This window comes from Delphinapterus leucas, chromosome 9 (genome assembly GCF_059928025.1).
Source record: "Delphinapterus leucas isolate spDelLeu-1000000601 "Yukka" chromosome 9, BTC_Dleu_Yukka2, whole genome shotgun sequence".
Taxonomy (NCBI): domain Eukaryota; kingdom Metazoa; phylum Chordata; class Mammalia; order Artiodactyla; family Monodontidae; genus Delphinapterus; species Delphinapterus leucas.
The window spans coordinates 108,199,504-108,343,682 of NC_143137.1; positions in this window are offsets into that span (position 1 = coordinate 108,199,504).

Here is a 144,179-nt window from a genome sequence, read left to right on the forward strand (position 1 = left end):
GAGGAAAGGTGATTGGAAAAAGGTGTGCTCATCATTGTTCTGAGCTGGCGTAACTAGGCTACAGGCCTCAGCGCATTCTGAGGCTGGAGTTGGGGAAAACGGGAGCAGAATGGAAGATGACAGCGTGTGAAGGAGGTGTGGTGTCCATAGGTTCGGGGCCTGACGTGCTTCCTGCTGAAGCACCGATGCCCGCCAAAGCCGTCAATGGGGTGCTGGGGAAAACAGGAGCAGAATGGAAGATGACAGCGTGTGAAGGAGGTGTGGTGTCCATAGGTTCGGGGTCTGACGTGCTTCCTGCTGAAGCACCGATGCCCGCCAAAGCCGTCAATGGGGTGCTGGGGAAAACAGGAGCAGAATGGAAGATGACAGCATATGAAGGAGGTGTGGTGTCCATAGGTTCGGGGTCTGACGTGCTTCCTGCTGAAGCACCGATGCCCGCCAAAGCCGTCAATGGGGTGCTGGGGAAAACAGGAGCAGAATGGAAGATAACAGCATGTGAAGGAGGTGTGGTGTCCATAGGTTCGGGGTCTGACGTGCTTCCTGCTGAAGCACCGATGCCCGCCAAAGCCGTCAGTGGGGTGCTGGGGAAAACAGGAGCAGAATGGAAGATGACAGCGTGTGAAGGAGGTGTGGTGTCCATAGGTTCGGGGTCTGAGGTGCTGCCTGCTGAAGCACCAATGCCCGCCAAAGCCATAGATTGGGTGCTGGGGAAAACAGGAGCAGAATGGAAGATGGCAGCGTGAGAAGGAGGTGTGGTGTCCATAGGTTCGGGGTGAGACGTGCTGCCTGCTGAAGCACCGATACCCGCCAAAGCCGTCAGTGGGGTGCTGGGGAAAACATGAGCAGAATGGAAGAGGACAGCCTGGGAGGGAGGTGTGGTGTCCATAGCTTCCATATTAGAGGTACTGCCTGCCTGATCTGAGAGCAGAGAGTGAAAGTGGGAGAGCTTCTTCCTAGATTCTAACTCCTCCGAATTTATAGCACTGGCTCAGCCTGGCTTTATGACATATCCATTGTACGTGTCACAGAGAAAGGGCGGGCGGGGCAGGGGGCGTGGCAGGGGTCACATGCAAGCCCAGCTGGTGGCTTAACCCCAGCCCAAAGGCAAAGGGCGGGGCCCCTTCTGGACTTTCTAGTGGCTGGGACTTCTCGCTGTGGGTGGCAGGTGTTTGGCACCAGATGGGCCACCATGCGGAGACTGTTGGGGACTGTGGAAGCCTCCTCCAGAGCTCACCCTGCCTGGGGACTGGCTCTGCAGGCCCCTCAGCCCTGCGTATGTATCGGCCAGGCCTTCCCCACCACGGGGCCCAGAGGCCAGAGCCTGCTGAGACCTGAGGGCAGGAGGCAGCCAGAGCTTACCAGGGTGTGGGCCACCTCGTCCGGAGACCTCCCCAGCTTCTCTGCGAGACCTGGAGAGAGGATCGCCTTCTCCAGGGCTGCTCAGCTGCCAGCATCACCACGAGCCAGGTGGCCAAGGTTTCTGAGCAGGAGATGCAGGGCCCTGATCCGACTGGATGCTGCACCCCACGATGTCCCTTCCTGGCAGATAGGTTCTTTCTTCACTTCTTTTTTGAAATGTGGTAAAACAACATTTAAACCTTGGCCTGTCCTTCAGGGTATATAGACGGTAGTGGCTTAGCCGGGATTCGATCCAAGCCTGTGTGATTCCAGAGCTCGTGCTCTGGACTGTGGCGCCTCCTTATCGTATATGCTTCATGTGTTACTTGTTTTTCGTTTTTCCTTGTAGTCCTTATGGTACTTAGCCCTAAGTGCCATACCTGTAACGAACAGGTACACTGCCCTGTAGGAGGTCTTCTTTTGTTCAACGCATGAATTGGTCATCCACCACACTGTGTTCTAATCTCAGAAGATACTGGTCAGGGGCCACCAGTTGTCAGCATGGCACCATTCCATATTTCTAATCGAGGCTTAAGCCCGTATTTTCCCTTTGTCTAGTTTGAAGGATCCAGATATGTAAAGATGATATTCTAGATAAATCATGGGCTATCCTGAAAGAAATTCAGCAGTGAATTGTTCCGTATGGATTAGAAGCCAGCTTCTCTGGCCTTCCTGGATTATATCCAGTAAGGCGTCTCATTCATGTCTAGAAAGCAAATATATCATTTATTGCAACTTCAGCGTGGAGCGATGTATTGGTATAAAGTAGGATCAACACAATTTGGTCATTGTGAGTATGCCAGCCGGGTCCACTCTTTACTACACATATGTAACTCTAGAGATTCTTATGGCCAAGAGAGGAGACGTACTCTTGGGTGTGTAGGACAAGGGAAGCATGTGTTGTTATTCAGGAGCTGGAAGCTTCAGCATGACAGGTAGGAATTGAACAATCCTGGTCTACTCATCACTTGACCTTGCTCAAAACTTGTTTCTTTGGCTTGCTTCATTGGAGTGTTTTCTCCCTCCTGGGGCTGACATTGTCTGTTATGTATCACGCATGTGACATGTAGGAGTTTCAGAACCCAAAATCATATAGATCAGTACAAATGTGTATATATATATATATATATATATATATATATATATATATATATACCGATTGAAACTCACACTGGGCATAATTCATATATTCCAAAATCAGTTTGACCCTCTGCTCATGAGATTCTTTTTATGGTATGTCCCAGCAAATCTGGGCTTCCATCCCCAATAAATTTTGGGGTTGGAGGACACAAAAGCTTTTGCTCAGACCTAAATTCTGTCTGAAAATAAGGGAAATATTATAAGCCCTTCGTAACCTCTCCAAGAGCAGAAATGATTTACAGCTGTGGCATTGAACCAGAATTCCTCGATCTCATTTGAGAAGAGTTCAGTTAGAAACAGTGTCTTGATTTTTGTTTCTTTTGTTTCTTCCCTGTTTTCTTGTCTTGCTTACCAACTATCCATTGTAATTCATGAGTTAGTATGGCAGCAGGCTGAGTGTTCCCTGGAGCTCATTAAATGAACTGTTTTTCCTTAAATGACGTTTGCCTCCTTGTTTTCAGCCCCTCTTCTTTCCTGTGGCCTTTACTGTAACCAGAGCTCAGCAAAAGCTGAGTGGCTTTGTGCAGACCTTACTTAGGGTCAGCCTTTTTTTCTTCATTCTTTTATTCACGGCTCCTCCATTTCATTGTTTGCCTTCTCGAAATGTGTTGAAATCTTTCTGTGGTTGATGACTTGCAAAATATCTTGGCTTTTATTGGTTGATTAATTTTGGTATTTCTGCAGTTTTATTTAGATATGGTTTCAGGAGGAACAGAAAGTAAATATATTTCCTAGTCTGCCATCTTGAGCTGAAAATCCCTGTGGATTTTAGCATCCAGTGTTCCCATGGGAAAACACCCAACCATGGCATTAATAGATGTAATACTCAAGATTTAAGGTTTTCTTGAGCAATCACTAAGGATTTAATATGTGGTCATTTCTAATGGGGAAATACTAACTATCTCATGACGTTGATTTGAGGATTAAATTAGATAATGAACATGAAAATGCTTTGTAAGATTTAAAAATCTGTAAAAATGTTTTCTGTTATTATTTGATTTGTTGCTATTTCAACTTCACTTGACAGTTGTTTATGACCTTGCCTATGTGAGAAAATGCCCTCTGGGTTATTCTTTTGAAAGCCAGAAAGTATTTTTCCATAGCTCAATGGAACTGGCATCATTTGTGAAGGTTAAGGGTGAAGGGGTAAATGTTTCTTGACCCCTATCACTTTACAGTGTTTTCAGGAACGAACTGACTCATGTATTCCTCTTCCAAATTTTGTTGAGGACCTCCTACCAGCCACATGCTTTACATCAGGTGTTGGAAAGCATCTTCTGGATTTTAAATATCTTAGGCTTTGTGGGCCATATACAGTTTCTGTAGCTTCTCCTCCTCTTTCTTCTTCAACAAGCTTTCTGAACGTGAGAACCATTATTAGCTCACAGTCCCACAGATCCAGGCTGAGAGCCTGATTTGATTTGTGGCCATTATTTGCCAATTCCTGCTCTGCGTCTTCACTGAGGAGGGGGACCGTGTTTGAGTAATCACTTCTCTGAATCAGCTGTTGGTCTTCTGGGGCTTGTCCTTGCTCTCCTACAGTCTCTAATCAACGTGGCATCCAGAGAGATCTTGTTAAAACATAAGTCAGATCATGTCACTCAAATTTCTTCGGTGGCTTCTTCACAGAAAATGCAAAGTCCTCAGAGTGCCTCCACAGACCTAGAAATCTGGGCCTCTGTTTCCTCTCTGACTGTTTCCTTCTCCTCTCCAATTTGCTCGCTCTGTTTTCCACACGCTGACATCCTTTCTGCTCCTTGGATACTCCAAGCCTACTCTTGCCTCATTGACTTTCTGCCGCAGGCCAGCCGCAGAAAGAGGATTTCACCGCCCAGGGTCAGAAGGGAAGGGGTAAGGAACTGAAGTAGCACCGACGAATGGGGTCAGAAGCCCATGGGGTCAGAAGGCTGCAATGAGAAGCCTACTCGCCGCAACGAAGAATAGACCCCCGCTCGCCGAAACTGGAGAAAGCTCGCATGCAGCAATGAAGACCCAATGCAGCCAAAAATAAATAAATAAAATATAAAGTATAGACTCTTAAAACAAATCTATAAAGAATATTACAAGAATAGAATCACAGGCCAGTTTCTCCTTTGAACATGCATGCACAATGTGTAAAGAGAAGCACAACCTATATCCATGGTATGTAAAACAATCATATATCAGAATCAAAGTAGCTTTATTCTGGCAATGCAAGGTTGCTTTAATGTCCAAACATGAAACTGATCCCAGGAATGAATTAGAGTGGGAAGAAAGTCATTTAAAACTGAAATCTTGGGACTTCCCTGGTGGTCCAGTGTTTAGAACATGGTGCTTTCACTGCTGGGGCCCTGGGGTCCAATCCCAGGTCAGGGAACTAAGATCCTGCAAGACATGAGGCAGGGCCACGAAAAAAAAAAAAGGAAAGAAAGAAGCCTTAACCAGGAGAAGCACAAGATCGAATAAACATAACAGATAACACCTTATGAAAAGTAGGTGAAGATTATGGGATATTCTAAAATTTAAAACAGAAAGAACCTTTTAAAGATTCAAAAGGATGTGACAAATATTGTACATAGGCAAAAATAAAATGAAATAAAATATACAAATGATGGGAGCCCCAAATTCCAGATGCCCGAGTCCTGTCTCTGAAGATTCTCATTCAATGGGTTCAGGATTTCCTCTATATTTATAAACCTACAGGTGATTCTGGTACGATTCACAGACACAATGTAAAGCTTCTCTTTTACAGGAAAGAATACCAGATTATTTTGTTATCTTATAGTTATACTAACAGGTTGTACTATTGACGGATAAGTCTGCTGTCAAAATGCACCCCCACTGGGGATAAAAAAGGAACTAGTAGTCTCTACTGCTACTTGGTGGCAGCATGCGTGTATTGCAAGGGCAATTATTGTAGGAATCCAAATTAGTGGAACATTTTAGAATTGGAAGACTACATACAGATCATCTAGTCAAGCTTCCAACTCTTATAGTTGTGAAAACTAAGGCCCATATAAATGAAATGATTTATCTCCAAAGAGCATTAGTGAAAGTATGAAATAAAAAATATCTCTGAACTTTTAATTTAGTGCTCTTTTTATTAATTTCAAGTATTAGCTTAAACTTCAGTGTGACAGATTTGGGATTGAATCCTTGCTCACGTTTACTGATTGCGTGCCTTTTAGTAAGTTACTAAAACACTTTTTTTTTTAAATAGACGTATTTATTTATTTATCTTTGGCTGCCTAGGCTCTTCGTTGCTGTGCGCGGGCTTTCTCTAGTTGCGGTGAGCGGGGGCTACTCTTTGTTGCAGTACGCGGGCTTCTCATTGTGGTGGCTTCTCGTTGTTGCTGAGCACGGGGTCTAGGTGCGTGGGCTTCAGTAGTTGTGGTTCACGGGCTCTAGCACGCAGGCTCAGTAGTTGTGGCACATGGTCTTAGTTGCTCCGTGGCATGTGGGATCTTCCCGGACCAGGGCTCAAACGCGTGTCCCCTGCACTGGCAGGTGGATCCTTAACCACTGCGCCAACAGGGAAGCCCTACGAATACACTTTTAACTTTGCTTTCCACGTATGTAAAATGGTGAGCCTTGACTGATATAGAACATGAGATAACCTAGCACTGTTCTTAACACATATATGTAGTTAAAATTTTTTGGCTCTCCTCCCTCTTAAACAGCCTCTATCCTCTTAATAATGAATGTGTCTTTCAGCTAGCAGAGCACCCCAGAGCTGACCACATTCTGGCAAGAGATATAGGATTCTTTTTCTTACTGGGGGTTCTTTATACCTGATATTTGAACTGCACTTAAACATGAACAACTCTTGTTTATACTGTATTAATGGATTTGATGGATGAAGTTTAGAAAGTAATATGCAGGAATTGAGCTGCCTTACTCTCAAGAAATATAATTCGATAGTGGTGGCTAGAACGATAAACAGTGTTTGGACAGGGAGTCCATATTGGATGTGAACTTCCTGTACTCCCATTCGTCTATTAAGGATAAATAGAATCCCTTCAAAATGTGTTTTAAAGGGCAGTTATGTCTTTCTGCCTCATTTAAGTTACCTGCAAGAAAAAGACAATCTCCTGAATCCTTGTTTAATAGGCTTTTAATATAAAGCACATAATTTTTTGCAACATTTCCCAAACTTTTCATTATCCAATTGGCTGAGGCTTCTCAACGATTATCATTTCACAATATCTCCATCTTCAGCTTCTTTCAATGAATTGGCCTAATAGATGTGCCATTAAAACAGAGCTTCACTCTCAACGTATTTTTAATTTTGTATTCAAACAGTATGAAGGATTCAGCCATAAGAGTGAGTGGATTTCTGATACATGCTACATGATGGATGCAACTAAGTGAAAGAAGTCAGGCATGAAAGGCTACATATTGTATGGTTCCATTTATATGAAATGTCTAGCAGTGGCAAATCCATACACACAGAAAAGATTCTACATTAGTGGTTGCCAGGGGTTTGGAAGAGAGGGAGATAGGGAATGACTCCTTAAAATGGGTGTAGGTTTCCTCTTGGTTGATGAAAATGTTTTGCAGCTAGGCAGTGGTGATAGTTGCACAACATTTTGACAGCAGTAAATTCCACTGAATGGTACAGTGAATTGTAAGGTGATCCAAATGGTGAATTTTGTGTTATGTTCATTTTACTAGCATAAAAAGGAGAAAGAATTAGGGAAAGACTTAGAGTTTGGGAAACTAAGGTGAACTGGTCAAGAAAAAGACAGCTCTATTGTTCAGTTTTCTCTCAGCTCTCCTCAGCAAAAGGTAGCCTGAACTTGTACATGGTAGTCATTCAACACCGTCCAGGGAAAAGTAAATAAAATAAAACCCAACTCTTCTTCTCTAGCACACGTATGAAAGGTTAACTTGCTGCTCAGCCACGTGGACATTCATGAAGACGTTTCACTTCTGGTGTCCTCTACTTCAGTACTTTACTCACAGCTCATTCACACGTGTAGGCAACAGCATTCCTTAATTCGATGGAATCTGCAGCACTGGTTGTGATCAGTCTCATGAAAAGAAAAGGAAAGGTGGCGCAGAAGTCAAGGGAAGAGATTTTCAAGAGGGAGACGTTGTTTAAGATCTAACTCGGCTTGGCGGTCACAAAGAGAAGGATTGAGAAGTAGTCCCCTGGACTTGTCAACGGAGAAATCATTGGGGGCTTCGAGGAGATCAGTTTCCGAGAGTAGTGGGGCAGAAACCAGATCGCAGTGGAGATGGGAGGGGAGAACTGGGGCACAAGTGAAGAAATTGATGGCAAAGGGAAAGAAGGGAGGGATGGATAGGAGGACAGGAGAATGGAGTGGAGGAGAGCATTTCCTTGTGACTCTTTAATATGGCTGGGAGGGGCCAACAGAGAAGGGGAGCGTGAAGATGTAGGAAGAGGGGGTGGCATCCCGAGCCCAAGGAGGACTGGCCCCTGTCTTCAGCTCCCACCAGCTGGATGTTCCCTTCCTCTAGCTTTCCACGTAGGCTGTGGAAGTTGCCCCTTGCCTCCTTGGATCAGCTGCCCTTGATTCGTTTGTCCTTTTCTTATTTCTCAGCACATCTGGGTCATAGGTTATGTGAAGACAAACAGATCACCACTGATGCTTAATTTTCTTGAAAAATCCCCCAGGCAGGTACCATTTTGGAGAACTACATATTGTGCCTCAGAAAGCCAAAGTAGCCCATCTTTCCTCTCTCATTGGGAGAGATTGCTGTTTCTTGGCGAACCTGATGAAGAGGGTGACTCGCACTTAGGAATAACGTTGCTTGAAAAGTGCAAAAGGTGAGGTAGTTTGGCTATGAGGGGCCTCTGAGGCCTGAGACTTCCTGAGAGATGGCAGGCTCACAGCTCCCATTTCCCTCTGACCCTGGGCTATGAGCTCATCAAATGAGATGGTAAATAAAGTCACTGACATGGTTGAAAGGATAATTTTGTTCTCTCTTTTTCACTCAGAGCAAATTGAATGGAATTTGTATACAACATATGGATGAAATATCCATACGATGGGGCTTGACCATATCCTCATGGTTCCCCTTCCCTTTTCTACATCTGGCCCCTTTAGCTCTGCAGACTTAACCCCACACCATCAGTCCACCCAGTCGGTCCGCTGAACGTCCCTTCCTCCTTCGCATCTGGTCGTTGTCTTCAGCTTGATCTCCACTACCGCCTCCTGCAGTAGCTGTTAGGTCCAGAGAGGCTGGTTCACTGTGAGCAAGTAACTGTCAACTCCATGGACAGGTGGAAGTGACTTGGCAGCCGGGATGCGCCCACCCTGAGTTCATTATACCAATGAGGGTCAAGGAGAATGGGGATGCAGCTGGTCTGCAGAGCCCCGGCAGTTCTGAGACACATGCTCCTGGATCCACACGTTGCTCCACACCCAGCCTTGCCTTTCTTTTTTCTCTCTCTTGACTCCATCCAGGTATCTGCTCTCCTTGTCCCTTTGGGGAGGGAGGCCAGTACCAGCCCAGGTGTAGTTCCCCAAAGCTTCCTACTTCCAAGCGTTACGTAGGCTTGTATATCCACTTGCTTGGGTTGCCCTGGCATTCGTGCCAACCAGTTGAGTGGTTTATGCCCTAGGCTCTCTTTTCTGGCAAGAATGTGCCTAAAAATCTCCACCTCTGGTTTGGTGGCCCGTGAAAATTCCCAGTCAGTTTTGGTGCGTGGACACTTGGTGACAGTGTTGGCTTTCGAAATGATTAGTTCCCTTACCGACAATGCTTTGCTCCCCATACATTATTTATAAGGTTTCCCTGTTTGTATGTGCAAACTCTATGTGTGTATATTTTGAGAAATACATTGTACAGGCCTCTTTTTTATTTCTTCCACACACCCTAGAGATGTCATAGAGGCAGTAAATGTGTCCAACTTTTTGAGAAATTGGAACAATCAAGACTTACCTGTATGCAATGCTGTTAACGACGTCAATTCCCGCGACAGTACCTTTCATCTGACACACTTAGGGACTGTTACCAGATTAAAAGTAGTAAAAGATGCGGATAGAGAGAATTTTCATTATCTTGTGCTCTGAAATCTTGGATTTTCATTGGTTTGCATGGGCCTGAAAATGTATTCTTGTTAGTAGGGACATAGAAGCCTCTAGCGGTATCCTTAATAAAGCAAGGTGAGCTATAAGCAATCATCTGATGGAGGGTAAATGTACCACACTCCAGTTTAAGAAAAATACAATATAAAAGCCTTACCATGGAAGAAAATCTTTATATGATCTTTTGTAAAAAAAGCTTCAAGAAACATAAAGACATGACACCATATTCAGTTTAAAGTCAGTGACTTGTAAGCAAGGCAAAGCAAAGACAGTCTGATTAAGGCCGTTGCATTGTTCTGGCATTTTTTAGGTCTCACCCATTTCTGTGGCCTTTTTAGAACCTAAGCTTCTACGGCACAGAGAGAGAACTTCATCTCGACGTAGGGCTGAGCAAATGCACGGAGCATTTCTCAATAAGTAGGCATTAAATTCTAAGTCCAGAAGGGGCCTTGAGATGCCCTCTCTTTGCTCCTTGGTAGAACTGTTTTAACCATCCCCCGAAAACAGATTCTTTTCTTTAAATCTCAAAATTCAGAGATTCCACAATCAGAACTTACTTCTCATATCGCCTTGCGGTCTGCTGTGGGCATCTGTCGAATGGTGTGAACTCTGCGTGGGGAGCCTGGCCTACCCTCCAGGCCCACGGTTTGGGCTGCGGTGGTGCCATGCTGTGCTCAGGGGCCTTCTTTTTTGGAAGTCTGGGCTCCAGTGAGCCTTGGTCATGTTCTTTTATGGAACCTTGGGTGCTAGAGCACTCTGACCCTCAGTCTCATTTGCAGGTTCTGGAGAGGATGAAATGAGCTCATGTGATATCCAGGTGACTGAGGCAGAGTCGGCTCGGGATGAATCTTTGCTTCGTTTTCATTAGCCATGGAGAAGACGATGAGAGCTTGGTGCCTCTCCAACTTTAATATGGGTATGCCTCTCTTGTGGATCTTGTTAAATGCAGGCTGGTATTCAGTAGTTCTGGGTGGGGCCTGGATTCTGTGCTTCTAACAAGTTCCTAGGTGACGGTGACGCTGAGGGCAAGGGTTTGGCACCTGCGTTTCTCCCTTTCCTGAAGAGCAGGATGTCTGCCCCGCCCCCACCCCGAGAGGAGAAAACATCCACAACGTGACCACTAGGAAGCAGCTTCCCTCACAGGCAAGGGACCTGTACCACTGCTCCCAACCATTCTGTCTGAGGCGCAGCAAGCCAAAACACTGAAATGCTGAGGTTTGCAGCAAAGAGGAGGTTTATTCACAGGGCAGCCAAGCGAGGACGTGACCTGACAATAGGTCTCAAATCCGCCTCCCCAAATGCAAGGGGCTTTGGGTATCTGTGGCATAAAGAATAAAGAAGCAGGGCAGTATGAGGCATGGGGAGCATGAGGAAAGGTGATTGGAAAAAGGTGTGCTCATCATTGTTCTGAGCTGGCGTAACTAGGCTACAGGCCTCAGCGCATTCTGAGGCTGGAGTTGGGGAAAACGGGAGCAGAATGGAAGATGACAGCGTGTGAAGGAGGTGTGGTGTCCATAGGTTCGGGGCCTGACGTGCTTCCTGCTGAAGCACCGATGCCCGCCAAAGCCGTCAATGGGGTGCTGGGGAAAACAGGAGCAGAATGGAAGATGACAGCGTGTGAAGGAGGTGTGGTGTCCATAGGTTCGGGGTCTGACGTGCTTCCTGCTGAAGCACCGATGCCCGCCAAAGCCGTCAATGGGGTGCTGGGGAAAACAGGAGCAGAATGGAAGATGACAGCATATGAAGGAGGTGTGGTGTCCATAGGTTCGGGGTCTGACGTGCTTCCTGCTGAAGCACCGATGCCCGCCAAAGCCGTCAATGGGGTGCTGGGGAAAACAGGAGCAGAATGGAAGATAACAGCATGTGAAGGAGGTGTGGTGTCCATAGGTTCGGGGTCTGACGTGCTTCCTGCTGAAGCACCGATGCCCGCCAAAGCCGTCAGTGGGGTGCTGGGGAAAACAGGAGCAGAATGGAAGATGACAGCGTGTGAAGGAGGTGTGGTGTCCATAGGTTCGGGGTCTGAGGTGCTGCCTGCTGAAGCACCAATGCCCGCCAAAGCCATAGATTGGGTGCTGGGGAAAACAGGAGCAGAATGGAAGATGGCAGCGTGAGAAGGAGGTGTGGTGTCCATAGGTTCGGGGTGAGACGTGCTGCCTGCTGAAGCACCGATACCCGCCAAAGCCGTCAGTGGGGTGCTGGGGAAAACATGAGCAGAATGGAAGAGGACAGCCTGGGAGGGAGGTGTGGTGTCCATAGCTTCCATATTAGAGGTACTGCCTGCCTGATCTGAGAGCAGAGAGTGAAAGTGGGAGAGCTTCTTCCTAGATTCTAACTCCTCCGAATTTATAGCACTGGCTCAGCCTGGCTTTATGACATATCCATTGTACGTGTCACAGAGAAAGGGCGGGCGGGGCAGGGGGCGTGGCAGGGGTCACATGCAAGCCCAGCTGGTGGCTTAACCCCAGCCCAAAGGCAAAGGGCGGGGCCCCTTCTGGACTTTCTAGTGGCTGGGACTTCTCGCTGTGGGTGGCAGGTGTTTGGCACCAGATGGGCCACCATGCGGAGACTGTTGGGGACTGTGGAAGCCTCCTCCAGAGCTCACCCTGCCTGGGGACTGGCTCTGCAGGCCCCTCAGCCCTGCGTATGTATCGGCCAGGCCTTCCCCACCACGGGGCCCAGAGGCCAGAGCCTGCTGAGACCTGAGGGCAGGAGGCAGCCAGAGCTTACCAGGGTGTGGGCCACCTCGTCCGGAGACCTCCCCAGCTTCTCTGCGAGACCTGGAGAGAGGATCGCCTTCTCCAGGGCTGCTCAGCTGCCAGCATCACCACGAGCCAGGTGGCCAAGGTTTCTGAGCAGGAGATGCAGGGCCCTGATCCGACTGGATGCTGCACCCCACGATGTCCCTTCCTGGCAGATAGGTTCTTTCTTCACTTCTTTTTTGAAATGTGGTAAAACAACATTTAAACCTTGGCCTGTCCTTCAGGGTATATAGACGGTAGTGGCTTAGCCGGGATTCGATCCAAGCCTGTGTGATTCCAGAGCTCGTGCTCTGGACTGTGGCGCCTCCTTATCGTATATGCTTCATGTGTTACTTGTTTTTCGTTTTTCCTTGTAGTCCTTATGGTACTTAGCCCTAAGTGCCATACCTGTAACGAACAGGTACACTGCCCTGTAGGAGGTCTTCTTTTGTTCAACGCATGAATTGGTCATCCACCACACTGTGTTCTAATCTCAGAAGATACTGGTCAGGGGCCACCAGTTGTCAGCATGGCACCATTCCATATTTCTAATCGAGGCTTAAGCCCGTATTTTCCCTTTGTCTAGTTTGAAGGATCCAGATATGTAAAGATGATATTCTAGATAAATCATGGGCTATCCTGAAAGAAATTCAGCAGTGAATTGTTCCGTATGGATTAGAAGCCAGCTTCTCTGGCCTTCCTGGATTATATCCAGTAAGGCGTCTCATTCATGTCTAGAAAGCAAATATATCATTTATTGCAACTTCAGCGTGGAGCGATGTATTGGTATAAAGTAGGATCAACACAATTTGGTCATTGTGAGTATGCCAGCCGGGTCCACTCTTTACTACACATATGTAACTCTAGAGATTCTTATGGCCAAGAGAGGAGACGTACTCTTGGGTGTGTAGGACAAGGGAAGCATGTGTTGTTATTCAGGAGCTGGAAGCTTCAGCATGACAGGTAGGAATTGAACAATCCTGGTCTACTCATCACTTGACCTTGCTCAAAACTTGTTTCTTTGGCTTGCTTCATTGGAGTGTTTTCTCCCTCCTGGGGCTGACATTGTCTGTTATGTATCACGCATGTGACATGTAGGAGTTTCAGAACCCAAAATCATATAGATCAGTACAAATGTGTATATATATATATATATATATATATATATATATATATATACCGATTGAAACTCACACTGGGCATAATTCATATATTCCAAAATCAGTTTGACCCTCTGCTCATGAGATTCTTTTTATGGTATGTCCCAGCAAATCTGGGCTTCCATCCCCAATAAATTTTGGGGTTGGAGGACACAAAAGCTTTTGCTCAGACCTAAATTCTGTCTGAAAATAAGGGAAATATTATAAGCCCTTCGTAACCTCTCCAAGAGCAGAAATGATTTACAGCTGTGGCATTGAACCAGAATTCCTCGATCTCATTTGAGAAGAGTTCAGTTAGAAACAGTGTCTTGATTTTTGTTTCTTTTGTTTCTTCCCTGTTTTCTTGTCTTGCTTACCAACTATCCATTGTAACTCATGAGTTAGTATGGCAGCAGGCTGAGTGTTCCGTGGAGCTCATTAAATGAACTGTTTTTCCTTAAATGACGTTTGCCTCCTTGTTTTCAGCCCCTCTTCTTTCCTGTGGCCTTTACTGTAACCAGAGCTCAGCAAAAGCTGAGTGGCTTTGTGCAGACCTTACTTAGGGTCAGCCTTTCTTTCTTCATTCTTTTATTCACGGCTCCTCCATTTCATTGTTTGCCTTCTCGAAATGTGTTGAAATCTTTCTGTGGTTGATGACTTGCAAAATATCTTGGCTTTTATTGGTTGATTAATTTTGGTATTTCTGCAGTTTTATTTAGATATGGTTTCAGGAGGAACAGAAAGTAAATATATTTCCTAGTCTGCCATCTTGAGCTGAAAATCCCTGTGGATTTTAGCATCCAGTGTTCCCATGGGAAAACACCCAACCATGGCATTAATAGATGTAATACTCAAGATTTCAGCTTTTCTTGAGCAATCACTAAGGATTTAATATGTGGTCATTTCTAATGGGGAAATACTAACTATCTCATGACGTTGATTTGAGGATTAAATTAGATAATGAACATGAAAATGCTTTGTAAGATTTAAAAATCTGTAAAAATGTTTTCTGTTATTATTTGATTTGTTGCTATTTCAACTTCACTTGACAGTTGTTTATGACCTTGCCTATGTGAGAAAATGCCCTCTGGGTTATTCTTTTGAAAGCCAGAAAGTATTTTTCCATAGCTCAATGGAACTGGCATCATTTGTGAAGGTTAAGGGTGAAGGGGTAAATGTTTCTTGACCCCTATCACTTTACAGTGTTTTCAGGAACGAACTGACTCATGTATTCCTCTTCCAAATTTTGTTGAGGACCTCCTACCAGCCACATGCTTTACATCAGGTGTTGGAAAGCATCTTCTGGATTTTAAATATCTTAGGCTTTGTGGGCCATATACAGTTTCTGTAGCTTCTCCTCCTCTTTCTTCTTCAACAAGCTTTCTGAACGTGAGAACCATTATTAGCTCACAGTCCCACAGATCCAGGCTGAGAGCCTGATTTGATTTGTGGCCATTATTTGCCAATTCCTGCTCTGCGTCTTCACTGAGGAGGGGGACCGTGTTTGAGTAATCACTTCTTTGAATCAACTGTTGGTCTTCTGGGGCTTGTCCTTGCTCTCCTACAGTCTCTAATCAACGTGGCATCCAGAGAGATCTTGTTAAAACATAAGTCAGATCATGTCACTCAAATTTCTTCGGTGGCTTCTTCACAGAAAATGCAAAGTCCTCAGAGTGCCTCCACAGACCTAGAAATCTGGGCCTCTGTTTCCTCTCTGACTGTTTCCTTCTCCTCTCCAATTTGCTCGCTCTGTTTTCCACACGCTGACATCCTTTCTGCTCCTTGGATACTCCAAGCCTACTCTTGCCTCATTGACTTTCTGCCGCAGGCCAGCCGCAGAAAGAGGATTTCACCGCCCAGGGTCAGAAGGGAAGGGGTAAGGAACTGAAGTAGCACCGACGAATGGGGTCAGAAGCCCATGGGGTCAGAAGGCTGCAATGAGAAGCCTACTCGCCGCAACGAAGAATAGACCCCCGCTCGCCGAAACTGGAGAAAGCTCGCATGCAGCAATGAAGACCCAATGCAGCCAAAAATAAATAAATAAAATATAAAGTATAGACTCTTAAAACAAATCTATAAAGAATATTACAAGAATAGAATCACAGGCCAGTTTCTCCTTTGAACATGCATGCACAATGTGTAAAGAGAAGCACAACCTATATCCATGGTATGTAAAACAATCATATATCAGAATCAAAGTAGCTTTATTCTGGCAATGCAAGGTTGCTTTAATGTCCAAACATGAAACTGATCCCAGGAATGAATTAGAGTGGGAAGAAAGTCATTTAAAACTGAAATCTTGGGACTTCCCTGGTGGTCCAGTGTTTAGAACATGGCGCTTTCACTGCTGGGGCCCTGGGGTCCAATCCCAGGTCAGGGAACTAAGATCCTGCAAGACATGAGGCAGGGCCACGAAAAAAAAAAAGGAAAGAAAGAAGCCTTAACCAGGAGAAGCACAAGATCGAATAAACATAACAGATAACACCTTATGAAAAGTAGGTGAAGATTATGGGATATTCTAAAATTTAAAACAGAAAGAACCTTTTAAAGATTCAAAAGGATGTGACAAATATTGTACATAGGCAAAAATAAAATGAAATAAAATATACAAATGATGGGAGCCCCAAATTCCAGATGCCCGAGTCCTGTCTCTGAAGATTCTCATTCAATGGGTTCAGGATTTCCTCTATATTTATAAACCTACAGGTGATTCTGGTACGATTCACAGACACAATGTAAAGCTTCTCTTTTACAGGAAAGAATACCAGATTATTTTGTTATCTTATAGTTATACTAACAGGTTGTACTATTGACGGATAAGTCTGCTGTCAAAATGCACCCCCACTGGGGATAAAAAAGGAACTAGTAGTCTCTACTGCTACTTGGTGGCAGCATGCGTGTATTGCAAGGGCAATTATTGTAGGAATCCAAATTAGTGGAACATTTTAGAATTGGAAGACTACATACAGATCATCTAGTCAAGCTTCCAACTCTTATAGTTGTGCAAACTAAGGCCCATATAAATGAAATGATTTATCTCCAAAGAGCATTAGTGAAAGTATGAAATAAAAAATATCTCTGAACTTTTAATTTAGTGCTCTTTTTATTAATTTCAAGTATTAGCTTAAACTTCAGTGTGACAGATTTGGGATTGAATCCTTGCTCACGTTTACTGATTGCGTGCCTTTTAGTAAGTTACTAAAACACTTTTTTTTTTAAATAGACGTATTTATTTATTTATCTTTGGCTGCCTAGGCTCTTCGTTGCTGTGCGCGGGCTTTCTCTAGTTGCGGTGAGCGGGGGCTACTCTTTGTTGCAGTACGCGGGCTTCTCATTGTGGTGGCTTCTCGTTGTTGCTGAGCACGGGGTCTAGGTGCGTGGGCTTCAGTAGTTGTGGTTCACGGGCTCTAGCACGCAGGCTCAGTAGTTGTGGCACATGGTCTTAGTTGCTCCGTGGCATGTGGGATCTTCCCGGACCAGGGCTCAAACGCGTGTCCCCTGCACTGGCAGGTGGATCCTTAACCACTGCGCCAACAGGGAAGCCCTACGAATACACTTTTAACTTTGCTTTCCACGTATGTAAAATGGTGAGCCTTGACTGATATAGAACATGAGATAACCTAGCACTGTTCTTAACACATATATGTAGTTAAAATTTTTTGGCTCTCCTCCCTCTTAAACAGCCTCTATCCTCTTAATAATGAATGTGTCTTTCAGCTAGCAGAGCACCCCAGAGCTGACCACATTCTGGCAAGAGATATAGGATTCTTTTTCTTACTGGGGGTTCTTTATACCTGATATTTGAACTGCACTTAAACATGAACAACTCTTGTTTATACTGTATTAATGGATTTGATGGATGAAGTTTAGAAAGTAATATGCAGGAATTGAGCTGCCTTACTCTCAAGAAATATAATTCGATAGTGGTGGCTAGAACGATAAACAGTGTTTGGACAGGGAGTCCATATTGGATGTGAACTTCCTGTACACCCATTCGTCTATTAAGGATAAATAGAATCCCTTCAAAATGTGTTTTAAAGGGCAGTTATGTCTTTCTGCCTCATTTAAGTTACCTGCAAGAAAAAGACAATCTCCTGAATCCTTGTTTAATAGGCTTTTAATATAAAGCACATAATTTTTTGCAACATTTCCCAAACTTTTCATTATCCAATTGGCTGAGGCTTCTCAACGATTATCATTTCACAATATCTCCATCTTCAGCTTCTTTCAATGAATTGGCCTAATAGATGTGCCATTAAAACAGAGCTTCACTCTCAACGTATTTTTAATTTTGTATTCAAACAGTATGAAGGATTCAGCCATAAGAGTGAGTGGATTTCTGATACATGCTACATGATGGATGCAACTAAGTGAAAGAAGTCAGGCATGAAAGGCTACATATTGTATGGTTCCATTTATATGAAATGTCCAGCAGTGGCAAATCCATACACACAGAAAAGATTCTACATTAGTGGTTGCCAGGGGTTTGGAAGAGAGGGAGATAGGGAATGACTCCTTAAAATGGGTGTAGGTTTCCTCTTGGTTGATGAAAATGTTTTGCAGCTAGGCAGTGGTGATAGTTGCGCAACATTTTGACAGCAGTAAATTCCACTGAATGGTACAGTGAATTGTAAGGTGATCCAAATGGTGAATTTTGTGTTATGTTCATTTTACTAGCATAAAAAGGAGAAAGAATTAGGGAAAGACTTAGAGTTTGGGAAACTAAGGTGAACTGGTCAAGAAAAAGACAGCTCTATTGTTCAGTTTTCTCTCAGCTCTCCTCAGCAAAAGGTAGCCTGAACTTGTACATGGTAGTCATTCAACACCGTCCAGGGAAAAGTAAATAAAATAAAACCCAACTCTTCTTCTCTAGCACACGTATGAAAGGTTAACTTGCTGCTCAGCCACGTGGACATTCATGAAGACGTTTCACTTCTGGTGTCCTCTACTTCAGTACTTTACTCACAGCTCATTCACACGTGTAGGCAACAGCATTCCTTAATTCGATGGAATCTGCAGCACTGGTTGTGATCAGTCTCATGAAAAGAAAAGGAAAGGTGGCGCAGAAGTCAAGGGAAGAGATTTTCAAGAGGGAGACGTTGTTTAAGATCTAACTCGGCTTGGCGGTCACAAAGAGAAGGATTGAGAAGTAGTCCCCTGGACTTGTCAACGGAGAAATCATTGGGGGCTTCGAGGAGATCAGTTTCCGAGAGTAGTGGGGCAGAAACCAGATCGCAGTGGAGATGGGAGGGGAGAACTGGGGCGCAAGTGAAGAAATTGATGGCAAAGGGAAAGAAGGGAGGGATGGATAGGAGGACAGGAGAATGGAGTGGAGGAGAGCATTTCCTTGTGACTCTTTAATATGGCTGGGAGGGGCCAACAGAGAAGGGGAGCGTGAAGATGTAGGAAGAGGGGGTGGCATCCCGAGCCCAAGGAGGACTGGCCCCTGTCTTCAGCTCCCACCAGCTGGATGTTCCCTTCCTCTAGCTTTCCACGTAGGCTGTGGAAGTTGCCCCTTGCCTCCTTGGATCAGCTGCCCTTGATTCGTTTGTCCTTTTCTTATTTCTCAGCACATCTGGGTCATAGGTTATGTGAAGACAAACAGATCACCACTGATGCTTAATTTTCTTGAAAAATCCCCCAGGCAGGTACCATTTTGGAGAACTACATATTGTGCCTCAGAAAGCCAAAGTAGCCCATCTTTCCTCTCTCATTGGGAGAGATTGCTGTTTCTTGGCGAACCTGATGAAGAGGGTGACTCGCACTTAGGAATAACGTTGCTTGAAAAGTGCAAAAGGTGAGGTAGTTTGGCTATGAGGGGCCTCTGAGGCCTGAGACTTCCTGAGAGATGGCAGGCTCACAGCTCCCATTTCCCTCTGACCCTGGGCTATGAGCTCATCAAATGAGATGGTAAATAAAGTCACTGACATGGTTGAAAGGATAATTTTGTTCTCTCTTTTTCACTCAGAGCAAATTGAATGGAATTTGTATACAACATATGGATGAAATATCCATACGATGGGGCTTGACCATATCCTCATGGTTCCCCTTCCCTTTTCTACATCTGGCCCCTTTAGCTCTGCAGACTTAACCCCACACCATCAGTCCACCCAGTCGGTCCGCTGAACGTCCCTTCCTCCTTCGCATCTGGTCGTTGTCTTCAGCTTGATCTCCACTACCGCCTCCTGCAGTAGCTGTTAGGTCCAGAGAGGCTGGTTCACTGTGAGCAAGTAACTGTCAACTCTATGGACAGGTGGAAGTGACTTGGCAGCCGGGATGCGCCCACCCTGAGTTCATTATACCAATGAGGGTCAAGGAGAATGGGGATGCAGCTGGTCTGCAGAGCCCCGGCAGTTCTGAGACACATGCTCCTGGATCCACACGTTGCTCCACACCCAGCCTTGCCTTTCTTTTTTCTCTCTCTTGACTCCATCCAGGTATCTGCTCTCCTTGTCCCTTTGGGGAGGGAGGCCAGTACCAGCCCAGGTGTAGTTCCCCAAAGCTTCCTACTTCCAAGCGTTACGTAGGCTTGTATATCCACTTGCTTGGGTTGCCCTGGCATTCGTGCCAACCAGTTGAGTGGTTTATGCCCTAGGCTCTCTTTTCTGGCAAGAATGTGCCTAAAAATCTCCACCTCTGGTTTGGTGGCCCGTGAAAATTCCCAGTCAGTTTTGGTGCGTGGACACTTGGTGACAGTGTTGGCTTTCGAAATGATTAGTTCCCTTACCGACAATGCTTTGCTCCCCATACATTATTTATAAGGTTTCCCTGTTTGTATGTGCAAACTCTATGTGTGTATATTTTGAGAAATACATTGTACAGGCCTCTTTTTTATTTCTTCCACACACCCTAGAGATGTCATAGAGGCAGTAAATGTGTCCAACTTTTTGAGAAATTGGAACAATCAAGACTTACCTGTATGCAATGCTGTTAACGACGTCAATTCCCACGACAGTACCTTTCATCTGACACACTTAGGGACTGTTACCAGATTAAAAGTAGTAAAAGATGCGGATAGAGAGAATTTTCATTATCTTGTGCTCTGAAATCTTGGATTTTCATTGGTTTGCATGGGCCTGAAAATGTATTCTTGTTAGTAGGGACATAGAAGCCTCTAGCGGTATCCTTAATAAAGCAAGGTGAGCTATAAGCAATCATCTGATGGAGGGTAAATGTACCACACTCCAGTTTAAGAAAAATACAATATAAAAGTCTTACCATGGAAGAAAATCTTTATATGATCTTTTGTAAAAAAAGCTTCAAGAAACATAAAGACATGACACCATATTCAGTTTAAAGTCAGTGACTTGTAAGCAAGGCAAAGCAAAGACAGTCTGATTAAGGCCGTTGCATTGTTCTGGCATTTTTTAGGTCTCACCCATTTCTGTGGCCTTTTTAGAACCTAAGCTTCTACGGCACAGAGAGAGAACTTCATCTCGACGTAGGGCTGAGCAAATGCACGGAGCATTTCTCAATAAGTAGGCATTAAATTCTAAGTCCAGAAGGGGCCTTGAGATGCCCTCTCTTTGCTCCTTGGTAGAATTGTTTTAACCATCCCCCGAAAACAGATTCTTTTCTTTAAATCTCAAAATTCAGAGATTCCACAATCAGAACTTACTTCTCATATCGCCTTGCGGTCTGCTGTGGGCATCTGTCGAATGGTGTGAACTCTGCGTGGGGAGCCTGGCCTACCCTCCAGGCCCACGGTTTGGGCTGCGGTGGTGCCATGCTGTGCTCAGGGGCCTTCTTTTTTGAAAGTCTGGGCTCCAGTGAGCCTTGGTCATGTTCTTTTATGGAACCTTGGATGCTAGAGCACTCTGACCCTCAGTCTCATTTGCAGGTTCTGGAGAGGATGAAATGAGCTCATGTGATATCCAGGTGACTGAGGCAGAGTCGGCTCGGGATGAATCTTTGCTTCGTTTTCATTAGCCATGGAGAAGACGATGAGAGCTTGGTGCCTCTCCAACTTTAATATGGGTATGCCTCTCTTGTGGATCTTGTTAAATGCAGGCTGGTATTCAGTAGTTCTGGGTGGGGCCTGGATTCTGTGCTTCTAACAAGTTCCTAGGTGACGGTGACGCTGAGGGCAAGGGTTTGGCACCTGCGTTTCTCCCTTTCCTGAAGAGCAGGATGTCTGCCCCGCCCCCACCCCGAGAGGAGAAAACATCCACAACGTGACTACTACGAAGCAGCTTCCCTCACAGGCAAGGGACCTGTACCACTGCTCCCAACCATTCTGTCTGAGGCGCAGCAAGCCAAAACACTGAAATGCTGAGGTTTGCAGCAAAGAGGAGGTTTATTCACAGGGCAGCCAAGCGAGGACATGACCTGACAATAGGTCTCAAATCCGCCTCCCCAAATGCAAGGGGCTTTGGGTATCTGTGGCATAAAGAATAAAGAAGCAGGGCAGTATGAGGCATGGGGAGCATGAGGAAAGGTGATTGGAAAAAGGTGTGCTCATCATTGTTCTGAGCTGGCGTAACTAGGCTACAGGCCTCAGCGCATTCTGAGGCTGGAGTTGGGGAAAACGGGAGCAGAATGGAAGATGACAGCGTGTGAAGGAGGTGTGGTGTCCATAGGTTCGGGGCCGGACGTGCTTCCTGCTGAAGCACCGATGCCCGCCAAAGCCGTCAATGGGGTGCTGGGGAAAACAGGAGCAGAATGGAAGATGACAGCGTGTGAAGGAGGTGTGGTGTCCATAGGTTCGTGGTCTGACGTGCTTCCTGCTGAAGCACCGATGCCCGCCAAAGCCGTCAATGGGGTGCTGGGGAAAACAGGAGCAGAATGGAAGATGACAGCGTGTGAAGGAGGTGTGGTGTCCATAGGTTCGGGGTCTGACGTGCTTCCTGCTGAAGCACCGATGCCCGCCAAAGCCGTCAATGGGGTGCTGGGGAAAACAGGAGCAGAATGGAAGATAACAGCATGTGAAGGAGGTGTGGTGTCCATAGGTTCGGGGTCTGACGTGCTTCCTGCTGAAGCACCGATGCCCGCCAAAGCCGTCAGTGGGGTGCTGGGGAAAACAGGAGCAGAATGGAAGATGACAGCGTGTGAAGGAGGTGTGGTGTCCATAGGTTCGGGGTCTGAGGTGCTGCCTGCTGAAGCACCAATGCCCGCCAAAGCCATAGATTGGGTGCTGGGGAAAACAGGAGCAGAATGGAAGATGGCAGCGTGAGAAGGAGGTGTGGTGTCCATAGGTTCGGGGTGAGACGTGCTGCCTGCTGAAGCACCGATACCCGCCAAAGCCGTCAGTGGGGTGCTGGGGAAAACATGAGCAGAATGGAAGAGGACAGCCTGGGAGGGAGGTGTGGTGTCCATAGCTTCCATATTAGAGGTACTGCCTGCCTGATCTGAGAGCAGAGAGTGAAAGTGGGAGAGCTTCTTCCTAGATTCTAACTCCTCCGAATTTATAGCACTGGCTCAGCCTGGCTTTATGACATATCCATTGTACGTGTCACAGAGAAAGGGCGGGCGGGGCAGGGGGCGTGGCAGGGGTCACATGCAAGCCCAGCTGGTGGCTTAACCCCGGCCCAAAGGCAAAGGGCGGGGCCCCTTCTGGACTTTCTAGTGGCTGGGACTTCTCGCTGTGGGTGGCAGGTGTTTGGCACCAGATGGGCCACCATGCGGAGACTGTTGGGGACTGTGGAAGCCTCCTCCAGAGCTCACCCTGCCTGGGGACTGGCTCTGCAGGCCCCTCAGCCCTGCGTATGTATCGGCCAGGCCTTCCCCACCACGGGGCCCAGAGGCCAGAGCCTGCTGAGACCTGAGGGCAGGAGGCAGCCAGAGCTTACCAGGGTGTGGGCCACCTCGTCCGGAGACCTCCCCAGCTTCTCTGCGAGACCTGGAGAGAGGATCGCCTTCTCCAGGGCTGCTCAGCTGCCAGCATCACCACGAGCCAGGTGGCCAAGGTTTCTGAGCAGGAGATGCAGGGCCCTGTTCCGACTGGATGCTGCACCCCACGATGTCCCTTCCTGGCAGATAGGTTCTTTCTTCACTTCTTTTTTGAAATGTGGTAAAACAACATTCAAACCTTGGCCTGTCCTTCAGGGTATATAGACGGTAGTGGCTTAGCCGGGATTCGATCCAAGCCTGTGTGATTCCAGAGCTCGTGCTCTGGACTGTGGCGCCTCCTTATCGTATATGCTTCATGTGTTACTTGTTTTTCGTTTTTCCTTGTAGTCCTTATGGTACTTAGCCCTAAGTGCCATACCTGTAACGAACAGGTACACTGCCCTGTAGGAGGTCTTCTTTTGTTCAACGCATGAATTGGTCATCCACCACACTGTGTTCTAATCTCAGAAGATACTGGTCAGGGACCACCAGTTGTCAGCATGGCACCATTCCATATTTCTAATCGAGGCTTAAGCCCGTATTTTCCCTTTGCCTAGTTTGAAGGATCCAGATATGTAAAGATGATATTCTAGATAAATCATGGGCTATCCTGAAAGAAATTCAGCAGTGAATTGTTCCGTATGGATTAGAAGCCAGCTTCTCTGGCCTTCCTGGATTATATCCAGTAAGGCGTCTCATTCATGTCTAGAAAGCAAATATATCATTTATTGCAACTTCAGCGTGGAGCGATGTATTGGTATAAAGTAGGATCAACACAATTTGGTCATTGTGAGTATGCCAGCCGGGTCCACTCTTTACTACTCATATGTAACTCTACAGATTCTTATGGCCAAGAGAGGAGACGTACTCTTGGGTGTGTAGGACAAGGGAAGCATGTGTTGTTATTCAGGAGCTGGAAGCTTCAGCATGACAGGTAGGAATTGAACAATCCTGGTCTACTCATCACTTGACCTTGCTCAAAACTTGTTTCTTTGGCTTGCTTCATTGGAGTGTTTTCTCCCTCCTGGGGCTGACATTGTCTGTTATGTATCACGCATGTGACATGTAGGAGTTTCAGAACCCAAAATCATATAGATCAGTACAAATGTGTATATATATATATATATATATATATATATATATATATATATATACCGATTGAAACTCACACTGGGCATAATTCATATATTCCAAAATCAGTTTGACCCTCTGCTCATGAGATTCTTTTTATGGTATGTCCCAGCAAATCTGGGCTTCCATCCCCAATAAATTTTGGGGTTGGAGGACACAAAAGCTTTTGCTCAGACCTAAATTCTGTCTGAAAATAAGGGAAATATTATAAGCCCTTCGTAACCTCTCCAAGAGCAGAAATGATTTACAGCTGTGGCATTGAACCAGAATTCCTCGATCTCATTTGAGAAGAGTTCAGTTAGAAACAGTGTCTTGATTTTTGTTTCTTTTGTTTCTTCCCTGTTTTCTTGTCTTGCTTACCAACTATCCATTGTAATTCATGAGTTAGTATGGCAGCAGGCTGAGTGTTCCGTGGAGCTCATTAAATGAACTGTTTTTCCTTAAATGACGTTTGCCTCCTTGTTTTCAGCCCCTCTTCTTTCCTGTGGCCTTTACTGTAACCAGAGCTCAGCAAAAGCTGAGTGGCTTTGTGCAGACCTTACTTAGGGTCAGCCTTTTTTTCTTCATTCTTTTATTCACGGCTCCTCCATTTCATTGTTTGCCTTCTCGAAATGTGTTGAAATCTTTCTGTGGTTGATGACTTGCAAAATATCTTGGCTTTTATTGGTTGATTAATTTTGGTATTTCTGCAGTTTTATTTAGATATGGTTTCAGGAGGAACAGAAAGTAAATATATTTCCTAGTCTGCCATCTTGAGCTGAAAATCCCTGTGGATTTTAGCATCCAGTGTTCCCATGGGAAAACACCCAACCATGGCATTAATAGATGTAATACTCAAGATTTAAGGTTTTCTTGAGCAATCACTAAGGATTTAATATGTGGTCATTTCTAATGGGGAAATACTAACTATCTCATGACGTTGATTTGAGGATTAAATTAGATAATGAACATGAAAATGCTTTGTAAGATTTAAAAATCTGTAAAAATGTTTTCTGTTATTATTTGATTTGTTGCTATTTCAACTTCACTTGACAGTTGTTTATGACCTTGCCTATGTGAGAAAATGCCCTCTGGGTTATTCTTTTGAAAGCCAGAAAGTATTTTTCCATAGCTCAATGGAACTGGCATCATTTGTGAAGGTTAAGGGTGAAGGGGTAAATGTTTCTTGACCCCTATCACTTTACAGTGTTTTCAGGAACGAACTGACTCATGTATTCCTCTTCCAAATTTTGTTGAGGACCTCCTACCAGCCACATGCTTTACATCAGGTGTTGGAAAGCATCTTCTGGATTTTAAATATCTTAGGCTTTGTGGGCCATATACAGTTTCTGTAGCTTCTCCTCCTCTTTCTTCTTCAACAAGCTTTCTGAACGTGAGAACCATTATTAGCTCACAGTCCCACAGATCCAGGCTGAGAGCCTGATTTGATTTGTGGCCATTATTTGCCAATTCCTGCTCTGCGTCTTCACTGAGGAGGGGGACCGTGTTTGAGTAATCACTTCTCTGAATCAGCTGTTGGTCTTCTGGGGCTTGTCCTTGCTCTCCTACAGTCTCTAATCAACGTGGCATCCAGAGAGATCTTGTTAAAACATAAGTCAGATCATGTCACTCAAATTTCTTCGGTGGCTTCTTCACAGAAAATGCAAAGTCCTCAGAGTGCCTCCACAGACCTAGAAATCTGGGCCTCTGTTTCCTCTCTGACTGTTTCCTTCTCCTCTCCAATTTGCTCGCTCTGTTTTCCACACGCTGACATCCTTTCTGCTCCTTGGATACTCCAAGCCTACTCTTGCCTCATTGACTTTCTGCCGCAGGCCAGCCGCAGAAAGAGGATTTCACCGCCCAGGGTCAGAAGGGAAGGGGTAAGGAACTGAAGTAGCACCGACGAATGGGGTCAGAAGCCCATGGGGTCAGAAGGCTGCAATGAGAAGCCTACTCGCCGCAACGAAGAATAGACCCCCGCTCGCCGAAACTGGAGAAAGCTCGCATGCAGCAATGAAGACCCAATGCAGCCAAAAATAAATAAATAAAATATAAAGTATAGACTCTTAAAACAAATCTATAAAGAATATTACAAGAATAGAATCACAGGCCAGTTTCTCCTTTGAACATGCATGCACAATGTGTAAAGAGAAGCACAACCTATATCCATGGTATGTAAAACAATCATATATCAGAATCAAAGTAGCTTTATTCTGGCAATGCAAGGTTGCTTTAATGTCCAAACATGAAACTGATCCCAGGAATGAATTAGAGTGGGAAGAAAGTCATTTAAAACTGAAATCTTGGGACTTCCCTGGTGGTCCAGTGTTTAGAACATGGTGCTTTCACTGCTGGGGCCCTGGGGTCCAATCCCAGGTCAGGGAACTAAGATCCTGCAAGACATGAGGCAGGGCCACGAAAAAAAAAAAAGGAAAGAAAGAAGCCTTAACCAGGAGAAGCACAAGATCGAATAAACATAACAGATAACACCTTATGAAAAGTAGGTGAAGATTATGGGATATTCTAAAATTTAAAACAGAAAGAACCTTTTAAAGATTCAAAAGGATGTGACAAATATTGTACATAGGCAAAAATAAAATGAAATAAAATATACAAATGATGGGAGCCCCAAATTCCAGATGCCCGAGTCCTGTCTCTGAAGATTCTCATTCAATGGGTTCAGGATTTCCTCTATATTTATAAACCTACAGGTGATTCTGGTACGATTCACAGACACAATGTAAAGCTTCTCTTTTACAGGAAAGAATACCAGATTATTTTGTTATCTTATAGTTATACTAACAGGTTGTACTATTGACGGATAAGTCTGCTGTCAAAATGCACCCCCACTGGGGATAAAAAAGGAACTAGTAGTCTCTACTGCTACTTGGTGGCAGCATGCGTGTATTGCAAGGGCAATTATTGTAGGAATCCAAATTAGTGGAACATTTTAGAATTGGAAGACTACATACAGATCATCTAGTCAAGCTTCCAACTCTTATAGTTGTGCAAACTAAGGCCCATATAAATGAAATGATTTATCTCCAAAGAGCATTAGTGAAAGTATGAAATAAAAAATATCTCTGAACTTTTAATTTAGTGCTCTTTTTATTAATTTCAAGTATTAGCTTAAACTTCAGTGTGACAGATTTGGGATTGAATCCTTGCTCACGTTTACTGATTGCGTGCCTTTTAGTAAGTTACTAAAACACTTTTTTTTTTAAATAGACGTATTTATTTATTTATCTTTGGCTGCCTAGGCTCTTCGTTGCTGTGCGCGGGCTTTCTCTAGTTGCGGTGAGCGGGGGCTACTCTTTGTTGCAGTACGCGGGCTTCTCATTGTGGTGGCTTCTCGTTGTTGCTGAGCACGGGGTCTAGGTGCGTGGGCTTCAGTAGTTGTGGTTCACGGGCTCTAGCACGCAGGCTCAGTAGTTGTGGCACATGGTCTTAGTTGCTCCGTGGCATGTGGGATCTTCCCGGACCAGGGCTCAAACGCGTGTCCCCTGCACTGGCAGGTGGATCCTTAACCACTGCGCCAACAGGGAAGCCCTACGAATACACTTTTAACTTTGCTTTCCACGTATGTAAAATGGTGAGCCTTGACTGATATAGAACATGAGATAACCTAGCACTGTTCTTAACACATATATGTAGTTAAAATTTTTTGGCTCTCCTCCCTCTTAAACAGCCTCTATCCTCTTAATAATGAATGTGTCTTTCAGCTAGCAGAGCACCCCAGAGCTGACCACATTCTGGCAAGAGATATAGGATTCTTTTTCTTACTGGGGGTTCTTTATACCTGATATTTGAACTGCACTTAAACATGAACAACTCTTGTTTATACTGTATTAATGGATTTGATGGATGAAGTTTAGAAAGTAATATGCAGGAATTGAGCTGCCTTACTCTCAAGAAATATAATTCGATAGTGGTGGCTAGAACGATAAACAGTGTTTGGACAGGGAGTCCATATTGGATGTGAACTTCCTGTACTCCCATTCGTCTATTAAGGATAAATAGAATCCCTTCAAAATGTGTTTTAAAGGGCAGTTATGTCTTTCTGCCTCATTTAAGTTACCTGCAAGAAAAAGACAATCTCCTGAATCCTTGTTTAATAGGCTTTTAATATAAAGCACATAATTTTTTGCAACATTTCCCAAACTTTTCATTATCCAATTGGCTGAGGCTTCTCAACGATTATCATTTCACAATATCTCCATCTTCAGCTTCTTTCAATGAATTGGCCTAATAGATGTGCCATTAAAACAGAGCTTCACTCTCAACGTATTTTTAATTTTGTATTCAAACAGTATGAAGGATTCAGCCATAAGAGTGAGTGGATTTCTGATACATGCTACATGATGGATGCAACTAAGTGAAAGAAGTCAGGCATGAAAGGCTACATATTGTATGGTTCCATTTATATGAAATGTCCAGCAGTGGCAAATCCATACACACAGAAAAGATTCTACATTAGTGGTTGCCAGGGGTTTGGAAGAGAGGGAGATAGGGAATGACTCCTTAAAATGGGTGTAGGTTTCCTCTTGGTTGATGAAAATGTTTTGCAGCTAGGCAGTGGTGATAGTTGCGCAACATTTTGACAGCAGTAAATTCCACTGAATGGTACAGTGAATTGTAAGGTGATCCAAATGGTGAATTTTGTGTTATGTTCATTTTACTAGCATAAAAAGGAGAAAGAATTAGGGAAAGACTTAGAGTTTGGGAAACTAAGGTGAACTGGTCAAGAAAAAGACAGCTCTATTGTTCAGTTTTCTCTCAGCTCTCCTCAGCAAAAGGTAGCCTGAACTTGTACATGGTAGTCATTCAACACCGTCCAGGGAAAAGTAAATAAAATAAAACCCAACTCTTCTTCTCTAGCACACGTATGAAAGGTTAACTTGCTGCTCAGCCACGTGGACATTCATGAAGACGTTTCACTTCTGGTGTCCTCTACTTCAGTACTTTACTCACAGCTCATTCACACGTGTAGGCAACAGCATTCCTTAATTCGATGGAATCTGCAGCACTGGTTGTGATCAGTCTCATGAAAAGAAAAGGAAAGGTGGCGCAGAAGTCAAGGGAAGAGATTTTCAAGAGGGAGACGTTGTTTAAGATCTAACTCGGCTTGGCGGTCACAAAGAGAAGGATTGAGAAGTAGTCCCCTGGACTTGTCAACGGAGAAATCATTGGGGGCTTCGAGGAGATCAGTTTCCGAGAGTAGTGGGGCAGAAACCAGATCGCAGTGGAGATGGGAGGGGAGAACTGGGGCGCAAGTGAAGAAATTGATGGCAAAGGGAAAGAAGGGAGGGATGGATAGGAGGACAGGAGAATGGAGTGGAGGAGAGCATTTCCTTGTGACTCTTTAATATGGCTGGGAGGGGCCAACAGAGAAGGGGAGCGTGAAGATGTAGGAAGAGGGGGTGGCATCCCGAGCCCAAGGAGGACTGGCCCCTGTCTTCAGCTCCCACCAGCTGGATGTTCCCTTCCTCTAGCTTTCCACGTAGGCTGTGGAAGTTGCCCCTTGCCTCCTTGGATCAGCTGCCCTTGATTCGTTTGTCCTTTTCTTATTTCTCAGCACATCTGGGTCATAGGTTATGTGAAGACAAACAGATCACCACTGATGCTTAATTTTCTTGAAAAATCCCCCAGGCAGGTACCATTTTGGAGAACTACATATTGTGCCTCAGAAAGCCAAAGTAGCCCATCTTTCCTCTCTCATTGGGAGAGATTGCTGTTTCTTGGCGAACCTGATGAAGAGGGTGACTCGCACTTAGGAATAACGTTGCTTGAAAAGTGCAAAAGGTGAGGTAGTTTGGCTATGAGGGGCCTCTGAGGCCTGAGACTTCCTGAGAGATGGCAGGCTCACAGCTCCCATTTCCCTCTGACCCTGGGCTATGAGCTCATCAAATGAGATGGTAAATAAAGTCACTGACATGGTTGAAAGGATAATTTTGTTCTCTCTTTTTCACTCAGAGCAAATTGAATGGAATTTGTATACAACATATGGATGAAATATCCATACGATGGGGCTTGACCATATCCTCATGGTTCCCCTTCCCTTTTCTACATCTGGCCCCTTTAGCTCTGCAGACTTAACCCCACACCATCAGTCCACCCAGTCGGTCCGCTGAACGTCCCTTCCTCCTTCGCATCTGGTCGTTGTCTTCAGCTTGATCTCCACTACCGCCTCCTGCAGTAGCTGTTAGGTCCAGAGAGGCTGGTTCACTGTGAGCAAGTAACTGTCAACTCTATGGACAGGTGGAAGTGACTTGGCAGCCGGGATGCGCCCACCCTGAGTTCATTATACCAATGAGGGTCAAGGAGAATGGGGATGCAGCTGGTCTGCAGAGCCCCGGCAGTTCTGAGACACATGCTCCTGGATCCACACGTTGCTCCACACCCAGCCTTGCCTTTCTTTTTTCTCTCTCTTGACTCCATCCAGGTATCTGCTCTCCTTGTCCCTTTGGGGAGGGAGGCCAGTACCAGCCCAGGTGTAGTTCCCCAAAGCTTCCTACTTCCAAGCGTTACGTAGGCTTGTATATCCACTTGCTTGGGTTGCCCTGGCATTCGTGCCAACCAGTTGAGTGGTTTATGCCCTAGGCTCTCTTTTCTGGCAAGAATGTGCCTAAAAATCTCCACCTCTGGTTTGGTGGCCCGTGAAAATTCCCAGTCAGTTTTGGTGCGTGGACACTTGGTGACAGTGTTGGCTTTCGAAATGATTAGTTCCCTTACCGACAATGCTTTGCTCCCCATACATTATTTATAAGGTTTCCCTGTTTGTATGTGCAAACTCTATGTGTGTATATTTTGAGAAATACATTGTACAGGCCTCTTTTTTATTTCTTCCACACACCCTAGAGATGTCATAGAGGCAGTAAATGTGTCCAACTTTTTGAGAAATTGGAACAATCAAGACTTACCTGTATGCAATGCTGTTAACGACGTCAATTCCCACGACAGTACCTTTCATCTGACACACTTAGGGACTGTTACCAGATTAAAAGTAGTAAAAGATGCGGATAGAGAGAATTTTCATTATCTTGTGCTCTGAAATCTTGGATTTTCATTGGTTTGCATGGGCCTGAAAATGTATTCTTGTTAGTAGGGACATAGAAGCCTCTAGCGGTATCCTTAATAAAGCAAGGTGAGCTATAAGCAATCATCTGATGGAGGGTAAATGTACCACACTCCAGTTTAAGAAAAATACAATATAAAAGTCTTACCATGGAAGAAAATCTTTATATGATCTTTTGTAAAAAAAGCTTCAAGAAACATAAAGACATGACACCATATTCAGTTTAAAGTCAGTGACTTGTAAGCAAGGCAAAGCAAAGACAGTCTGATTAAGGCCGTTGCATTGTTCTGGCATTTTTTAGGTCTCACCCATTTCTGTGGCCTTTTTAGAACCTAAGCTTCTACGGCACAGAGAGAGAACTTCATCTCGACGTAGGGCTGAGCAAATGCACGGAGCATTTCTCAATAAGTAGGCATTAAATTCTAAGTCCAGAAGGGGCCTTGAGATGCCCTCTCTTTGCTCCTTGGTAGAACTGTTTTAACCATCCCCCGAAAACAGATTCTTTTCTTTAAATCTCAAAATTCAGAGATTCCACAATCAGAACTTACTTCTCATATCGCCTTGCGGTCTGCTGTGGGCATCTGTCGAATGGTGTGAACTCTGCGTGGGGAGCCTGGCCTACCCTCCAGGCCCACGGTTTGGGCTGCGGTGGTGCCATGCTGTGCTCAGGGGCCTTCTTTTTTGGAAGTCTGGGCTCCAGTGAGCCTTGGTCATGTTCTTTTATGGAACCTTGGGTGCTAGAGCACTCTGACCCTCAGTCTCATTTGCAGGTTCTGGAGAGGATGAAATGAGCTCATGTGATATCCAGGTGACTGAGGCAGAGTCGGCTCGGGATGAATCTTTGCTTCGTTTTCATTAGCCATGGAGAAGACGATGAGAGCTTGGTGCCTCTCCAACTTTAATATGGGTATGCCTCTCTTGTGGATCTTGTTAAATGCAGGCTGGTATTCAGTAGTTCTGGGTGGGGCCTGGATTCTGTGCTTCTAACAAGTTCCTAGGTGACGGTGACGCTGAGGGCAAGGGTTTGGCACCTGCGTTTCTCCCTTTCCTGAAGAGCAGGATGTCTGCCCCGCCCCCACCCCGAGAGGAGAAAACATCCACAACGTGACCACTAGGAAGCAGCTTCCCTCACAGGCAAGGGACCTGTACCACTGCTCCCAACCATTCTGTCTGAGGCGCAGCAAGCCAAAACACTGAAATGCTGAGGTTTGCAGCAAAGAGGAGGTTTATTCACAGGGCAGCCAAGCGAGGACGTGACCTGACAATAGGTCTCAAATCCGCCTCCCCAAATGCAAGGGGCTTTGGGTATCTGTTGCATAAAGAATAAAGAAGCAGGGCAGTATGAGGCATGGGGGGCATGAGGAAAGGTGATTGGAAAAAGGTGTGCTCATCATTGTTCTGAGCTGGCGTAACTAGGCTACAGGCCTCAGCGCATTCTGAGGCTGGAGTTGGGGAAAACGGGAGCAGAATGGAAGATGACAGCGTGTGAAGGAGGTGTGGTGTCCATAGGTTCGGGGCCTGACGTGCTTCCTGCTGAAGCACCGATGCCCGCCAAAGCCGTCAATGGGGTGCTGGGGAAAACAGGAGCAGAATGGAAGATGACAGCGTGTGAAGGAGGTGTGGTGTCCATAGGTTCGGGGTCTGACGTGCTTCCTGCTGAAGCACCGATGCCCGCCAAAGCCGTCAATGGGGTGCTGGGGAAAACAGGAGCAGAATGGAAGATGACAGCATATGAAGGAGGTGTGGTGTCCATAGGTTCGGGGTCTGACGTGCTTCCTGCTGAAGCACCGATGCCCGCCAAAGCCGTCAATGGGGTGCTGGGGAAAACAGGAGCAGAATGGAAGATAACAGCATGTGAAGGAGGTGTGGTGTCCATAGGTTCGGGGTCTGACGTGCTTCCTGCTGAAGCACCGATGCCCGCCAAAGCCGTCAGTGGGGTGCTGGGGAAAACAGGAGCAGAATGGAAGATGACAGCGTGTGAAGGAGGTGTGGTGTCCATAGGTTCGGGGTCTGAGGTGCTGCCTGCTGAAGCACCAATGCCCGCCAAAGCCATAGATTGGGTGCTGGGGAAAACAGGAGCAGAATGGAAGATGGCAGCGTGAGAAGGAGGTGTGGTGTCCATAGGTTCGGGGTGAGACGTGCTGCCTGCTGAAGCACCGATACCCGCCAAAGCCGTCAGTGGGGTGCTGGGGAAAACATGAGCAGAATGGAAGAGGACAGCCTGGGAGGGAGGTGTGGTGTCCATAGCTTCCATATTAGAGGTACTGCCTGCCTGATCTGAGAGCAGAGAGTGAAAGTGGGAGAGCTTCTTCCTAGATTCTAACTCCTCCGAATTTATAGCACTGGCTCAGCCTGGCTTTATGACATATCCATTGTATGTGTCACAGAGAAAGGGCGGGCGGGGCAGGGGGCGTGGCAGGGGTCACATGCAAGCCCAGCTGGTGGCTTAACCCCAGCCCAAAGGCAAAGGGCGGGGCCCCTTCTGGACTTTCTAGTGGCTGGGACTTCTCGCTGTGGGTGGCAGGTGTTTGGCACCAGATGGGCCACCATGCGGAGACTGTTGGGGACTGTGGAAGCCTCCTCCAGAGCTCACCCTGCCTGGGGACTGGCTCTGCAGGCCCCTCAGCCCTGCGTATGTATCGGCCAGGCCTTCCCCACCACGGGGCCCAGAGGCCAGAGCCTGCTGAGACCTGAGGGCAGGAGGCAGCCAGAGCTTACCAGGGTGTGGGCCACCTCGTCCGGAGACCTCCCCAGCTTCTCTGCGAGACCTGGAGACAGGATCGCCTTCTCCAGGGCTGCTCAGCTGCCAGCATCACCACGAGCCAGGTGGCCAAGGTTTCTGAGCAGGAGATGCAGGGCCCTGATCCGACTGGATGCTGCACCCCACGATGTCCCTTCCTGGCAGATAGGTTCTTTCTTCACTTCTTTTTTGAAATGTGGTAAAACAACATTTAAACCTTGGCCTGTCCTTCAGGGTATATAGAGGGTAGTGGCTTAGCCGGGATTCGATCCAAGCCTGTGTGATTCCAGAGCTCGTGCTCTGGACTGTGGCGCCTCCTTATCGTATATGCTTCATGTGTTACTTGTTTTTCGTTTTTCCTTGTAGTCCTTATGGTACTTAGCCCTAAGTGCCATACCTGTAACGAACAGCTACACTGCCCTGTAGGAGGTCTTCTTTTGTTCAACGCATGAATTGGTCATCCACCACACTGTGTTCTAATCTCAGAAGATACTGGTCAGGGGCCACCAGTTGTCAGCATGGCACCATTCCATATTTCTAATCGAGGCTTAAGCCCGTATTTTCCCTTTGTCTAGTTTGAAGGATCCAGATATGTAAAGATGATATTCTAGATAAATCATGGGCTATCCTGAAAGAAATTCAGCAGTGAATTGTTCCGTATGGATTAGAAGCCAGCTTCTCTGGCCTTCCTGGATTATATCCAGTAAGGCGTCTCATTCATGTCTAGAAAGCAAATATATCATTTATTGCAACTTCAGCGTGGAGCGATGTATTGGTATAAAGTAGGATCAACACAATTTGGTCATTGTGAGTATGCCAGCCGGGTCCACTCTTTACTACACATATGTAACTCTAGAGATTCTTATGGCCAAGAGAGGAGACGTACTCTTGGGTGTGTAGGACAAGGGAAGCATGTGTTGTTATTCAGGAGCTGGAAGCTTCAGCATGACAGGTAGGAATTGAACAATCCTGGTCTACACATCACTTGACCTTGCTCAAAACTTGTTTCTTTGGCTTGCTTCATTGGAGTGTTTTCTCCCTCCTGGGGCTGACATTGTCTGTTATGTATCACGCATGTGACATGTAGGAGTTTCAGAACCCAAAATCATATAGATCAGTACAAATGTGTATATATATATATATATATATATATATATATATATATATATATATACCGATTGAAACTCACACTGGGCATAATTCATATATTCCAAAATCAGTTTGACCCTCTGCTCATGAGATTCTTTTTATGGTATGTCCCAGCAAATCTGGGCTTCCATCCCCAATAAATTTTGGGGTTGGAGGACACAAAAGCTTTTGCTCAGACCTAAATTCTGTCTGAAAATAAGGGAAATATTATAAGCCCTTCGTAACCTCTCCAAGAGCAGAAATGATTTACAGCTGTGGCATTGAACCAGAATTCCTCGATCTCATTTGAGAAGAGTTCAGTTAGAAACAGTGTCTTGATTTTTGTTTCTTTTGTTTCTTCCCTGTTTTCTTGTCTTGCTTACCAACTATCCATTGTAATTCATGAGTTAGTATGGCAGCAGGCTGAGTGTTCCCTGGAGCTCATTAAATGAACTGTTTTTCCTTAAATGACGTTTGCCTCCTTGTTTTCAGCCCCTCTTCTTTCCTGTGGCCTTTACTGTAACCAGAGCTCAGCAAAAGCTGAGTGGCTTTGTGCAGACCTTACTTAGGGTCAGCCTTTTTTTCTTCATTCTTTTATTCACGGCTCCTCCATTTCATTGTTTGCCTTCTCGAAATGTGTTGAAATCTTTCTGTGGTTGATGACTTGCAAAATATCTTGGCTTTTATTGGTTGATTAATTTTGGTATTTCTGCAGTTTTATTTAGATATGGTTTCAGGAGGAACAGAAAGTAAATATATTTCCTAGTCTGCCATCTTGAGCTGAAAATCCCTGTGGATTTTAGCATCCAGTGTTCCCATGGGAAAACACCCAACCATGGCATTAATAGATGTAATACTCAAGATTTCAGCTTTTCTTGAGCAATCACTAAGGATTTAATATGTGGTCATTTCTAATGGGGAAATACTAACTATCTCATGACGTTGATTTGAGGATTAAATTAGATAATGAACATGAAAATGCTTTGTAAGATTTAAAAATCTGTAAAAATGTTTTCTGTTATTATTTGATTTGTTGCTATTTCAACTTCACTTGACAGTTGTTTATGACCTTGCCTATGTGAGAAAATGCCCTCTGGGTTATTCTTTTGAAAGCCAGAAAGTATTTTTCCATAGCTCAATGGAACTGGCATCATTTGTGAAGGTTAAGGGTGAAGGGGTAAATGTTTCTTGACCCCTATCACTTTACAGTGTTTTCAGGAACGAACTGACTCATGTATTCCTCTTCCAAATTTTGTTGAGGACCTCCTACCAGCCACATGCTTTACATCAGGTGTTGGAAAGCATCTTCTGGATTTTAAATATCTTAGGCTTTGTGGGCCATATACAGTTTCTGTAGCTTCTCCTCCTCTTTCTTCTTCAACAAGCTTTCTGAACGTGAGAACCATTATTAGCTCACAGTCCCACAGATCCAGGCTGAGAGCCTGATTTGATTTGTGGCCATTATTTGCCAATTCCTGCTCTGCGTCTTCACTGAGGAGGGGGACCGTGTTTGAGTAATCACTTCTCTGAATCAGCTGTTGGTCTTCTGGGGCTTGTCCTTGCTCTCCTACAGTCTCTAATCAACGTGGCATCCAGAGAGATCTTGTTAAAACATAAGTCAGATCATGTCACTCAAATTTCTTCGGTGGCTTCTTCACAGAAAATGCAAAGTCCTCAGAGTGCCTCCACAGACCTAGAAATCTGGGCCTCTGTTTCCTCTCTGACTGTTTCCTTCTCCTCTCCAATTTGCTCGCTCTGTTTTCCACACGCTGACATCCTTTCTGCTCCTTGGATACTCCAAGCCTACTCTTGCCTCATTGACTTTCTGCCGCAGGCCAGCCACAGAAAGAGGATTTCACCGCCCAGGGTCAGAAGGGAAGGGGTAAGGAACTGAAGTAGCACCGACGAATGGGGTCAGAAGCCCATGGGGTCAGAAGGCTGCAATGAGAAGCCTACTCGCCGCAACGAAGAATAGACCCCCGCTCGCCGAAACTGGAGAAAGCTCGCATGCAGCAATGAAGACCCAATGCAGCCAAAAATAAATAAATAAAATATAAAGTATAGACTCTTAAAACAAATCTATAAAGAATATTACAAGAATAGAATCACAGGCCAGTTTCTCCTTTGAACATGCATGCACAATGTGTAAAGAGAAGCACAACCTATATCCATGGTATGTAAAACAATCATATATCAGAATCAAAGTAGCTTTATTCTGGCAATGCAAGGTTGCTTTAATGTCCAAACATGAAACTGATCCCAGGAATGAATTAGAGTGGGAAGAAAGTCATTTAAAACTGAAATCTTGGGACTTCCCTGGTGGTCCAGTGTTTAGAACATGGTGCTTTCACTGCTGGGGCCCTGGGGTCCAATCCCAGGTCAGGGAACTAAGATCCTGCAAGACATGAGGCAGGGCCACGAAAAAAAAAAAAGGAAAGAAAGAAGCCTTAACCAGGAGAAGCACAAGATCGAATAAACATAACAGATAACACCTTATGAAAAGTAGGTGAAGATTATGGGATATTCTAAAATTTAAAACAGAAAGAACCTTTTAAAGATTCAAAAGGATGTGACAAATATTGTACATAGGCAAAAATAAAATGAAATAAAATATACAAATGATGGGAGCCCCAAATTCCAGATGCCCGAGTCCTGTCTCTGAAGATTCTCATTCAATGGGTTCAGGATTTCCTCTATATTTATAAACCTACAGGTGATTCTGGTACGATTCACAGACACAATGTAAAGCTTCTCTTTTACAGGAAAGAATACCAGATTATTTTGTTATCTTATAGTTATACTAACAGGTTGTACTATTGACGGATAAGTCTGCTGTCAAAATGCACCCCCACTGGGGATAAAAAAGGAACTAGTAGTCTCTACTGCTACTTGGTGGCAGCATGCGTGTATTGCAAGGGCAATTATTGTAGGAATCCAAATTAGTGGAACATTTTAGAATTGGAAGACTACATACAGATCATCTAGTCAAGCTTCCAACTCTTATAGTTGTGCAAACTAAGGCCCATATAAATGAAATGATTTATCTCCAAAGAGCATTAGTGAAAGTATGAAATAAAAAATATCTCTGAACTTTTAATTTAGTGCTCTTTTTATTAATTTCAAGTATTAGCTTAAACTTCAGTGTGACAGATTTGGGATTGAATCCTTGCTCACGTTTACTGATTGCGTGCCTTTTAGTAAGTTACTAAAACACTTTTTTTTTTAAATAGACGTATTTATTTATTTATCTTTGGCTGCCTAGGCTCTTCGTTGCTGTGCGCGGGCTTTCTCTAGTTGCGGTGAGCGGGGGCTACTCTTTGTTGCAGTACGCGGGCTTCTCATTGTGGTGGCTTCTCGTTGTTGCTGAGCACGGGGTCTAGGTGCGTGGGCTTCAGTAGTTGTGGTTCACGGGCTCTAGCACGCAGGCTCAGTAGTTGTGGCACATGGTCTTAGTTGCTCCGTGGCATGTGGGATCTTCCCGGACCAGGGCTCAAACGCGTGTCCCCTGCACTGGCAGGTGGATCCTTAACCACTGCGCCAACAGGGAAGCCCTACGAATACACTTTTAACTTTGCTTTCCACGTATGTAAAATGGTGAGCCTTGACTGATATAGAACATGAGATAACCTAGCACTGTTCTTAACACATATATGTAGTTAAAATTTTTTGGCTCTCCTCCCTCTTAAACAGCCTCTATCCTCTTAATAATGAATGTGTCTTTCAGCTAGCAGAGCACCCCAGAGCTGACCACATTCTGGCAAGAGATATAGGATTCTTTTTCTTACTGGGGGTTCTTTATACCTGATATTTGAACTGCACTTAAACATGAACAACTCTTGTTTATACTGTATTAATGGATTTGATGGATGAAGTTTAGAAAGTAATATGCAGGAATTGAGCTGCCTTACTCTCAAGAAATATAATTCGATAGTGGTGGCTAGAACGATAAACAGTGTTTGGACAGGGAGTCCATATTGGATGTGAACTTCCTGTACTCCCATTCGTCTATTAAGGATAAATAGAATCCCTTCAAAATGTGTTTTAAAGGGCAGTTATGTCTTTCTGCCTCATTTAAGTTACCTGCAAGAAAAAGACAATCTCCTGAATCCTTGTTTAATAGGCTTTTAATATAAAGCACATAATTTTTTGCAACATTTCCCAAACTTTTCATTATCCAATTGGCTGAGGCTTCTCAACGATTATCATTTCACAATATCTCCATCTTCAGCTTCTTTCAATGAATTGGCCTAATAGATGTGCCATTAAAACAGAGCTTCACTCTCAACGTATTTTTAATTTTGTATTCAAACAGTATGAAGGATTCAGCCATAAGAGTGAGTGGATTTCTGATACATGCTACATGATGGATGCAACTAAGTGAAAGAAGTCAGGCATGAAAGGCTACATATTGTATGGTTCCATTTATATGAAATGTCCAGCAGTGGCAAATCCATACACACAGAAAAGATTCTACATTAGTGGTTGCCAGGGGTTTGGAAGAGAGGGAGATAGGGAATGACTCCTTAAAATGGGTGTAGGTTTCCTCTTGGTTGATGAAAATGTTTTGCAGCTAGGCAGTGGTGATAGTTGCACAACATTTTGACAGCAGTAAATTCCACTGAATGGTACAGTGAATTGTAAGGTGATCCAAATGGTGAATTTTGTGTTATGTTCATTTTACTAGCATAAAAAGGAGAAAGAATTAGGGAAAGACTTAGAGTTTGGGAAACTAAGGTGAACTGGTCAAGAAAAAGACAGCTCTATTGTTCAGTTTTCTCTCAGCTCTCCTCAGCAAAAGGTAGCCTGAACTTGTACATGGTAGTCATTCAACACCGTCCAGGGAAAAGTAAATAAAATAAAACCCAACTCTTCTTCTCTAGCACACGTATGAAAGGTTAACTTGCTGCTCAGCCACGTGGACATTCATGAAGACGTTTCACTTCTGGTGTCCTCTACTTCAGTACTTTACTCACAGCTCATTCACACGTGTAGGCAACAGCATTCCTTAATTCGATGGAATCTGCAGCACTGGTTGTGATCAGTCTCATGAAAAGAAAAGGAAAGGTGGCGCAGAAATCAAGGGAAGAGATTTTCAAGACGGAGACGTTGTTTAAGATCTAACTCGGCTTGGCGGTCACAAAGAGAAGGATTGAGAAGTAGTCCCCTGGACTTGTCAACGGAGAAATCATTGGGGGCTTCGAGGAGATCAGTTTCCGAGAGTAGTGGGGCAGAAACCAGATCGCAGTGGAGATGGGAGGGGAGAACTGGGGCGCAAGTGAAGAAATTGATGGCAAAGGGAAAGAAGGGAGGGATGGATAGGAGGACAGGAGAATGGAGTGGAGGAGAGCATTTCCTTGTGACTCTTTAATATGGCTGGGAGGGGCCAACAGAGAAGGGGAGCGTGAAGATGTAGGAAGAGGGGGTGGCATCCCGAGCCCAAGGAGGACTGGCCCCTGTCTTCAGCTCCCACCAGCTGGATGTTCCCTTCCTCTAGCTTTCCACGTAGGCTGTGGAAGTTGCCCCTTGCCTCCTTGGATCAGCTGCCCTTGATTCGTTTGTCCTTTTCTTATTTCTCAGCACATCTGGGTCATAGGTTATGTGAAGACAAACAGATCACCACTGATGCTTAATTTTCTTGAAAAATCCCCCAGGCAGGTACCATTTTGGAGAACTACATATTGTGCCTCAGAAAGCCAAAGTAGCCCATCTTTCCTCTCTCATTGGGAGAGATTGCTGTTTCTTGGCGAACCTGATGAAGAGGGTGACTCGCACTTAGGAATAACGTTGCTTGAAAAGTGCAAAAGGTGAGGTAGTTTGGCTATGAGGGGCCTCTGAGGCCTGAGACTTCCTGAGAGATGGCAGGCTCACAGCTCCCATTTCCCTCTGACCCTGGGCTATGAGCTCATCAAATGAGATGGTAAATAAAGTCACTGACATGGTTGAAAGGATAATTTTGTTCTCTCTTTTTCACTCAGAGCAAATTGAATGGAATTTGTATACAACATATGGATGAAATATCCATACGATGGGGCTTGACCATATCCTCATGGTTCCCCTTCCCTTTTCTACATCTGGCCCCTTTAGCTCTGCAGACTTAACCCCACACCATCAGTCCACCCAGTCGGTCCGCTGAACGTCCCTTCCTCCTTCGCATCTGGTCGTTGTCTTCAGCTTGATCTCCACTACCGCCTCCTGCAGTAGCTGTTAGGTCCAGAGAGGCTGGTTCACTGTGAGCAAGTAACTGTCAACTCTATGGACAGGTGGAAGTGACTTGGCAGCCGGGATGCGCCCACCCTGAGTTCATTATACCAATGAGGGTCAAGGAGAATGGGGATGCAGCTGGTCTGCAGAGCCCCGGCAGTTCTGAGACACATGCTCCTGGATCCACACGTTGCTCCACACCCAGCCTTGCCTTTCTTTTTTCTCTCTCTTGACTCCATCCAGGTATCTGCTCTCCTTGTCCCTTTGGGGAGGGAGGCCAGTACCAGCCCAGGTGTAGTTCCCCAAAGCTTCCTACTTCCAAGCGTTACGTAGGCTTGTATATCCACTTGCTTGGGTTGCCCTGGCATTCGTGCCAACCAGTTGAGTGGTTTATGCCCTAGGCTCTCTTTTCTGGCAAGAATGTGCCTAAAAATCTCCACCTCTGGTTTGGTGGCCCGTGAAAATTCCCAGTCAGTTTTGGTGCGTGGACACTTGGTGACAGTGTTGGCTTTCGAAATGATTAGTTCCCTTACCGACAATGCTTTGCTCCCCATACATTATTTATAAGGTTTCCCTGTTTGTATGTGCAAACTCTATGTGTGTATATTTTGAGAAATACATTGTACAGGCCTCTTTTTTATTTCTTCCACACACCCTAGAGATGTCATAGAGGCAGTAAATGTGTCCAACTTTTTGAGAAATTGGAACAATCAAGACTTACCTGTATGCAATGCTGTTAACGACGTCAATTCCCACGACAGTACCTTTCATCTGACACACTTAGGGACTGTTACCAGATTAAAAGTAGTAAAAGATGCGGATAGAGAGAATTTTCATTATCTTGTGCTCTGAAATCTTGGATTTTCATTGGTTTGCATGGGCCTGAAAATGTATTCTTGTTAGTAGGGACATAGAAGCCTCTAGCGGTATCCTTAATAAAGCAAGGTGAGCTATAAGCAATCATCTGATGGAGGGTAAATGTACCACACTCCAGTTTAAGAAAAATACAATATAAAAGTCTTACCATGGAAGAAAATCTTTATATGATCTTTTGTAAAAAAAGCTTCACGAAACATAAAGACATGACACCATATTCAGTTTAAAGTCAGTGACTTGTAAGCAAGGCAAAGCAAAGACAGTCTGATTAAGGCCGTTGCATTGTTCTGGCATTTTTTAGGTCTCACCCATTTCTGTGGCCTTTTTAGAACCTAAGCTTCTACGGCACAGAGAGAGAACTTCATCTCGACGTAGGGCTGAGCAAATGCACGGAGCATTTCTCAATAAGTAGGCATTAAATTCTAAGTCCAGAAGGGGCCTTGAGATGCCCTCTCTTTGCTCCTTGGTAGAACTGTTTTAACCATCCCCCGAAAACAGATTCTTTTCTTTAAATCTCAAAATTCAGAGATTCCACAATCAGAACTTACTTCTCATATCGCCTTGCGGTCTGCTGTGGGCATCTGTCGAATGGTGTGAACTCTGCGTGGGGAGCCTGGCCTACCCTCCAGGCCCACGGTTTGGGCTGCGGTGGTGCCATGCTGTGCTCAGGGGCCTTCTTTTTTGGAAGTCTGGGCTCCAGTGAGCCTTGGTCATGTTCTTTTATGGAACCTTGGGTGCTAGAGCACTCTGACCCTCAGTCTCATTTGCAGGTTCTGGAGAGGATGAAATGAGCTCATGTGATATCCAGGTGACTGAGGCAGAGTCGGCTCGGGATGAATCTTTGCTTCGTTTTCATTAGCCATGGAGAAGACGATGAGAGCTTGGTGCCTCTCCAACTTTAATATGGGTATGCCTCTCTTGTGGATCTTGTTAAATGCAGGCTGGTATTCAGTAGTTCTGGGTGGGGCCTGGATTCTGTGCTTCTAACAAGTTCCTAGGTGACGGTGACGCTGAGGGCAAGGGTTTGGCACCTGCGTTTCTCCCTTTCCTGAAGAGCAGGATGTCTGCCCCGCCCCCACCCCGAGAGGAGAAAACATCCACAACGTGACCACTAGGAAGCAGCTTCCCTCACAGGCAAGGGACCTGTACCACTGCTCCCAACCATTCTGTCTGAGGCGCAGCAAGCCAAAACACTGAAATGCTGAGGTTTGCAGCAAAGAGGAGGTTTATTCACAGGGCAGCCAAGCGAGGACGTGACCTGACAATAGGTCTCAAATCCGCCTCCCCAAATGCAAGGGGCTTTGGGTATCTGTGGCATAAAGAATAAAGAAGCAGGGCAGTATGAGGCATGGGGGGCATGAGGAAAGGTGATTGGAAAAAGGTGTGCTCATCATTGTTCTGAGCTGGCGTAACTAGGCTACAGGCCTCAGTGCATTCTGAGGCTGGAGTTGGGGAAAACGGGAGCAGAATGGAAGATGACAGCGTGTGAAGGAGGTGTGGTGTCCATAGGTTCGGGGCCGGACGTGCTTCCTGCTGAAGCACCGATGCCCGCCAAAGCCGTCAATGGGGTGCTGGGGAAAACAGGAGCAGAATGGAAGATGACAGCGTGTGAAGGAGGTGTGGTGTCCATAGGTTCGGGGTCTGACGTGCTTCCTGCTGAAGCACCGATGCCCGCCAAAGCCGTCAATGGGGTGCTGGGGAAAACAGGAGCAGAATGGAAGATGACAGCATATGAAGGAGGTGTGGTGTCCATAGGTTCGGGGTCTGACGTGCTTCCTGCTGAAGCACCGATGCCCGCCAAAGCCGTCAATGGGGTGCTGGGGAAAACAGGAGCAGAATGGAAGATAACAGCATGTGAAGGAGGTGTGGTGTCCATAGGTTCGGGGTCTGACGTGCTTCCTGCTGAAGCACCGATGCCCGCCAAAGCCGTCAGTGGGGTGCTGGGGAAAACAGGAGCAGAATGGAAGATGACAGCGTGTGAAGGAGGTGTGGTGTCCATAGGTTCGGGGTCTGAGGTGCTGCCTGCTGAAGCACCAATGCCCGCCAAAGCCATAGATTGGGTGCTGGGGAAAACAGGAGCAGAATGGAAGATGGCAGCGTGAGAAGGAGGTGTGGTGTCCATAGGTTCGGGGTGAGACGTGCTGCCTGCTGAAGCACCGATACCCGCCAAAGCCGTCAGTGGGGTGCTGGGGAAAACATGAGCAGAATGGAAGAGGACAGCCTGGGAGGGAGGTGTGGTGTCCATAGCTTCCATATTAGAGGTACTGCCTGCCTGATCTGAGAGCAGAGAGTGAAAGTGGGAGAGCTTCTTCCTAGATTCTAACTCCTCCGAATTTATAGCACTGGCTCAGCCTGGCTTTATGACATATCCATTGTACGTGTCACAGAGAAAGGGCGGGCGGGGCAGGGGGCGTGGCAGGGGTCACATGCAAGCCCAGCTGGTGGCTTAACCCCAGCCCAAAGGCAAAGGGCGGGGCCCCTTCTGGACTTTCTAGTGGCTGGGACTTCTCGCTGTGGGTGGCAGGTGTTTGGCACCAGATGGGCCACCATGCGGAGACTGTTGGGGACTGTGGAAGCCTCCTCCAGAGCTCACCCTGCCTGGGGACTGGCTCTGCAGGCCCCTCAGCCCTGCGTATGTATCGGCCAGGCCTTCCCCACCACGGGGCCCAGAGGCCAGAGCCTGCTGAGACCTGAGGGCAGGAGGCAGCCAGAGCTTACCAGGGTGTGGGCCACCTCGTCCGGAGACCTCCCCAGCTTCTCTGCGAGACCTGGAGACAGGATCGCCTTCTCCAGGGCTGCTCAGCTGCCAGCATCACCACGAGCCAGGTGGCCAAGGTTTCTGAGCAGGAGATGCAGGGCCCTGATCCGACTGGATGCTGCACCCCACGATGTCCCTTCCTGGCAGATAGGTTCTTTCTTCACTTCTTTTTTGAAATGTGGTAAAACAACATTTAAACCTTGGCCTGTCCTTCAGGGTATATAGAGGGTAGTGGCTTAGCCGGGATTCGATCCAAGCCTGTGTGATTCCAGAGCTCGTGCTCTGGACTGTGGCGCCTCCTTATCGTATATGCTTCATGTGTTACTTGTTTTTCGTTTTTCCTTGTAGTCCTTATGGTACTTAGCCCTAAGTGCCATACCTGTAACGAACAGCTACACTGCCCTGTAGGAGGTCTTCTTTTGTTCAACGCATGAATTGGTCATCCACCACACTGTGTTCTAATCTCAGAAGATACTGGTCAGGGGCCACCAGTTGTCAGCATGGCACCATTCCATATTTCTAATCGAGGCTTAAGCCCGTATTTTCCCTTTGTCTAGTTTGAAGGATCCAGATATGTAAAGATGATATTCTAGATAAATCATGGGCTATCCTGAAAGAAATTCAGCAGTGAATTGTTCCGTATGGATTAGAAGCCAGCTTCTCTGGCCTTCCTGGATTATATCCAGTAAGGCGTCTCATTCATGTCTAGAAAGCAAATATATCATTTATTGCAACTTCAGCGTGGAGCGATGTATTGGTATAAAGTAGGATCAACACAATTTGGTCATTGTGAGTATGCCAGCCGGGTCCACTCTTTACTACACATATGTAACTCTAGAGATTCTTATGGCCAAGAGAGGAGACGTACTCTTGGGTGTGTAGGACAAGGGAAGCATGTGTTGTTATTCAGGAGCTGGAAGCTTCAGCATGACAGGTAGGAATTGAACAATCCTGGTCTACACATCACTTGACCTTGCTCAAAACTTGTTTCTTTGGCTTGCTTCATTGGAGTGTTTTCTCCCTCCTGGGGCTGACATTGTCTGTTATGTATCACGCATGTGACATGTAGGAGTTTCAGAACCCAAAATCATATAGATCAGTACAAATGTGTATATATATATATATATATATATACCGATTGAAACTCACACTGGGCATAATTCATATATTCCAAAATCAGTTTGACCCTCTGCTCATGAGATTCTTTTTATGGTATGTCCCAGCAAATCTGGGCTTCCATCCCCAATAAATTTTGGGGTTGGAGGACACAAAAGCTTTTGCTCAGACCTAAATTCTGTCTGAAAATAAGGGAAATATTATAAGCCCTTCGTAACCTCTCCAAGAGCAGAAATGATTTACAGCTGTGGCATTGAACCAGAATTCCTCGATCTCATTTGAGAAGAGTTCAGTTAGAAACAGTGTCTTGATTTTTGTTTCTTTTGTTTCTTCCCTGTTTTCTTGTCTTGCTTACCAACTATCCATTGTAATTCATGAGTTAGTATGGCAGCAGGCTGAGTGTTCCGTGGAGCTCATTAAATGAACTGTTTTTCCTTAAATGACGTTTGCCTCCTTGTTTTCAGCCCCTCTTCTTTCCTGTGCCCTTTACTGTAACCAGAGCTCAGCAAAAGCTGAGTGGCTTTGTGCAGACCTTACTTAGGGTCAGCCTTTTTTTCTTCATTCTTTTATTCACGGCTCCTCCATTTCATTGTTTGCCTTCTCGAAATGTGTTGAAATCTTTCTGTGGTTGATGACTTGCAAAATATCTTGGCTTTTATTGGTTGATTAATTTTGGTATTTCTGCAGTTTTATTTAGATATGGTTTCAGGAGGAACAGAAAGTAAATATATTTCCTAGTCTGCCATCTTGAGCTGAAAATCCCTGTGGATTTTAGCATCCAGTGTTCCCATGGGAAAACACCCAACCATGGCATTAATAGATGTAATACTCAAGATTTCAGCTTTTCTTGAGCAATCACTAAGGATTTAATATGTGGTCATTTCTAATGGGGAAATACTAACTATCTCATGACGTTGATTTGAGGATTAAATTAGATAATGAACATGAAAATGCTTTGTAAGATTTAAAAATCTGTAAAAATGTTTTCTGTTATTATTTGATTTGTTGCTATTTCAACTTCACTTGACAGTTGTTTATGACCTTGCCTATGTGAGAAAATGCCCTCTGGGTTATTCTTTTGAAAGCCAGAAAGTATTTTTCCATAGCTCAATGGAACTGGCATCATTTGTGAAGGTTAAGGGTGAAGGGGTAAATGTTTCTTGACCCCTATCACTTTACAGTGTTTTCAGGAACGAACTGACTCATGTATTCCTCTTCCAAATTTTGTTGAGGACCTCCTACCAGCCACATGCTTTACATCAGGTGTTGGAAAGCATCTTCTGGATTTTAAATATCTTAGGCTTTGTGGGCCATATACAGTTTCTGTAGCTTCTCCTCCTCTTTCTTCTTCAACAAGCTTTCTGAACGTGAGAACCATTATTAGCTCACAGTCCCACAGATCCAGGCTGAGAGCCTGATTTGATTTGTGGCCATTATTTGCCAATTCCTGCTCTGCGTCTTCACTGAGGAGGGGGACCGTGTTTGAGTAATCACTTCTCTGAATCAGCTGTTGGTCTTCTGGGGCTTGTCCTTGCTCTCCTACAGTCTCTAATCAACGTGGCATCCAGAGAGATCTTGTTAAAACATAAGTCAGATCATGTCACTCAAATTTCTTCGGTGGCTTCTTCACAGAAAATGCAAAGTCCTCAGAGTGCCTCCACAGACCTAGAAATCTGGGCCTCTGTTTCCTCTCTGACTGTTTCCTTCTCCTCTCCAATTTGCTCGCTCTGTTTTCCACACGCTGACATCCTTTCTGCTCCTTGGATACTCCAAGCCTACTCTTGCCTCATTGACTTTCTGCCGCAGGCCAGCCGCAGAAAGAGGATTTCACCGCCCAGGGTCAGAAGGGAAGGGGTAAGGAACTGAAGTAGCACCGACGAATGGGGTCAGAAGCCCATGGGGTCAGAAGGCTGCAATGAGAAGCCTACTCGCCGCAACGAAGAATAGACCCCCGCTCGCCGAAACTGGAGAAAGCTCGCATGCAGCAATGAAGACCCAATGCAGCCAAAAATAAATAAATAAAATATAAAGTATAGACTCTTAAAACAAATCTATAAAGAATATTACAAGAATAGAATCACAGGCCAGTTTCTCCTTTGAACATGCATGCACAATGTGTAAAGAGAAGCACAACCTATATCCATGGTATGTAAAACAATCATATATCAGAATCAAAGTAGCTTTATTCTGGCAATGCAAGGTTGCTTTAATGTCCAAACATGAAACTGATCCCAGGAATGAATTAGAGTGGGAAGAAAGTCATTTAAAACTGAAATCTTGGGACTTCCCTGGTGGTCCAGTGTTTAGAACATGGTGCTTTCACTGCTGGGGCCCTGGGGTCCAATCCCAGGTCAGGGAACTAAGATCCTGCAAGACATGAGGCAGGGCCACGAAAAAAAAAAAGGAAAGAAAGAAGCCTTAACCAGGAGAAGCACAAGATCGAATAAACATAACAGATAACACCTTATGAAAAGTAGGTGAAGATTATGGGATATTCTAAAATTTAAAACAGAAAGAACCTTTTAAAGATTCAAAAGGATGTGACAAATATTGTACATAGGCAAAAATAAAATGAAATAAAATATACAAATGATGGGAGCCCCAAATTCCAGATGCCCGAGTCCTGTCTCTGAAGATTCTCATTCAATGGGTTCAGGATTTCCTCTATATTTATAAACCTACAGGTGATTCTGGTACGATTCACAGACACAATGTAAAGCTTCTCTTTTACAGGAAAGAATACCAGATTATTTTGTTATCTTATAGTTATACTAACAGGTTGTACTATTGACGGATAAGTCTGCTGTCAAAATGCACCCCCACTGGGGATAAAAAAGGAACTAGTAGTCTCTACTGCTACTTGGTGGCAGCATGCGTGTATTGCAAGGGCAATTATTGTAGGAATCCAAATTAGTGGAACATTTTAGAATTGGAAGACTACATACAGATCATCTAGTCAAGCTTCCAACTCTTATAGTTGTGCAAACTAAGGCCCATATAAATGAAATGATTTATCTCCAAAGAGCATTAGTGAAAGTATGAAATAAAAAATATCTCTGAACTTTTAATTTAGTGCTCTTTTTATTAATTTCAAGTATTAGCTTAAACTTCAGTGTGACAGATTTGGGATTGAATCCTTGCTCACGTTTACTGATTGCGTGCCTTTTAGTAAGTTACTAAAACACTTTTTTTTTTAAATAGACGTATTTATTTATTTATCTTTGGCTGCCTAGGCTCTTCGTTGCTGTGCGCGGGCTTTCTCTAGTTGCGGTGAGCGGGGGCTACTCTTTGTTGCAGTACGCGGGCTTCTCATTGTGGTGGCTTCTCGTTGTTGCTGAGCACGGGGTCTAGGTGCGTGGGCTTCAGTAGTTGTGGTTCACGGGCTCTAGCACGCAGGCTCAGTAGTTGTGGCACATGGTCTTAGTTGCTCCGTGGCATGTGGGATCTTCCCGGACCAGGGCTCAAACGCGTGTCCCCTGCACTGGCAGGTGGATCCTTAACCACTGCGCCAACAGGGAAGCCCTACGAATACACTTTTAACTTTGCTTTCCACGTATGTAAAATGGTGAGCCTTGACTGATATAGAACATGAGATAACCTAGCACTGTTCTTAACACATATATGTAGTTAAAATTTTTTGGCTCTCCTCCCTCTTAAACAGCCTCTATCCTCTTAATAATGAATGTGTCTTTCAGCTAGCAGAGCACCCCAGAGCTGACCACATTCTGGCAAGAGATATAGGATTCTTTTTCTTACTGGGGGTTCTTTATACCTGATATTTGAACTGCACTTAAACATGAACAACTCTTGTTTATACTGTATTAATGGATTTGATGGATGAAGTTTAGAAAGTAATATGCAGGAATTGAGCTGCCTTACTCTCAAGAAATATAATTCGATAGTGGTGGCTAGAACGATAAACAGTGTTTGGACAGGGAGTCCATATTGGATGTGAACTTCCTGTACTCCCATTCGTCTATTAAGGATAAATAGAATCCCTTCAAAATGTGTTTTAAAGGGCAGTTATGTCTTTCTGCCTCATTTAAGTTACCTGCAAGAAAAAGACAATCTCCTGAATCCTTGTTTAATAGGCTTTTAATATAAAGCACATAATTTTTTGCAACATTTCCCAAACTTTTCATTATCCAATTGGCTGAGGCTTCTCAACGATTATCATTTCACAATATCTCCATCTTCAGCTTCTTTCAATGAATTGGCCTAATAGATGTGCCATTAAAACAGAGCTTCACTCTCAACGTATTTTTAATTTTGTATTCAAACAGTATGAAGGATTCAGCCATAAGAGTGAGTGGATTTCTGATACATGCTACATGATGGATGCAACTAAGTGAAAGAAGTCAGGCATGAAAGGCTACATATTGTATGGTTCCATTTATATGAAATGTCCAGCAGTGGCAAATCCATACACACAGAAAAGATTCTACATTAGTGGTTGCCAGGGGTTTGGAAGAGAGGGAGATAGGGAATGACTCCTTAAAATGGGTGTAGGTTTCCTCTTGGTTGATGAAAATGTTTTGCAGCTAGGCAGTGGCGATATTTGCACAACATTTTGACAGCAGTAAATTCCACTGAATGGTACAGTGAATTGTAAGGTGATCCAAATGGTGAATTTTGTGTTATGTTCATTTTACTAGCATAAAAAGGAGAAAGAATTAGGGAAAGACTTAGAGTTTGGGAAACTAAGGTGAACTGGTCAAGAAAAAGACAGCTCTATTGTTCAGTTTTCTCTCAGCTCTCCTCAGCAAAAGGTAGCCTGAACTTGTACATGGTAGTCATTCAACACCGTCCAGGGAAAAGTAAATAAAATAAAACCCAACTCTTCTTCTCTAGCACACGTATGAAAGGTTAACTTGCTGCTCAGCCACGTGGACATTCATGAAGACGTTTCACTTCTGGTGTCCTCTACTTCAGTACTTTACTCACAGCTCATTCACACGTGTAGGCAACAGCATTCCTTAATTCGATGGAATCTGCAGCACTGGTTGTGATCAGTCTCATGAAAAGAAAAGGAAAGGTGGCGCAGAAGTCAAGGGAAGAGATTTTCAAGAGGGAGACGTTGTTTAAGATCTAACTCGGCTTGGCGGTCACAAAGAGAAGGATTGAGAAGTAGTCCCCTGGACTTGTCAACGGAGAAATCATTGGGGGCTTCGAGGAGATCAGTTTCCGAGAGTAGTGGGGCAGAAACCAGATCGCAGTGGAGATGGGAGGGGAGAACTGGGGCGCAAGTGAAGAAATTGATGGCAAAGGGAAAGAAGGGAGGGATGGATAGGAGGACAGGAGAATGGAGTGGAGGAGAGCATTTCCTTGTGACTCTTTAATATGGCTGGGAGGGGCCAACAGAGAAGGGGAGCGTGAAGATGTAGGAAGAGGGGGTGGCATCCCGAGCCCAAGGAGGACTGGCCCCTGTCTTCAGCTCCCACCAGCTGGATGTTCCCTTCCTCTAGCTTTCCACGTAGGCTGTGGAAGTTGCCCCTTGCCTCCTTGGATCAGCTGCCCTTGATTCGTTTGTCCTTTTCTTATTTCTCAGCACATCTGGGTCATAGGTTATGTGAAGACAAACAGATCACCACTGATGCTTAATTTTCTTGAAAAATCCCCCAGGCAGGTACCATTTTGGAGAACTACATATTGTGCCTCAGAAAGCCAAAGTAGCCCATCTTTCCTCTCTCATTGGGAGAGATTGCTGTTTCTTGGCGAACCTGATGAAGAGGGTGACTCGCACTTAGGAATAACGTTGCTTGAAAAGTGCAAAAGGTGAGGTAGTTTGGCTATGAGGGGCCTCTGAGGCCTGAGACTTCCTGAGAGATGGCAGGCTCACAGCTCCCATTTCCCTCTGACCCTGGGCTATGAGCTCATCAAATGAGATGGTAAATAAAGTCACTGACATGGTTGAAAGGATAATTTTGTTCTCTCTTTTTCACTCGGAGCAAATTGAATGGAATTTGTATACAACATATGGATGAAATATCCATACGATGGGGCTTGACCATATCCTCATGGTTCCCCTTCCCTTTTCTACATCTGGCCCCTTTAGCTCTGCAGACTTAACCCCACACCATCAGTCCACCCAGTCGGTCCGCTGAACGTCCCTTCCTCCTTCGCATCTGGTCGTTGTCTTCAGCTTGATCTCCACTACCGCCTCCTGCAGTAGCTGTTAGGTCCAGAGAGGCTGGTTCACTGTGAGCAAGTAACTGTCAACTCTATGGACAGGTGGAAGTGACTTGGCAGCCGGGATGCGCCCACCCTGAGTTCATTATACCAATGAGGGTCAAGGAGAATGGGGATGCAGCTGGTCTGCAGAGCCCCGGCAGTTCTGAGACACATGCTCCTGGATCCACACGTTGCTCCACACCCAGCCTTGCCTTTCTTTTTTCTCTCTCTTGACTCCATCCAGGTATCTGCTCTCCTTGTCCCTTTGGGGAGGGAGGCCAGTACCAGCCCAGGTGTAGTTCCCCAAAGCTTCCTACTTCCAAGCGTTACGTAGGCTTGTATATCCACTTGCTTGGGTTGCCCTGGCATTCGTGCCAACCAGTTGAGTGGTTTATGCCCTAGGCTCTCTTTTCTGGCAAGAATGTGCCTAAAAATCTCCACCTCTGGTTTGGTGGCCCGTGAAAATTCCCAGTCAGTTTTGGTGCGTGGACACTTGGTGACAGTGTTGGCTTTCGAAATGATTAGTTCCCTTACCGACAATGCTTTGCTCCCCATACATTATTTATAAGGTTTCCCTGTTTGTATGTGCAAACTCTATGTGTGTATATTTTGAGAAATACATTGTACAGGCCTCTTTTTTATTTCTTCCACACACCCTAGAGATGTCATAGAGGCAGTAAATGTGTCCAACTTTTTGAGAAATTGGAACAATCAAGACTTACCTGTATGCAATGCTGTTAACGACGTCAATTCCCACGACAGTACCTTTCATCTGACACACTTAGGGACTGTTACCAGATTAAAAGTAGTAAAAGATGCGGATAGAGAGAATTTTCATTATCTTGTGCTCTGAAATCTTGGATTTTCATTGGTTTGCATGGGCCTGAAAATGTATTCTTGTTAGTAGGGACATAGAAGCCTCTAGCGGTATCCTTAATAAAGCAAGGTGAGCTATAAGCAATCATCTGATGGAGGGTAAATGTACCACACTCCAGTTTAAGAAAAATACAATATAAAAGTCTTACCATGGAAGAAAATCTTTATATGATCTTTTGTAAAAAAAGCTTCACGAAACATAAAGACATGACACCATATTCAGTTTAAAGTCAGTGACTTGTAAGCAAGGCAAAGCAAAGACAGTCTGATTAAGGCCGTTGCATTGTTCTGGCATTTTTTAGGTCTCACCCATTTCTGTGGCCTTTTTAGAACCTAAGCTTCTACGGCACAGAGAGAGAACTTCATCTCGACGTAGGGCTGAGCAAATGCACGGAGCATTTCTCAATAAGTAGGCATTAAATTCTAAGTCCAGAAGGGGCCTTGAGATGCCCTCTCTTTGCTCCTTGGTAGAACTGTTTTAACCATCCCCCGAAAACAGATTCTTTTCTTTAAATCTCAAAATTCAGAGATTCCACAATCAGAACTTACTTCTCATATCGCCTTGCGGTCTGCTGTGGGCATCTGTCGAATGGTGTGAACTCTGCGTGGGGAGCCTGGCCTACCCTCCAGGCCCACGGTTTGGGCTGCGGTGGTGCCATGCTGTGCTCAGGGGCCTTCTTTTTTGGAAGTCTGGGCTCCAGTGAGCCTTGGTCATGTTCTTTTATGGAACCTTGGGTGCTAGAGCACTCTGACCCTCAGTCTCATTTGCAGGTTCTGGAGAGGATGAAATGAGCTCATGTGATATCCAGGTGACTGAGGCAGAGTCGGCTCGGGATGAATCTTTGCTTCGTTTTCATTAGCCATGGAGAAGACGATGAGACCTTGGTGCCTCTCCAACTTTAATATGGGTATGCCTCTCTTGTGGATCTTGTTAAATGCAGACTGGTATTCAGTAGTTCTGGGTGGGGCCTGGATTCTGTGCTTCTAACAAGTTCCTAGGTGACGGTGACGCTGAGGGCAAGGGTTTGGCACCTGCGTTTCTCCCTTTCCTGAAGAGCAGGATGTCTGCCCCGCCCCCACCCCGAGAGGAGAAAACATCCACAACGTGACCACTAGGAAGCAGCTTCCCTCACAGGCAAGGGACCTGTACCACTGCTCCCAACCATTCTGTCTGAGGCGCAGCAAGCCAAAACACTGAAATGCTGAGGTTTGCAGCAAAGAGGAGGTTTATTCACAGGGCAGCCAAGCGAGGACGTGACCTGACAATAGGTCTCAAATCCGCCTCCCCAAATGCAAGGGGCTTTGGGTATCTGTGGCATAAAGAATAAAGAAGCAGGGCAGTATGAGGCATGGGGGGCATGAGGAAAGGTGATTGGAAAAAGGTGTGCTCATCATTGTTCTGAGCTGGCGTAACTAGGCTACAGGCCTCAGCGCATTCTGAGGCTGGAGTTGGGGAAAACGGGAGCAGAATGGAAGATGACAGCGTGTGAAGGAGGTGTGGTGTCCATAGGTTCGGGGCCTGACGTGCTTCCTGCTGAAGCACCGATGCCCGCCAAAGCCGTCAATGGGGTGCTGGGGAAAACAGGAGCAGAATGGAAGATGACAGCGTGTGAAGGAGGTGTGGTGTCCATAGGTTCGTGGTCTGACGTGCTTCCTGCTGAAGCACCGATGCCCGCCAAAGCCGTCAATGGGGTGCTGGGGAAAACAGGAGCAGAATGGAAGATGACAGCGTGTGAAGGAGGTGTGGTGTCCATAGGTTCGGGGTCTGACGTGCTTCCTGCTGAAGCACCGATGCCCGCCAAAGCCGTCAATGGGGTGCTGGGGAAAACAGGAGCAGAATGGAAGATAACAGCATGTGAAGGAGGTGTGGTGTCCATAGGTTCGGGGTCTGACGTGCTTCCTGCTGAAGCACCGATGCCCGCCAAAGCCGTCAGTGGGGTGCTGGGGAAAACAGGAGCAGAATGGAAGATGACAGCGTGTGAAGGAGGTGTGGTGTCCATAGGTTCGGGGTCTGAGGTGCTGCCTGCTGAAGCACCAATGCCCGCCAAAGCCATAGATTGGGTGCTGGGGAAAACAGGAGCAGAATGGAAGATGGCAGCGTGAGAAGGAGGTGTGGTGTCCATAGGTTCGGGGTGAGACGTGCTGCCTGCTGAAGCACCGATACCCGCCAAAGCCGTCAGTGGGGTGCTGGGGAAAACATGAGCAGAATGGAAGAGGACAGCCTGGGAGGGAGGTGTGGTGTCCATAGCTTCCATATTAGAGGTACTGCCTGCCTGATCTGAGAGCAGAGAGTGAAAGTGGGAGAGCTTCTTCCTAGATTCTAACTCCTCCGAATTTATAGCACTGGCTCAGCCTGGCTTTATGACATATCCATTGTACGTGTCACAGAGAAAGGGCGGGCGGGGCAGGGGGCGTGGCAGGGGTCACATGCAAGCCCAGCTGGTGGCTTAACCCCGGCCCAAAGGCAAAGGGCGGGGCCCCTTCTGGACTTTCTAGTGGCTGGGACTTCTCGCTGTGGGTGGCAGGTGTTTGGCACCAGATGGGCCACCATGCGGAGACTGTTGGGGACTGTGGAAGCCTCCTCCAGAGCTCACCCTGCCTGGGGACTGGCTCTGCAGGCCCCTCAGCCCTGCGTATGTATCGGCCAGGCCTTCCCCACCACGGGGCCCAGAGGCCAGAGCCTGCTGAGACCTGAGGGCAGGAGGCAGCCAGAGCTTACCAGGGTGTGGGCCACCTCGTCCGGAGACCTCCCCAGCTTCTCTGCGAGACCTGGAGAGAGGATCGCCTTCTCCAGGGCTGCTCAGCTGCCAGCATCACCACGAGCCAGGTGGCCAAGGTTTCTGAGCAGGAGATGCAGGGCCCTGTTCCGACTGGATGCTGCACCCCACGATGTCCCTTCCTGGCAGATAGGTTCTTTCTTCACTTCTTTTTTGAAATGTGGTAAAACAACATTCAAACCTTGGCCTGTCCTTCAGGGTATATAGACGGTAGTGGCTTAGCCGGGATTCGATCCAAGCCTGTGTGATTCCAGAGCTCGTGCTCTGGACTGTGGCGCCTCCTTATCGTATATGCTTCATGTGTTACTTGTTTTTCGTTTTTCCTTGTAGTCCTTATGGTACTTAGCCCTAAGTGCCATACCTGTAATGAACAGCTACACTGCCCTGTAGGAGGTCTTCTTTTGTTCAACGCATGAATTGGTCATCCACCACACTGTGTTCTAATCTCAGAAGATACTGGTCAGGGACCACCAGTTGTCAGCATGGCACCATTCCATATTTCTAATCGAGGCTTAAGCCCGTATTTTCCCTTTGCCTAGTTTGAAGGATCCAGATATGTAAAGATGATATTCTAGATAAATCATGGGCTATCCTGAAAGAAATTCAGCAGTGAATTGTTCCGTATGGATTAGAAGCCAGCTTCTCTGGCCTTCCTGGATTATATCCAGTAAGGCGTCTCATTCATGTCTAGAAAGCAAATATATCATTTATTGCAACTTCAGCGTGGAGCGATGTATTGGTATAAAGTAGGATCAACACAATTTGGTCATTGTGAGTATGCCAGCCGGGTCCACTCTTTACTACTCATATGTAACTCTAGAGATTCTTATGGCCAAGAGAGGAGACGTACTCTTGGGTGTGTAGGACAAGGGAAGCATGTGTTGTTATTCAGGAGCTGGAAGCTTCAGCATGACAGGTAGGAATTGAACAATCCTGGTCTACTCATCACTTGACCTTGCTCAAAACTTGTTTCTTTGGCTTGCTTCATTGGAGTGTTTTCTCCCTCCTGGGGCTGACATTGTCTGTTATGTATCACGCATGTGACATGTAGGAGTTTCAGAACCCAAAATCATATAGATCAGTACAAATGTGTATATATATATATATATATATATACCGATTGAAACTCACACTGGGCATAATTCATATATTCCAAAATCAGTTTGACCCTCTGCTCATGAGATTCTTTTTATGGTATGTCCCAGCAAATCTGGGCTTCCATCCCCAATAAATTTTGGGGTTGGAGGACACAAAAGCTTTTGCTCAGACCTAAATTCTGTCTGAAAATAAGGGAAATATTATAAGCCCTTCGTAACCTCTCCAAGAGCAGAAATGATTTACAGCTGTGGCATTGAACCAGAATTCCTCGATCTCATTTGAGAAGAGTTCAGTTAGAAACAGTGTCTTGATTTTTGTTTCTTTTGTTTCTTCCCTGTTTTCTTGTCTTGCTTACCAACTATCCATTGTAATTCATGAGTTAGTATGGCAGCAGGCTGAGTGTTCCGTGGAGCTCATTAAATGAACTGTTTTTCCTTAAATGACGTTTGCCTCCTTGTTTTCAGCCCCTCTTCTTTCCTGTGGCCTTTACTGTAACCAGAGCTCAGCAAAAGCTGAGTGGCTTTGTGCAGACCTTACTTAGGGTCAGCCTTTTTTTCTTCATTCTTTTATTCATGGCTCCTCCATTTCATTGTTTGCCTTCTCGAAATGTGTTGAAATCTTTCTGTGGTTGATGACTTGCAAAATATCTTGGCTTTTATTGGTTGATTAATTTTGGTATTTCTGCAGTTTTATTTAGATATGGTTTCAGGAGGAACAGAAAGTAAATATATTTCCTAGTCTGCCATCTTGAGCTGAAAATCCCTGTGGATTTTAGCATCCAGTGTTCCCATGGGAAAACACCCAACCATGGCATTAATAGATGTAATACTCAAGATTTCAGCTTTTCTTGAGCAATCACTAAGGATTTAATATGTGGTCATTTCTAATGGGGAAATACTATCTCATGACGTTGATTTGAGGATTAAATTAGATAATGAACATGAAAATGCTTTGTAAGATTTAAAAATCTGTAAAAATGTTTTCTGTTATTATTTGATTTGTTGCTATTTCAACTTCACTTGACAGTTGTTTATGACCTTGCCTATGTGAGAAAATGCCCTCTGGGTTATTCTTTTGAAAGCCAGAAAGTATTTTTCCATAGCTCAATGGAACTGGCATCATTTGTGAAGGTTAAGGGTGAAGGGGTAAATGTTTCTTGACCCCTATCACTTTACAGTGTTTTCAGGAACGAACTGACTCATGTATTCCTCTTCCAAATTTTGTTGAGGACCTCCTACCAGCCACATGCTTTACATCAGGTGTTGGAAAGCATCTTCTGGATTTTAAATATCTTAGGCTTTGTGGGCCATATACAGTTTCTGTAGCTTCTCCTCCTCTTTCTTCTTCAACAAGCTTTCTGAACGTGAGAACCATTATTAGCTCACAGTCCCACAGATCCAGGCTGAGAGCCTGATTTGATTTGTGGCCATTATTTGCCAATTCCTGCTCTGCGTCTTCACTGAGGAGGGGGACCGTGTTTGAGTAATCACTTCTCTGAATCAGCTGTTGGTCTTCTGGGGCTTGTCCTTGCTCTCCTACAGTCTCTAATCAACGTGGCATCCAGAGAGATCTTGTTAAAACATAAGTCAGATCATGTCACTCAAATTTCTTCGGTGGCTTCTTCACAGAAAATGCAAAGTCCTCAGAGTGCCTCCACAGACCTAGAAATCTGGGCCTCTGTTTCCTCTCTGACTGTTTCCTTCTCCTCTCCAATTTGCTCGCTCTGTTTTCCACACGCTGACATCCTTTCTGCTCCTTGGATACTCCAAGCCTACTCTTGCCTCATTGACTTTCTGCCGCAGGCCAGCCGCAGAAAGAGGATTTCACCGCCCAGGGTCAGAAGGGAAGGGGTAAGGAACTGAAGTAGCACCGACGAATGGGGTCAGAAGCCCATGGGGTCAGAAGGCTGCAATGAGAAGCCTACTCGCCGCAACGAAGAATAGACCCCCGCTCGCCGAAACTGGAGAAAGCTCGCATGCAGCAATGAAGACCCAATGCAGCCAAAAATAAATAAATAAAATATAAAGTATAGACTCTTAAAACAAATCTATAAAGAATATTACAAGAATAGAATCACAGGCCAGTTTCTCCTTTGAACATGCATGCACAATGTGTAAAGAGAAGCACAACCTATATCCATGGTATGTAAAACAATCATATATCAGAATCAAAGTAGCTTTATTCTGGCAATGCAAGGTTGCTTTAATGTCCAAACATGAAACTGATCCCAGGAATGAATTAGAGTGGGAAGAAAGTCATTTAAAACTGAAATCTTGGGACTTCCCTGGTGGTCCAGTGTTTAGAACATGGTGCTTTCACTGCTGGGGCCCTGGGGTCCAATCCCAGGTCAGGGAACTAAGATCCTGCAAGACATGAGGCAGGGCCACGAAAAAAAAAAAAGGAAAGAAAGAAGCCTTAACCAGGAGAAGCACAAGATCGAATAAACATAACAGATAACACCTTATGAAAAGTAGGTGAAGATTATGGGATATTCTAAAATTTAAAACAGAAAGAACCTTTTAAAGATTCAAAAGGATGTGACAAATATTGTACATAGGCAAAAATAAAATGAAATAAAATATACAAATGATGGGAGCCCCAAATTCCAGATGCCCGAGTCCTGTCTCTGAAGATTCTCATTCAATGGGTTCAGGATTTCCTCTATATTTATAAACCTACAGGTGATTCTGGTACGATTCACAGACACAATGTAAAGCTTCTCTTTTACAGGAAAGAATACCAGATTATTTTGTTATCTTATAGTTATACTAACAGGTTGTACTATTGACGGATAAGTCTGCTGTCAAAATGCACCCCCACTGGGGATAAAAAAGGAACTAGTAGTCTCTACTGCTACTTGGTGGCAGCATGCGTGTATTGCAAGGGCAATTATTGTAGGAATCCAAATTAGTGGAACATTTTAGAATTGGAAGACTACATACAGATCATCTAGTCAAGCTTCCAACTCTTATAGTTGTGAAAACTAAGGCCCATATAAATGAAATGATTTATCTCCAAAGAGCATTAGTGAAAGTATGAAATAAAAAATATCTCTGAACTTTTAATTTAGTGCTCTTTTTATTAATTTCAAGTATTAGCTTAAACTTCAGTGTGACAGATTTGGGATTGAATCCTTGCTCACGTTTACTGATTGCGTGCCTTTTAGTAAGTTACTAAAACACTTTTTTTTTTAAATAGACGTATTTATTTATTTATCTTTGGCTGCCTAGGCTCTTCGTTGCTGTGCGCGGGCTTTCTCTAGTTGCGGTGAGCGGGGGCTACTCTTTGTTGCAGTACGCGGGCTTCTCATTGTGGTGGCTTCTCGTTGTTGCTGAGCACGGGGTCTAGGTGCGTGGGCTTCAGTAGTTGTGGTTCACGGGCTCTAGCACGCAGGCTCAGTAGTTGTGGCACATGGTCTTAGTTGCTCCGTGGCATGTGGGATCTTCCCGGACCAGGGCTCAAACGCGTGTCCCCTGCACTGGCAGGTGGATCCTTAACCACTGTGCCAACAGGGAAGCCCTACGAATACACTTTTAACTTTGCTTTCCACGTATGTAAAATGGTGAGCCTTGACTGATATAGAACATGAGATAACCTAGCACTGTTCTTAACACATATATGTAGTTAAAATTTTTTGGCTCTCCTCCCTCTTAAACAGCCTCTATCCTCTTAATAATGAATGTGTCTTTCAGCTAGCAGAGCACCCCAGAGCTGACCACATTCTGGCAAGAGATATAGGATTCTTTTTCTTACTGGGGGTTCTTTATACCTGATATTTGAACTGCACTTAAACATGAACAACTCTTGTTTATACTGTATTAATGGATTTGATGGATGAAGTTTAGAAAGTAATATGCAGGAATTGAGCTGCCTTACTCTCAAGAAATATAATTCGATAGTGGTGGCTAGAACGATAAACAGTGTTTGGACAGGGAGTCCATATTGGATGTGAACTTCCTGTACTCCCATTCGTCTATTAAGGATAAATAGAATCCCTTCAAAATGTGTTTTAAAGGGCAGTTATGTCTTTCTGCCTCATTTAAGTTACCTGCAAGAAAAAGACAATCTCCTGAATCCTTGTTTAATAGGCTTTTAATATAAAGCACATAATTTTTTGCAACATTTCCCAAACTTTTCATTATCCAATTGGCTGAGGCTTCTCAACGATTATCATTTCACAATATCTCCATCTTCAGCTTCTTTCAATGAATTGGCCTAATAGATGTGCCATTAAAACAGAGCTTCACTCTCAACGTATTTTTAATTTTGTATTCAAACAGTATGAAGGATTCAGCCATAAGAGTGAGTGGATTTCTGATACATGCTACATGATGGATGCAACTAAGTGAAAGAAGTCAGGCATGAAAGGCTACATATTGTATGGTTCCATTTATATGAAATGTCCAGCAGTGGCAAATCCATACACACAGAAAAGATTCTACATTAGTGGTTGCCAGGGGTTTGGAAGAGAGGGAGATAGGGAATGACTCCTTAAAATGGGTGTAGGTTTCCTCTTGGTTGATGAAAATGTTTTGCAGCTAGGCAGTGGCGATAGTTGCACAACATTTTGACAGCAGTAAATTCCACTGAATGGTACAGTGAATTGTAAGGTGATCCAAATGGTGAATTTTGTGTTATGTTCATTTTACTAGCATAAAAAGGAGAAAGAATTAGGGAAAGACTTAGAGTTTGGGAAACTAAGGTGAACTGGTCAAGAAAAAGACAGCTCTATTGTTCAGTTTTCTCTCAGCTCTCCTCAGCAAAAGGTAGCCTGAACTTGTACATGGTAGTCATTCAACACCGTCCAGGGAAAAGTAAATAAAATAAAACCCAACTCTTCTTCTCTAGCACACGTATGAAAGGTTAACTTGCTGCTCAGCCACGTGGACATTCATGAAGACGTTTCACTTCTGGTGTCCTCTACTTCAGTACTTTACTCACAGCTCATTCACACGTGTAGGCAACAGCATTCCTTAATTCGATGGAATCTGCAGCACTGGTTGTGATCAGTCTCATGAAAAGAAAAGGAAAGGTGGCGCAGAAGTCAAGGGAAGAGATTTTCAAGACGGAGACGTTGTTTAAGATCTAACTCGGCTTGGCGGTCACAAAGAGAAGGATTGAGAAGTAGTCCCCTGGACTTGTCAACGGAGAAATCATTGGGGGCTTCGAGGAGATCAGTTTCCGAGAGTAGTGGGGCAGAAACCAGATCGCAGTGGAGATGGGAGGGGAGAACTGGGGCGCAAGTGAAGAAATTGATGGCAAAGGGAAAGAAGGGAGGGATGGATAGGAGGACAGGAGAATGGAGTGGAGGAGAGCATTTCCTTGTGACTCTTTAATATGGCTGGGAGGGGCCAACAGAGAAGGGGAGCGTGAAGATGTAGGAAGAGGGGGTGGCATCCCGAGCCCAAGGAGGACTGGCCCCTGTCTTCAGCTCCCACCAGCTGGATGTTCCCTTCCTCTAGCTTTCCACGTAGGCTGTGGAAGTTGCCCCTTGCCTCCTTGGATCAGCTGCCCTTGATTCGTTTGTCCTTTTCTTATTTCTCAGCACATCTGGGTCATAGGTTATGTGAAGACAAACAGATCACCACTGATGCTTAATTTTCTTGAAAAATCCCCCAGGCAGGTACCATTTTGGAGAACTACATATTGTGCCTCAGAAAGCCAAAGTAGCCCATCTTTCCTCTCTCATTGGGAGAGATTGCTGTTTCTTGGCGAACCTGATGAAGAGGGTGACTCGCACTTAGGAATAACGTTGCTTGAAAAGTGCAAAAGGTGAGGTAGTTTGGCTATGAGGGGCCTCTGAGGCCTGAGACTTCCTGAGAGATGGCAGGCTCACAGCTCCCATTTCCCTCTGACCCTGGGCTATGAGCTCATCAAATGAGATGGTAAATAAAGTCACTGACATGGTTGAAAGGATAATTTTGTTCTCTCTTTTTCACTCAGAGCAAATTGAATGGAATTTGTATACAACATATGGATGAAATATCCATACGATGGGGCTTGACCATATCCTCATGGTTCCCCTTCCCTTTTCTACATCTGGCCCCTTTAGCTCTGCAGACTTAACCCCACACCATCAGTCCACCCAGTCGGTCCGCTGAACGTCCCTTCCTCCTTCGCATCTGGTCGTTGTCTTCAGCTTGATCTCCACTACCGCCTCCTGCAGTAGCTGTTAGGTCCAGAGAGGCTGGTTCACTGTGAGCAAGTAACTGTCAACTCTATGGACAGGTGGAAGTGACTTGGCAGCCGGGATGCGCCCACCCTGAGTTCATTATACCAATGAGGGTCAAGGAGAATGGGGATGCAGCTGGTCTGCAGAGCCCCGGCAGTTCTGAGACACATGCTCCTGGATCCACACGTTGCTCCACACCCAGCCTTGCCTTTCTTTTTTCTCTCTCTTGACTCCATCCAGGTATCTGCTCTCCTTGTCCCTTTGGGGAGGGAGGCCAGTACCAGCCCAGGTGTAGTTCCCCAAAGCTTCCTACTTCCAAGCGTTACGTAGGCTTGTATATCCACTTGCTTGGGTTGCCCTGGCATTCGTGCCAACCAGTTGAGTGGTTTATGCCCTAGGCTCTCTTTTCTGGCAAGAATGTGCCTAAAAATCTCCACCTCTGGTTTGGTGGCCCGTGAAAATTCCCAGTCAGTTTTGGTGCGTGGACACTTGGTGACAGTGTTGGCTTTCGAAATGATTAGTTCCCTTACCGACAATGCTTTGCTCCCCATACATTATTTATAAGGTTTCCCTGTTTGTATGTGCAAACTCTATGTGTGTATATTTTGAGAAATACATTGTACAGGCCTCTTTTTTATTTCTTCCACACACCCTAGAGATGTCATAGAGGCAGTAAATGTGTCCAACTTTTTGAGAAATTGGAACAATCAAGACTTACCTGTATGCAATGCTGTTAACGACGTCAATTCCCGCGACAGTACCTTTCATCTGACACACTTAGGGACTGTTACCAGATTAAAAGTAGTAAAAGATGCGGATAGAGAGAATTTTCATTATCTTGTGCTCTGAAATCTTGGATTTTCATTGGTTTGCATGGGCCTGAAAATGTATTCTTGTTAGTAGGGACATAGAAGCCTCTAGCGGTATCCTTAATAAAGCAAGGTGAGCTATAAGCAATCATCTGATGGAGGGTAAATGTACCACACTCCAGTTTAAGAAAAATACAATATAAAAGTCTTACCATGGAAGAAAATCTTTATATGATCTTTTGTAAAAAAAGCTTCACGAAACATAAAGACATGACACCATATTCAGTTTAAAGTCAGTGACTTGTAAGCAAGGCAAAGCAAAGACAGTCTGATTAAGGCCGTTGCATTGTTCTGGCATTTTTTAGGTCTCACCCATTTCTGTGGCCTTTTTAGAACCTAAGCTTCTACGGCACAGAGAGGGAACTTCATCTCGACGTAGGGCTGAGCAAATGCACGGAGCATTTCTCAATAAGTAGGCATTAAATTCTAAGTCCAGAAGGGGCCTTGAGATGCCCTCTCTTTGCTCCTTGGTAGAATTGTTTTAACCATCCCCCGAAAACAGATTCTTTTCTTTAAATCTCAAAATTCAGAGATTCCACAATCAGAACTTACTTCTCATATCGCCTTGCGGTCTGCTGTGGGCATCTGTCGAATGGTGTGAACTCTGCGTGGGGAGCCTGGCCTACCCTCCAGGCCCACGGTTTGGGCTGCGGTGGTGCCATGCTGTGCTCAGGGGCCTTCTTTTTTGAAAGTCTGGGCTCCAGTGAGCCTTGGTCATGTTCTTTTATGGAACCTTGGATGCTAGAGCACTCTGACCCTCAGTCTCATTTGCAGGTTCTGGAGAGGATGAAATGAGCTCATGTGATATCCAGGTGACTGAGGCAGAGTCGGCTCGGGATGAATCTTTGCTTCGTTTTCATTAGCCATGGAGAAGACGATGAGAGCTTGGTGCCTCTCCAACTTTAATATGGGTATGCCTCTCTTGTGGATCTTGTTAAATGCAGGCTGGTATTCAGTAGTTCTGGGTGGGGCCTGGATTCTGTGCTTCTAACAAGTTCCTAGGTGACGGTGACGCTGAGGGCAAGGGTTTGGCACCTGCGTTTCTCCCTTTCCTGAAGAGCAGGATGTCTGCCCCGCCCCCACCCCGAGAGGAGAAAACATCCACAACGTGACTACTACGAAGCAGCTTCCCTCACAGGCAAGGGACCTGTACCACTGCTCCCAACCATTCTGTCTGAGGCGCAGCAAGCCAAAACACTGAAATGCTGAGGTTTGCAGCAAAGAGGAGGTTTATTCACAGGGCAGCCAAGCGAGGACATGACCTGACAATAGGTCTCAAATCCGCCTCCCCAAATGCAAGGGGCTTTGGGTATCTGTGGCATAAAGAATAAAGAAGCAGGGCAGTATGAGGCATGGGGAGCATGAGGAAAGGTGATTGGAAAAAGGTGTGCTCATCATTGTTCTGAGCTGGCGTAACTAGGCTACAGGCCTCAGCGCATTCTGAGGCTGGAGTTGGGGAAAACGGGAGCAGAATGGAAGATGACAGCGTGTGAAGGAGGTGTGGTGTCCATAGGTTCGGGGCCTGACGTGCTTCCTGCTGAAGCACCGATGCCCGCCAAAGCCGTCAATGGGGTGCTGGGGAAAACAGGAGCAGAATGGAAGATGACAGCGTGTGAAGGAGGTGTGGTGTCCATAGGTTCGTGGTCTGACGTGCTTCCTGCTGAAGCACCGATGCCCGCCAAAGCCGTCAATGGGGTGCTGGGGAAAACAGGAGCAGAATGGAAGATGACAGCGTGTGAAGGAGGTGTGGTGTCCATAGGTTCGGGGTCTGACGTGCTTCCTGCTGAAGCACCGATGCCCGCCAAAGCCGTCAATGGGGTGCTGGGGAAAACAGGAGCAGAATGGAAGATAACAGCATGTGAAGGAGGTGTGGTGTCCATAGGTTCGGGGTCTGACGTGCTTCCTGCTGAAGCACCGATGCCCGCCAAAGCCGTCAGTGGGGTGCTGGGGAAAACAGGAGCAGAATGGAAGATGACAGCGTGTGAAGGAGGTGTGGTGTCCATAGGTTCGGGGTCTGAGGTGCTGCCTGCTGAAGCACCAATGCCCGCCAAAGCCATAGATTGGGTGCTGGGGAAAACAGGAGCAGAATGGAAGATGGCAGCGTGAGAAGGAGGTGTGGTGTCCATAGGTTCGGGGTGAGACGTGCTGCCTGCTGAAGCACCGATACCCGCCAAAGCCGTCAGTGGGGTGCTGGGGAAAACATGAGCAGAATGGAAGAGGACAGCCTGGGAGGGAGGTGTGGTGTCCATAGCTTCCATATTAGAGGTACTGCCTGCCTGATCTGAGAGCAGAGAGTGAAAGTGGGAGAGCTTCTTCCTAGATTCTAACTCCTCCGAATTTATAGCACTGGCTCAGCCTGGCTTTATGACATATCCATTGTACGTGTCACAGAGAAAGGGCGGGCGGGGCAGGGGGCGTGGCAGGGGTCACATGCAAGCCCAGCTGGTGGCTTAACCCCGGCCCAAAGGCAAAGGGCGGGGCCCCTTCTGGACTTTCTAGTGGCTGGGACTTCTCGCTGTGGGTGGCAGGTGTTTGGCACCAGATGGGCCACCATGCGGAGACTGTTGGGGACTGTGGAAGCCTCCTCCAGAGCTCACCCTGCCTGGGGACTGGCTCTGCAGGCCCCTCAGCCCTGCGTATGTATCGGCCAGGCCTTCCCCACCACGGGGCCCAGAGGCCAGAGCCTGCTGAGACCTGAGGGCAGGAGGCAGCCAGAGCTTACCAGGGTGTGGGCCACCTCGTCCGGAGACCTCCCCAGCTTCTCTGCGAGACCTGGAGAGAGGATCGCCTTCTCCAGGGCTGCTCAGCTGCCAGCATCACCACGAGCCAGGTGGCCAAGGTTTCTGAGCAGGAGATGCAGGGCCCTGTTCCGACTGGATGCTGCACCCCACGATGTCCCTTCCTGGCAGATAGGTTCTTTCTTCACTTCTTTTTTGAAATGTGGTAAAACAACATTCAAACCTTGGCCTGTCCTTCAGGGTATATAGACGGTAGTGGCTTAGCCGGGATTCGATCCAAGCCTGTGTGATTCCAGAGCTCGTGCTCTGGACTGTGGCGCCTCCTTATCGTATATGCTTCATGTGTTACTTGTTTTTCGTTTTTCCTTGTAGTCCTTATGGTACTTAGCCCTAAGTGCCATACCTGTAACGAACAGCTACACTGCCCTGTAGGAGGTCTTCTTTTGTTCAACGCATGAATTGGTCATCCACCACACTGTGTTCTAATCTCAGAAGATACTGGTCAGGGACCACCAGTTGTCAGCATGGCACCATTCCATATTTCTAATCGAGGCTTAAGCCCGTATTTTCCCTTTGCCTAGTTTGAAGGATCCAGATATGTAAAGATGATATTCTAGATAAATCATGGGCTATCCTGAAAGAAATTCAGCAGTGAATTGTTCCGTATGGATTAGAAGCCAGCTTCTCTGGCCTTCCTGGATTATATCCAGTAAGGCGTCTCATTCATGTCTAGAAAGCAAATATATCATTTATTGCAACTTCAGCGTGGAGCGATGTATTGGTATAAAGTAGGATCAACACAATTTGGTCATTGTGAGTATGCCAGCCGGGTCCACTCTTTACTACTCATATGTAACTCTAGAGATTCTTATGGCCAAGAGAGGAGACGTACTCTTGGGTGTGTAGGACAAGGGAAGCATGTGTTGTTATTCAGGAGCTGGAAGCTTCAGCATGACAGGTAGGAATTGAACAATCCTGGTCTACTCATCACTTGACCTTGCTCAAAACTTGTTTCTTTGGCTTGCTTCATTGGAGTGTTTTCTCCCTCCTGGGGCTGACATTGTCTGTTATGTATCACGCATGTGACATGTAGGAGTTTCAGAACCCAAAATCATATAGATCAGTACAAATGTGTATATATATATATATATATATATACCGATTGAAACTCACACTGGGCATAATTCATATATTCCAAAATCAGTTTGACCCTCTGCTCATGAGATTCTTTTTATGGTATGTCCCAGCAAATCTGGGCTTCCATCCCCAATAAATTTTGGGGTTGGAGGACACAAAAGCTTTTGCTCAGACCTAAATTCTGTCTGAAAATAAGGGAAATATTATAAGCCCTTCGTAACCTCTCCAAGAGCAGAAATGATTTACAGCTGTGGCATTGAACCAGAATTCCTCGATCTCATTTGAGAAGAGTTCAGTTAGAAACAGTGTCTTGATTTTTGTTTCTTTTGTTTCTTCCCTGTTTTCTTGTCTTGCTTACCAACTATCCATTGTAATTCATGAGTTAGTATGGCAGCAGGCTGAGTGTTCCCTGGAGCTCATTAAATGAACTGTTTTTCCTTAAATGACGTTTGCCTCCTTGTTTTCAGCCCCTCTTCTTTCCTGTGGCCTTTACTGTAACCAGAGCTCAGCAAAAGCTGAGTGGCTTTGTGCAGACCTTACTTAGGGTCAGCCTTTTTTTCTTCATTCTTTTATTCACGGCTCCTCCATTTCATTGTTTGCCTTCTCGAAATGTGTTGAAATCTTTCTGTGGTTGATGACTTGCAAAATATCTTGGCTTTTATTGGTTGATTAATTTTGGTATTTCTGCAGTTTTATTTAGATATGGTTTCAGGAGGAACAGAAAGTAAATATACTTCCTAGTCTGCCATCTTGAGCTGAAAATCCCTGTGGATTTTAGCATCCAGTGTTCCCATGGGAAAACACCCAACCATGGCATTAATAGATGTAATACTCAAGATTTCAGCTTTTCTTGAGCAATCACTAAGGATTTAATATGTGGTCATTTCTAATGGGGAAATACTAACTATCTCATGACGTTGATTTGAGGATTAAATTAGATAATGAACATGAAAATGCTTTGTAAGATTTAAAAATCTGTAAAAATGTTTTCTGTTATTATTTGATTTGTTGCTATTTCAACTTCACTTGACAGTTGTTTATGACCTTGCCTATGTGAGAAAATGCCCTCTGGGTTATTCTTTTGAAAGCCAGAAAGTATTTTTCCATAGCTCAATGGAACTGGCATCATTTGTGAAGGTTAAGGGTGAAGGGGTAAATGTTTCTTGACCCCTATCACTTTACAGTGTTTTCAGGAACGAACTGACTCATGTATTCCTCTTCCAAATTTTGTTGAGGACCTCCTACCAGCCACATGCTTTACATCAGGTGTTGGAAAGCATCTTCTGGATTTTAAATATCTTAGGCTTTGTGGGCCATATACAGTTTCTGTAGCTTCTCCTCCTCTTTCTTCTTCAACAAGCATTCTGAACGTGAGAACCATTATTAGCTCACAGTCCCACAGATCCAGGCTGAGAGCCTGATTTGATTTGTGGCCATTATTTGCCAATTCCTGCTCTGCGTCTTCACTGAGGAGGGGGACCGTGTTTGAGTAATCACTTCTCTGAATCAGCTGTTGGTCTTCTGGGGCTTGTCCTTGCTCTCCTACAGTCTCTAATCAACGTGGCATCCAGAGAGATCTTGTTAAAACATAAGTCAGATCATGTCACTCAAATTTCTTCGGTGGCTTCTTCACAGAAAATGCAAAGTCCTCAGAGTGCCTCCACAGACCTAGAAATCTGGGCCTCTGTTTCCTCTCTGACTGTTTCCTTCTCCTCTCCAATTTGCTCGCTCTGTTTTCCACACGCTGACATCCTTTCTGCTCCTTGGATACTCCAAGCCTACTCTTGCCTCATTGACTTTCTGCCGCAGGCCAGCCGCAGAAAGAGGATTTCACCGCCCAGGGTCAGAAGGGAAGGGGTAAGGAACTGAAGTAGCACCGACGAATGGGGTCAGAAGCCCATGGGGTCAGAAGGCTGCAATGAGAAGCCTACTCGCCGCAACGAAGAATAGACCCCCGCTCGCCGAAACTGGAGAAAGCTCGCATGCAGCAATGAAGACCCAATGCAGCCAAAAATAAATAAATAAAATATAAAGTATAGACTCTTAAAACAAATCTATAAAGAATATTACAAGAATAGAATCACAGGCCAGTTTCTCCTTTGAACATGCATGCACAATGTGTAAAGAGAAGCACAACCTATATCCATGGTATGTAAAACAATCATATATCAGAATCAAAGTAGCTTTATTCTGGCAATGCAAGGTTGCTTTAATGTCCAAACATGAAACTGATCCCAGGAATGAATTAGAGTGGGAAGAAAGTCATTTAAAACTGAAATCTTGGGACTTCCCTGGTGGTCCAGTGTTTAGAACATGGTGCTTTCACTGCTGGGGCCCTGGGGTCCAATCCCAGGTCAGGGAACTAAGATCCTGCAAGACATGAGGCAGGGCCACGAAAAAAAAAAAGGAAAGAAAGAAGCCTTAACCAGGAGAAGCACAAGATCGAATAAACATAACAGATAACACCTTATGAAAAGTAGGTGAAGATTATGGGATATTCTAAAATTTAAAACAGAAAGAACCTTTTAAAGATTCAAAAGGATGTGACAAATATTGTACATAGGCAAAAATAAAATGAAATAAAATATACAAATGATGGGAGCCCCAAATTCCAGATGCCCGAGTCCTGTCTCTGAAGATTCTCATTCAATGGGTTCAGGATTTCCTCTATATTTATAAACCTACAGGTGATTCTGGTACGATTCACAGACACAATGTAAAGCTTCTCTTTTACAGGAAAGAATACCAGATTATTTTGTTATCTTATAGTTATACTAACAGGTTGTACTATTGACGGATAAGTCTGCTGTCAAAATGCACCCCCACTGGGGATAAAAAAGGAACTAGTAGTCTCTACTGCTACTTGGTGGCAGCATGCGTGTATTGCAAGGGCAATTATTGTAGGAATCCAAATTAGTGGAACATTTTAGAATTGGAAGACTACATACAGATCATCTAGTCAAGCTTCCAACTCTTATAGTTGTGAAAACTAAGGCCCATATAAATGAAATGATTTATCTCCAAAGAGCATTAGTGAAAGTATGAAATAAAAAATATCTCTGAACTTTTAATTTAGTGCTCTTTTTATTAATTTCAAGTATTAGCTTAAACTTCAGTGTGACAGATTTGGGATTGAATCCTTGCTCACGTTTACTGATTGCGTGCCTTTTAGTAAGTTACTAAAACACTTTTTTTTTTAAATAGACGTATTTATTTATTTATCTTTGGCTGCCTAGGCTCTTCGTTGCTGTGCGCGGGCTTTCTCTAGTTGCGGTGAGCGGGGGCTACTCTTTGTTGCAGTACGCGGGCTTCTCATTGTGGTGGCTTCTCGTTGTTGCTGAGCACGGGGTCTAGGTGCGTGGGCTTCAGTAGTTGTGGTTCACGGGCTCTAGCACGCAGGCTCAGTAGTTGTGGCACATGGTCTTAGTTGCTCCGTGGCATGTGGGATCTTCCCGGACCAGGGCTCAAACGCGTGTCCCCTGCACTGGCAGGTGGATCCTTAACCACTGCGCCAACAGGGAAGCCCTACGGATACACTTTTAACTTTGCTTTCCACGTATGTAAAATGGTGAGCCTTGACTGATATAGAACATGAGATAACCTAGCACTGTTCTTAACACATATATGTAGTTAAAATTTTTTGGCTCTCCTCCCTCTTAAACAGCCTCTATCCTCTTAATAATGAATGTGTCTTTCAGCTAGCAGAGCACCCCAGAGCTGACCACATTCTGGCAAGAGATATAGGATTCTTTTTCTTACTGGGGGTTCTTTATACCTGATATTTGAACTGCACTTAAACATGAACAACTCTTGTTTATACTGTATTAATGGATTTGATGGATGAAGTTTAGAAAGTAATATGCAGGAATTGAGCTGCCTTACTCTCAAGAAATATAATTCGATAGTGGTGGCTAGAACGATAAACAGTGTTTGGACAGGGAGTCCATATTGGATGTGAACTTCCTGTACTCCCATTCGTCTATTAAGGATAAATAGAATCCCTTCAAAATGTGTTTTAAAGGGCAGTTATGTCTTTCTGCCTCATTTAAGTTACCTGCAAGAAAAAGACAATCTCCTGAATCCTTGTTTAATAGGCTTTTAATATAAAGCACATAATTTTTTGCAACATTTCCCAAACTTTTCATTATCCAATTGGCTGAGGCTTCTCAACGATTATCATTTCACAATATCTCCATCTTCAGCTTCTTTCAATGAATTGGCCTAATAGATGTGCCATTAAAACAGAGCTTCACTCTCAACGTATTTTTAATTTTGTATTCAAACAGTATGAAGGATTCAGCCATAAGAGTGAGTGGATTTCTGATACATGCTACATGATGGGTGCAACTAAGTGAAAGAAGTCAGGCATGAAAGGCTACATATTGTATGGTTCCATTTATATGAAATGTCCAGCAGTGGCAAATCCATACACACAGAAAAGATTCTACATTAGTGGTTGCCAGGGGTTTGGAAGAGAGGGAGATAGGGAATGACTCCTTAAAATGGGTGTAGGTTTCCTCTTGGTTGATGAAAATGTTTTGCAGCTAGGCAGTGGCGATAGTTGCGCAACATTTTGACAGCAGTAAATTCCACTGAATGGTACAGTGAATTGTAAGGTGATCCAAATGGTGAATTTTGTGTTATGTTCATTTTACTAGCATAAAAAGGAGAAAGAATTAGGGAAAGACTTAGAGTTTGGGAAACTAAGGTGAACTGGTCAAGAAAAAGACAGCTCTATTGTTCAGTTTTCTCTCAGCTCTCCTCAGCAAAAGGTAGCCTGAACTTGTACATGGTAGTCATTCAACACCGTCCAGGGAAAAGTAAATAAAATAAAACCCAACTCTTCTTCTCTAGCACACGTATGAAAGGTTAACTTGCTGCTCAGCCACGTGGACATTCATGAAGACGTTTCACTTCTGGTGTCCTCTACTTCAGTACTTTACTCACAGCTCATTCACACGTGTAGGCAACAGCATTCCTTAATTCGATGGAATCTGCAGCACTGGTTGTGATCAGTCTCATGAAAAGAAAAGGAAAGGTGGCGCAGAAGTCAAGGGAAGAGATTTTCAAGACGGAGACGTTGTTTAAGATCTAACTCGGCTTGGCGGTCACAAAGAGAAGGATTGAGAAGTAGTCCCCTGGACTTGTCAACGGAGAAATCATTGGGGGCTTCGAGGAGATCAGTTTCCGAGAGTAGTGGGGCAGAAACCAGATCGCAGTGGAGATGGGAGGGGAGAACTGGGGCGCAAGTGAAGAAATTGATGGCAAAGGGAAAGAAGGGAGGGATGGATAGGAGGACAGGAGAATGGAGTGGAGGAGAGCATTTCCTTGTGACTCTTTAATATGGCTGGGAGGGGCCAACAGAGAAGGGGAGCGTGAAGATGTAGGAAGAGGGGGTGGCATCCCGAGCCCAAGGAGGACTGGCCCCTGTCTTCAGCTCCCACCAGCTGGATGTTCCCTTCCTCTAGCTTTCCACGTAGGCTGTGGAAGTTGCCCCTTGCCTCCTTGGATCAGCTGCCCTTGATTCGTTTGTCCTTTTCTTATTTCTCAGCACATCTGGGTCATAGGTTATGTGAAGACAAACAGATCACCACTGATGCTTAATTTTCTTGAAAAATCCCCCAGGCAGGTACCATTTTGGAGAACTACATATTGTGCCTCAGAAAGCCAAAGTAGCCCATCTTTCCTCTCTCATTGGGAGAGATTGCTGTTTCTTGGCGAACCTGATGAAGAGGGTGACTCGCACTTAGGAATAACGTTGCTTGAAAAGTGCAAAAGGTGAGGTAGTTTGGCTATGAGGGGCCTCTGAGGCCTGAGACTTCCTGAGAGATGGCAGGCTCACAGCTCCCATTTCCCTCTGACCCTGGGCTATGAGCTCATCAAATGAGATGGTAAATAAAGTCACTGACATGGTTGAAAGGATAATTTTGTTCTCTCTTTTTCACTCGGAGCAAATTGAATGGAATTTGTATACAACATATGGATGAAATATCCATACGATGGGGCTTGACCATATCCTCATGGTTCCCCTTCCCTTTTCTACATCTGGCCCCTTTAGCTCTGCAGACTTAACCCCACACCATCAGTCCACCCAGTCGGTCCGCTGAACGTCCCTTCCTCCTTCGCATCTGGTCGTTGTCTTCAGCTTGATCTCCACTACCGCCTCCTGCAGTAGCTGTTAGGTCCAGAGAGGCTGGTTCACTGTGAGCAAGTAACTGTCAACTCTATGGACAGGTGGAAGTGACTTGGCAGCCGGGATGCGCCCACCCTGAGTTCATTATACCAATGAGGGTCAAGGAGAATGGGGATGCAGCTGGTCTGCAGAGCCCCGGCAGTTCTGAGACACATGCTCCTGGATCCACACGTTGCTCCACACCCAGCCTTGCCTTTCTTTTTTCTCTCTCTTGACTCCATCCAGGTATCTGCTCTCCTTGTCCCTTTGGGGAGGGAGGCCAGTACCAGCCCAGGTGTAGTTCCCCAAAGCTTCCTACTTCCAAGCGTTACGTAGGCTTGTATATCCACTTGCTTGGGTTGCCCTGGCATTCGTGCCAACCAGTTGAGTGGTTTATGCCCTAGGCTCTCTTTTCTGGCAAGAATGTGCCTAAAAATCTCCACCTCTGGTTTGGTGGCCCGTGAAAATTCCCAGTCAGTTTTGGTGCGTGGACACTTGGTGACAGTGTTGGCTTTCAAAATGATTAGTTCCCTTACCGACAATGCTTTGCTCCCCATACATTATTTATAAGGTTTCCCTGTTTGTATGTGCAAACTCTATGTGTGTATATTTTGAGAAATACATTGTACAGGCCTCTTTTTTATTTCTTCCACACACCCTAGAGATGTCATAGAGGCAGTAAATGTGTCCAACTTTTTGAGAAATTGGAACAATCAAGACTTACCTGTATGCAATGCTGTTAACGACGTCAATTCCCACGACAGTACCTTTCATCTGACACACTTAGGGACTGTTACCAGATTAAAAGTAGTAAAAGATGCGGATAGAGAGAATTTTCATTATCTTGTGCTCTGAAATCTTGGATTTTCATTGGTTTGCATGGGCCTGAAAATGTATTCTTGTTAGTAGGGACATAGAAGCCTCTAGCGGTATCCTTAATAAAGCAAGGTGAGCTATAAGCAATCATCTGATGGAGGGTAAATGTACCACACTCCAGTTTAAGAAAAATACAATATAAAAGTCTTACCATGGAAGAAAATCTTTATATGATCTTTTGTAAAAAAAGCTTCACGAAACATAAAGACATGACACCATATTCAGTTTAAAGTCAGTGACTTGTAAGCAAGGCAAAGCAAAGACAGTCTGATTAAGGCCGTTGCATTGTTCTGGCATTTTTTAGGTCTCACCCATTTCTGTGGCCTTTTTAGAACCTAAGCTTCTACGGCACAGAGAGGGAACTTCATCTCGACGTAGGGCTGAGCAAATGCACGGAGCATTTCTCAATAAGTAGGCATTAAATTCTAAGTCCAGAAGGGGCCTTGAGATGCCCTCTCTTTGCTCCTTGGTAGAATTGTTTTAACCATCCCCCGAAAACAGATTCTTTTCTTTAAATCTCAAAATTCAGAGATTCCACAATCAGAACTTACTTCTCATATCGCCTTGCGGTCTGCTGTGGGCATCTGTCGAATGGTGTGAACTCTGCGTGGGGAGCCTGGCCTACCCTCCAGGCCCACGGTTTGGGCTGCGGTGGTGCCATGCTGTGCTCAGGGGCCTTCTTTTTTGAAAGTCTGGGCTCCAGTGAGCCTTGGTCATGTTCTTTTATGGAACCTTGGATGCTAGAGCACTCTGACCCTCAGTCTCATTTGCAGGTTCTGGAGAGGATGAAATGAGCTCATGTGATATCCAGGTGACTGAGGCAGAGTCGGCTCGGGATGAATCTTTGCTTCGTTTTCATTAGCCATGGAGAAGACGATGAGAGCTTGGTGCCTCTCCAACTTTAATATGGGTATGCCTCTCTTGTGGATCTTGTTAAATGCAGGCTGGTATTCAGTAGTTCTGGGTGGGGCCTGGATTCTGTGCTTCTAACAAGTTCCTAGGTGACGGTGACGCTGAGGGCAAGGGTTTGGCACCTGCGTTTCTCCCTTTCCTGAAGAGCAGGATGTCTGCCCCGCCCCCACCCCGAGAGGAGAAAACATCCACAACGTGACTACTACGAAGCAGCTTCCCTCACAGGCAAGGGACCTGTACCACTGCTCCCAACCATTCTGTCTGAGGCGCAGCAAGCCAAAACACTGAAATGCTGAGGTTTGCAGCAAAGAGGAGGTTTATTCACAGGGCAGCCAAGCGAGGACATGACCTGACAATAGGTCTCAAATCCGCCTCCCCAAATGCAAGGGGCTTTGGGTATCTGTGGCATAAAGAATAAAGAAGCAGGGCAGTATGAGGCATGGGGAGCATGAGGAAAGGTGATTGGAAAAAGGTGTGCTCATCATTGTTCTGAGCTGGCGTAACTAGGCTACAGGCCTCAGCGCATTCTGAGGCTGGAGTTGGGGAAAACGGGAGCAGAATGGAAGATGACAGCGTGTGAAGGAGGTGTGGTGTCCATAGGTTCGGGGCCTGACGTGCTTCCTGCTGAAGCACCGATGCCCGCCAAAGCCGTCAATGGGGTGCTGGGGAAAACAGGAGCAGAATGGAAGATGACAGCGTGTGAAGGAGGTGTGGTGTCCATAGGTTCGTGGTCTGACGTGCTTCCTGCTGAAGCACCGATGCCCGCCAAAGCCGTCAATGGGGTGCTGGGGAAAACAGGAGCAGAATGGAAGATGACAGCGTGTGAAGGAGGTGTGGTGTCCATAGGTTCGGGGTCTGACGTGCTTCCTGCTGAAGCACCGATGCCCGCCAAAGCCGTCAATGGGGTGCTGGGGAAAACAGGAGCAGAATGGAAGATAACAGCATGTGAAGGAGGTGTGGTGTCCATAGGTTCGGGGTCTGACGTGCTTCCTGCTGAAGCACCGATGCCCGCCAAAGCCGTCAGTGGGGTGCTGGGGAAAACAGGAGCAGAATGGAAGATGACAGCGTGTGAAGGAGGTGTGGTGTCCATAGGTTCGGGGTCTGAGGTGCTGCCTGCTGAAGCACCAATGCCCGCCAAAGCCATAGATTGGGTGCTGGGGAAAACAGGAGCAGAATGGAAGATGGCAGCGTGAGAAGGAGGTGTGGTGTCCATAGGTTCGGGGTGAGACGTGCTGCCTGCTGAAGCACCGATACCCGCCAAAGCCGTCAGTGGGGTGCTGGGGAAAACATGAGCAGAATGGAAGAGGACAGCCTGGGAGGGAGGTGTGGTGTCCATAGCTTCCATATTAGAGGTACTGCCTGCCTGATCTGAGAGCAGAGAGTGAAAGTGGGAGAGCTTCTTCCTAGATTCTAACTCCTCCGAATTTATAGCACTGGCTCAGCCTGGCTTTATGACATATCCATTGTACGTGTCACAGAGAAAGGGCGGGCGGGGCAGGGGGCGTGGCAGGGGTCACATGCAAGCCCAGCTGGTGGCTTAACCCCGGCCCAAAGGCAAAGGGCGGGGCCCCTTCTGGACTTTCTAGTGGCTGGGACTTCTCGCTGTGGGTGGCAGGTGTTTGGCACCAGATGGGCCACCATGCGGAGACTGTTGGGGACTGTGGAAGCCTCCTCCAGAGCTCACCCTGCCTGGGGACTGGCTCTGCAGGCCCCTCAGCCCTGCGTATGTATCGGCCAGGCCTTCCCCACCACGGGGCCCAGAGGCCAGAGCCTGCTGAGACCTGAGGGCAGGAGGCAGCCAGAGCTTACCAGGGTGTGGGCCACCTCGTCCGGAGACCTCCCCAGCTTCTCTGCGAGACCTGGAGACAGGATCGCCTTCTCCAGGGCTGCTCAGCTGCCAGCATCACCACGAGCCAGGTGGCCAAGGTTTCTGAGCAGGAGATGCAGGGCCCTGATCCGACTGGATGCTGCACCCCACGATGTCCCTTCCTGGCAGATAGGTTCTTTCTTCACTTCTTTTTTGAAATGTGGTAAAACAACATTTAAACCTTGGCCTGTCCTTCAGGGTATATAGACGGTAGTGGCTTAGCCGGGATTCGATCCAAGCCTGTGTGATTCCAGAGCTCGTGCTCTGGACTGTGGCGCCTCCTTATCGTATATGCTTCATGTGTTACTTGTTTTTCGTTTTTCCTTGTAGTCCTTATGGTACTTAGCCCTAAGTGCCATACCTGTAACGAACAGCTACACTGCCCTGTAGGAGGTCTTCTTTTGTTCAACGCATGAATTGGTCATCCACCACACTGTGTTCTAATCTCAGAAGATACTGGTCAGGGACCACCAGTTGTCAGCATGGCACCATTCCATATTTCTAATCGAGGCTTAAGCCCGTATTTTCCCTTTGCCTAGTTTGAAGGATCCAGATATGTAAAGATGATATTCTAGATAAATCATGGGCTATCCTGAAAGAAATTCAGCAGTGAATTGTTCCGTATGGATTAGAAGCCAGCTTCTCTGGCCTTCCTGGATTATATCCAGTAAGGCGTCTCATTCATGTCTAGAAAGCAAATATATCATTTATTGCAACTTCAGCGTGGAGCGATGTATTGGTATAAAGTAGGATCAACACAATTTGGTCATTGTGAGTATGCCAGCCGGGTCCACTCTTTACTACTCATATGTAACTCTAGAGATTCTTATGGCCAAGAGAGGAGACGTACTCTTGGGTGTGTAGGACAAGGGAAGCATGTGTTGTTATTCAGGAGCTGGAAGCTTCAGCATGACAGGTAGGAATTGAACAATCCTGGTCTACTCATCACTTGACCTTGCTCAAAACTTGTTTCTTTGGCTTGCTTCATTGGAGTGTTTTCTCCCTCCTGGGGCTGACATTGTCTGTTATGTATCACGCATGTGACATGTAGGAGTTTCAGAACCCAAAATCATATAGATCAGTACAAATGTGTATATATATATATATATATATATATATACCGATTGAAACTCACACTGGGCATAATTCATATATTCCAAAATCAGTTTGACCCTCTGCTCATGAGATTCTTTTTATGGTATGTCCCAGCAAATCTGGGCTTCCATCCCCAATAAATTTTGGGGTTGGAGGACACAAAAGCTTTTGCTCAGACCTAAATTCTGTCTGAAAATAAGGGAAATATTATAAGCCCTTCGTAACCTCTCCAAGAGCAGAAATGATTTACAGCTGTGGCATTGAACCAGAATTCCTCGATCTCATTTGAGAAGAGTTCAGTTAGAAACAGTGTCTTGATTTTTGTTTCTTTTGTTTCTTCCCTGTTTTCTTGTCTTGCTTACCAACTATCCATTGTAATTCATGAGTTAGTATGGCAGCAGGCTGAGTGTTCCGTGGAGCTCATTAAATGAACTGTTTTTCCTTAAATGACGTTTGCCTCCTTGTTTTCAGCCCCTCTTCTTTCCTGTGGCCTTTACTGTAACCAGAGCTCAGCAAAAGCTGAGTGGCTTTGTGCAGACCTTACTTAGGGTCAGCCTTTTTTTCTTCATTCTTTTATTCACGGCTCCTCCATTTCATTGTTTGCCTTCTCGAAATGTGTTGAAATCTTTCTGTGGTTGATGACTTGCAAAATATCTTGGCTTTTATTGGTTGATTAATTTTGGTATTTCTGCAGTTTTATTTAGATATGGTTTCAGGAGGAACAGAAAGTAAATATATTTCCTAGTCTGCCATCTTGAGCTGAAAATCCCTGTGGATTTTAGCATCCAGTGTTCCCATGGGAAAACACCCAACCATGGCATTAATAGATGTAATACTCAAGATTTCAGCTTTTCTTGAGCAATCACTAAGGATTTAATATGTGGTCATTTCTAATGGGGAAATACTAACTATCTCATGACGTTGATTTGAGGATTAAATTAGATAATGAACATGAAAATGCTTTGTAAGATTTAAAAATCTGTAAAAATGTTTTCTGTTATTATTTGATTTGTTGCTATTTCAACTTCACTTGACAGTTGTTTATGACCTTGCCTATGTGAGAAAATGCCCTCTGGGTTATTCTTTTGAAAGCCAGAAAGTATTTTTCCATAGCTCAATGGAACTGGCATCATTTGTGAAGGTTAAGGGTGAAGGGGTAAATGTTTCTTGACCCCTATCACTTTACAGTGTTTTCAGGAACGAACTGACTCATGTATTCCTCTTCCAAATTTTGTTGAGGACCTCCTACCAGCCACATGCTTTACATCAGGTGTTGGAAAGCATCTTCTGGATTTTAAATATCTTAGGCTTTGTGGGCCATATACAGTTTCTGTAGCTTCTCCTCCTCTTTCTTCTTCAACAAGCTTTCTGAACGTGAGAACCATTATTAGCTCACAGTCCCACAGATCCAGGCTGAGAGCCTGATTTGATTTGTGGCCATTATTTGCCAATTCCTGCTCTGCGTCTTCTCTGAGGAGGGGGACCGTGTTTGAGTAATCACTTCTCTGAATCAGCTGTTGGTCTTCTGGGGCTTGTCCTTGCTCTCCTACAGTCTCTAATCAACGTGGCATCCAGAGAGATCTTGTTAAAACATAAGTCAGATCATGTCACTCAAATTTCTTCGGTGGCTTCTTCACAGAAAATGCAAAGTCCTCAGAGTGCCTCCACAGACCTAGAAATCTGGGCCTCTGTTTCCTCTCTGACTGTTTCCTTCTCCTCTCCAATTTGCTCGCTCTGTTTTCCACACGCTGACATCCTTTCTGCTCCTTGGATACTCCAAGCCTACTCTTGCCTCATTGACTTTCTGCCGCAGGCCAGCCGCAGAAAGAGGATTTCACCGCCCAGGGTCAGAAGGGAAGGGGTAAGGAACTGAAGTAGCACCGACGAATGGGGTCAGAAGCCCATGGGGTCAGAAGGCTGCAATGAGAAGCCTACTCGCCGCAACGAAGAATAGACCCCCGCTCGCCGAAACTGGAGAAAGCTCGCATGCAGCAATGAAGACCCAATGCAGCCAAAAATAAATAAATAAAATATAAAGTATAGACTCTTAAAACAAATCTATAAAGAATATTACAAGAATAGAATCACAGGCCAGTTTCTCCTTTGAACATGCATGCACAATGTGTAAAGAGAAGCACAACCTATATCCATGGTATGTAAAACAATCATATATCAGAATCAAAGTAGCTTTATTCTGGCAATGCAAGGTTGCTTTAATGTCCAAACATGAAACTGATCCCAGGAATGAATTAGAGTGGGAAGAAAGTCATTTAAAACTGAAATCTTGGGACTTCCCTGGTGGTCCAGTGTTTAGAACATGGTGCTTTCACTGCTGGGGCCCTGGGGTCCAATCCCAGGTCAGGGAACTAAGATCCTGCAAGACATGAGGCAGGGCCACGAAAAAAAAAAAAGGAAAGAAAGAAGCCTTAACCAGGAGAAGCACAAGATCGAATAAACATAACAGATAACACCTTATGAAAAGTAGGTGAAGATTATGGGATATTCTAAAATTTAAAACAGAAAGAACCTTTTAAAGATTCAAAAGGATGTGACAAATATTGTACATAGGCAAAAATAAAATGAAATAAAATATACAAATGATGGGAGCCCCAAATTCCAGATGCCCGAGTCCTGTCTCTGAAGATTCTCATTCAATGGGTTCAGGATTTCCTCTATATTTATAAACCTACAGGTGATTCTGGTACGATTCACAGACACAATGTAAAGCTTCTCTTTTACAGGAAAGAATACCAGATTATTTTGTTATCTTATAGTTATACTAACAGGTTGTACTATTGACGGATAAGTCTGCTGTCAAAATGCACCCCCACTGGGGATAAAAAAGGAACTAGTAGTCTCTACTGCTACTTGGTGGCAGCATGCGTGTATTGCAAGGGCAATTATTGTAGGAATCCAAATTAGTGGAACATTTTAGAATTGGAAGACTACATACAGATCATCTAGTCAAGCTTCCAACTCTTATAGTTGTGAAAACTAAGGCCCATATAAATGAAATGATTTATCTCCAAAGAGCATTAGTGAAAGTATGAAATAAAAAATATCTCTGAACTTTTAATTTAGTGCTCTTTTTATTAATTTCAAGTATTAGCTTAAACTTCAGTGTGACAGATTTGGGATTGAATCCTTGCTCACGTTTACTGATTGCGTGCCTTTTAGTAAGTTACTAAAACACTTTTTTTTTTAAATAGACGTATTTATTTATTTATCTTTGGCTGCCTAGGCTCTTCGTTGCTGTGCGCGGGCTTTCTCTAGTTGCGGTGAGCGGGGGCTACTCTTTGTTGCAGTACGCGGGCTTCTCATTGTGGTGGCTTCTCGTTGTTGCTGAGCACGGGGTCTAGGTGCGTGGGCTTCAGTAGTTGTGGTTCACGGGCTCTAGCACGCAGGCTCAGTAGTTGTGGCACATGGTCTTAGTTGCTCCGTGGCATGTGGGATCTTCCCGGACCAGGGCTCAAACGCGTGTCCCCTGCACTGGCAGGTGGATCCTTAACCACTGCGCCAACAGGGAAGCCCTACGAATACACTTTTAACTTTGCTTTCCACGTATGTAAAATGGTGAGCCTTGACTGATATAGAACATGAGATAACCTAGCACTGTTCTTAACACATATATGTAGTTAAAATTTTTTGGCTCTCCTCCCTCTTAAACAGCCTCTATCCTCTTAATAATGAATGTGTCTTTCAGCTAGCAGAGCACCCCAGAGCTGACCACATTCTGGCAAGAGATATAGGATTCTTTTTCTTACTGGGGGTTCTTTATACCTGATATTTGAACTGCACTTAAACATGAACAACTCTTGTTTATACTGTATTAATGGATTTGATGGATGAAGTTTAGAAAGTAATATGCAGGAATTGAGCTGCCTTACTCTCAAGAAATATAATTCGATAGTGGTGGCTAGAACGATAAACAGTGTTTGGACAGGGAGTCCATATTGGATGTGAACTTCCTGTACTCCCATTCGTCTATTAAGGATAAATAGAATCCCTTCAAAATGTGTTTTAAAGGGCAGTTATGTCTTTCTGCCTCATTTAAGTTACCTGCAAGAAAAAGACAATCTCCTGAATCCTTGTTTAATAGGCTTTTAATATAAAGCACATAATTTTTTGCAACATTTCCCAAACTTTTCATTATCCAATTGGCTGAGGCTTCTCAACGATTATCATTTCACAATATCTCCATCTTCAGCTTCTTTCAATGAATTGGCCTAATAGATGTGCCATTAAAACAGAGCTTCACTCTCAACGTATTTTTAATTTTGTATTCAAACAGTATGAAGGATTCAGCCATAAGAGTGAGTGGATTTCTGATACATGCTACATGATGGGTGCAACTAAGTGAAAGAAGTCAGGCATGAAAGGCTACATATTGTATGGTTCCATTTATATGAAATGTCCAGCAGTGGCAAATCCATACACACAGAAAAGATTCTACATTAGTGGTTGCCAGGGGTTTGGAAGAGAGGGAGATAGGGAATGACTCCTTAAAATGGGTGTAGGTTTCCTCTTGGTTGATGAAAATGTTTTGCAGCTAGGCAGTGGCGATAGTTGCGCAACATTTTGACAGCAGTAAATTCCACTGAATGGTACAGTGAATTGTAAGGTGATCCAAATGGTGAATTTTGTGTTATGTTCATTTTACTAGCATAAAAAGGAGAAAGAATTAGGGAAAGACTTAGAGTTTGGGAAACTAAGGTGAACTGGTCAAGAAAAAGACAGCTCTATTGTTCAGTTTTCTCTCAGCTCTCCTCAGCAAAAGGTAGCCTGAACTTGTACATGGTAGTCATTCAACACCGTCCAGGGAAAAGTAAATAAAATAAAACCCAACTCTTCTTCTCTAGCACACGTATGAAAGGTTAACTTGCTGCTCAGCCACGTGGACATTCATGAAGACGTTTCACTTCTGGTGTCCTCTACTTCAGTACTTTACTCACAGCTCATTCACACGTGTAGGCAACAGCATTCCTTAATTCGATGGAATCTGCAGCACTGGTTGTGATCAGTCTCATGAAAAGAAAAGGAAAGGTGGCGCAGAAGTCAAGGGAAGAGATTTTCAAGACGGAGACGTTGTTTAAGATCTAACTCGGCTTGGCGGTCACAAAGAGAAGGATTGAGAAGTAGTCCCCTGGACTTGTCAACGGAGAAATCATTGGGGGCTTCGAGGAGATCAGTTTCCGAGAGTAGTGGGGCAGAAACCAGATCGCAGTGGAGATGGGAGGGGAGAACTGGGGCGCAAGTGAAGAAATTGATGGCAAAGGGAAAGAAGGGAGGGATGGATAGGAGGACAGGAGAATGGAGTGGAGGAGAGCATTTCCTTGTGACTCTTTAATATGGCTGGGAGGGGCCAACAGAGAAGGGGAGCGTGAAGATGTAGGAAGAGGGGGTGGCATCCCGAGCCCAAGGAGGACTGGCCCCTGTCTTCAGCTCCCACCAGCTGGATGTTCCCTTCCTCTAGCTTTCCACGTAGGCTGTGGAAGTTGCCCCTTGCCTCCTTGGATCAGCTGCCCTTGATTCGTTTGTCCTTTTCTTATTTCTCAGCACATCTGGGTCATAGGTTATGTGAAGACAAACAGATCACCACTGATGCTTAATTTTCTTGAAAAATCCCCCAGGCAGGTACCATTTTGGAGAACTACATATTGTGCCTCAGAAAGCCAAAGTAGCCCATCTTTCCTCTCTCATTGGGAGAGATTGCTGTTTCTTGGCGAACCTGATGAAGAGGGTGACTCGCACTTAGGAATAACGTTGCTTGAAAAGTGCAAAAGGTGAGGTAGTTTGGCTATGAGGGGCCTCTGAGGCCTGAGACTTCCTGAGAGATGGCAGGCTCACAGCTCCCATTTCCCTCTGACCCTGGGCTATGAGCTCATCAAATGAGATGGTAAATAAAGTCACTGACATGGTTGAAAGGATAATTTTGTTCTCTCTTTTTCACTCGGAGCAAATTGAATGGAATTTGTATACAACATATGGATGAAATATCCATACGATGGGGCTTGACCATATCCTCATGGTTCCCCTTCCCTTTTCTACATCTGGCCCCTTTAGCTCTGCAGACTTAACCCCACACCATCAGTCCACCCAGTCGGTCCGCTGAACGTCCCTTCCTCCTTCGCATCTGGTCGTTGTCTTCAGCTTGATCTCCACTACCGCCTCCTGCAGTAGCTGTTAGGTCCAGAGAGGCTGGTTCACTGTGAGCAAGTAACTGTCAACTCTATGGACAGGTGGAAGTGACTTGGCAGCCGGGATGCGCCCACCCTGAGTTCATTATACCAATGAGGGTCAAGGAGAATGGGGATGCAGCTGGTCTGCAGAGCCCCGGCAGTTCTGAGACACATGCTCCTGGATCCACACGTTGCTCCACACCCAGCCTTGCCTTTCTTTTTTCTCTCTCTTGACTCCATCCAGGTATCTGCTCTCCTTGTCCCTTTGGGGAGGGAGGCCAGTACCAGCCCAGGTGTAGTTCCCCAAAGCTTCCTACTTCCAAGCGTTACGTAGGCTTGTATATCCACTTGCTTGGGTTGCCCTGGCATTCGTGCCAACCAGTTGAGTGGTTTATGCCCTAGGCTCTCTTTTCTGGCAAGAATGTGCCTAAAAATCTCCACCTCTGGTTTGGTGGCCCGTGAAAATTCCCAGTCAGTTTTGGTGCGTGGACACTTGGTGACAGTGTTGGCTTTCGAAATGATTAGTTCCCTTACCGACAATGCTTTGCTCCCCATACATTATTTATAAGGTTTCCCTGTTTGTATGTGCAAACTCTATGTGTGTATATTTTGAGAAATACATTGTACAGGCCTCTTTTTTATTTCTTCCACACACCCTAGAGATGTCATAGAGGCAGTAAATGTGTCCAACTTTTTGAGAAATTGGAACAATCAAGACTTACCTGTATGCAATGCTGTTAACGACGTCAATTCCCACGACAGTACCTTTCATCTGACACACTTAGGGACTGTTACCAGATTAAAAGTAGTAAAAGATGCGGATAGAGAGAATTTTCATTATCTTGTGCTCTGAAATCTTGGATTTTCATTGGTTTGCATGGGCCTGAAAATGTATTCTTGTTAGTAGGGACATAGAAGCCTCTAGCGGTATCCTTAATAAAGCAAGGTGAGCTATAAGCAATCATCTGATGGAGGGTAAATGTACCACACTCCAGTTTAAGAAAAATACAATATAAAAGTCTTACCATGGAAGAAAATCTTTATATGATCTTTTGTAAAAAAAGCTTCACGAAACATAAAGACATGACACCATATTCAGTTTAAAGTCAGTGACTTGTAAGCAAGGCAAAGCAAAGACAGTCTGATTAAGGCCGTTGCATTGTTCTGGCATTTTTTAGGTCTCACCCATTTCTGTGGCCTTTTTAGAACCTAAGCTTCTACGGCACAGAGAGGGAACTTCATCTCGACGTAGGGCTGAGCAAATGCACGGAGCATTTCTCAATAAGTAGGCATTAAATTCTAAGTCCAGAAGGGGCCTTGAGATGCCCTCTCTTTGCTCCTTGGTAGAATTGTTTTAACCATCCCCCGAAAACAGATTCTTTTCTTTAAATCTCAAAATTCAGAGATTCCACAATCAGAACTTACTTCTCATATCGCCTTGCGGTCTGCTGTGGGCATCTGTCGAATGGTGTGAACTCTGCGTGGGGAGCCTGGCCTACCCTCCAGGCCCACGGTTTGGGCTGCGGTGGTGCCATGCTGTGCTCAGGGGCCTTCTTTTTTGAAAGTCTGGGCTCCAGTGAGCCTTGGTCATGTTCTTTTATGGAACCTTGGATGCTAGAGCACTCTGACCCTCAGTCTCATTTGCAGGTTCTGGAGAGGATGAAATGAGCTCATGTGATATCCAGGTGACTGAGGCAGAGTCGGCTCGGGATGAATCTTTGCTTCGTTTTCATTAGCCATGGAGAAGACGATGAGAGCTTGGTGCCTCTCCAACTTTAATATGGGTATGCCTCTCTTGTGGATCTTGTTAAATGCAGGCTGGTATTCAGTAGTTCTGGGTGGGGCCTGGATTCTGTGCTTCTAACAAGTTCCTAGGTGACGGTGACGCTGAGGGCAAGGGTTTGGCACCTGCGTTTCTCCCTTTCCTGAAGAGCAGGATGTCTGCCCCGCCCCCACCCCGAGAGGAGAAAACATCCACAACGTGACTACTACGAAGCAGCTTCCCTCACAGGCAAGGGACCTGTACCACTGCTCCCAACCATTCTGTCTGAGGCGCAGCAAGCCAAAACACTGAAATGCTGAGGTTTGCAGCAAAGAGGAGGTTTATTCACAGGGCAGCCAAGCGAGGACATGACCTGACAATAGGTCTCAAATCCGCCTCCCCAAATGCAAGGGGCTTTGGGTATCTGTGGCATAAAGAATAAAGAAGCAGGGCAGTATGAGGCATGGGGAGCATGAGGAAAGGTGATTGGAAAAAGGTGTGCTCATCATTGTTCTGAGCTGGCGTAACTAGGCTACAGGCCTCAGCGCATTCTGAGGCTGGAGTTGGGGAAAACGGGAGCAGAATGGAAGATGACAGCGTGTGAAGGAGGTGTGGTGTCCATAGGTTCGGGGCCTGACGTGCTTCCTGCTGAAGCACCGATGCCCGCCAAAGCCGTCAATGGGGTGCTGGGGAAAACAGGAGCAGAATGGAAGATGACAGCGTGTGAAGGAGGTGTGGTGTCCATAGGTTCGTGGTCTGACGTGCTTCCTGCTGAAGCACCGATGCCCGCCAAAGCCGTCAATGGGGTGCTGGGGAAAACAGGAGCAGAATGGAAGATGACAGCGTGTGAAGGAGGTGTGGTGTCCATAGGTTCGGGGTCTGACGTGCTTCCTGCTGAAGCACCGATGCCCGCCAAAGCCGTCAATGGGGTGCTGGGGAAAACAGGAGCAGAATGGAAGATAACAGCATGTGAAGGAGGTGTGGTGTCCATAGGTTCGGGGTCTGACGTGCTTCCTGCTGAAGCACCGATGCCCGCCAAAGCCGTCAGTGGGGTGCTGGGGAAAACAGGAGCAGAATGGAAGATGACAGCGTGTGAAGGAGGTGTGGTGTCCATAGGTTCGGGGTCTGAGGTGCTGCCTGCTGAAGCACCAATGCCCGCCAAAGCCATAGATTGGGTGCTGGGGAAAACAGGAGCAGAATGGAAGATGGCAGCGTGAGAAGGAGGTGTGGTGTCCATAGGTTCGGGGTGAGACGTGCTGCCTGCTGAAGCACCGATACCCGCCAAAGCCGTCAGTGGGGTGCTGGGGAAAACATGAGCAGAATGGAAGAGGACAGCCTGGGAGGGAGGTGTGGTGTCCATAGCTTCCATATTAGAGGTACTGCCTGCCTGATCTGAGAGCAGAGAGTGAAAGTGGGAGAGCTTCTTCCTAGATTCTAACTCCTCCGAATTTATAGCACTGGCTCAGCCTGGCTTTATGACATATCCATTGTACGTGTCACAGAGAAAGGGCGGGCGGGGCAGGGGGCGTGGCAGGGGTCACATGCAAGCCCAGCTGGTGGCTTAACCCCGGCCCAAAGGCAAAGGGCGGGGCCCCTTCTGGACTTTCTAGTGGCTGGGACTTCTCGCTGTGGGTGGCAGGTGTTTGGCACCAGATGGGCCACCATGCGGAGACTGTTGGGGACTGTGGAAGCCTCCTCCAGAGCTCACCCTGCCTGGGGACTGGCTCTGCAGGCCCCTCAGCCCTGCGTATGTATCGGCCAGGCCTTCCCCACCACGGGGCCCAGAGGCCAGAGCCTGCTGAGACCTGAGGGCAGGAGGCAGCCAGAGCTTACCAGGGTGTGGGCCACCTCGTCCGGAGACCTCCCCAGCTTCTCTGCGAGACCTGGAGACAGGATCGCCTTCTCCAGGGCTGCTCAGCTGCCAGCATCACCACGAGCCAGGTGGCCAAGGTTTCTGAGCAGGAGATGCAGGGCCCTGATCCGACTGGATGCTGCACCCCACGATGTCCCTTCCTGGCAGATAGGTTCTTTCTTCACTTCTTTTTTGAAATGTGGTAAAACAACATTTAAACCTTGGCCTGTCCTTCAGGGTATATAGACGGTAGTGGCTTAGCCGGGATTCGATCCAAGCCTGTGTGATTCCAGAGCTCGTGCTCTGGACTGTGGCGCCTCCTTATCGTATATGCTTCATGTGTTACTTGTTTTTCGTTTTTCCTTGTAGTCCTTATGGTACTTAGCCCTAAGTGCCATACCTGTAACGAACAGCTACACTGCCCTGTAGGAGGTCTTCTTTTGTTCAACGCATGAATTGGTCATCCACCACACTGTGTTCTAATCTCAGAAGATACTGGTCAGGGACCACCAGTTGTCAGCATGGCACCATTCCATATTTCTAATCGAGGCTTAAGCCCGTATTTTCCCTTTGCCTAGTTTGAAGGATCCAGATATGTAAAGATGATATTCTAGATAAATCATGGGCTATCCTGAAAGAAATTCAGCAGTGAATTGTTCCGTATGGATTAGAAGCCAGCTTCTCTGGCCTTCCTGGATTATATCCAGTAAGGCGTCTCATTCATGTCTAGAAAGCAAATATATCATTTATTGCAACTTCAGCGTGGAGCGATGTATTGGTATAAAGTAGGATCAACACAATTTGGTCATTGTGAGTATGCCAGCCGGGTCCACTCTTTACTACTCATATGTAACTCTAGAGATTCTTATGGCCAAGAGAGGAGACGTACTCTTGGGTGTGTAGGACAAGGGAAGCATGTGTTGTTATTCAGGAGCTGGAAGCTTCAGCATGACAGGTAGGAATTGAACAATCCTGGTCTACTCATCACTTGACCTTGCTCAAAACTTGTTTCTTTGGCTTGCTTCATTGGAGTGTTTTCTCCCTCCTGGGGCTGACATTGTCTGTTATGTATCACGCATGTGACATGTAGGAGTTTCAGAACCCAAAATCATATAGATCAGTACAAATGTGTATATATATATATATATATATATATATACCGATTGAAACTCACACTGGGCATAATTCATATATTCCAAAATCAGTTTGACCCTCTGCTCATGAGATTCTTTTTATGGTATGTCCCAGCAAATCTGGGCTTCCATCCCCAATAAATTTTGGGGTTGGAGGACACAAAAGCTTTTGCTCAGACCTAAATTCTGTCTGAAAATAAGGGAAATATTATAAGCCCTTCGTAACCTCTCCAAGAGCAGAAATGATTTACAGCTGTGGCATTGAACCAGAATTCCTCGATCTCATTTGAGAAGAGTTCAGTTAGAAACAGTGTCTTGATTTTTGTTTCTTTTGTTTCTTCCCTGTTTTCTTGTCTTGCTTACCAACTATCCATTGTAATTCATGAGTTAGTATGGCAGCAGGCTGAGTGTTCCGTGGAGCTCATTAAATGAACTGTTTTTCCTTAAATGACGTTTGCCTCCTTGTTTTCAGCCCCTCTTCTTTCCTGTGGCCTTTACTGTAACCAGAGCTCAGCAAAAGCTGAGTGGCTTTGTGCAGACCTTACTTAGGGTCAGCCTTTTTTTCTTCATTCTTTTATTCACGGCTCCTCCATTTCATTGTTTGCCTTCTCGAAATGTGTTGAAATCTTTCTGTGGTTGATGACTTGCAAAATATCTTGGCTTTTATTGGTTGATTAATTTTGGTATTTCTGCAGTTTTATTTAGATATGGTTTCAGGAGGAACAGAAAGTAAATATATTTCCTAGTCTGCCATCTTGAGCTGAAAATCCCTGTGGATTTTAGCATCCAGTGTTCCCATGGGAAAACACCCAACCATGGCATTAATAGATGTAATACTCAAGATTTCAGCTTTTCTTGAGCAATCACTAAGGATTTAATATGTGGTCATTTCTAATGGGGAAATACTAACTATCTCATGACGTTGATTTGAGGATTAAATTAGATAATGAACATGAAAATGCTTTGTAAGATTTAAAAATCTGTAAAAATGTTTTCTGTTATTATTTGATTTGTTGCTATTTCAACTTCACTTGACAGTTGTTTATGACCTTGCCTATGTGAGAAAATGCCCTCTGGGTTATTCTTTTGAAAGCCAGAAAGTATTTTTCCATAGCTCAATGGAACTGGCATCATTTGTGAAGGTTAAGGGTGAAGGGGTAAATGTTTCTTGACCCCTATCACTTTACAGTGTTTTCAGGAACGAACTGACTCATGTATTCCTCTTCCAAATTTTGTTGAGGACCTCCTACCAGCCACATGCTTTACATCAGGTGTTGGAAAGCATCTTCTGGATTTTAAATATCTTAGGCTTTGTGGGCCATATACAGTTTCTGTAGCTTCTCCTCCTCTTTCTTCTTCAACAAGCTTTCTGAACGTGAGAACCATTATTAGCTCACAGTCCCACAGATCCAGGCTGAGAGCCTGATTTGATTTGTGGCCATTATTTGCCAATTCCTGCTCTGCGTCTTCACTGAGGAGGGGGACCGTGTTTGAGTAATCACTTCTCTGAATCAGCTGTTGGTCTTCTGGGGCTTGTCCTTGCTCTCCTACAGTCTCTAATCAACGTGGCATCCAGAGAGATCTTGTTAAAACATAAGTCAGATCATGTCACTCAAATTTCTTCGGTGGCTTCTTCACAGAAAATGCAAAGTCCTCAGAGTGCCTCCACAGACCTAGAAATCTGGGCCTCTGTTTCCTCTCTGACTGTTTCCTTCTCCTCTCCAATTTGCTCGCTCTGTTTTCCACACGCTGACATCCTTTCTGCTCCTTGGATACTCCAAGCCTACTCTTGCCTCATTGACTTTCTGCCGCAGGCCAGCCGCAGAAAGAGGATTTCACCGCCCAGGGTCAGAAGGGAAGGGGTAAGGAACTGAAGTAGCACCGACGAATGGGGTCAGAAGCCCATGGGGTCAGAAGGCTGCAATGAGAAGCCTACTCGCCGCAACGAAGAATAGACCCCCGCTCGCCGAAACTGGAGAAAGCTCGCATGCAGCAATGAAGACCCAATGCAGCCAAAAATAAATAAATAAAATATAAAGTATAGACTCTTAAAACAAATCTATAAAGAATATTACAAGAATAGAATCACAGGCCAGTTTCTCCTTTGAACATGCATGCACAATGTGTAAAGAGAAGCACAACCTATATCCATGGTATGTAAAACAATCATATATCAGAATCAAAGTAGCTTTATTCTGGCAATGCAAGGTTGCTTTAATGTCCAAACATGAAACTGATCCCAGGAATGAATTAGAGTGGGAAGAAAGTCATTTAAAACTGAAATCTTGGGACTTCCCTGGTGGTCCAGTGTTTAGAACATGGCGCTTTCACTGCTGGGGCCCTGGGGTCCAATCCCAGGTCAGGGAACTAAGATCCTGCAAGACATGAGGCAGGGCCACGAAAAAAAAAAAAGGAAAGAAAGAAGCCTTAACCAGGAGAAGCACAAGATCGAATAAACATAACAGATAACACCTTATGAAAAGTAGGTGAAGATTATGGGATATTCTAAAATTTAAAACAGAAAGAACCTTTTAAAGATTCAAAAGGATGTGACAAATATTGTACATAGGCAAAAATAAAATGAAATAAAATATACAAATGATGGGAGCCCCAAATTCCAGATGCCCGAGTCCTGTCTCTGAAGATTCTCATTCAATGGGTTCAGGATTTCCTCTATATTTATAAACCTACAGGTGATTCTGGTACGATTCACAGACACAATGTAAAGCTTCTCTTTTACAGGAAAGAATACCAGATTATTTTGTTATCTTATAGTTATACTAACAGGTTGTACTATTGACGGATAAGTCTGCTGTCAAAATGCACCCCCACTGGGGATAAAAAAGGAACTAGTAGTCTCTACTGCTACTTGGTGGCAGCATGCGTGTATTGCAAGGGCAATTATTGTAGGAATCCAAATTAGTGGAACATTTTAGAATTGGAAGACTACATACAGATCATCTAGTCAAGCTTCCAACTCTTATAGTTGTGCAAACTAAGGCCCATATAAATGAAATGATTTATCTCCAAAGAGCATTAGTGAAAGTATGAAATAAAAAATATCTCTGAACTTTTAATTTAGTGCTCTTTTTATTAATTTCAAGTATTAGCTTAAACTTCAGTGTGACAGATTTGGGATTGAATCCTTGCTCACGTTTACTGATTGCGTGCCTTTTAGTAAGTTACTAAAACACTTTTTTTTTTAAATAGACGTATTTATTTATTTATCTTTGGCTGCCTAGGCTCTTCGTTGCTGTGCGCGGGCTTTCTCTAGTTGCGGTGAGCGGGGGCTACTCTTTGTTGCAGTACGCGGGCTTCTCATTGTGGTGGCTTCTCGTTGTTGCTGAGCACGGGGTCTAGGTGCGTGGGCTTCAGTAGTTGTGGTTCACGGGCTCTAGTACGCAGGCTCAGTAGTTGTGGCACATGGTCTTAGTTGCTCCGTGGCATGTGGGATCTTCCCGGACCAGGGCTCAAACGCGTGTCCCCTGCACTGGCAGGTGGATCCTTAACCACTGCGCCAACAGGGAAGCCCTACGGATACACTTTTAACTTTGCTTTCCACGTATGTAAAATGGTGAGCCTTGACTGATATAGAACATGAGATAACCTAGCACTGTTCTTAACACATATATGTAGTTAAAATTTTTTGGCTCTCCTCCCTCTTAAACAGCCTCTATCCTCTTAATAATGAATGTGTCTTTCAGCTAGCAGAGCACCCCAGAGCTGACCACATTCTGGCAAGAGATATAGGATTCTTTTTCTTACTGGGGGTTCTTTATACCTGATATTTGAACTGCACTTAAACATGAACAACTCTTGTTTATACTGTATTAATGGATTTGATGGATGAAGTTTAGAAAGTAATATGCAGGAATTGAGCTGCCTTACTCTCAAGAAATATAATTCGATAGTGGTGGCTAGAACGATAAACAGTGTTTGGACAGGGAGTCCATATTGGATGTGAACTTCCTGTACTCCCATTCGTCTATTAAGGATAAATAGAATCCCTTCAAAATGTGTTTTAAAGGGCAGTTATGTCTTTCTGCCTCATTTAAGTTACCTGCAAGAAAAAGACAATCTCCTGAATCCTTGTTTAATAGGCTTTTAATATAAAGCACATAATTTTTTGCAACATTTCCCAAACTTTTCATTATCCAATTGGCTGAGGCTTCTCAACGATTATCATTTCACAATATCTCCATCTTCAGCTTCTTTCAATGAATTGGCCTAATAGATGTGCCATTAAAACAGAGCTTCACTCTCAACGTATTTTTAATTTTGTATTCAAACAGTATGAAGGATTCAGCCATAAGAGTGAGTGGATTTCTGATACATGCTACATGATGGGTGCAACTAAGTGAAAGAAGTCAGGCATGAAAGGCTACATATTGTATGGTTCCATTTATATGAAATGTCCAGCAGTGGCAAATCCATACACACAGAAAAGATTCTACATTAGTGGTTGCCAGGGGTTTGGAAGAGAGGGAGATAGGGAATGACTCCTTAAAATGGGTGTAGGTTTCCTCTTGGTTGATGAAAATGTTTTGCAGCTAGGCAGTGGCGATAGTTGCGCAACATTTTGACAGCAGTAAATTCCACTGAATGGTACAGTGAATTGTAAGGTGATCCAAATGGTGAATTTTGTGTTATGTTCATTTTACTAGCATAAAAAGGAGAAAGAATTAGGGAAAGACTTAGAGTTTGGGAAACTAAGGTGAACTGGTCAAGAAAAAGACAGCTCTATTGTTCAGTTTTCTCTCAGCTCTCCTCAGCAAAAGGTAGCCTGAACTTGTACATGGTAGTCATTCAACACCGTCCAGGGAAAAGTAAATAAAATAAAACCCAACTCTTCTTCTCTAGCACACGTATGAAAGGTTAACTTGCTGCTCAGCCACGTGGACATTCATGAAGACGTTTCACTTCTGGTGTCCTCTACTTCAGTACTTTACTCACAGCTCATTCACACGTGTAGGCAACAGCATTCCTTAATTCGATGGAATCTGCAGCACTGGTTGTGATCAGTCTCATGAAAAGAAAAGGAAAGGTGGCGCAGAAGTCAAGGGAAGAGATTTTCAAGACGGAGACGTTGTTTAAGATCTAACTCGGCTTGGCGGTCACAAAGAGAAGGATTGAGAAGTAGTCCCCTGGACTTGTCAACGGAGAAATCATTGGGGGCTTCGAGGAGATCAGTTTCCGAGAGTAGTGGGGCAGAAACCAGATCGCAGTGGAGATGGGAGGGGAGAACTGGGGCGCAAGTGAAGAAATTGATGGCAAAGGGAAAGAAGGGAGGGATGGATAGGAGGACAGGAGAATGGAGTGGAGGAGAGCATTTCCTTGTGACTCTTTAATATGGCTGGGAGGGGCCAACAGAGAAGGGGAGCGTGAAGATGTAGGAAGAGGGGGTGGCATCCCGAGCCCAAGGAGGACTGGCCCCTGTCTTCAGCTCCCACCAGCTGGATGTTCCCTTCCTCTAGCTTTCCACGTAGGCTGTGGAAGTTGCCCCTTGCCTCCTTGGATCAGCTGCCCTTGATTCGTTTGTCCTTTTCTTATTTCTCAGCACATCTGGGTCATAGGTTATGTGAAGACAAACAGATCACCACTGATGCTTAATTTTCTTGAAAAATCCCCCAGGCAGGTACCATTTTGGAGAACTACATATTGTGCCTCAGAAAGCCAAAGTAGCCCATCTTTCCTCTCTCATTGGGAGAGATTGCTGTTTCTTGGCGAACCTGATGAAGAGGGTGACTCGCACTTAGGAATAACGTTGCTTGAAAAGTGCAAAAGGTGAGGTAGTTTGGCTATGAGGGGCCTCTGAGGCCTGAGACTTCCTGAGAGATGGCAGGCTCACAGCTCCCATTTCCCTCTGACCCTGGGCTATGAGCTCATCAAATGAGATGGTAAATAAAGTCACTGACATGGTTGAAAGGATAATTTTGTTCTCTCTTTTTCACTCGGAGCAAATTGAATGGAATTTGTATACAACATATGGATGAAATATCCATACGATGGGGCTTGACCATATCCTCATGGTTCCCCTTCCCTTTTCTACATCTGGCCCCTTTAGCTCTGCAGACTTAACCCCACACCATCAGTCCACCCAGTCGGTCCGCTGAACGTCCCTTCCTCCTTCGCATCTGGTCGTTGTCTTCAGCTTGATCTCCACTACCGCCTCCTGCAGTAGCTGTTAGGTCCAGAGAGGCTGGTTCACTGTGATCAAGTAACTGTCAACTCTATGGACAGGTGGAAGTGACTTGGCAGCCGGGATGCGCCCACCCTGAGTTCATTATACCAATGAGGGTCAAGGAGAATGGGGATGCAGCTGGTCTGCAGAGCCCCGGCAGTTCTGAGACACATGCTCCTGGATCCACACGTTGCTCCACACCCAGCCTTGCCTTTCTTTTTTCTCTCTCTTGACTCCATCCAGGTATCTGCTCTCCTTGTCCCTTTGGGGAGGGAGGCCAGTACCAGCCCAGGTGTAGTTCCCCAAAGCTTCCTACTTCCAAGCGTTACGTAGGCTTGTATATCCACTTGCTTGGGTTGCCCTGGCATTCGTGCCAACCAGTTGAGTGGTTTATGCCCTAGGCTCTCTTTTCTGGCAAGAATGTGCCTAAAAATCTCCACCTCTGGTTTGGTGGCCCGTGAAAATTCCCAGTCAGTTTTGGTGCGTGGACACTTGGTGACAGTGTTGGCTTTCGAAATGATTAGTTCCCTTACCGACAATGCTTTGCTCCCCATACATTATTTATAAGGTTTCCCTGTTTGTATGTGCAAACTCTATGTGTGTATATTTTGAGAAATACATTGTACAGGCCTCTTTTTTATTTCTTCCACACACCCTAGAGATGTCATAGAGGCAGTAAATGTGTCCAACTTTTTGAGAAATTGGAACAATCAAGACTTACCTGTATGCAATGCTGTTAACGACGTCAATTCCCGCGACAGTACCTTTCATCTGACACACTTAGGGACTGTTACCAGATTAAAAGTAGTAAAAGATGCGGATAGAGAGAATTTTCATTATCTTGTGCTCTGAAATCTTGGATTTTCATTGGTTTGCATGGGCCTGAAAATGTATTCTTGTTAGTAGGGACATAGAAGCCTCTAGCGGTATCCTTAATAAAGCAAGGTGAGCTATAAGCAATCATCTGATGGAGGGTAAATGTACCACACTCCAGTTTAAGAAAAATACAATATAAAAGTCTTACCATGGAAGAAAATCTTTATATGATCTTTTGTAAAAAAAGCTTCAAGAAACATAAAGACATGACACCATATTCAGTTTAAAGTCAGTGACTTGTAAGCAAGGCAAAGCAAAGACAGTCTGATTAAGGCCGTTGCATTGTTCTGGCATTTTTTAGGTCTCACCCATTTCTGTGGCCTTTTTAGAACCTAAGCTTCTACGGCACAGAGAGAGAACTTCATCTCGACGTAGGGCTGAGCAAATGCACGGAGCATTTCTCAATAAGTAGGCATTAAATTCTAAGTCCAGAAGGGGCCTTGAGATGCCCTCTCTTTGCTCCTTGGTAGAACTGTTTTAACCATCCCCCGAAAACAGATTCTTTTCTTTAAATCTCAAAATTCAGAGATTCCACAATCAGAACTTACTTCTCATATCGCCTTGCGGTCTGCTGTGGGCATCTGTCGAATGGTGTGAACTCTGCGTGGGGAGCCTGGCCTACCCTCCAGGCCCACGGTTTGGGCTGCGGTGGTGCCATGCTGTGCTCAGGGGCCTTCTTTTTTGGAAGTCTGGGCTCCAGTGAGCCTTGGTCATGTTCTTTTATGGAACCTTGGGTGCTAGAGCACTCTGACCCTCAGTCTCATTTGCAGGTTCTGGAGAGGATGAAATGAGCTCATGTGATATCCAGGTGACTGAGGCAGAGTCGGCTCGGGATGAATCTTTGCTTCGTTTTCATTAGCCATGGAGAAGACGATGAGACCTTGGTGCCTCTCCAACTTTAATATGGGTATGCCTCTCTTGTGGATCTTGTTAAATGCAGGCTGGTATTCAGTAGTTCTGGGTGGGGCCTGGATTCTGTGCTTCTAACAAGTTCCTAGGTGACGGTGACGCTGAGGGCAAGGGTTTGGCACCTGCGTTTCTCCCTTTCCTGAAGAGCAGGATGTCTGCCCCGCCCCCACCCCGAGAGGAGAAAACATCCACAACGTGACCACTAGGAAGCAGCTTCCCTCACAGGCAAGGGACCTGTACCACTGCTCCCAACCATTCTATCTGAGGCGCAGCAAGCCAAAACACTGAAATGCTGAGGTTTGCAGCAAAGAGGAGGTTTATTCACAGGGCAGCCAAGCGAGGACGTGACCTGACAATAGGTCTCAAATCCGCCTCCCCAAATGCAAGGGGCTTTGGGTATCTGTGGCATAAAGAATAAAGAAGCAGGGCAGTATGAGGCATGGGGAGCATGAGGAAAGGTGATTGGAAAAAGGTGTGCTCATCATTGTTCTGAGCTGGCGTAACTAGGCTACAGGCCTCAGCGCATTCTGAGGCTGGAGTTGGGGAAAACGGGAGCAGAATGGAAGATGACAGCGTGTGAAGGAGGTGTGGTGTCCATAGGTTCGGGGCCTGACGTGCTTCCTGCTGAAGCACCGATGCCCGCCAAAGCCGTCAATGGGGTGCTGGGGAAAACAGGAGCAGAATGGAAGATGACAGCGTGTGAAGGAGGTGTGGTGTCCATAGGCTCGGGGTCTGACGTGCTTCCTGCTGAAGCACCGATGCCCGCCAAAGCCGTCAATGGGGTGCTGGGGAAAACAGGAGCAGAATGGAAGATGACAGCATATGAAGGAGGTGTGGTGTCCATAGGTTCGGGGTCTGACGTGCTTCCTGCTGAAGCACCGATGCCCGCCAAAGCCGTCAATGGGGTGCTGGGGAAAACAGGAGCAGAATGGAAGATAACAGCATGTGAAGGAGGTGTGGTGTCCATAGGTTCGGGGTCTGACGTGCTTCCTGCTGAAGCACCGATGCCCGCCAAAGCCGTCAGTGGGGTGCTGGGGAAAACAGGAGCAGAATGGAAGATGACAGCGTGTGAAGGAGGTGTGGTGTCCATAGGTTCGGGGTCTGAGGTGCTGCCTGCTGAAGCACCAATGCCCGCCAAAGCCATAGATTGGGTGCTGGGGAAAACAGGAGCAGAATGGAAGATGGCAGCGTGAGAAGGAGGTGTGGTGTCCATAGGTTCGGGGTGAGACGTGCTGCCTGCTGAAGCACCGATACCCGCCAAAGCCGTCAGTGGGGTGCTGGGGAAAACATGAGCAGAATGGAAGAGGACAGCCTGGGAGGGAGGTGTGGTGTCCATAGCTTCCATATTAGAGGTACTGCCTGCCTGATCTGAGAGCAGAGAGTGAAAGTGGGAGAGCTTCTTCCTAGATTCTAACTCCTCCGAATTTATAGCACTGGCTCAGCCTGGCTTTATGACATATCCATTGTACGTGTCACAGAGAAAGGGCGGGCGGGGCAGGGGGCGTGGCAGGGGTCACATGCAAGCCCAGCTGGTGGCTTAACCCCAGCCCAAAGGCAAAGGGCGGGGCCCCTTCTGGACTTTCTAGTGGCTGGGACTTCTCGCTGTGGGTGGCAGGTGTTTGGCACCAGATGGGCCACCATGCGGAGACTGTTGGGGACTGTGGAAGCCTCCTCCAGAGCTCACCCTGCCTGGGGACTGGCTCTGCAGGCCCCTCAGCCCTGCGTATGTATCGGCCAGGCCTTCCCCACCACGGGGCCCAGAGGCCAGAGCCTGCTGAGACCTGAGGGCAGGAGGCAGCCAGAGCTTACCAGGGTGTGGGCCACCTCGTCCGGAGACCTCCCCAGCTTCTCTGCGAGACCTGGAGACAGGATCGCCTTCTCCAGGGCTGCTCAGCTGCCAGCATCACCACGAGCCAGGTGGCCAAGGTTTCTGAGCAGGAGATGCAGGGCCCTGATCCGACTGGATGCTGCACCCCACGATGTCCCTTCCTGGCAGATAGGTTCTTTCTTCACTTCTTTTTTGAAATGTGGTAAAACAACATTTAAACCTTGGCCTGTCCTTCAGGGTATATAGACGGTAGTGGCTTAGCCGGGATTCGATCCAAGCCTGTGTGATTCCAGAGCTCGTGCTCTGGACTGTGGCGCCTCCTTATCGTATATGCTTCATGTGTTACTTGTTTTTCGTTTTTCCTTGTAGTCCTTATGGTACTTAGCCCTAAGTGCCATACCTGTAACGAACAGCTACACTGCCCTGTAGGAGGTCTTCTTTTGTTCAACGCATGAATTGGTCATCCACCACACTGTGTTCTAATCTCAGAAGATACTGGTCAGGGACCACCAGTTGTCAGCATGGCACCATTCCATATTTCTAATCGAGGCTTAAGCCCGTATTTTCCCTTTGCCTAGTTTGAAGGATCCAGATATGTAAAGATGATATTCTAGATAAATCATGGGCTATCCTGAAAGAAATTCAGCAGTGAATTGTTCCGTATGGATTAGAAGCCAGCTTCTCTGGCCTTCCTGGATTATATCCAGTAAGGCGTCTCATTCATGTCTAGAAAGCAAATATATCATTTATTGCAACTTCAGCGTGGAGCGATGTATTGGTATAAAGTAGGATCAACACAATTTGGTCATTGTGAGTATGCCAGCCGGGTCCACTCTTTACTACTCATATGTAACTCTAGAGATTCTTATGGCCAAGAGAGGAGACGTACTCTTGGGTGTGTAGGACAAGGGAAGCATGTGTTGTTATTCAGGAGCTGGAAGCTTCAGCATGACAGGTAGGAATTGAACAATCCTGGTCTACTCATCACTTGACCTTGCTCAAAACTTGTTTCTTTGGCTTGCTTCATTGGAGTGTTTTCTCCCTCCTGGGGCTGACATTGTCTGTTATGTATCACGCATGTGACATGTAGGAGTTTCAGAACCCAAAATCATATAGATCAGTACAAATGTGTATATATATATATATATATATATATATATATATACCGATTGAAACTCACACTGGGCATAATTCATATATTCCAAAATCAGTTTGACCCTCTGCTCATGAGATTCTTTTTATGGTATGTCCCAGCAAATCTGGGCTTCCATCCCCAATAAATTTTGGGGTTGGAGGACACAAAAGCTTTTGCTCAGACCTAAATTCTGTCTGAAAATAAGGGAAATATTATAAGCCCTTCGTAACCTCTCCAAGAGCAGAAATGATTTACAGCTGTGGCATTGAACCAGAATTCCTCGATCTCATTTGAGAAGAGTTCAGTTAGAAACAGTGTCTTGATTTTTGTTTCTTTTGTTTCTTCCCTGTTTTCTTGTCTTGCTTACCAACTATCCATTGTAATTCATGAGTTAGTATGGCAGCAGGCTGAGTGTTCCGTGGAGCTCATTAAATGAACTGTTTTTCCTTAAATGACGTTTGCCTCCTTGTTTTCAGCCCCTCTTCTTTCCTGTGGCCTTTACTGTAACCAGAGCTCAGCAAAAGCTGAGTGGCTTTGTGCAGACCTTACTTAGGGTCAGCCTTTTTTTCTTCATTCTTTTATTCACGGCTCCTCCATTTCATTGTTTGCCTTCTCGAAATGTGTTGAAATCTTTCTGTGGTTGATGACTTGCAAAATATCTTGGCTTTTATTGGTTGATTAATTTTGGTATTTCTGCAGTTTTATTTAGATATGGTTTCAGGAGGAACAGAAAGTAAATATATTTCCTAGTCTGCCATCTTGAGCTGAAAATCCCTGTGGATTTTAGCATCCAGTGTTCCCATGGGAAAACACCCAACCATGGCATTAATAGATGTAATACTCAAGATTTAAGGTTTTCTTGAGCAATCACTAAGGATTTAATATGTGGTCATTTCTAATGGGGAAATACTAACTATCTCATGACGTTGATTTGAGGATTAAATTAGATAATGAACATGAAAATGCTTTGTAAGATTTAAAAATCTGTAAAAATGTTTTCTGTTATTATTTGATTTGTTGCTATTTCAACTTCACTTGACAGTTGTTTATGACCTTGCCTATGTGAGAAAATGCCCTCTGGGTTATTCTTTTGAAAGCCAGAAAGTATTTTTCCATAGCTCAATGGAACTGGCATCATTTGTGAAGGTTAAGGGTGAAGGGGTAAATGTTTCTTGACCCCTATCACTTTACAGTGTTTTCAGGAACGAACTGACTCATGTATTCCTCTTCCAAATTTTGTTGAGGACCTCCTACCAGCCACATGCTTTACATCAGGTGTTGGAAAGCATCTTCTGGATTTTAAATATCTTAGGCTTTGTGGGCCATATACAGTTTCTGTAGCTTCTCCTCCTCTTTCTTCTTCAACAAGCTTTCTGAACGTGAGAACCATTATTAGCTCACAGTCCCACAGATCCAGGCTGAGAGCCTGATTTGATTTGTGGCCATTATTTGCCAATTCCTGCTCTGCGTCTTCACTGAGGAGGGGGACCGTGTTTGAGTAATCACTTCTCTGAATCAGCTGTTGGTCTTCTGGGGCTTGTCCTTGCTCTCCTACAGTCTCTAATCAACGTGGCATCCAGAGAGATCTTGTTAAAACATAAGTCAGATCATGTCACTCAAATTTCTTCGGTGGCTTCTTCACAGAAAATGCAAAGTCCTCAGAGTGCCTCCACAGACCTAGAAATCTGGGCCTCTGTTTCCTCTCTGACTGTTTCCTTCTCCTCTCCAATTTGCTCGCTCTGTTTTCCACACGCTGACATCCTTTCTGCTCCTTGGATACTCCAAGCCTACTCTTGCCTCATTGACTTTCTGCCGCAGGCCAGCCGCAGAAAGAGGATTTCACCGCCCAGGGTCAGAAGGGAAGGGGTAAGGAACTGAAGTAGCACCGACGAATGGGGTCAGAAGCCCATGGGGTCAGAAGGCTGCAATGAGAAGCCTACTCGCCGCAACGAAGAATAGACCCCCGCTCGCCGAAACTGGAGAAAGCTCGCATGCAGCAATGAAGACCCAATGCAGCCAAAAATAAATAAATAAAATATAAAGTATAGACTCTTAAAACAAATCTATAAAGAATATTACAAGAATAGAATCACAGGCCAGTTTCTCCTTTGAACATGCATGCACAATGTGTAAAGAGAAGCACAACCTATATCCATGGTATGTAAAACAATCATATATCAGAATCAAAGTAGCTTTATTCTGGCAATGCAAGGTTGCTTTAATGTCCAAACATGAAACTGATCCCAGGAATGAATTAGAGTGGGAAGAAAGTCATTTAAAACTGAAATCTTGGGACTTCCCTGGTGGTCCAGTGTTTAGAACATGGCGCTTTCACTGCTGGGGCCCTGGGGTCCAATCCCAGGTCAGGGAACTAAGATCCTGCAAGACATGAGGCAGGGCCACGAAAAAAAAAAAAGGAAAGAAAGAAGCCTTAACCAGGAGAAGCACAAGATCGAATAAACATAACAGATAACACCTTATGAAAAGTAGGTGAAGATTATGGGATATTCTAAAATTTAAAACAGAAAGAACCTTTTAAAGATTCAAAAGGATGTGACAAATATTGTACATAGGCAAAAATAAAATGAAATAAAATATACAAATGATGGGAGCCCCAAATTCCAGATGCCCGAGTCCTGTCTCTGAAGATTCTCATTCAATGGGTTCAGGATTTCCTCTATATTTATAAACCTACAGGTGATTCTGGTACGATTCACAGACACAATGTAAAGCTTCTCTTTTACAGGAAAGAATACCAGATTATTTTGTTATCTTATAGTTATACTAACAGGTTGTACTATTGACGGATAAGTCTGCTGTCAAAATGCACCCCCACTGGGGATAAAAAAGGAACTAGTAGTCTCTACTGCTACTTGGTGGCAGCATGCGTGTATTGCAAGGGCAATTATTGTAGGAATCCAAATTAGTGGAACATTTTAGAATTGGAAGACTACATACAGATCATCTAGTCAAGCTTCCAACTCTTATAGTTGTGCAAACTAAGGCCCATATAAATGAAATGATTTATCTCCAAAGAGCATTAGTGAAAGTATGAAATAAAAAATATCTCTGAACTTTTAATTTAGTGCTCTTTTTATTAATTTCAAGTATTAGCTTAAACTTCAGTGTGACAGATTTGGGATTGAATCCTTGCTCACGTTTACTGATTGCGTGCCTTTTAGTAAGTTACTAAAACACTTTTTTTTTTAAATAGACGTATTTATTTATTTATCTTTGGCTGCCTAGGCTCTTCGTTGCTGTGCGCGGGCTTTCTCTAGTTGCGGTGAGCGGGGGCTACTCTTTGTTGCAGTACGCGGGCTTCTCATTGTGGTGGCTTCTCGTTGTTGCTGAGCACGGGGTCTAGGTGCGTGGGCTTCAGTAGTTGTGGTTCACGGGCTCTAGCACGCAGGCTCAGTAGTTGTGGCACATGGTCTTAGTTGCTCCGTGGCATGTGGGATCTTCCCGGACCAGGGCTCAAACGCGTGTCCCCTGCACTGGCAGGTGGATCCTTAACCACTGCGCCAACAGGGAAGCCCTACGGATACACTTTTAACTTTGCTTTCCACGTATGTAAAATGGTGAGCCTTGACTGATATAGAACATGAGATAACCTAGCACTGTTCTTAACACATATATGTAGTTAAAATTTTTTGGCTCTCCTCCCTCTTAAACAGCCTCTATCCTCTTAATAATGAATGTGTCTTTCAGCTAGCAGAGCACCCCAGAGCTGACCACATTCTGGCAAGAGATATAGGATTCTTTTTCTTACTGGGGGTTCTTTATACCTGATATTTGAACTGCACTTAAACATGAACAACTCTTGTTTATACTGTATTAATGGATTTGATGGATGAAGTTTAGAAAGTAATATGCAGGAATTGAGCTGCCTTACTCTCAAGAAATATAATTCGATAGTGGTGGCTAGAACGATAAACAGTGTTTGGACAGGGAGTCCATATTGGATGTGAACTTCCTGTACTCCCATTCGTCTATTAAGGATAAATAGAATCCCTTCAAAATGTGTTTTAAAGGGCAGTTATGTCTTTCTGCCTCATTTAAGTTACCTGCAAGAAAAAGACAATCTCCTGAATCCTTGTTTAATAGGCTTTTAATATAAAGCACATAATTTTTTGCAACATTTCCCAAACTTTTCATTATCCAATTGGCTGAGGCTTCTCAACGATTATCATTTCACAATATCTCCATCTTCAGCTTCTTTCAATGAATTGGCCTAATAGATGTGCCATTAAAACAGAGCTTCACTCTCAACGTATTTTTAATTTTGTATTCAAACAGTATGAAGGATTCAGCCATAAGAGTGAGTGGATTTCTGATACATGCTACATGATGGGTGCAACTAAGTGAAAGAAGTCAGGCATGAAAGGCTACATATTGTATGGTTCCATTTATATGAAATGTCCAGCAGTGGCAAATCCATACACACAGAAAAGATTCTACATTAGTGGTTGCCAGGGGTTTGGAAGAGAGGGAGATAGGGAATGACTCCTTAAAATGGGTGTAGGTTTCCTCTTGGTTGATGAAAATGTTTTGCAGCTAGGCAGTGGCGATAGTTGCGCAACATTTTGACAGCAGTAAATTCCACTGAATGGTACAGTGAATTGTAAGGTGATCCAAATGGTGAATTTTGTGTTATGTTCATTTTACTAGCATAAAAAGGAGAAAGAATTAGGGAAAGACTTAGAGTTTGGGAAACTAAGGTGAACTGGTCAAGAAAAAGACAGCTCTATTGTTCAGTTTTCTCTCAGCTCTCCTCAGCAAAAGGTAGCCTGAACTTGTACATGGTAGTCATTCAACACCGTCCAGGGAAAAGTAAATAAAATAAAACCCAACTCTTCTTCTCTAGCACACGTATGAAAGGTTAACTTGCTGCTCAGCCACGTGGACATTCATGAAGACGTTTCACTTCTGGTGTCCTCTACTTCAGTACTTTACTCACAGCTCATTCACACGTGTAGGCAACAGCATTCCTTAATTCGATGGAATCTGCAGCACTGGTTGTGATCAGTCTCATGAAAAGAAAAGGAAAGGTGGCGCAGAAGTCAAGGGAAGAGATTTTCAAGACGGAGACGTTGTTTAAGATCTAACTCGGCTTGGCGGTCACAAAGAGAAGGATTGAGAAGTAGTCCCCTGGACTTGTCAACGGAGAAATCATTGGGGGCTTCGAGGAGATCAGTTTCCGAGAGTAGTGGGGCAGAAACCAGATCGCAGTGGAGATGGGAGGGGAGAACTGGGGCGCAAGTGAAGAAATTGATGGCAAAGGGAAAGAAGGGAGGGATGGATAGGAGGACAGGAGAATGGAGTGGAGGAGAGCATTTCCTTGTGACTCTTTAATATGGCTGGGAGGGGCCAACAGAGAAGGGGAGCGTGAAGATGTAGGAAGAGGGGGTGGCATCCCGAGCCCAAGGAGGACTGGCCCCTGTCTTTAGCTCCCACCAGCTAGATGTTCCCTTCCTCTAGCTTTCCACGTAGGCTGTGGAAGTTGCCCCTTGCCTCCTTGGATCAGCTGCCCTTGATTCGTTTGTCCTTTTCTTATTTCTCAGCACATCTGGGTCATAGGTTATGTGAAGACAAACAGATCACCACTGATGCTTAATTTTCTTGAAAAATCCCCCAGGCAGGTACCATTTTGGAGAACTACATATTGTGCCTCAGAAAGCCAAAGTAGCCCATCTTTCCTCTCTCATTGGGAGAGATTGCTGTTTCTTGGCGAACCTGATGAAGAGGGTGACTCGCACTTAGGAATAACGTTGCTTGAAAAGTGCAAAAGGTGAGGTAGTTTGGCTATGAGGGGCCTCTGAGGCCTGAGACTTCCTGAGAGATGGCAGGCTCACAGCTCCCATTTCCCTCTGACCCTGGGCTATGAGCTCATCAAATGAGATGGTAAATAAAGTCACTGACATGGTTGAAAGGATAATGTTGTTCTCTCTTTTTCACTCAGAGCAAATTGAATGGAATTTGTATACAACATATGGATGAAATATCCATACGATGGGGCTTGACCATATCCTCATGGTTCCCCTTCCCTTTTCTACATCTGGCCCCTTTAGCTCTGCAGACTTAACCCCACACCATCAGTCCACCCAGTCGGTCCGCTGAACGTCCCTTCCTCCTTCGCATCTGGTCGTTGTCTTCAGCTTGATCTCCACTACCGCCTCCTGCAGTAGCTGTTAGGTCCAGAGAGGCTGGTTCACTGTGAGCAAGTAACTGTCAACTCTATGGACAGGTGGAAGTGACTTGGCAGCCGGGATGCGCCCACCCTGAGTTCATTATACCAATGAGGGTCAAGGAGAATGGGGATGCAGCTGGTCTGCAGAGCCCCGGCAGTTCTGAGACACATGCTCCTGGATCCACACGTTGCTCCACACCCAGCCTTGCCTTTCTTTTTTCTCTCTCTTGACTCCATCCAGGTATCTGCTCTCCTTGTCCCTTTGGGGAGGGAGGCCAGTACCAGCCCAGGTGTAGTTCCCCAAAGCTTCCTACTTCCAAGCGTTACGTAGGCTTGTATATCCACTTGCTTGGGTTGCCCTGGCATTCGTGCCAACCAGTTGAGTGGTTTATGCCCTAGGCTCTCTTTTCTGGCAAGAATGTGCCTAAAAATCTCCACCTCTGGTTTGGTGGCCCGTGAAAATTCCCAGTCAGTTTTGGTGCGTGGACACTTGGTGACAGTGTTGGCTTTCGAAATGATTAGTTCCCTTACCGACAATGCTTTGCTCCCCATACATTATTTATAAGGTTTCCCTGTTTGTATGTGCAAACTCTATGTGTGTATATTTTGAGAAATACATTGTACAGGCCTCTTTTTTATTTCTTCCACACACCCTAGAGATGTCATAGAGGCAGTAAATGTGTCCAACTTTTTGAGAAATTGGAACAATCAAGACTTACCTGTATGCAATGCTGTTAACGACGTCAATTCCCACGACAGTACCTTTCATCTGACACACTTAGGGACTGTTACCAGATTAAAAGTAGTAAAAGATGCGGATAGAGAGAATTTTCATTATCTTGTGCTCTGAAATCTTGGATTTTCATTGGTTTGCATGGGCCTGAAAATGTATTCTTGTTAGTAGGGACATAGAAGCCTCTAGCGGTATCCTTAATAAAGCAAGGTGAGCTATAAGCAATCATCTGATGGAGGGTAAATGTACCACACTCCAGTTTAAGAAAAATACAATATAAAAGTCTTACCATGGAAGAAAATCTTTATATGATCTTTTGTAAAAAAAGCTTCAAGAAACATAAAGACATGACACCATATTCAGTTTAAAGTCAGTGACTTGTAAGCAAGGCAAAGCAAAGACAGTCTGATTAAGGCCGTTGCATTGTTCTGGCATTTTTTAGGTCTCACCCATTTCTGTGGCCTTTTTAGAACCTAAGCTTCTACGGCACAGAGAGAGAACTTCATCTCGACGTAGGGCTGAGCAAATGCACGGAGCATTTCTCAATAAGTAGGCATTAAATTCTAAGTCCAGAAGGGGCCTTGAGATGCCCTCTCTTTGCTCCTTGGTAGAACTGTTTTAACCATCCCCCGAAAACAGATTCTTTTCTTTAAATCTCAAAATTCAGAGATTCCACAATCAGAACTTACTTCTCATATCGCCTTGCGGTCTGCTGTGGGCATCTGTCGAATGGTGTGAACTCTGCGTGGGGAGCCTGGCCTACCCTCCAGGCCCACGGTTTGGGCTGCGGTGGTGCCATGCTGTGCTCAGGGGCCTTCTTTTTTGGAAGTCTGGGCTCCAGTGAGCCTTGGTCATGTTCTTTTATGGAACCTTGGGTGCTAGAGCACTCTGACCCTCAGTCTCATTTGCAGGTTCTGGAGAGGATGAAATGAGCTCATGTGATATCCAGGTGACTGAGGCAGAGTCGGCTCGGGATGAATCTTTGCTTCGTTTTCATTAGCCATGGAGAAGACGATGAGACCTTGGTGCCTCTCCAACTTTAATATGGGTATGCCTCTCTTGTGGATCTTGTTAAATGCAGGCTGGTATTCAGTAGTTCTGGGTGGGGCCTGGATTCTGTGCTTCTAACAAGTTCCTAGGTGACGGTGACGCTGAGGGCAAGGGTTCGGCACCTGCGTTTCTCCCTTTCCTGAAGAGCAGGATGTCTGCCCCGCCCCCACCCCGAGAGGAGAAAACATCCACAACGTGACCACTAGGAAGCAGCTTCCCTCACAGGCAAGGGACCTGTACCACTGCTCCCAACCATTCTGTCTGAGGCGCAGCAAGCCAAAACACTGAAATGCTGAGGTTTGCAGCAAAGAGGAGGTTTATTCACAGGGCAGCCAAGCGAGGACGTGACCTGACAATAGGTCTCAAATCCGCCTCCCCAAATGCAAGGGGCTTTGGGTATCTGTGGCATAAAGAATAAAGAAGCAGGGCAGTATGAGGCATGGGGAGCATGAGGAAAGGTGATTGGAAAAAGGTGTGCTCATCATTGTTCTGAGCTGGCGTAACTAGGCTACAGGCCTCAGCGCATTCTGAGGCTGGAGTTGGGGAAAACGGGAGCAGAATGGAAGATGACAGCGTGTGAAGGAGGTGTGGTGTCCATAGGTTCGGGGCCTGACGTGCTTCCTGCTGAAGCACCGATGCCCGCCAAAGCCGTCAATGGGGTGCTGGGGAAAACAGGAGCAGAATGGAAGATGACAGCGTGTGAAGGAGGTGTGGTGTCCATAGGTTCGGGGTCTGACGTGCTTCCTGCTGAAGCACCGATGCCCGCCAAAGCCGTCAATGGGGTGCTGGGGAAAACAGGAGCAGAATGGAAGATGACAGCATATGAAGGAGGTGTGGTGTCCATAGGTTCGGGGTCTGACGTGCTTCCTGCTGAAGCACCGATGCCCGCCAAAGCCGTCAATGGGGTGCTGGGGAAAACAGGAGCAGAATGGAAGATAACAGCATGTGAAGGAGGTGTGGTGTCCATAGGTTCGGGGTCTGACGTGCTTCCTGCTGAAGCACCGATGCCCGCCAAAGCCGTCAGTGGGGTGCTGGGGAAAACAGGAGCAGAATGGAAGATGACAGCGTGTGAAGGAGGTGTGGTGTCCATAGGTTCGGGGTCTGAGGTGCTGCCTGCTGAAGCACCAATGCCCGCCAAAGCCATAGATTGGGTGCTGGGGAAAACAGGAGCAGAATGGAAGATGGCAGCGTGAGAAGGAGGTGTGGTGTCCATAGGTTCGGGGTGAGACGTGCTGCCTGCTGAAGCACCGATACCCGCCAAAGCCGTCAGTGGGGTGCTGGGGAAAACATGAGCAGAATGGAAGAGGACAGCCTGGGAGGGAGGTGTGGTGTCCATAGCTTCCATATTAGAGGTACTGCCTGCCTGATCTGAGAGCAGAGAGTGAAAGTGGGAGAGCTTCTTCCTAGATTCTAACTCCTCCGAATTTATAGCACTGGCTCAGCCTGGCTTTATGACATATCCATTGTACGTGTCACAGAGAAAGGGCGGGCGGGGCAGGGGGCGTGGCAGGGGTCACATGCAAGCCCAGCTGGTGGCTTAACCCCAGCCCAAAGGCAAAGGGCGGGGCCCCTTCTGGACTTTCTAGTGGCTGGGACTTCTCGCTGTGGGTGGCAGGTGTTTGGCACCAGATGGGCCACCATGCGGAGACTGTTGGGGACTGTGGAAGCCTCCTCCAGAGCTCACCCTGCCTGGGGACTGGCTCTGCAGGCCCCTCAGCCCTGCGTATGTATCGGCCAGGCCTTCCCCACCACGGGGCCCAGAGGCCAGAGCCTGCTGAGACCTGAGGGCAGGAGGCAGCCAGAGCTTACCAGGGTGTGGGCCACCTCGTCCGGAGACCTCCCCAGCTTCTCTGCGAGACCTGGAGACAGGATCGCCTTCTCCAGGGCTGCTCAGCTGCCAGCATCACCACGAGCCAGGTGGCCAAGGTTTCTGAGCAGGAGATGCAGGGCCCTGATCCGACTGGATGCTGCACCCCACGATGTCCCTTCCTGGCAGATAGGTTCTTTCTTCACTTCTTTTTTGAAATGTGGTAAAACAACATTTAAACCTTGGCCTGTCCTTCAGGGTATATAGACGGTAGTGGCTTAGCCGGGATTCGATCCAAGCCTGTGTGATTCCAGAGCTCGTGCTCTGGACTGTGGCGCCTCCTTATCGTATATGCTTCATGTGTTACTTGTTTTTCGTTTTTCCTTGTAGTCCTTATGGTACTTAGCCCTAAGTGCCATACCTGTAACGAACAGCTACACTGCCCTGTAGGAGGTCTTCTTTTGTTCAACGCATGAATTGGTCATCCACCACACTGTGTTCTAATCTCAGAAGATACTGGTCAGGGGCCACCAGTTGTCAGCATGGCACCATTCCATATTTCTAATCGAGGCTTAAGCCCGTATTTTCCCTTTGTCTAGTTTGAAGGATCCAGATATGTAAAGATGATATTCTAGATAAATCATGGGCAATCCTGAAAGAAATTCAGCAGTGAATTGTTCCGTATGGATTAGAAGCCAGCTTCTCTGGCCTTCCTGGATTATATCCAGTAAGGCGTCTCATTCATGTCTAGAAAGCAAATATATCATTTATTGCAACTTCAGCGTGGAGCGATGTATTGGTATAAAGTAGGATCAACACAATTTGGTCATTGTGAGTATGCCAGCCGGGTCCACTCTTTACTACTCATATGTAACTCTAGAGATTCTTATGGCCAAGAGAGGAGACGTACTCTTGGGTGTGTAGGACAAGGGAAGCATGTGTTGTTATTCAGGAGCTGGAAGCTTCAGCATGACAGGTAGGAATTGAACAATCCTGGTCTACTCATCACTTGACCTTGCTCAAAACTTGTTTCTTTGGCTTGCTTCATTGGAGTGTTTTCTCCCTCCTGGGGCTGACATTGTCTGTTATGTATCACGCATGTGACATGTAGGAGTTTCAGAACCCAAAATCATATAGATCAGTACAAATGTGTATATATATATATATATATATATATATATATATATATACCGATTGAAACTCACACTGGGCATAATTCATATATTCCAAAATCAGTTTGACCCTCTGCTCATGAGATTCTTTTTATGGTATGTCCCAGCAAATCTGGGCTTCCATCCCCAATAAATTTTGGGGTTGGAGGACACAAAAGCTTTTGCTCAGACCTAAATTCTGTCTGAAAATAAGGGAAATATTATAAGCCCTTCGTAACCTCTCCAAGAGCAGAAATGATTTACAGCTGTGGCATTGAACCAGAATTCCTCGATCTCATTTGAGAAGAGTTCAGTTAGAAACAGTGTCTTGATTTTTGTTTCTTTTGTTTCTTCCCTGTTTTCTTGTCTTGCTTACCAACTATCCATTGTAATTCATGAGTTAGTATGGCAGCAGGCTGAGTGTTCCCTGGAGCTCATTAAATGAACTGTTTTTCCTTAAATGACGTTTGCCTCCTTGTTTTCAGCCCCTCTTCTTTCCTGTGCCCTTTACTGTAACCAGAGCTCAGCAAAAGCTGAGTGGCTTTGTGCAGACCTTACTTAGGGTCAGCCTTTTTTTCTTCATTCTTTTATTCACGGCTCCTCCATTTCATTGTTTGCCTTCTCGAAATGTGTTGAAATCTTTCTGTGGTTGATGACTTGCAAAATATCTTGGCTTTTATTGGTTGATTAATTTTGGTATTTCTGCAGTTTTATTTAGATATGGTTTCAGGAGGAACAGAAAGTAAATATATTTCCTAGTCTGCCATCTTGAGCTGAAAATCCCTGTGGATTTTAGCATCCAGTGTTCCCATGGGAAAACACCCAACCATGGCATTAATAGATGTAATACTCAAGATTTCAGCTTTTCTTGAGCAATCACTAAGGATTTAATATGTGGTCATTTCTAATGGGGAAATACTAACTATCTCATGACGTTGATTTGAGGATTAAATTAGATAATGAACATGAAAATGCTTTGTAAGATTTAAAAATCTGTAAAAATGTTTTCTGTTATTATTTGATTTGTTGCTATTTCAACTTCACTTGACAGTTGTTTATGACCTTGCCTATGTGAGAAAATGCCCTCTGGGTTATTCTTTTGAAAGCCAGAAAGTATTTTTCCATAGCTCAATGGAACTGGCATCATTTGTGAAGGTTAAGGGTGAAGGGGTAAATGTTTCTTGACCCCTATCACTTTACAGTGTTTTCAGGAACGAACTGACTCATGTATTCCTCTTCCAAATTTTGTTGAGGACCTCCTACCAGCCACATGCTTTACATCAGGTGTTGGAAAGCATCTTCTGGATTTTAAATATCTTAGGCTTTGTGGGCCATATACAGTTTCTGTAGCTTCTCCTCCTCTTTCTTCTTCAACAAGCTTTCTGAACGTGAGAACCATTATTAGCTCACAGTCCCACAGATCCAGGCTGAGAGCCTGATTTGATTTGTGGCCATTATTTGCCAATTCCTGCTCTGCGTCTTCACTGAGGAGGGGGACCGTGTTTGAGTAATCACTTCTTTGAATCAACTGTTGGTCTTCTGGGGCTTGTCCTTGCTCTCCTACAGTCTCTAATCAACGTGGCATCCAGAGAGATCTTGTTAAAACATAAGTCAGATCATGTCACTCAAATTTCTTCGGTGGCTTCTTCACAGAAAATGCAAAGTCCTCAGAGTGCCTCCACAGACCTAGAAATCTGGGCCTCTGTTTCCTCTCTGACTGTTTCCTTCTCCTCTCCAATTTGCTCGCTCTGTTTTCCACACGCTGACATCCTTTCTGCTCCTTGGATACTCCAAGCCTACTCTTGCCTCATTGACTTTCTGCCGCAGGCCAGCCGCAGAAAGAGGATTTCACCGCCCAGGGTCAGAAGGGAAGGGGTAAGGAACTGAAGTAGCACCGACGAATGGGGTCAGAAGCCCATGGGGTCAGAAGGCTGCAATGAGAAGCCTACTCGCCGCAACGAAGAATAGACCCCCGCTCGCCGAAACTGGAGAAAGCTCGCATGCAGCAATGAAGACCCAATGCAGCCAAAAATAAATAAATAAAATATAAAGTATAGACTCTTAAAACAAATCTATAAAGAATATTACAAGAATAGAATCACAGGCCAGTTTCTCCTTTGAACATGCATGCACAATGTGTAAAGAGAAGCACAACCTATATCCATGGTATGTAAAACAATCATATATCAGAATCAAAGTAGCTTTATTCTGGCAATGCAAGGTTGCTTTAATGTCCAAACATGAAACTGATCCCAGGAATGAATTAGAGTGGGAAGAAAGTCATTTAAAACTGAAATCTTGGGACTTCCCTGGTGGTCCAGTGTTTAGAACATGGTGCTTTCACTGCTGGGGCCCTGGGGTCCAATCCCAGGTCAGGGAACTAAGATCCTGCAAGACATGAGGCAGGGCCACGAAAAAAAAAAAAGGAAAGAAAGAAGCCTTAACCAGGAGAAGCACAAGATCGAATAAACATAACAGATAACACCTTATGAAAAGTAGGTGAAGATTATGGGATATTCTAAAATTTAAAACAGAAAGAACCTTTTAAAGATTCAAAAGGATGTGACAAATATTGTACATAGGCAAAAATAAAATGAAATAAAATATACAAATGATGGGAGCCCCAAATTCCAGATGCCCGAGTCCTGTCTCTGAAGATTCTCATTCAATGGGTTCAGGATTTCCTCTATATTTATAAACCTACAGGTGATTCTGGTACGATTCACAGACACAATGTAAAGCTTCTCTTTTACAGGAAAGAATACCAGATTATTTTGTTATCTTATAGTTATACTAACAGGTTGTACTATTGACGGATAAGTCTGCTGTCAAAATGCACCCCCACTGGGGATAAAAAAGGAACTAGTAGTCTCTACTGCTACTTGGTGGCAGCATGCGTGTATTGCAAGGGCAATTATTGTAGGAATCCAAATTAGTGGAACATTTTAGAATTGGAAGACTACATACAGATCATCTAGTCAAGCTTCCAACTCTTATAGTTGTGAAAACTAAGGCCCATATAAATGAAATGATTTATCTCCAAAGAGCATTAGTGAAAGTATGAAATAAAAAATATCTCTGAACTTTTAATTTAGTGCTCTTTTTATTAATTTCAAGTATTAGCTTAAACTTCAGTGTGACAGATTTGGGATTGAATCCTTGCTCACGTTTACTGATTGCGTGCCTTTTAGTAAGTTACTAAAACACTTTTTTTTTTAAATAGACGTATTTATTTATTTATCTTTGGCTGCCTAGGCTCTTCGTTGCTGTGCGCGGGCTTTCTCTAGTTGCGGTGAGCGGGGGCTACTCTTTGTTGCAGTACGCGGGCTTCTCATTGTGGTGGCTTCTCGTTGTTGCTGAGCACGGGGTCTAGGTGCGTGGGCTTCAGTAGTTGTGGTTCACGGGCTCTAGCACGCAGGCTCAGTAGTTGTGGCACATGGTCTTAGTTGCTCCGTGGCATGTGGGATCTTCCCGGACCAGGGCTCAAACGCGTGTCCCCTGCACTGGCAGGTGGATCCTTAACCACTGCGCCAACAGGGAAGCCCTACGAATACACTTTTAACTTTGCTTTCCACGTATGTAAAATGGTGAGCCTTGACTGATATAGAACATGAGATAACCTAGCACTGTTCTTAACACATATATGTAGTTAAAATTTTTTGGCTCTCCTCCCTCTTAAACAGCCTCTATCCTCTTAATAATGAATGTGTCTTTCAGCTAGCAGAGCACCCCAGAGCTGACCACATTCTGGCAAGAGATATAGGATTCTTTTTCTTACTGGGGGTTCTTTATACCTGATATTTGAACTGCACTTAAACATGAACAACTCTTGTTTATACTGTATTAATGGATTTGATGGATGAAGTTTAGAAAGTAATATGCAGGAATTGAGCTGCCTTACTCTCAAGAAATATAATTCGATAGTGGTGGCTAGAACGATAAACAGTGTTTGGACAGGGAGTCCATATTGGATGTGAACTTCCTGTACTCCCATTCGTCTATTAAGGATAAATAGAATCCCTTCAAAATGTGTTTTAAAGGGCAGTTATGTCTTTCTGCCTCATTTAAGTTACCTGCAAGAAAAAGACAATCTCCTGAATCCTTGTTTAATAGGCTTTTAATATAAAGCACATAATTTTTTGCAACATTTCCCAAACTTTTCATTATCCAATTGGCTGAGGCTTCTCAACGATTATCATTTCACAATATCTCCATCTTCAGCTTCTTTCAATGAATTGGCCTAATAGATGTGCCATTAAAACAGAGCTTCACTCTCAACGTATTTTTAATTTTGTATTCAAACAGTATGAAGGATTCAGCCATAAGAGTGAGTGGATTTCTGATACATGCTACATGATGGGTGCAACTAAGTGAAAGAAGTCAGGCATGAAAGGCTACATATTGTATGGTTCCATTTATATGAAATGTCCAGCAGTGGCAAATCCATACACACAGAAAAGATTCTACATTAGTGGTTGCCAGGGGTTTGGAAGAGAGGGAGATAGGGAATGACTCCTTAAAATGGGTGTAGGTTTCCTCTTGGTTGATGAAAATGTTTTGCAGCTAGGCAGTGGCGATAGTTGCGCAACATTTTGACAGCAGTAAATTCCACTGAATGGTACAGTGAATTGTAAGGTGATCCAAATGGTGAATTTTGTGTTATGTTCATTTTACTAGCATAAAAAGGAGAAAGAATTAGGGAAAGACTTAGAGTTTGGGAAACTAAGGTGAACTGGTCAAGAAAAAGACAGCTCTATTGTTCAGTTTTCTCTCAGCTCTCCTCAGCAAAAGGTAGCCTGAACTTGTACATGGTAGTCATTCAACACCGTCCAGGGAAAAGTAAATAAAATAAAACCCAACTCTTCTTCTCTAGCACACGTATGAAAGGTTAACTTGCTGCTCAGCCACGTGGACATTCATGAAGACGTTTCACTTCTGGTGTCCTCTACTTCAGTACTTTACTCACAGCTCATTCACACGTGTAGGCAACAGCATTCCTTAATTCGATGGAATCTGCAGCACTGGTTGTGATCAGTCTCATGAAAAGAAAAGGAAAGGTGGCGCAGAAGTCAAGGGAAGAGATTTTCAAGACGGAGACGTTGTTTAAGATCTAACTCGGCTTGGCGGTCACAAAGAGAAGGATTGAGAAGTAGTCCCCTGGACTTGTCAACGGAGAAATCATTGGGGGCTTCGAGGAGATCAGTTTCCGAGAGTAGTGGGGCAGAAACCAGATCGCAGTGGAGATGGGAGGGGAGAACTGGGGCGCAAGTGAAGAAATTGATGGCAAAGGGAAAGAAGGGAGGGATGGATAGGAGGACAGGAGAATGGAGTGGAGGAGAGCATTTCCTTGTGACTCTTTAATATGGCTGGGAGGGGCCAACAGAGAAGGGGAGCGTGAAGATGTAGGAAGAGGGGGTGGCATCCCGAGCCCAAGGAGGACTGGCCCCTGTCTTTAGCTCCCACCAGCTAGATGTTCCCTTCCTCTAGCTTTCCACGTAGGCTGTGGAAGTTGCCCCTTGCCTCCTTGGATCAGCTGCCCTTGATTCGTTTGTCCTTTTCTTATTTCTCAGCACATCTGGGTCATAGGTTATGTGAAGACAAACAGATCACCACTGATGCTTAATTTTCTTGAAAAATCCCCCAGGCAGGTACCATTTTGGAGAACTACATATTGTGCCTCAGAAAGCCAAAGTAGCCCATCTTTCCTCTCTCATTGGGAGAGATTGCTGTTTCTTGGCGAACCTGATGAAGAGGGTGACTCGCACTTAGGAATAACGTTGCTTGAAAAGTGCAAAAGGTGAGGTAGTTTGGCTATGAGGGGCCTCTGAGGCCTGAGACTTCCTGAGAGATGGCAGGCTCACAGCTCCCATTTCCCTCTGACCCTGGGCTATGAGCTCATCAAATGAGATGGTAAATAAAGTCACTGACATGGTTGAAAGGATAATGTTGTTCTCTCTTTTTCACTCAGAGCAAATTGAATGGAATTTGTATACAACATATGGATGAAATATCCATACGATGGGGCTTGACCATATCCTCATGGTTCCCCTTCCCTTTTCTACATCTGGCCCCTTTAGCTCTGCAGACTTAACCCCACACCATCAGTCCACCCAGTCGGTCCGCTGAACGTCCCTTCCTCCTTCGCATCTGGTCGTTGTCTTCAGCTTGATCTCCACTACCGCCTCCTGCAGTAGCTGTTAGGTCCAGAGAGGCTGGTTCACTGTGAGCAAGTAACTGTCAACTCTATGGACAGGTGGAAGTGACTTGGCAGCCGGGATGCGCCCACCCTGAGTTCATTATACCAATGAGGGTCAAGGAGAATGGGGATGCAGCTGGTCTGCAGAGCCCCGGCAGTTCTGAGACACATGCTCCTGGATCCACACGTTGCTCCACACCCAGCCTTGCCTTTCTTTTTTCTCTCTCTTGACTCCATCCAGGTATCTGCTCTCCTTGTCCCTTTGGGGAGGGAGGCCAGTACCAGCCCAGGTGTAGTTCCCCAAAGCTTCCTACTTCCAAGCGTTACGTAGGCTTGTATATCCACTTGCTTGGGTTGCCCTGGCATTCGTGCCAACCAGTTGAGTGGTTTATGCCCTAGGCTCTCTTTTCTGGCAAGAATGTGCCTAAAAATCTCCACCTCTGGTTTGGTGGCCCGTGAAAATTCCCAGTCAGTTTTGGTGCGTGGACACTTGGTGACAGTGTTGGCTTTCGAAATGATTAGTTCCCTTACCGACAATGCTTTGCTCCCCATACATTATTTATAAGGTTTCCCTGTTTGTATGTGCAAACTCTATGTGTGTATATTTTGAGAAATACATTGTACAGGCCTCTTTTTTATTTCTTCCACACACCCTAGAGATGTCATAGAGGCAGTAAATGTGTCCAACTTTTTGAGAAATTGGAACAATCAAGACTTACCTGTATGCAATGCTGTTAACGACGTCAATTCCCACGACAGTACCTTTCATCTGACACACTTAGGGACTGTTACCAGATTAAAAGTAGTAAAAGATGCGGATAGAGAGAATTTTCATTATCTTGTGCTCTGAAATCTTGGATTTTCATTGGTTTGCATGGGCCTGAAAATGTATTCTTGTTAGTAGGGACATAGAAGCCTCTAGCGGTATCCTTAATAAAGCAAGGTGAGCTATAAGCAATCATCTGATGGAGGGTAAATGTACCACACTCCAGTTTAAGAAAAATACAATATAAAAGTCTTACCATGGAAGAAAATCTTTATATGATCTTTTGTAAAAAAAGCTTCAAGAAACATAAAGACATGACACCATATTCAGTTTAAAGTCAGTGACTTGTAAGCAAGGCAAAGCAAAGACAGTCTGATTAAGGCCGTTGCATTGTTCTGGCATTTTTTAGGTCTCACCCATTTCTGTGGCCTTTTTAGAACCTAAGCTTCTACGGCACAGAGAGAGAACTTCATCTCGACGTAGGGCTGAGCAAATGCACGGAGCATTTCTCAATAAGTAGGCATTAAATTCTAAGTCCAGAAGGGGCCTTGAGATGCCCTCTCTTTGCTCCTTGGTAGAACTGTTTTAACCATCCCCCGAAAACAGATTCTTTTCTTTAAATCTCAAAATTCAGAGATTCCACAATCAGAACTTACTTCTCATATCGCCTTGCGGTCTGCTGTGGGCATCTGTCAAATGGTGTGAACTCTGCGTGGGGAGCCTGGCCTACCCTCCAGGCCCACGGTTTGGGCTGCGGTGGTGCCATGCTGTGCTCAGGGGCCTTCTTTTTTGGAAGTCTGGGCTCCAGTGAGCCTTGGTCATGTTCTTTTATGGAACCTTGGGTGCTAGAGCACTCTGACCCTCAGTCTCATTTGCAGGTTCTGGGGAGGATGAAATGAGCTCATGTGATATCCAGGTGACTGAGGCAGAGTCGGCTCGGGATGAATCTTTGCTTCGTTTTCATTAGCCATGGAGAAGACGATGAGACCTTGGTGCCTCTCCAACTTTAATATGGGTATGCCTCTCTTGTGGATCTTGTTAAATGCAGGCTGGTATTCAGTAGTTCTGGGTGGGGCCTGGATTCTGTGCTTCTAACAAGTTCCTAGGTGACGGTGACGCTGAGGGCAAGGGTTCGGCACCTGCGTTTCTCCCTTTCCTGAAGAGCAGGATGTCTGCCCCGCCCCCACCCCGAGAGGAGAAAACATCCACAACGTGACCACTAGGAAGCAGCTTCCCTCACAGGCAAGGGACCTGTACCACTGCTCCCAACCATTCTGTCTGAGGCGCAGCAAGCCAAAACACTGAAATGCTGAGGTTTGCAGCAAAGAGGAGGTTTATTCACAGGGCAGCCAAGCGAGGACGTGACCTGACAATAGGTCTCAAATCCGCCTCCCCAAATGCAAGGGGCTTTGGGTATCTGTGGCATAAAGAATAAAGAAGCAGGGCAGTATGAGGCATGGGGAGCATGAGGAAAGGTGATTGGAAAAAGGTGTGCTCATCATTGTTCTGAGCTGGCGTAACTAGGCTACAGGCCTCAGCGCATTCTGAGGCTGGAGTTGGGGAAAACGGGAGCAGAATGGAAGATGACAGCGTGTGAAGGAGGTGTGGTGTCCATAGGTTCGGGGCCTGACGTGCTTCCTGCTGAAGCACCGATGCCCGCCAAAGCCGTCAATGGGGTGCTGGGGAAAACAGGAGCAGAATGGAAGATGACAGCGTGTGAAGGAGGTGTGGTGTCCATAGGTTCGGGGTCTGACATGCTTCCTGCTGAAGCACCGATGCCCGCCAAAGCCGTCAATGGGGTGCTGGGGAAAACAGGAGCAGAATGGAAGATGACAGCATATGAAGGAGGTGTGGTGTCCATAGGTTCGGGGTCTGACGTGCTTCCTGCTGAAGCACCGATGCCCGCCAAAGCCGTCAGTGGGGTGCTGGGGAAAACAGGAGCAGAATGGAAGATGACAGCGTGTGAAGGAGGTGTGGTGTCCATAGGTTCGGGGTCTGAGGTGCTGCCTGCTGAAGCACCAATGCCCGCCAAAGCCATAGATTGGGTGCTGGGGAAAACAGGAGCAGAATGGAAGATGGCAGCGTGAGAAGGAGGTGTGGTGTCCATAGGTTCGGGGTGAGACGTGCTGCCTGCTGAAGCACCGATACCCGCCAAAGCTGTCAGTGGGGTGCTGGGGAAAACATGAGCAGAATGGTAGAGGACAGCCTGGGAGGGAGGTGTGGTGTCCATAGCTTCCATATTAGAGGTACTGCCTGCCTGATCTGAGAGCAGAGAGTGAAAGTGGGAGAGCTTCTTCCTAGATTCTAACTCCTCCGAATTTATAGCACTGGCTCAGCCTGGCTTTATGACATATCCATTGTACGTGTCACAGAGAAAGGGCGGGCGGGGCAGGGGGCGTGGCAGGGGTCACATGCAAGCCCAGCTGGTGGCTTAACCCCAGCCCAAAGGCAAAGGGCGGGGCCCCTTCTGGACTTTCTAGTGGCTGGGACTTCTCGCTGTGGGTGGCAGGTGTTTGGCACCAGATGGGCCACCATGCGGAGACTGTTGGGGACTGTGGAAGCCTCCTCCAGAGCTCACCCTGCCTGGGGACTGGCTCTGCAGGCCCCTCAGCCCTGCGTATGTATCGGCCAGGCCTTCCCCACCACGGGGCCCAGAGGCCAGAGCCTGCTGAGACCTGAGGGCAGGAGGCAGCCAGAGCTTACCAGGGTGTGGGCCACCTCGTCCGGAGACCTCCCCAGCTTCTCTGCGAGACCTGGAGACAGGATCGCCTTCTCCAGGGCTGCTCAGCTGCCAGCATCACCACGAGCCAGGTGGCCAAGGTTTCTGAGCAGGAGATGCAGGGCCCTGATCCGACTGGATGCTGCACCCCACGATGTCCCTTCCTGGCAGATAGGTTCTTTCTTCACTTCTTTTTTGAAATGTGGTAAAACAACATTTAAACCTTGGCCTGTCCTTCAGGGTATATAGACGGTAGTGGCTTAGCCGGGATTCGATCCAAGCCTGTGTGATTCCAGAGCTCGTGCTCTGGACTGTGGCGCCTCCTTATCGTATATGCTTCATGTGTTACTTGTTTTTCGTTTTTCCTTGTAGTCCTTATGGTACTTAGCCCTAAGTGCCATACCTGTAACGAACAGCTACACTGCCCTGTAGGAGGTCTTCTTTTGTTCAACGCATGAATTGGTCATCCACCACACTGTGTTCTAATCTCAGAAGATACTGGTCAGGGGCCACCAGTTGTCAGCATGGCACCATTCCATATTTCTAATCGAGGCTTAAGCCCGTATTTTCCCTTTGTCTAGTTTGAAGGATCCAGATATGTAAAGATGATATTCTAGATAAATCATGGGCAATCCTGAAAGAAATTCAGCAGTGAATTGTTCCGTATGGATTAGAAGCCAGCTTCTCTGGCCTTCCTGGATTATATCCAGTAAGGCGTCTCATTCATGTCTAGAAAGCAAATATATCATTTATTGCAACTTCAGCGTGGAGCGATGTATTGGTATAAAGTAGGATCAACACAATTTGGTCATTGTGAGTATGCCAGCCGGGTCCACTCTTTACTACACATATGTAACTCTAGAGATTCTTATGGCCAAGAGAGGAGACGTACTCTTGGGTGTGTAGGACAAGGGAAGCATGTGTTGTTATTCAGGAGCTGGAAGCTTCAGCATGACAGGTAGGAATTGAACAATCCTGGTCTACTCATCACTTGACCTTGCTCAAAACTTGTTTCTTTGGCTTGCTTCATTGGAGTGTTTTCTCCCTCCTGGGGCTGACATTGTCTGTTATGTATCACGCATGTGACATGTAGGAGTTTCAGAACCCAAAATCATATAGATCAGTACAAATGTGTATATATATATATATATATATATATATATATATATATATATATACCGATTGAAACTCACACTGGGCATAATTCATATATTCCAAAATCAGTTTGACCCTCTGTTCATGAGATTCTTTTTATGGTATGTCCCAGCAAATCTGGGCTTCCATCCCCAATAAATTTTGGGGTTGGAGGACACAAAAGCTTTTGCTCAGACCTAAATTCTGTCTGAAAATAAGGGAAATATTATAAGCCCTTCGTAACCTCTCCAAGAGCAGAAATGATTTACAGCTGTGGCATTGAACCAGAATTCCTCGATCTCATTTGAGAAGAGTTCAGTTAGAAACAGTGTCTTGATTTTTGTTTCTTTTGTTTCTTCCCTGTTTTCTTGTCTTGCTTACCAACTATCCATTGTAATTCATGAGTTAGTATGGCAGCAGGCTGAGTGTTCCCTGGAGCTCATTAAATGAACTGTTTTTCCTTAAATGACGTTTGCCTCCTTGTTTTCAGCCCCTCTTCTTTCCTGTGGCCTTTACTGTAACCAGAGCTCAGCAAAAGCTGAGTGGCTTTGTGCAGACCTTACTTAGGGTCAGCCTTTTTTTCTTCATTCTTTTATTCACGGCTCCTCCATTTCATTGTTTGCCTTCTCGAAATGTGTTGAAATCTTTCTGTGGTTGATGACTTGCAAAATATCTTGGCTTTTATTGGTTGATTAATTTTGGTATTTCTGCAGTTTTATTTAGATATGGTTTCAGGAGGAACAGAAAGTAAATATATTTCCTAGTCTGCCATCTTGAGCTGAAAATCCCTGTGGATTTTAGCATCCAGTGTTCCCATGGGAAAACACCCAACCATGGCATTAATAGATGTAATACTCAAGATTTCAGCTTTTCTTGAGCAATCACTAAGGATTTAATATGTGGTCATTTCTAATGGGGAAATACTAACTATCTCATGACGTTGATTTGAGGATTAAATTAGATAATGAACATGAAAATGCTTTGTAAGATTTAAAAATCTGTAAAAATGTTTTCTGTTATTATTTGATTTGTTGCTATTTCAACTTCACTTGACAGTTGTTTATGACCTTGCCTATGTGAGAAAATGCCCTCTGGGTTATTCTTTTGAAAGCCAGAAAGTATTTTTCCATAGCTCAATGGAACTGGCATCATTTGTGAAGGTTAAGGGTGAAGGGGTAAATGTTTCTTGACCCCTATCACTTTACAGTGTTTTCAGGAACGAACTGACTCATGTATTCCTCTTCCAAATTTTGTTGAGGACCTCCTACCAGCCACATGCTTTACATCAGGTGTTGGAAAGCATCTTCTGGATTTTAAATATCTTAGGCTTTGTGGGCCATATACAGTTTCTGTAGCTTCTCCTCCTCTTTCTTCTTCAACAAGCTTTCTGAACGTGAGAACCATTATTAGCTCACAGTCCCACAGATCCAGGCTGAGAGCCTGATTTGATTTGTGGCCATTATTTGCCAATTCCTGCTCTGCGTCTTCACTGAGGAGGGGGACCGTGTTTGAGTAATCACTTCTTTGAATCAACTGTTGGTCTTCTGGGGCTTGTCCTTGCTCTCCTACAGTCTCTAATCAACGTGGCATCCAGAGAGATCTTGTTAAAACATAAGTCAGATCATGTCACTCAAATTTCTTCGGTGGCTTCTTCACAGAAAATGCAAAGTCCTCAGAGTGCCTCCACAGACCTAGAAATCTGGGCCTCTGTTTCCTCTCTGACTGTTTCCTTCTCCTCTCCAATTTGCTCGCTCTGTTTTCCACACGCTGACATCCTTTCTGCTCCTTGGATACTCCAAGCCTACTCTTGCCTCATTGACTTTCTGCCGCAGGCCAGCCGCAGAAAGAGGATTTCACCGCCCAGGGTCAGAAGGGAAGGGGTAAGGAACTGAAGTAGCACCGACGAATGGGGTCAGAAGCCCATGGGGTCAGAAGGCTGCAATGAGAAGCCTACTCGCCGCAACGAAGAATAGACCCCCGCTCGCCGAAACTGGAGAAAGCTCGCATGCAGCAATGAAGACCCAATGCAGCCAAAAATAAATAAATAAAATATAAAGTATAGACTCTTAAAACAAATCTATAAAGAATATTACAAGAATAGAATCACAGGCCAGTTTCTCCTTTGAACATGCATGCACAATGTGTAAAGAGAAGCACAACCTATATCCATGGTATGTAAAACAATCATATATCAGAATCAAAGTAGCTTTATTCTGGCAATGCAAGGTTGCTTTAATGTCCAAACATGAAACTGATCCCAGGAATGAATTAGAGTGGGAAGAAAGTCATTTAAAACTGAAATCTTGGGACTTCCCTGGTGGTCCAGTGTTTAGAACATGGTGCTTTCACTGCTGGGGCCCTGGGGTCCAATCCCAGGTCAGGGAACTAAGATCCTGCAAGACATGAGGCAGGGCCACGAAAAAAAAAAAAGGAAAGAAAGAAGCCTTAACCAGGAGAAGCACAAGATCGAATAAACATAACAGATAACACCTTATGAAAAGTAGGTGAAGATTATGGGATATTCTAAAATTTAAAACAGAAAGAACCTTTTAAAGATTCAAAAGGATGTGACAAATATTGTACATAGGCAAAAATAAAATGAAATAAAATATACAAATGATGGGAGCCCCAAATTCCAGATGCCCGAGTCCTGTCTCTGAAGATTCTCATTCAATGGGTTCAGGATTTCCTCTATATTTATAAACCTACAGGTGATTCTGGTACGATTCACAGACACAATGTAAAGCTTCTCTTTTACAGGAAAGAATACCAGATTATTTTGTTATCTTATAGTTATACTAACAGGTTGTACTATTGACGGATAAGTCTGCTGTCAAAATGCACCCCCACTGGGGATAAAAAAGGAACTAGTAGTCTCTACTGCTACTTGGTGGCAGCATGCGTGTATTGCAAGGGCAATTATTGTAGGAATCCAAATTAGTGGAACATTTTAGAATTGGAAGACTACATACAGATCATCTAGTCAAGCTTCCAACTCTTATAGTTGTGAAAACTAAGGCCCATATAAATGAAATGATTTATCTCCAAAGAGCATTAGTGAAAGTATGAAATAAAAAATATCTCTGAACTTTTAATTTAGTGCTCTTTTTATTAATTTCAAGTATTAGCTTAAACTTCAGTGTGACAGATTTGGGATTGAATCCTTGCTCACGTTTACTGATTGCGTGCCTTTTAGTAAGTTACTAAAACACTTTTTTTTTTAAATAGACGTATTTATTTATTTATCTTTGGCTGCCTAGGCTCTTCGTTGCTGTGCGCGGGCTTTCTCTAGTTGCGGTGAGCGGGGGCTACTCTTTGTTGCAGTACGCGGGCTTCTCATTGTGGTGGCTTCTCGTTGTTGCTGAGCACGGGGTCTAGGTGCGTGGGCTTCAGTAGTTGTGGTTCACGGGCTCTAGCACGCAGGCTCAGTAGTTGTGGCACATGGTCTTAGTTGCTCCGTGGCATGTGGGATCTTCCCGGACCAGGGCTCAAACGCGTGTCCCCTGCACTGGCAGGTGGATCCTTAACCACTGCGCCAACAGGGAAGCCCTACGAATACACTTTTAACTTTGCTTTCCACGTATGTAAAATGGTGAGCCTTGACTGATATAGAACATGAGATAACCTAGCACTGTTCTTAACACATATATGTAGTTAAAATTTTTTGGCTCTCCTCCCTCTTAAACAGCCTCTATCCTCTTAATAATGAATGTGTCTTTCAGCTAGCAGAGCACCCCAGAGCTGACCACATTCTGGCAAGAGATATAGGATTCTTTTTCTTACTGGGGGTTCTTTATACCTGATATTTGAACTGCACTTAAACATGAACAACTCTTGTTTATACTGTATTAATGGATTTGATGGATGAAGTTTAGAAAGTAATATGCAGGAATTGAGCTGCCTTACTCTCAAGAAATATAATTCGATAGTGGTGGCTAGAACGATAAACAGTGTTTGGACAGGGAGTCCATATTGGATGTGAACTTCCTGTACTCCCATTCGTCTATTAAGGATAAATAGAATCCCTTCAAAATGTGTTTTAAAGGGCAGTTATGTCTTTCTGCCTCATTTAAGTTACCTGCAAGAAAAAGACAATCTCCTGAATCCTTGTTTAATAGGCTTTTAATATAAAGCACATAATTTTTTGCAACATTTCCCAAACTTTTCATTATCCAATTGGCTGAGGCTTCTCAACGATTATCATTTCACAATATCTCCATCTTCAGCTTCTTTCAATGAATTGGCCTAATAGATGTGCCATTAAAACAGAGCTTCACTCTCAACGTATTTTTAATTTTGTATTCAAACAGTATGAAGGATTCAGCCATAAGAGTGAGTGGATTTCTGATACATGCTACATGATGGGTGCAACTAAGTGAAAGAAGTCAGGCATGAAAGGCTACATATTGTATGGTTCCATTTATATGAAATGTCCAGCAGTGGCAAATCCATACACACAGAAAAGATTCTACATTAGTGGTTGCCAGGGGTTTGGAAGAGAGGGAGATAGGGAATGACTCCTTAAAATGGGTGTAGGTTTCCTCTTGGTTGATGAAAATGTTTTGCAGCTAGGCAGTGGCGATAGTTGCGCAACATTTTGACAGCAGTAAATTCCACTGAATGGTACAGTGAATTGTAAGGTGATCCAAATGGTGAATTTTGTGTTATGTTCATTTTACTAGCATAAAAAGGAGAAAGAATTAGGGAAAGACTTAGAGTTTGGGAAACTAAGGTGAACTGGTCAAGAAAAAGACAGCTCTATTGTTCAGTTTTCTCTCAGCTCTCCTCAGCAAAAGGTAGCCTGAACTTGTACATGGTAGTCATTCAACACCGTCCAGGGAAAAGTAAATAAAATAAAACCCAACTCTTCTTCTCTAGCACACGTATGAAAGGTTAACTTGCTGCTCAGCCACGTGGACATTCATGAAGACGTTTCACTTCTGGTGTCCTCTACTTCAGTACTTTACTCACAGCTCATTCACACGTGTAGGCAACAGCATTCCTTAATTCGATGGAATCTGCAGCACTGGTTGTGATCAGTCTCATGAAAAGAAAAGGAAAGGTGGCGCAGAAGTCAAGGGAAGAGATTTTCAAGACGGAGACGTTGTTTAAGATCTAACTCGGCTTGGCGGTCACAAAGAGAAGGATTGAGAAGTAGTCCCCTGGACTTGTCAACGGAGAAATCATTGGGGGCTTCGAGGAGATCAGTTTCCGAGAGTAGTGGGGCAGAAACCAGATCGCAGTGGAGATGGGAGGGGAGAACTGGGGCGCAAGTGAAGAAATTGATGGCAAAGGGAAAGAAGGGAGGGATGGATAGGAGGACAGGAGAATGGAGTGGAGGAGAGCATTTCCTTGTGACTCTTTAATATGGCTGGGAGGGGCCAACAGAGAAGGGGAGCGTGAAGATGTAGGAAGAGGGGGTGGCATCCCGAGCCCAAGGAGGACTGGCCCCTGTCTTTAGCTCCCACCAGCTAGATGTTCCCTTCCTCTAGCTTTCCACGTAGGCTGTGGAAGTTGCCCCTTGCCTCCTTGGATCAGCTGCCCTTGATTCGTTTGTCCTTTTCTTATTTCTCAGCACATCTGGGTCATAGGTTATGTGAAGACAAACAGATCACCACTGATGCTTAATTTTCTTGAAAAATCCCCCAGGCAGGTACCATTTTGGAGAACTACATATTGTGCCTCAGAAAGCCAAAGTAGCCCATCTTTCCTCTCTCATTGGGAGAGATTGCTGTTTCTTGGCGAACCTGATGAAGAGGGTGACTCGCACTTAGGAATAACGTTGCTTGAAAAGTGCAAAAGGTGAGGTAGTTTGGCTATGAGGGGCCTCTGAGGCCTGAGACTTCCTGAGAGATGGCAGGCTCACAGCTCCCATTTCCCTCTGACCCTGGGCTATGAGCTCATCAAATGAGATGGTAAATAAAGTCACTGACATGGTTGAAAGGATAATGTTGTTCTCTCTTTTTCACTCAGAGCAAATTGAATGGAATTTGTATACAACATATGGATGAAATATCCATACGATGGGGCTTGACCATATCCTCATGGTTCCCCTTCCCTTTTCTACATCTGGCCCCTTTAGCTCTGCAGACTTAACCCCACACCATCAGTCCACCCAGTCGGTCCGCTGAACGTCCCTTCCTCCTTCGCATCTGGTCGTTGTCTTCAGCTTGATCTCCACTACCGCCTCCTGCAGTAGCTGTTAGGTCCAGAGAGGCTGGTTCACTGTGAGCAAGTAACTGTCAACTCTATGGACAGGTGGAAGTGACTTGGCAGCCGGGATGCGCCCACCCTGAGTTCATTATACCAATGAGGGTCAAGGAGAATGGGGATGCAGCTGGTCTGCAGAGCCCCGGCAGTTCTGAGACACATGCTCCTGGATCCACACGTTGCTCCACACCCAGCCTTGCCTTTCTTTTTTCTCTCTCTTGACTCCATCCAGGTATCTGCTCTCCTTGTCCCTTTGGGGAGGGAGGCCAGTACCAGCCCAGGTGTAGTTCCCCAAAGCTTCCTACTTCCAAGCGTTACGTAGGCTTGTATATCCACTTGCTTGGGTTGCCCTGGCATTCGTGCCAACCAGTTGAGTGGTTTATGCCCTAGGCTCTCTTTTCTGGCAAGAATGTGCCTAAAAATCTCCACCTCTGGTTTGGTGGCCCGTGAAAATTCCCAGTCAGTTTTGGTGCGTGGACACTTGGTGACAGTGTTGGCTTTCGAAATGATTAGTTCCCTTACCGACAATGCTTTGCTCCCCATACATTATTTATAAGGTTTCCCTGTTTGTATGTGCAAACTCTATGTGTGTATATTTTGAGAAATACATTGTACAGGCCTCTTTTTTATTTCTTCCACACACCCTAGAGATGTCATAGAGGCAGTAAATGTGTCCAACTTTTTGAGAAATTGGAACAATCAAGACTTACCTGTATGCAATGCTGTTAACGACGTCAATTCCCACGACAGTACCTTTCATCTGACACACTTAGGGACTGTTACCAGATTAAAAGTAGTAAAAGATGCGGATAGAGAGAATTTTCATTATCTTGTGCTCTGAAATCTTGGATTTTCATTGGTTTGCATGGGCCTGAAAATGTATTCTTGTTAGTAGGGACATAGAAGCCTCTAGCGGTATCCTTAATAAAGCAAGGTGAGCTATAAGCAATCATCTGATGGAGGGTAAATGTACCACACTCCAGTTTAAGAAAAATACAATATAAAAGTCTTACCATGGAAGAAAATCTTTATATGATCTTTTGTAAAAAAAGCTTCAAGAAACATAAAGACATGACACCATATTCAGTTTAAAGTCAGTGACTTGTAAGCAAGGCAAAGCAAAGACAGTCTGATTAAGGCCGTTGCATTGTTCTGGCATTTTTTAGGTCTCACCCATTTCTGTGGCCTTTTTAGAACCTAAGCTTCTACGGCACAGAGAGAGAACTTCATCTCGACGTAGGGCTGAGCAAATGCACGGAGCATTTCTCAATAAGTAGGCATTAAATTCTAAGTCCAGAAGGGGCCTTGAGATGCCCTCTCTTTGCTCCTTGGTAGAACTGTTTTAACCATCCCCCGAAAACAGATTCTTTTCTTTAAATCTCAAAATTCAGAGATTCCACAATCAGAACTTACTTCTCATATCGCCTTGCGGTCTGCTGTGGGCATCTGTCAAATGGTGTGAACTCTGCGTGGGGAGCCTGGCCTACCCTCCAGGCCCACGGTTTGGGCTGCGGTGGTGCCATGCTGTGCTCAGGGGCCTTCTTTTTTGGAAGTCTGGGCTCCAGTGAGCCTTGGTCATGTTCTTTTATGGAACCTTGGGTGCTAGAGCACTCTGACCCTCAGTCTCATTTGCAGGTTCTGGGGAGGATGAAATGAGCTCATGTGATATCCAGGTGACTGAGGCAGAGTCGGCTCGGGATGAATCTTTGCTTCGTTTTCATTAGCCATGGAGAAGACGATGAGACCTTGGTGCCTCTCCAACTTTAATATGGGTATGCCTCTCTTGTGGATCTTGTTAAATGCAGGCTGGTATTCAGTAGTTCTGGGTGGGGCCTGGATTCTGTGCTTCTAACAAGTTCCTAGGTGACGGTGACGCTGAGGGCAAGGGTTCGGCACCTGCGTTTCTCCCTTTCCTGAAGAGCAGGATGTCTGCCCCGCCCCCACCCCGAGAGGAGAAAACATCCACAACGTGACCACTAGGAAGCAGCTTCCCTCACAGGCAAGGGACCTGTACCACTGCTCCCAACCATTCTGTCTGAGGCGCAGCAAGCCAAAACACTGAAATGCTGAGGTTTGCAGCAAAGAGGAGGTTTATTCACAGGGCAGCCAAGCGAGGACGTGACCTGACAATAGGTCTCAAATCCGCCTCCCCAAATGCAAGGGGCTTTGGGTATCTGTGGCATAAAGAATAAAGAAGCAGGGCAGTATGAGGCATGGGGAGCATGAGGAAAGGTGATTGGAAAAAGGTGTGCTCATCATTGTTCTGAGCTGGCGTAACTAGGCTACAGGCCTCAGCGCATTCTGAGGCTGGAGTTGGGGAAAACGGGAGCAGAATGGAAGATGACAGCGTGTGAAGGAGGTGTGGTGTCCATAGGTTCGGGGCCTGACGTGCTTCCTGCTGAAGCACCGATGCCCGCCAAAGCCGTCAATGGGGTGCTGGGGAAAACAGGAGCAGAATGGAAGATGACAGCGTGTGAAGGAGGTGTGGTGTCCATAGGTTCGGGGTCTGACATGCTTCCTGCTGAAGCACCGATGCCCGCCAAAGCCGTCAATGGGGTGCTGGGGAAAACAGGAGCAGAATGGAAGATGACAGCATATGAAGGAGGTGTGGTGTCCATAGGTTCGGGGTCTGACGTGCTTCCTGCTGAAGCACCGATGCCCGCCAAAGCCGTCAGTGGGGTGCTGGGGAAAACAGGAGCAGAATGGAAGATGACAGCGTGTGAAGGAGGTGTGGTGTCCATAGGTTCGGGGTCTGAGGTGCTGCCTGCTGAAGCACCAATGCCCGCCAAAGCCATAGATTGGGTGCTGGGGAAAACAGGAGCAGAATGGAAGATGGCAGCGTGAGAAGGAGGTGTGGTGTCCATAGGTTCGGGGTGAGACGTGCTGCCTGCTGAAGCACCGATACCCGCCAAAGCTGTCAGTGGGGTGCTGGGGAAAACATGAGCAGAATGGAAGAGGACAGCCTGGGAGGGAGGTGTGGTGTCCATAGCTTCCATATTAGAGGTACTGCCTGCCTGATCTGAGAGCAGAGAGTGAAAGTGGGAGAGCTTCTTCCTAGATTCTAACTCCTCCGAATTTATAGCACTGGCTCAGCCTGGCTTTATGACATATCCATTGTACGTGTCACAGAGAAAGGGCGGGCGGGGCAGGGGGCGTGGCAGGGGTCACATGCAAGCCCAGCTGGTGGCTTAACCCCAGCCCAAAGGCAAAGGGCGGGGCCCCTTCTGGACTTTCTAGTGGCTGGGACTTCTCGCTGTGGGTGGCAGGTGTTTGGCACCAGATGGGCCACCATGCGGAGACTGTTGGGGACTGTGGAAGCCTCCTCCAGAGCTCACCCTGCCTGGGGACTGGCTCTGCAGGCCCCTCAGCCCTGCGTATGTATCGGCCAGGCCTTCCCCACCACGGGGCCCAGAGGCCAGAGCCTGCTGAGACCTGAGGGCAGGAGGCAGCCAGAGCTTACCAGGGTGTGGGCCACCTCGTCCGGAGACCTCCCCAGCTTCTCTGCGAGACCTGGAGACAGGATCGCCTTCTCCAGGGCTGCTCAGCTGCCAGCATCACCACGAGCCAGGTGGCCAAGGTTTCTGAGCAGGAGATGCAGGGCCCTGATCCGACTGGATGCTGCACCCCACGATGTCCCTTCCTGGCAGATAGGTTCTTTCTTCACTTCTTTTTTGAAATGTGGTAAAACAACATTTAAACCTTGGCCTGTCCTTCAGGGTATATAGACGGTAGTGGCTTAGCCGGGATTCGATCCAAGCCTGTGTGATTCCAGAGCTCGTGCTCTGGACTGTGGCGCCTCCTTATCGTATATGCTTCATGTGTTACTTGTTTTTCGTTTTTCCTTGTAGTCCTTATGGTACTTAGCCCTAAGTGCCATACCTGTAACGAACAGCTACACTGCCCTGTAGGAGGTCTTCTTTTGTTCAACGCATGAATTGGTCATCCACCACACTGTGTTCTAATCTCAGAAGATACTGGTCAGGGGCCACCAGTTGTCAGCATGGCACCATTCCATATTTCTAATCGAGGCTTAAGCCCGTATTTTCCCTTTGTCTAGTTTGAAGGATCCAGATATGTAAAAATGATATTCTAGATAAATCATGGGCTATCCTGAAAGAAATTCAGCAGTGAACTGTTCCGTATGGATTAGAAGCCAGCTTCTCTGGCCTTCCTGGATTATATCCAGTAAGGCGTCTCATTCATGTCTAGAAAGCAAATATATCATTTATTGCAACTTCAGCGTGGAGCGATGTATTGGTATAAAGTAGGATCAACACAATTTGGTCATTGTGAGTATGCCAGCCGGGTCCACTCTTTACTACACATATGTAACTCTAGAGATTCTTATGGCCAAGAGAGGAGACGTACTCTTGGGTGTGTAGGACAAGGGAAGCATGTGTTGTTATTCAGGAGCTGGAAGCTTCAGCATGACAGGTAGGAATTGAACAATCCTGGTCTACTCATCACTTGACCTTGCTCAAAACTTGTTTCTTTGGCTTGCTTCATTGGAGTGTTTTCTCCCTCCTGGGGCTGACATTGTCTGTTATGTATCACGCATGTGACATGTAGGAGTTTCAGAACCCAAAATCATATAGATCAGTACAAATGTGTATATATATATATATATATATATATATATATATATATATATACCGATTGAAACTCACACTGGGCATAATTCATATATTCCAAAATCAGTTTGACCCTCTGCTCATGAGATTCTTTTTATGGTATGTCCCAGCAAACCTGGGCTTCCATCCCCAATAAATTTTGGGGTTGGAGGACACAAAAGCTTTTGCTCAGACCTAAATTCTGTCTGAAAATAAGGGAAATATTATAAGCCCTTCGTAACCTCTCCAAGAGCAGAAATGATTTACAGCTGTGGCATTGAACCAGAATTCCTCGATCTCATTTGAGAAGAGTTCAGTTAGAAACAGTGTCTTGATTTTTGTTTCTTTTGTTTCTTCCCTGTTTTCTTGTCTTGCTTACCAACTATCCATTGTAATTCATGAGTTAGTATGGCAGCAGGCTGAGTGTTCCGTGGAGCTCATTAAATGAACTGTTTTTCCTTAAATGACGTTTGCCTCCTTGTTTTCAGCCCCTCTTCTTTCCTGTGGCCTTTACTGTAACCAGAGCTCAGCAAAAGCTGAGTGGCTTTGTGCAGACCTTACTTAGGGTCAGCCTTTTTTTCTTCATTCTTTTATTCACGGCTCCTCCATTTCATTGTTTGCCTTCTCGAAATGTGTTGAAATCTTTCTGTGGTTGATGACTTGCAAAATATCTTGGCTTTTATTGGTTGATTAATTTTGGTATTTCTGCAGTTTTATTTAGATATGGTTTCAGGAGGAACAGAAAGTAAATATATTTCCTAGTCTGCCATCTTGAGCTGAAAATCCCTGTGGATTTTAGCATCCAGTGTTCCCATGGGAAAACACCCAACCATGGCATTAATAGATGTAATACTCAAGATTTAAGGTTTTCTTGAGCAATCACTAAGGATTTAATATGTGGTCATTTCTAATGGGGAAATACTAACTATCTCATGACGTTGATTTGAGGATTAAATTAGATAATGAACATGAAAATGCTTTGTAAGATTTAAAAATCTGTAAAAATGTTTTCTGTTATTATTTGATTTGTTGCTATTTCAACTTCACTTGACAGTTGTTTATGACCTTGCCTATGTGAGAAAATGCCCTCTGGGTTATTCTTTTGAAAGCCAGAAAGTATTTTTCCATAGCTCAATGGAACTGGCATCATTTGTGAAGGTTAAGGGTGAAGGGGTAAATGTTTCTTGACCCCTATCACTTTACAGTGTTTTCAGGAACGAACTGACTCATGTATTCCTCTTCCAAATTTTGTTGAGGACCTCCTACCAGCCACATGCTTTACATCAGGTGTTGGAAAGCATCTTCTGGATTTTAAATATCTTAGGCTTTGTGGGCCATATACAGTTTCTGTAGCTTCTCCTCCTCTTTCTTCTTCAACAAGCTTTCTGAACGTGAGAACCATTATTAGCTCACAGTCCCACAGATCCAGGCTGAGAGCCTGATTTGATTTGTGGCCATTATTTGCCAATTCCTGCTCTGCGTCTTCACTGAGGAGGGGGACCGTGTTTGAGTAATCACTTCTTTGAATCAACTGTTGGTCTTCTGGGGCTTGTCCTTGCTCTCCTACAGTCTCTAATCAACGTGGCATCCAGAGAGATCTTGTTAAAACATAAGTCAGATCATGTCACTCAAATTTCTTCGGTGGCTTCTTCACAGAAAATGCAAAGTCCTCAGAGTGCCTCCACAGACCTAGAAATCTGGGCCTCTGTTTCCTCTCTGACTGTTTCCTTCTCCTCTCCAATTTGCTCGCTCTGTTTTCCACACGCTGACATCCTTTCTGCTCCTTGGATACTCCAAGCCTACTCTTGCCTCATTGACTTTCTGCCGCAGGCCAGCCGCAGAAAGAGGATTTCACCGCCCAGGGTCAGAAGGGAAGGGGTAAGGAACTGAAGTAGCACCGACGAATGGGGTCAGAAGCCCATGGGGTCAGAAGGCTGCAATGAGAAGCCTACTCGCCGCAACGAAGAATAGACCCCCGCTCGCCGAAACTGGAGAAAGCTCGCATGCAGCAATGAAGACCCAATGCAGCCAAAAATAAATAAATAAAATATAAAGTATAGACTCTTAAAACAAATCTATAAAGAATATTACAAGAATAGAATCACAGGCCAGTTTCTCCTTTGAACATGCATGCACAATGTGTAAAGAGAAGCACAACCTATATCCATGGTATGTAAAACAATCATATATCAGAATCAAAGTAGCTTTATTCTGGCAATGCAAGGTTGCTTTAATGTCCAAACATGAAACTGATCCCAGGAATGAATTAGAGTGGGAAGAAAGTCATTTAAAACTGAAATCTTGGGACTTCCCTGGTGGTCCAGTGTTTAGAACATGGTGCTTTCACTGCTGGGGCCCTGGGGTCCAATCCCAGGTCAGGGAACTAAGATCCTGCAAGACATGAGGCAGGGCCACGAAAAAAAAAAAAGGAAAGAAAGAAGCCTTAACCAGGAGAAGCACAAGATCGAATAAACATAACAGATAACACCTTATGAAAAGTAGGTGAAGATTATGGGATATTCTAAAATTTAAAACAGAAAGAACCTTTTAAAGATTCAAAAGGATGTGACAAATATTGTACATAGGCAAAAATAAAATGAAATAAAATATACAAATGATGGGAGCCCCAAATTCCAGATGCCCGAGTCCTGTCTCTGAAGATTCTCATTCAATGGGTTCAGGATTTCCTCTATATTTATAAACCTACAGGTGATTCTGGTACGATTCACAGACACAATGTAAAGCTTCTCTTTTACAGGAAAGAATACCAGATTATTTTGTTATCTTATAGTTATACTAACAGGTTGTACTATTGACGGATAAGTCTGCTGTCAAAATGCACCCCCACTGGGGATAAAAAAGGAACTAGTAGTCTCTACTGCTACTTGGTGGCAGCATGCGTGTATTGCAAGGGCAATTATTGTAGGAATCCAAATTAGTGGAACATTTTAGAATTGGAAGACTACATACAGATCATCTAGTCAAGCTTCCAACTCTTATAGTTGTGCAAACTAAGGCCCATATAAATGAAATGATTTATCTCCAAAGAGCATTAGTGAAAGTATGAAATAAAAAATATCTCTGAACTTTTAATTTAGTGCTCTTTTTATTAATTTCAAGTATTAGCTTAAACTTCAGTGTGACAGATTTGGGATTGAATCCTTGCTCACGTTTACTGATTGCGTGCCTTTTAGTAAGTTACTAAAACACTTTTTTTTTTAAATAGACGTATTTATTTATTTATCTTTGGCTGCCTAGGCTCTTCGTTGCTGTGCGCGGGCTTTCTCTAGTTGCGGTGAGCGGGGGCTACTCTTTGTTGCAGTACGCGGGCTTCTCATTGTGGTGGCTTCTCGTTGTTGCTGAGCACGGGGTCTAGGTGCGTGGGCTTCAGTAGTTGTGGTTCACGGGCTCTAGCACGCAGGCTCAGTAGTTGTGGCACATGGTCTTAGTTGCTCCGTGGCATGTGGGATCTTCCCGGACCAGGGCTCAAACGCGTGTCCCCTGCACTGGCAGGTGGATCCTTAACCACTGCGCCAACAGGGAAGCCCTACGGATACACTTTTAACTTTGCTTTCCACGTATGTAAAATGGTGAGCCTTGACTGATATAGAACATGAGATAACCTAGCACTGTTCTTAACACATATATGTAGTTAAAATTTTTTGGCTCTCCTCCCTCTTAAACAGCCTCTATCCTCTTAATAATGAATGTGTCTTTCAGCTAGCAGAGCACCCCAGAGCTGACCACATTCTGGCAAGAGATATAGGATTCTTTTTCTTACTGGGGGTTCTTTATACCTGATATTTGAACTGCACTTAAACATGAACAACTCTTGTTTATACTGTATTAATGGATTTGATGGATGAAGTTTAGAAAGTAATATGCAGGAATTGAGCTGCCTTACTCTCAAGAAATATAATTCGATAGTGGTGGCTAGAACGATAAACAGTGTTTGGACAGGGAGTCCATATTGGATGTGAACTTCCTGTACTCCCATTCGTCTATTAAGGATAAATAGAATCCCTTCAAAATGTGTTTTAAAGGGCAGTTATGTCTTTCTGCCTCATTTAAGTTACCTGCAAGAAAAAGACAATCTCCTGAATCCTTGTTTAATAGGCTTTTAATATAAAGCACATAATTTTTTGCAACATTTCCCAAACTTTTCATTATCCAATTGGCTGAGGCTTCTCAACGATTATCATTTCACAATATCTCCATCTTCAGCTTCTTTCAATGAATTGGCCTAATAGATGTGCCATTAAAACAGAGCTTCACTCTCAACGTATTTTTAATTTTGTATTCAAACAGTATGAAGGATTCAGCCATAAGAGTGAGTGGATTTCTGATACATGCTACATGATGGGTGCAACTAAGTGAAAGAAGTCAGGCATGAAAGGCTACATATTGTATGGTTCCATTTATATGAAATGTCCAGCAGTGGCAAATCCATACACACAGAAAAGATTCTACATTAGTGGTTGCCAGGGGTTTGGAAGAGAGGGAGATAGGGAATGACTCCTTAAAATGGGTGTAGGTTTCCTCTTGGTTGATGAAAATGTTTTGCAGCTAGGCAGTGGCGATAGTTGCGCAACATTTTGACAGCAGTAAATTCCACTGAATGGTACAGTGAATTGTAAGGTGATCCAAATGGTGAATTTTGTGTTATGTTCATTTTACTAGCATAAAAAGGAGAAAGAATTAGGGAAAGACTTAGAGTTTGGGAAACTAAGGTGAACTGGTCAAGAAAAAGACAGCTCTATTGTTCAGTTTTCTCTCAGCTCTCCTCAGCAAAAGGTAGCCTGAACTTGTACATGGTAGTCATTCAACACCGTCCAGGGAAAAGTAAATAAAATAAAACCCAACTCTTCTTCTCTAGCACACGTATGAAAGGTTAACTTGCTGCTCAGCCACGTGGACATTCATGAAGACGTTTCACTTCTGGTGTCCTCTACTTCAGTACTTTACTCACAGCTCATTCACACGTGTAGGCAACAGCATTCCTTAATTCGATGGAATCTGCAGCACTGGTTGTGATCAGTCTCATGAAAAGAAAAGGAAAGGTGGCGCAGAAGTCAAGGGAAGAGATTTTCAAGACGGAGACGTTGTTTAAGATCTAACTCGGCTTGGCGGTCACAAAGAGAAGGATTGAGAAGTAGTCCCCTGGACTTGTCAACGGAGAAATCATTGGGGGCTTCGAGGAGATCAGTTTCCGAGAGTAGTGGGGCAGAAACCAGATCGCAGTGGAGATGGGAGGGGAGAACTGGGGCGCAAGTGAAGAAATTGATGGCAAAGGGAAAGAAGGGAGGGATGGATAGGAGGACAGGAGAATGGAGTGGAGGAGAGCATTTCCTTGTGACTCTTTAATATGGCTGGGAGGGGCCAACAGAGAAGGGGAGCGTGAAGATGTAGGAAGAGGGGGTGGCATCCCGAGCCCAAGGAGGACTGGCCCCTGTCTTTAGCTCCCACCAGCTAGATGTTCCCTTCCTCTAGCTTTCCACGTAGGCTGTGGAAGTTGCCCCTTGCCTCCTTGGATCAGCTGCCCTTGATTCGTTTGTCCTTTTCTTATTTCTCAGCACATCTGGGTCATAGGTTATGTGAAGACAAACAGATCACCACTGATGCTTAATTTTCTTGAAAAATCCCCCAGGCAGGTACCATTTTGGAGAACTACATATTGTGCCTCAGAAAGCCAAAGTAGCCCATCTTTCCTCTCTCATTGGGAGAGATTGCTGTTTCTTGGCGAACCTGATGAAGAGGGTGACTCGCACTTAGGAATAACGTTGCTTGAAAAGTGCAAAAGGTGAGGTAGTTTGGCTATGAGGGGCCTCTGAGGCCTGAGACTTCCTGAGAGATGGCAGGCTCACAGCTCCCATTTCCCTCTGACCCTGGGCTATGAGCTCATCAAATGAGATGGTAAATAAAGTCACTGACATGGTTGAAAGGATAATGTTGTTCTCTCTTTTTCACTCAGAGCAAATTGAATGGAATTTGTATACAACATATGGATGAAATATCCATACGATGGGGCTTGACCATATCCTCATGGTTCCCCTTCCCTTTTCTACATCTGGCCCCTTTAGCTCTGCAGACTTAACCCCACACCATCAGTCCACCCAGTCGGTCCGCTGAACGTCCCTTCCTCCTTCGCATCTGGTCGTTGTCTTCAGCTTGATCTCCACTACCGCCTCCTGCAGTAGCTGTTAGGTCCAGAGAGGCTGGTTCACTGTGAGCAAGTAACTGTCAACTCTATGGACAGGTGGAAGTGACTTGGCAGCCGGGATGCGCCCACCCTGAGTTCATTATACCAATGAGGGTCAAGGAGAATGGGGATGCAGCTGGTCTGCAGAGCCCCGGCAGTTCTGAGACACATGCTCCTGGATCCACACGTTGCTCCACACCCAGCCTTGCCTTTCTTTTTTCTCTCTCTTGACTCCATCCAGGTATCTGCTCTCCTTGTCCCTTTGGGGAGGGAGGCCAGTACCAGCCCAGGTGTAGTTCCCCAAAGCTTCCTACTTCCAAGCGTTACGTAGGCTTGTATATCCACTTGCTTGGGTTGCCCTGGCATTCGTGCCAACCAGTTGAGTGGTTTATGCCCTAGGCTCTCTTTTCTGGCAAGAATGTGCCTAAAAATCTCCACCTCTGGTTTGGTGGCCCGTGAAAATTCCCAGTCAGTTTTGGTGCGTGGACACTTGGTGACAGTGTTGGCTTTCGAAATGATTAGTTCCCTTACCGACAATGCTTTGCTCCCCATACATTATTTATAAGGTTTCCCTGTTTGTATGTGCAAACTCTATGTGTGTATATTTTGAGAAATACATTGTACAGGCCTCTTTTTTATTTCTTCCACACACCCTAGAGATGTCATAGAGGCAGTAAATGTGTCCAACTTTTTGAGAAATTGGAACAATCAAGACTTACCTGTATGCAATGCTGTTAACGACGTCAATTCCCACGACAGTACCTTTCATCTGACACACTTAGGGACTGTTACCAGATTAAAAGTAGTAAAAGATGCGGATAGAGAGAATTTTCATTATCTTGTGCTCTGAAATCTTGGATTTTCATTGGTTTGCATGGGCCTGAAAATGTATTCTTGTTAGTAGGGACATAGAAGCCTCTAGCGGTATCCTTAATAAAGCAAGGTGAGCTATAAGCAATCATCTGATGGAGGGTAAATGTACCACACTCCAGTTTAAGAAAAATACAATATAAAAGTCTTACCATGGAAGAAAATCTTTATATGATCTTTTGTAAAAAAAGCTTCAAGAAACATAAAGACATGACACCATATTCAGTTTAAAGTCAGTGACTTGTAAGCAAGGCAAAGCAAAGACAGTCTGATTAAGGCCGTTGCATTGTTCTGGCATTTTTTAGGTCTCACCCATTTCTGTGGCCTTTTTAGAACCTAAGCTTCTACGGCACAGAGAGAGAACTTCATCTCGACGTAGGGCTGAGCAAATGCACGGAGCATTTCTCAATAAGTAGGCATTAAATTCTAAGTCCAGAAGGGGCCTTGAGATGCCCTCTCTTTGCTCCTTGGTAGAACTGTTTTAACCATCCCCCGAAAACAGATTCTTTTCTTTAAATCTCAAAATTCAGAGATTCCACAATCAGAACTTACTTCTCATATCGCCTTGCGGTCTGCTGTGGGCATCTGTCAAATGGTGTGAACTCTGCGTGGGGAGCCTGGCCTACCCTCCAGGCCCACGGTTTGGGCTGCGGTGGTGCCATGCTGTGCTCAGGGGCCTTCTTTTTTGGAAGTCTGGGCTCCAGTGAGCCTTGGTCATGTTCTTTTATGGAACCTTGGGTGCTAGAGCACTCTGACCCTCAGTCTCATTTGCAGGTTCTGGGGAGGATGAAATGAGCTCATGTGATATCCAGGTGACTGAGGCAGAGTCGGCTCGGGATGAATCTTTGCTTCGTTTTCATTAGCCATGGAGAAGACGATGAGACCTTGGTGCCTCTCCAACTTTAATATGGGTATGCCTCTCTTGTGGATCTTGTTAAATGCAGGCTGGTATTCAGTAGTTCTGGGTGGGGCCTGGATTCTGTGCTTCTAACAAGTTCCTAGGTGACGGTGACGCTGAGGGCAAGGGTTCGGCACCTGCGTTTCTCCCTTTCCTGAAGAGCAGGATGTCTGCCCCGCCCCCACCCCGAGAGGAGAAAACATCCACAACGTGACCACTAGGAAGCAGCTTCCCTCACAGGCAAGGGACCTGTACCACTGCTCCCAACCATTCTGTCTGAGGCGCAGCAAGCCAAAACACTGAAATGCTGAGGTTTGCAGCAAAGAGGAGGTTTATTCACAGGGCAGCCAAGCGAGGACGTGACCTGACAATAGGTCTCAAATCCGCCTCCCCAAATGCAAGGGGCTTTGGGTATCTGTGGCATAAAGAATAAAGAAGCAGGGCAGTATGAGGCATGGGGAGCATGAGGAAAGGTGATTGGAAAAAGGTGTGCTCATCATTGTTCTGAGCTGGCGTAACTAGGCTACAGGCCTCAGCGCATTCTGAGGCTGGAGTTGGGGAAAACGGGAGCAGAATGGAAGATGACAGCGTGTGAAGGAGGTGTGGTGTCCATAGGTTCGGGGCCTGACGTGCTTCCTGCTGAAGCACCGATGCCCGCCAAAGCCGTCAATGGGGTGCTGGGGAAAACAGGAGCAGAATGGAAGATGACAGCGTGTGAAGGAGGTGTGGTGTCCATAGGTTCGGGGTCTGACATGCTTCCTGCTGAAGCACCGATGCCCGCCAAAGCCGTCAATGGGGTGCTGGGGAAAACAGGAGCAGAATGGAAGATGACAGCATATGAAGGAGGTGTGGTGTCCATAGGTTCGGGGTCTGACGTGCTTCCTGCTGAAGCACCGATGCCCGCCAAAGCCGTCAGTGGGGTGCTGGGGAAAACAGGAGCAGAATGGAAGATGACAGCGTGTGAAGGAGGTGTGGTGTCCATAGGTTCGGGGTCTGAGGTGCTGCCTGCTGAAGCACCAATGCCCGCCAAAGCCATAGATTGGGTGCTGGGGAAAACAGGAGCAGAATGGAAGATGGCAGCGTGAGAAGGAGGTGTGGTGTCCATAGGTTCGGGGTGAGACGTGCTGCCTGCTGAAGCACCGATACCCGCCAAAGCCGTCAGTGGGGTGCTGGGGAAAACATGAGCAGAATGGAAGAGGACAGCCTGGGAGGGAGGTGTGGTGTCCATAGCTTCCATATTAGAGGTACTGCCTGCCTGATCTGAGAGCAGAGAGTGAAAGTGGGAGAGCTTCTTCCTAGATTCTAACTCCTCCGAATTTATAGCACTGGCTCAGCCTGGCTTTATGACATATCCATTGTACGTGTCACAGAGAAAGGGCGGGCGGGGCAGGGGGCGTGGCAGGGGTCACATGCAAGCCCAGCTGGTGGCTTAACCCCAGCCCAAAGGCAAAGGGCGGGGCCCCTTCTGGACTTTCTAGTGGCTGGGACTTCTCGCTGTGGGTGGCAGGTGTTTGGCACCAGATGGGCCACCATGCGGAGACTGTTGGGGACTGTGGAAGCCTCCTCCAGAGCTCACCCTGCCTGGGGACTGGCTCTGCAGGCCCCTCAGCCCTGCGTATGTATCGGCCAGGCCTTCCCCACCACGGGGCCCAGAGGCCAGAGCCTGCTGAGACCTGAGGGCAGGAGGCAGCCAGAGCTTACCAGGGTGTGGGCCACCTCGTCCGGAGACCTCCCCAGCTTCTCTGCGAGACCTGGAGACAGGATCGCCTTCTCCAGGGCTGCTCAGCTGCCAGCATCACCACGAGCCAGGTGGCCAAGGTTTCTGAGCAGGAGATGCAGGGCCCTGATCCGACTGGATGCTGCACCCCACGATGTCCCTTCCTGGCAGATAGGTTCTTTCTTCACTTCTTTTTTGAAATGTGGTAAAACAACATTTAAACCTTGGCCTGTCCTTCAGGGTATATAGACGGTAGTGGCTTAGCCGGGATTCGATCCAAGCCTGTGTGATTCCAGAGCTCGTGCTCTGGACTGTGGCGCCTCCTTATCGTATATGCTTCATGTGTTACTTGTTTTTCGTTTTTCCTTGTAGTCCTTATGGTACTTAGCCCTAAGTGCCATACCTGTAACGAACAGCTACACTGCCCTGTAGGAGGTCTTCTTTTGTTCAACGCATGAATTGGTCATCCACCACACTGTGTTCTAATCTCAGAAGATACTGGTCAGGGGCCACCAGTTGTCAGCATGGCACCATTCCATATTTCTAATCGAGGCTTAAGCCCGTATTTTCCCTTTGTCTAGTTTGAAGGATCCAGATATGTAAAGATGATATTCTAGATAAATCATGGGCAATCCTGAAAGAAATTCAGCAGTGAATTGTTCCGTATGGATTAGAAGCCAGCTTCTCTGGCCTTCCTGGATTATATCCAGTAAGGCGTCTCATTCATGTCTAGAAAGCAAATATATCATTTATTGCAACTTCAGCGTGGAGCGATGTATTGGTATAAAGTAGGATCAACACAATTTGGTCATTGTGAGTATGCCAGCCGGGTCCACTCTTTACTACTCATATGTAACTCTAGAGATTCTTATGGCCAAGAGAGGAGACGTACTCTTGGGTGTGTAGGACAAGGGAAGCATGTGTTGTTATTCAGGAGCTGGAAGCTTCAGCATGACAGGTAGGAATTGAACAATCCTGGTCTACTCATCACTTGACCTTGCTCAAAACTTGTTTCTTTGGCTTGCTTCATTGG